Source organism: Misgurnus anguillicaudatus, chromosome 14 (genome assembly GCF_027580225.2).
Source record: "Misgurnus anguillicaudatus chromosome 14, ASM2758022v2, whole genome shotgun sequence".
Classification (NCBI taxonomy): domain Eukaryota; kingdom Metazoa; phylum Chordata; class Actinopteri; order Cypriniformes; family Cobitidae; genus Misgurnus; species Misgurnus anguillicaudatus.
In genome coordinates, this window is record NC_073350.2 from 61,613 (window position 1) to 205,791 (window position 144,179).

Consider the following 144,179-nt stretch of genomic DNA (forward strand, 5'->3'; position numbering starts at 1 on the left):
TTTTACAAAGTGGTAAATCAGGATGACAGTGCAGACTATGTAATTTGTGCGTTAAATTAAGGCTATTTATTTATTTATTTTTGTTCCATGTCATGTGCGCCGATCGGAGACTGGTCTTTATGATTTAAAAAGAAAGCATTCAAGTGAACAGTACTAAACGAACTTGAAGCAAAAATAAATTTCAGCAAATGCAAACTTCAATCAAACATAGTAAGAGGTGATAGCTTTAGCCTACAGAAATGCTTATTGCATTAATTTTTAAATGTGTGCGAGGTCCGTGCACGTCCTCCGCTAGCAACACAGAAATTGATAAAATTGCTAAAAGCGCAAGCGGCTAAACAAGCATTAAATATTAATGACGTTGAGTTTATTGTTTTTATTAATTTATATTCACAAAACTTATCAACAAAACATCGATTAAAATTAAAAGACAAATTATCTGAAACGAAATTCATTTTAAAGTAGAAAACAAAACTTAAATTAAACTCGAAAATAATGTCTGACCCATTACAATTCTCCCTTCATATTGGCCTTTACAACGCCCTTATATGGCGTTTAAAATTACAGTCTATCTTTCGTATAAGCATAAGCTAACTAAATTTAAACAAAACATAAACATATTACAACAATATTCAAACCCAACAATACTCAAACATAAATATAAAATAGACATTATCTATGATGATACATGTTAAAACAATCTGATATAGCGTGTATAATAGCTGGTTGGTAGATGTTTACTATTTTTGTCAAAACCTCCGTTGCAAACCTCCATTTACCTGAATAAAATAATTTTTACTTTAAAAATTATGCGCTGTCACGTTAACATCAGCTGTTCGTTTACATAAGACTCCATCTAACATAGCCTGACTTCACTGCTTATATTTCTAGGGCTTTCTAGTCTCACGGCTGTCATCAGCAGCGGCTGTCATCAGCAGCGCCTTGCATCGCCCAGTCAGCGGATGGCGGGCGGGTGCGGTTTTGAAAACTGGTCAGAAACGTTGGTGCGGATGGATGGCGGACGGATGATGAGTTTTGTGATGCGGTTGCGGATGAAATAATAGCCCATCCGCGCATCTCTATTTTGCACACAGAAGTTGATGGAGGATTTACACATGGAGGGCAGAAGAACAAATATCCTGCTCAGAACTATGGGGCAAGAGAGAGTCGTGGGTAAACACCGTATAATGGGATTGGAGGTGAGCAGCTTTGAAGGGTCCGATTTCACAGAACTGCCTGAGGTATTTACACAAGACAAAATCCCAGTGAGCCATGGAAATATAGCTACAAAGGAGGACATACAAAAATGGTCCTATTTGAACGACGTTCAACTCGCCACCATTGAAGCAGACATTGGTTTGCTTATTGGAGCCAATGCCCCATGGGCACTGGAGCCATGGCAAATCATACATAGCCAAGGAGATGGGCCTTATGCTGTCAAGACCCGTTTGGGATGGCTCATCAATGGTCCATTGAGTGGCAGTTCGCCTAATGATGATCGTGGCCATCAATGTGTCTCTTCAAACAGAATTTCTGTGGCCAGATTAGAGGAGCTGCTTGTCAGGCAGTTTATTCAAGATTTCCCTGAGAGGGCCTGTGAGGAACAAGCTGAACTGTCCTTTGAGGACAAGAAGTTCCTAAAAATTATGTAACATTAACATTATGTAATGTGGTTACCTTTGCGTGATGAAAACCTTGTCATGCCAAATAACAAACCTGTGGCAGAGCTGTGAGCAATGACACTCCGGAGAAAACTTCTGAAGAATTAAGCATTTCATTCAGATTACACTAAATTTATGAAGACCATGTTTGACAAAGGCGATGCTGAGAAGGTACCAGATGATGAACTGTCCAGATGTGATGGTAGAGTGTGGTATATACCCCACCACGGGGTCTACCACAAGAAAAAGAACAAAATTCGAGTTGTGTTTGACTGTACAGCATCATTTCAGGGTACTTCACTGAACCTTCAGTTACTGCAAGGACCTGACCTGACGAACACACTCCTGGGGGTCATTCTCATATTCAGACAGGAACAGGTTGCCATGATGGCAGATATTGAAAGGATGTTCCACCAGGTCAGAGTCCCCAAAAATTATTCAGATTTGTTGTGTTTCTTATGGTGGCCTAATGGTGATGTCAACCAGCCCCTCATGGAATTTAGGATGGTAGTGCATCTTTTTGGCGCCGTCTCCTCACCAAGCTGTGCCAACTATGCTTTGAAGAGAACTGCCAAAGACAATGAGAACAAGGTGAGCCAAGATGTGCTGACTACCATAAGAAGGAATTTTTATGTCGATGACTGCTTAAAGTCTGTTGCATCTGAGAGACAGGCCATATGCCTGATTAGTGATCTTAAAACAGCATGCTCTACAGGAAGCTTCAGATTGACAAAGTGGGTGAGCAACAACATGTCTGTGTTAGCTTCTGTCCCAGAGGAAGATAGAGCTCTAAAGGAAATAATGAATGTCAGTCTAGAGAAGAGTGAGTTGCCTCTAGAGCGTGCTCTTGGTATCCAGTGGAACATCAGCTCAGACAGTCTATGCTTTAAAATCTCACCAAAACAACAGCCATGTACGCGGCGGGGAATTCTCTCTGTTGTCAACTCTTTGTTTGATCCTCTTGGTTTTCTTGTACCTATGATCCTTCCAGCAAAGAGGATAATACAAGAACTCTGTAGACGAAGCCTTGGGTGGGACTCAGATATTCTGCCTGCCTTAGCCAAAAGATGGGAGGTCTGGGTTGGTACACTGAGCCAGTTAGAAGATCGAAACATCAGCAGATGTTACAGACCAAAGGACTTTGGAGAAGTCTACAGAGCACAGCTACACCATTTTTGTGATGCCAGTGAAGTAGGGTATGGCACAGCGAGCTACTTGAGGCTTACAAACACCCGAGGTCTCATCCATGTTGCATTAGTGATGGGCAAAGGAAGAGTAGCACCACTGAAGCCCATCACCATCCCCAGATTAGAACTGGCAGCTGCAGTTCTGGCAGTGCGAATCAACAGAATACTGGAAAAAGAACTAGAATTCATTCTACAGCCACCGGTCTATTGGACGGATAGCACCTCAGTCATAAAGTACATCCTAAATGACACCTGCCGCTTCCAGACATACGTGGCTAATAGAGTAACAACCATCAGAGGCCTATCAGAAAAGTTTCAGTGGCGTTATGTGAACAGCGGCCTTAACCCTGCGGATGATGCTACACGAGGCATGTCAACTGAATCCTTTCTGAAGTCTGAACGATTGCTGAATGGACCGGACTTTCTGAAGCAGCCAGAGAAATCTTGGCCAAGACTTCCCGAGATTACCCTCATTGTTCCTTATAATGACCCAGAAATCAAGAAGACTGTTGCAATTCTAAGTACAGTAGTAACAGAAATATACGATCCAGTCATTAAGTTTATACAATACTTTTCTTCCTGGTGTAACCGAGTGGCACTCTTACATCCGACTACGCCACCAGGCTTATCCCCGGAAATCGTTAGACACAGAATCTCAAGTTCAATAATCAATGAATACAAGAACAGAGACATGACCTTCAAGTTCAACAATTTTATTGATTGTCATTAATAAAATTTTTCTAAAATAGATCAGGATATTTCCTGCTTTATTCACAATAATTTAAAAATAAACACATTCAATTTAAAATGAGTAGATGTCAATTCAAATATTAAAATATAACCCACCAGTTCCAGGTTAACCAGGCCTGCGCGAAGGAGAAAAGGGCATCAAGGGACAGGAACCCACCTCCTTGAGCACACACGTGATGCAAATCACACGTTTAAATAAAAGTGCAGCGAACAATGCAAATAATTCTACACACTAAACTCAATATCCATGCAGTGCAGAACACCTCATACCACAGGCAGTGGGGAAAACCCAGATGACCCCCAAAGAGAAAGAGCTCCACGCAGGCTGGCTCCTAAAACACAGAAAAATTGATTAAGTTCTCTCCAAATCACAGTGCTTGAGGTCTCGGCGGTTGGTACAATAAATACAAAACAAAATCAATCAAAATAATAAATTAATAGAATGAGTAATTTCCAAAACAATCAATAGCCGCTTTTGCACTATCGGGCTTGTGCGAGCCAGGGCTTCAAACGGGCCTCACGGAGCCAATAGCCTCAGACCTCCAGCTGTGTAGCCAAAATCACGACGCGTTTACATTGTCAAGCCAATAGCGCCGCAGCGCTTCAGAAAACCCGCCCTTAATACGTCTACCTGGATGTAACGTCACACAACTCCGCCTGTTTTACTGTGAGGAAGTCACTTCAATCTGACAGGAGACGGGAGTGAGATCGCATCATCATTCAACAAACAAAGAACATAACTGAGGCGGCTGTTTGCACGGTGAAAGCCAAGATGAGAAGATAGATGTTTGCTCCATCCGCGGGGTTACTCTTGAAGTTTATGTTGGCTGCACACGAGCGATCTCAGGACGGGACAATATCAGATCAATAAGCTTTATGAAGTAGGATCATTACAAATAAAGCGTTCATCTACCTAATGTGCCATTATACTATATACACAATATTTTAAAGAATATAACGAGTCCTAGTTTTACATTTATGTAAAATAATCTTATTTTAAAATATGCACGTGGGTCTAAATATGTAACTTTAAGTTTGTAATTATAGTTCAATGGCGATGTAAACATACTTACACATTATAAGAGGTGTGATATCTTTAATCATGAAAACGTTAGTTGAGCATCACATGAAACACGAGGTCTAATAGCTATTTCAATAATGTTTCAATCAATAAATACTTTTGTCTATAAAGAACTGCCTCGAATAGCTGAATAGGACTGAAAATCACTTTACTTGCATCTCAAAAATCAAAACGTTTGAGAAATCATTAGAAAATGTACTCGTTAAGAATCAACTCTGAATATACACAAGTATTTAAAAAGCTATGTTACAGTGGTTAAGTTAATGATGGTTATATTTACCATTTTGTTGCATCTTACCATTTCTGTGTTTCAGATGTGATCCTTATTAAGCAATCATTTTCAATAAACTGACAAGCAGTCGTAGTAATAATAACTCGTTACTTTATTTACATATGAAGTTTATATCAGTGCACAGACAGGTGTATTTAAAGACATCTTCTCCGGACGGATTTCAACATCCATGGCTCCTGTCGTCTCATCATCATCATCATCTTCGTTTCATCACCTGCTCTTGCATTTGTTGCTGTGTCATCTCTCATATACAAAATAAAAACTCCTGGATGACAAACTGAAAGCTTTACGTTGGCATTTTTCTGTAAAACGGACACAAAAGAAAGCAGCACATGTTACGTTTTGTATAAAGGGTTTGTAAATACACATACAGTATACCGACATATAAAGTTTGCTACATTCATGTAAGAGTTTAATTAATCTCCAAAATACCAGAAAGCATGGCTATGACTATAATAAAACCATGGTTACTTTTTCTAAGGGCTGACTAAAAAATTCAACAGAGATGACACTATAACACAAAAACACCCATGTAAGACACTTCTGCAATCGTTATTTGTATTTTAAGTGTTTTGTATGCAAACGTAATGTAGCATTTGTATTTGTATTTTAAGTGTTTTGTATGCAAACGTTATGTAGCATGTTAACTCACCGACTGTAGATACCATCGTGACTCGATCGCTTTAATACATGGAGTGATGGACGATGAAATGATGATTCAACACACATCTTTAATTTCTCAGCACTGTTGCACTTTAAACACTTTGTTCTGTGCCCGAAACTTTATAAACTTCTCCCGAACCGGTAGCGGTGTGCGCCGGATCCTTAGCGTGGCGAGTTCGGCGTTGTAACGCGTGTTTGTTTTTTACATATGCAGATCATTTTCTTTCATTTCATTTCAGGTTTATTTAACAGGGACAATGCACATCAATAATACATTTAAGTAATGTACAATGTGCCAGAATTAGCCAAAAGGCTATTTTACATCTGTTGTCCCTGGACAGATCGCATGATGTCACACCTAAAAAGATAAAAATATTATGACCATACAATTTTAATACAATAAAAAGGCAAAAATATAAATACAAGTATACAAAAAAATAAAAACAAATAGTCAATATGAAAACTTTGACTCCGCACTTTACACATGAGTAACGATAACACAAGTGGCTCAAGCAAACTGACAGGACAGGAAAGATGTGGTGTCTATGTGTAGTGCTGACAGTCTTGATTACCTATTAGCCATTTCTTTAAGTGAAGTTTAAAAGAAGCGTAAGTTTTAAAATTCCTAATGTGTATTGGAATGAGATTTCATTCACGAGCTGCCCTAACTGAAAAGGCTGTTTGGCCAAATGCACTCTTCTTCAATGGAACAATACAATCACCTCTTGTTGCACTCCGTGTAAATCTATGTGTGTTTGGTACAATATTTACGAACTGGTTCAATACACGAGGAGCCAGTTCATGTTGAATTTTGTACATTAGACAGAGATTTGTGAATCTTATCCAATTTTCAAAACTTAAAAGTTTGGCTGTATGGAGATAGAGTCCGAAGTACAAACATAGCAGGCATCTTCCGTGAAACAGTAAATTACTGGTGATCCCGGTTATTTTTAAAGTTTTAAATCTGCAGACAGATGGATGCGCATCTTGCCAGAGTTCAGATAAACTCCGCCTTTGACCTTTACCACTCCCCTAGCCCCGAGAAGCCCGCTGTGGCCCAACGATTTCGGCGGGCCAGAAAAGCCGGGCCTTAAGCACCAACGAAGCACCAGTGAAGCACGATCATGCCCCGGAAGTGACAATGCAAACGCCCCAGGCCTCGGCAGGCACTTTCACGCCCGCTTGAAGCCCGATAGTGCAAACACGGCTAATGTATAATCAACTTAAATAACACAAATTAATCCTGAGCAAAACAGCAGGGCTTAAGAATCAGATGTCCATGTGTACAAAGTTCCACAATGGAAAATCTGTTAAACAAAACAGAAAACAAACCACATTTAATCAATTACATTAACATTAAATATAAATTACCATAAAATAAAAACAATCATAATATCAAACCCACAATATCATACACACACATTTCCATAACCAATTCATTAAACCACACAATGGTTTCATGACTTACTATACTCAACCTACCCCTTTAACCTACACATACCTCTACGGTAATCCACAAGTGGAATGAAAGCTCTGTGTCGTGTCGTAATCAAGTCGTAATCAAGTCAGTCAAAATGCTACGTAATGCAGCTCGTTGTTTGCACTTAGCCACAGCCCACAAGCTCTTTCAAATCGGAAGCTAACTTCCTGCAATTTACACACAATAGAGCAGGTAAAGACCCAAAATATCTCCATACAGCAATTTATAGCCTTGAAATCAATGCCATACTCCTACCTTGCTTTAGCGCTTCAGGATCATAACACCGAAATACGACATCCGTGCCTTGCACTTAACAGCTCACGCGTTCGCACAGCAGCTCCCGTCCTGCAGTTAATGCAACAAACTACATAAAAGCCTAAACGTCTCTATACAGACGCTTACAACGTTAATCCGAATATCGTATTCCTACCTCACTATGGCGCTTCAGGATCACAAACACAGACCGGAAGAAACAGAATGATCAACACAGCAGGAAATTACGTACCCTAACAGCCTTTACGCTATTTATAGAGAACACCGAACACGTACACTCCGCCCCATCATTATCACTCGGTCACACTGGGATAATTTGAAAACAGCTACTGCAAGGCTCCTACAATTCAAAGACCTGCTTATACAGTTAAGCAGGAGCAGAAAAGAAATGGCACTCTCAGACCAACAGACTGATGACATCAAGAAAAGATCTAAAATACCGACCTATAAGCATCTGTCAGTTGAAGATCTTGCACGCGCTGAGAAGGCTCTCCTCCAGTGTGTTCAGCAACAAATTTTCCCAGAGGAGCTCTCAGCACTGAAGAAAGGGAAGATGTCTGTCAAGAAAGGTAGCAGACTTTACAAACTCAACCCTATTCTTGATGATGGAGTGTTACGAGTGGGCGGTAGGTTGAGTAAGATGGCAATGCCAGAAGAATTTAAACATCCAGCCATCTTACCCAAGACCAGCCACCTAACCAGAGTGCTCATCAGGCATTCTCACATTTCAGTCGGTCATGGTCGAAGAAATCAAACATTGGCAAAGCTCCGCCAAAGATTTTGGATTCTCAAAGCCAATTCAGCCACAAGAGGGATCATAAGAGATTGTATCTTCTGCAGACGCTGGCACACTCCACCTACTGTACAGAAAATGGCTCACCTGCCTTTAAGTCATACGTTACCAGACAACCCTCCCTTCACTTACGTCGGGGTTGATTACTTTGGCCCTATTGAAACAAAGAGAGGCAGGGTAATGGTAAAAAGGTATGGAGTTTTATTCACCTACCTTGTCAGTAGAGCAGTCCATTTAGAACTGGCACATTTCATGGACACTGATTCCTGCATTGCTGCTCTCCGAATGTTTGTGTGCAGGAGGGGGTCAGGTCAAAGAAATGTTCTCTGATAACGGCACAAACTTTGCGGGGGCAGAATGTGAATTGAAAAACTCACTTGCACTTCTGAATCACAACAAGATCCAGCAACACCTATCAACGAAGGGAATAAAATGGACTTTTAATCCTCCCTTCGGCTCACACCATGGATGTTCATGGGAAAGACTAATTAGAACCATCAAAAAGGTCTTATACTGTTTTATAATGTTAGGCAGCAAGTGTTGGATGGGGAGAGCCTGCAGACGGTTCTCTGTGAAGTAGAGACTATCTTGAATGATAGACCAATCACTGTTGTTTCTGATGATGTGAGTGATCCAGAACCTCTGTTTAAGAAGGAGGATTGTTATGCCAGACGAAGATGGAGACAGGTGCAGTACATCGCTGACCTGTTTTGGAAGCGCTGGGTCATAGAATATCTTCCCCTAATGCAGGAAAGGCAAAAGTGCAATATAGTCAGAAAAATACTCAAGCTAGATGACATCGTGTTGATCATGGATGAAGCAGCACCACGCAATTAATGGTTAATGGTAAAAATAATAGAGATCATGCCAGACAGCAGAGGACATGTTTGACGGGTCAAAATAAGGACCAGAAGTAACATTTTAGAGAGACCCATTGTCAGGACTCTGCCTTGAAGTCTTGTTATATTTGTATTTTGTCATGGTGGCAGAGTTCTGGCAGTCCCTGGCCTTGTGTGGAGGTTCATGCCTTGTTTTTGTGTTTGGCATGTGCCTCCAGTGTCTTGTCTCTTGTCCCCGCCCCCTCGTGCTTATTGTTAATTATTACTTATTCCCATCACCTGTTCCCACTCGTTATCTTGTTTGGTTTTCTCTATTTAATGTCAGTGTTTCTTTTGTTCTGTGCAGGTTCGTTGTGTTGTGTTCTGTTCCTCGTGTAGGCTCAAGTCTTGTTACCTAGTCAAAGTTTAGTGTCATCTGTCAGAGTTTCATGTTTCATGTTTTGTACCCCCTCGAGGGTTTTTGTTTTTTGTAAAAATAAAGTGTTTTCTGTTTTCCCCCGTCATCGTTTGCATTTGGGTTCATCTGTTCCTGCTAATCCTGACAGAATGAACCTGCCAAAATTGAACCCAGCAACGGTGTCGGGGTTACTTGCTACCCCTCCCGGTTTCGCTTTGTTGCCTGTTGTGGTGCGTCCTTTCCCGGAGTGGCTGACCAGGAGGGTCCGTGGAGTTCTCTTTGCTGAGCTCTGGAGTGCAGCTGTCGAGTCCGATCCGGACCTTGAGGGGATGGCTGCCTTGTCCGGGCCGATCCTTGGACTGGCCGCTGTCCAGTTTGTCTCGGCCTACGGGATGGCTGAATCTGCGCAGTCCGCGTCACCCATCGAGTCCGCGCCACCCATCGAGTCCGCGCAGCCAGAGCCGGAGCCCGCGCAGCCAGAGCCGGAGCCCGCGCAGTCCGCGCAGCCAGAGCCGGTGCCCGCGCAGTCCGTGCAGCCAGAGCCGGAGCCCGCGCAGTCCGCGCAGCCACAAACTGAGCCCGTGCGGTCGATTCAGCCCGCGCAGTCCCAGCTGCGTCCTCGCCCCAAACCCCCGTGGACTGTCCAGTTTTAGTATCTTGTGGACTTATGTGTGTTTGATTTAGTTTTGTTTTATCTTGTTTTTGGCACCTCTTGTTAAGTTTTCGTCTGATGTGTTCTAGTCTTGTCATGTTAATTATGTCATGTTCTCTTGTCTTGTGTGTTCCCTTTTTGGACGCCAGGTGGCGTCCTTTGAGGGAGGGCTACTGTCAGGACTCTGCCTTGAAGTCTTGTTATATTTGTATTTTGTCATGGTGGCAGAGTTCTGGCAGTCCCTGGCCTTGTGTGGAGGTTCATGCCTTGTTTTTGTGTTTGGCATGTGCCTCCAGTGTCTTGTCTCTTGTCCCCGCCCCCTCGTTCTCCTGCTTATTGTTAATTATTACTTATTCCCATCACCTGTTCCCACTCGTTATCTTGTTTGGTTTTCTCTATTTAATGTCAGTGTTTCTTTTGTTCTGTGCAGGTTCATTGTGTTGTGTTCTGTTCCTCGTGTAGGCTCAAGTCTTGTTACCTAGTCAAAGTTTAGTGTCATCTGTCAGAGTTTCATGTTTCATGTTTTGTACCCCCTCGTGGGTTTTTGTTTTTTGTAAAAATAAAGTGTTTTCTGTTTTCCCCCGTCATCGTTTGCGTTTGGGTTCATCTGTTCCTGCTAATCCTGACACCCATCACCAAGCTGTGCCGCCTTATGGAGGCTTGAGATTACCCCCACTCTTACCTACTTTCTCTTTTTTTTGAAGAAGATTTTTTTTTACTCTAAAACAAATGAACTATATTTAATGGCTCCATGTTTTTTATTGTAATTGTCAGATAAATATTGTAGACAATTAGGGGCCGGGATGTTGGAGCCATTTTTGCTATTTTTGGTGTTTCCTTTGTTGTTATGATTAGAATAATAAGTTTAAGTTTTCTATTATATTATAACATATTATAGTGAATTATATATTTAGAATTATACATTCTTTGTCACAGGGTGTTCGGGCAATAATGGGCACAGATTCACATTAGTTTCTATGTAGCCCCACCTCCTTCTGTCTAAAGTATATCATGTGATCACACAGGTGTTTTGGATTAGAGCTGGCAGGAGGGAGAAAGGGACACAGTTTTTGACCGTGAAAAGATCTGTATAGTAACAAAAGGCAAATAAATGTTTAAGCAAGAAAGAATCTGTGTGTCATAAACATCACTGACTGCTCCTGTCATAGCGGCTCCATGCAATTTGTAAAATGCATTGGAGGCCGTGATAGTGGAATAAATGCAATATCTTTATATCATTTTGCAGAAAACCCTTTGAAGTTACAGAAAAAGCTGCTGTTTGTGACAAATAGTGTTATTTATGTTGTTTTTCATATGATAAAACACCAAATTTTCTATTTTTATGTTGTAAATACTGTATTTGATAGTGTATAACTCTGGTTCTGGGTGCTCTAGCAGACTGCAGACAGTTCTGGTTGTTACCAGCAGCAGACAGTAAACACCCAAAAAAAGAATGATCTCTTTAGCATGTCGCATTCAAAAGATATTCTTATTTTACTGAAGGGTGCGAAAATACATTTTTCATATAAATATTAATTTTTTGTTTTGCACATATAATAAATAGCAAGGGATTATTCATGCACACAACCAAAGAAAATGCTGTGAATGGACTCATTTTTTAGAGTAGGACCTAAGAGAAAAGATGGTGTATCATTTGAGGCTATCTGTGCTATCTGAGGCAGTTCACACTCAAGTTTCCCATATGTTTACAAATAATTCATTCGACAATTGTTGGATATGTGATGACAATAGAACATAAATAACGCTGCAGCCTTCCTGAGAGTGAGAGCTTTCATTTGATATAAGACTTGCCCATGTTTGTCATACTTGAAAAATATGAAATACGTGAATATTAAATCATATAAAAAAATGTGTGTGGGGGGGGTGATAGTGTAAATTAAGTGTAAATAACTTTCTTACAGTAAAACATATCTCAAAGTGATGCATATCTGCAGAAAGTAGAGAGTCTAAGCTTTCAAACAGTATCTCATATCTGGTACTGGGTCCATGACAGACCATTAAAAATTATATTAATATAATATTTTAATATTTTATATTAAGTCAAAATAAGATAATTCTGGACCTGGTACATGGTCCACAGAGTTAAACAAGTTAAAAAGTGTATTTTATTTAAGTGCACTTTTTTTACCTGGGATAGCATTTGTTAACTCTTAACACCCCACCCTGGACCTTGGTAATTTTTAAACCCTGGCTACGGCCATGATTGTATCATCCTCACAGTTGTCCACTGCATCACTACACATCAATGCATCTGTGAAAATAATATAACCATAAACACTTTATTGTTAGTATTTAAAATAAACTTGCATCATGAGAATTAATATATAAATGGCACCCATACTTAAACAGAACAGTGTGTGAGAGAGATGCATTTTAAAGAGACAGTAACGTTATACACAACCTTTAACTTCAGTGTTAAATAATATGTCGTTTAATATGTCATTATCAATATCTGAATGAGAAATGAACTGACATCCCAGGTGGCATGCAACCATTGAAACAATGTTGGGGATCGTTGATTTGTCGGTGTTGATACCATTGAATCAATATCGGGTTTGCACCCTCCATTGGTATTGGGAGAGTGTTGAAGTTTCAGCGGATCGCCATTGTCGTGATCGGTGTTTGCTTTAGTTGGGCCCTTTACTCTTGTGTTTTAATGTCAAGTTTTCTTTGGCTGTTGAAATAGTGTTTTAAAATACATCTGCTATTGCAAAGAAAACGAAGATCTAATGTTATCAAACAGTTTAATTATTGTAGATATGCCTAAATAATATTAATGAAATACTGTTAAAGTTATGCAAGAAATGGATATTACAGTACTAGTTGGATACAATGTCAGGTCTATTATTTTGAGGATTATAAAAACACATTTAGGTGTTAAAATATATATAAAAACATAAAACCACATTAAAGGTTAGACTACTGAATCTATCTCTGACATCATGAATCGGTCTATGAATCTCATCAATGGTGACGATCAACAAAAGAAGGCTTCATGCTGCAATGCATGCTGGGTATCATCGTAGTACTAAACTAATTTATAACTTCCAGCATGCATTGCAGTTGATCGTTTTATCTGAATTTGTTTGATGATTGGCACCATTGTTGAGATTTGTAGGTTGAGTAATGATGTCTGAATGTGTCAGCATTTTTTTACAAACCAGAACAATTATAATGGTCAAAAATGGATCAACATAATCATGTAAAGCCGCTTAATTTTATATCACCTTGACATCTTCGCAAAAAGCAATCAGTGTCAACTTAACTTTGTAACACATCTTTCTTTTCCAATGCACATGTGTTTCTACATAAACACAAACAAATACTAAAAAAGAAAAGAAAGATTTAACTTAGTGAATGTCAAGAGTCAAGGACCCAACTAAAGCAAACACTGATCACGGTAATGGTGGTTTGTTGAAATTTCAATATTTTTTCAATATTAATGGAGGGTACAAAACTGATATTGATTCAATGCAGTTAACATTGACAAATAAACTGTTTTTAACATTGTTTCAATGGTTTGCATGCTATCTGGGATTCTAGCATCTGAAATCTCAGTAACTAAATCACCTGAACTACTGTAAAAATGTAATGTACTATAATATCTCGTTGTACTATCTTAAATATAAAAATATAGGTGGAGAATTAAAACCATTCAAAATAGTTGCATTTGATAAACTAACGTTACTGATCTTAAGTTTATTCGTAGAACGGACTTCACAAATCTAACGATATGCGAATGAGCACATTTAGCTAAGATAGCTTACCTGAAACTGACCACCTTTTCAACACCTGGCGTGGTTTAAAATTACCGGAACATTGTAGTCAAAGTTGTTGAACCATTACTTGGGATAAGGGTGTTGCTCAGTCGACTTCCCCTCCGTTAAAATTGGTAAGAAACAAACATAAAGGCGCTTGAGTGAGCTTTTTAACGCATCGCCTTCAGCCACTGCCCCAGCTGCTCATCATCTATGCGGCCGGAAGTACGTTGACAAAATGAGCGCAATGGCGCCGCCCTTGTTGCCGTGAAAACTAAGGTGAATAGGTACCTTTGTCTTCTCGTCTCTGTCATCTGATCCTTCATCTCTGGATGTAAAATAGTCCATTATACCATCGTGTATGACACATTTTCTGCACTAAACGATATATTATATAAAATTTATACGCTTAATACATTTTTAAATCAATCAATTTGTCTCTGTTCACATTAGTTAATGCACAATGAACATTATCAAATATTATTAATGTTGTAAAATATATTGTTCACTGTTAGGAATAAACCTGTTACTAAATTTTCTTTCACCATTTCCTTCACAATGTCTACTTATTTCTATGGCTAACAGATTTTTTTACATTTGTCTTTTTTACAGTCTTACCATGGCTTGTAAGCTGGATTGGGTAAGATGTATCATCTGTACAATTACAAGTCATGTATTTTTTCGACTGCAATATTAAATGCTTTCATGTCACATGTAAAAGTACACAGGAATGTGGCTGTGTGGGTTAGGGTTAGGGTTAGGGTTAGGTTAGGTTAACCCTAACCCACACATCACTTTTTATTTGTAGTTTACCTGAGTGTCCTTGCACTTTTCAGGAGTAAGGGCAGATGTGGAGGCACAACGGGTGATACCAGACACACACAAAACGCATTATGTTCGGTACCACTACAGTTTCTTTAAACACCCATGTATACACTGTCACAGTATACACTGTGGACGGCAGTGGCTCAGTGGTTCATGTAGGTTGTCTACTAACCGGAAGGTTGGTGGTTCGATCCCCGGCTCCACCGGACCAAGTGTCGAGGTGTCCTTGAGCAAGACACCTAACCCCAGCTGCTCCTGATGAGCTGGCTGGCGCCTTGCATGGCTGACACCGCCATCGGTGTATGAATGAGTGTGTGAATGGGTGAATGTGAGGCTAATTGTAAAGCGCTTTGGATGGCCATAGGTCTGTTAAAAGCGCTATATAAATGCAGACCATTTACCATTTACACGACCGCACAAAATAAAAGTTTGTATCCAAATCAGTAACAATTGTACTTTCTGTTCAGGACATTTAATCATGACAGGATCCAGGTGGATGCTGTCCATTGAGGAAAGAGTTTGTTCAGAGGTAAGTTAATCTTCTGTAGAATAAGAACAAAATGTTTCAGAATAGGAGTGAATTCAGGGCTGAGTTTAGTTTTTTAAGAATCTTATATTTGCTGACTTAATGTTTATAATATTTCTAACAGGTTTCTTGACAGAATTAATCACAAAGATAGTAAAAAGTGCACATCCAGACAAGGAGGAGGCAAAAAGACAAGGAACTTGGTGCAGAGAAAAGCTGTGACCTTTAACCCCCATGTGAACAGCTTCATGCAGTCCCTGATGGAGTTTGAATGGACAACTTCAAACTAAAGGCCAGTTGTCTATCTGCCACAGTTTAATGCATTTCTTTTTTTGTGTTCAATGAAATTCAAATAGAATATTTAAAACTATGGGCCAGTGTTTTTTTTACCAGAGTGAAATGTTACCTTTTAGTCGATGATGGACTTTAAACTGAAAACTTCAAACTATGAACCAGTGTTCTATTTGCCAGAGTTAAATGTGTTACAGCAGAGGTCTCCAAACTTGTTTATACTTGATTTTATTTTATTTAACTTGTTTATATGTTTATTATTGTTTAAAATCTTGTTTTAAATACGTTTCAATTCTTTTTTTTTTTAATAAAATTTTTGATACAAACATTGCTTGGATTGCCTTTTAATTCATAATGTCATGTCAACGATAGCATTTTTACCATATTAAAAACTATAGATTTAAACCTAAATATCTAGCTATAATATATAATATTATCGTATTAACAAAATATTGTAACAATACAGTAAAGTAATGCTTTTTTTACTATACAGTACAAATTTGTGTACTGTAAAACTGTATTACAGTACAGTACTGTAAAACCAAAATACAGGCAACCGTACTGTCAGTACCGTACTGTAAAAATACAGGGAAATCGTTAACAGTGCAGTATTCACACAATAAAACACTTGATGATAGGCCATCATCTTTACAATCGCTTTTTGGGTATGACATTTCCCACTATTTAAGTGCAATGCATTATTAAATGATTTTGATATTAATTCACTCTGGAAAGAAGAGGGGGGATTCAGTACAATTTAATATACAAAGGCTGTGAAACGGTGTCATCGTATTTTTTTCAGTAACTTATATTCTTAATTCACTGCAATGAAGTTCGATCGCTAGCCTACAGAAAAATAAAAGTATTTATTTTGATAGATGTGCCACGTGATAGCTGTCTTTGGTAAACATCGTTGATAAAACAACATTAGTAAAACAATAGCTTAGACAATTCACGTGTTATAGTTTCATTAACTTTGGTCAAACCAATGGCCCGCCTTTACTGTTAAAATGCGTGTAGGCTAAAAGTAACAGGAAATTGAAATAATGAAAACTCTCAGCAGAGCACGGTTTGAAATAAATAACAACACACTGCCTAATTTATATTAAATCAACCATATACAGTGCAATCAGCCTGGTGGAAATTAAGCTTTTGTGCCAAAAAATAGCAACTCGTTTAAATTAAGCAATGTAACTTAACCTATAAGGCATACATCTATACAGAACACACCACTTAGTTAAATCACTTCGCGAAGCAAAAATTAAGGAAATGAGTTAAACAACAGGCTTACCTTTGTTGTTTTCATTCTACAAAACAAGACGCAAACGCCTGGGTTTAATGTTGAAAACAGAAATGATCTCATTATAGTCCAAAGAGTCACAGCAAGCGGCAACCGGCTCCACCAGCGCGCCTGACTAGCCGCCTTGTGGGTTGATGAGTCTGAAGAACTGGGCTGGTAGGACTCGGCAGATGGAAGCAGTGGCGTATCGTCTTCCTCAACTCTTGCTTTTTTAAATAACACATTAAAGAAACTTTAGCCATTATTGTGGCAATTTTAATATTAGCTAAAAAAGCAGTTAGCAAAGTTAGCTGGCTGGCTGCCAGAGCCCGTCGCTCCCCACAGAGTCTACCTGTCAGAACCCCTAGCAACCAATTACGTTCCGGAGGCTTCCTACAACTTGCTTTAACAACTCCATTTTATTTAGAAAGCAAATTATACGCACACCGGTCAACAATAAATCAGGATTATATTAATATATTTTCTTAAATACATTTGAATAATAAAAATAAACAAAAAAATTATTTTGATTAAACTTCCCTGGGCGGGCCAGGGAGTTATGTGGGCGGGCCAGTGCCGCCCTGGCCCATTACTGGCTACGCCCCTGGTTCTTGATATTGAGGATGCATCGAGTGCACACTTGCGCGCTGAAATCTGGGGAGTTCAGGTGACCAACAGGAAGATCGCAGTTACTTTGGTTACTTTGACAATTTTTTATCTGGTTTCTGACCACACCACAGTACAGAGACAGTGCTCATAAAGATAATAAATTATATTCGCCTCAATACAGACACAGGCAAGTCAGTACCAGTGCTGGTGCTACTCAACCTCAGTGCTGCTTTTGACACTGTCAATCACAACATACAGTGGCAAAAAAAGTATGTGAACCCCCAGGAATAAACCGGCCCTCCACTGTGACCCGCCACAAAATGTGATCCGATCCTCATCTAGGTCACAACAACAGACAAACACAATGCGCACAACACACAAATAATTCTAGTTTCTTGTGTCTTTTTTGAGAACCCCCATTAAACATTCATTGTGCTGGAGGAAAATATAAGTGAACCCCTGGATTTAACAGCTTGTTGAGCCTCATTTGGCACCAAATACTTCAAGCAAGCGCTTTCAGTAGTTCTGAATCAGATCTGCGCATCGTTCAGAAGTAAGAAAACCGCTTTAACTCAGACACATTTGTAGGATGTCTGGTGTAAACCGCTCTTTAGAGGTCATTCCACAGGTTAAGGTCTGGGCTTTGACTAGGCCACTCCAAATGGCACATTTTGTTTTTCTTAAGCCAGTCTGAAGTGGATTTACTACAATGCTTAAGGTCATTGTCCTGTTGCATCAACTAACTTCTACTGAGCTTCAACTGGTGGACAGCCACCCTGACATTATCCTGTAGGATTTTTTTAAACGTAATAATTCATTTTACCCTCGATGATGGCAAGTGGTCCAGACCATGAGGCAGCAAAGCAAGCCCAAATCATGTTCCCTCCACCATACTTCACTGTTGGGATGATGTTTTGATGTTGGTAAGCTGTGCCCATTTTGCGTCATAAAATTTTTCCCCAAAAAATCAACTTTTGTTTCATCAATTCATAAAATATTTTCCCAGTAGCACTGGGGTTTGCCAAGGTGCTCTTTTGCAAACTTCAGGCTCACAGCAATGTTTTTCGGGAGAGCAGCGGCTTCCTCCGTGGTGTATTGTCATAGACACCGTGCCTGTCCAAAGACTTGCGTATGGTAGACTCAGGAAAAGAGCTGTGTGCTCGTTCCAATGATGTCTTCAAGCCTTTAGCTGTTACTTGTGGGTTCTTCTTTACTTTATTGAGTATTCTGCATGGTGTCTTAGGAGTCATCTTGACTGTGTTGATTTAACTGTCTCCATGTATAAACAATTTCTCTAATTGTAGACTGATGGAGGTCTAAACATTTTGAGATTGTTTTGTATCCCTTTTCAGCCTTATGGAGTGCAACATCTCTTGATCAGATATCTTTATAAGAGCATGGTTCAGAAGAGCTGATGCTTTTTAAGGACAGCAATCTTAAAATGTGTGAGTGTATTAATATCAATCAAAGTTGCACTAAACCACACATTTAAACTCATTTTATTAATTGGACTCCAGTTTGCCAGCTTCTGACAAAAAAAGCTTTCAATAAAGTAATTAGTCCATGGGCTCACCTACACTTTCCTCCAGCACCGCGAATGCTCAATCGGTGCTCCCAAAAAAGACACAAGAAACCGGAACCACTTATGTCCCGTGAGCCCATGTACATCATGTCTACCGTTGTGACCCAGATGAGGATCAGATAAAACTCCATGGCAAATCACTGCAGAAAACCAGTTCATTCCTAGGGGTTCACATACTTTTTCTTGCCACTGTACTTCTTCACAGGCTGGAAAGCTGGGTCGGGCTTTCTGGGTTGGTCCTTGAAATGGTTCAGGTCATACTTAGAAGGGAGAGGTTATTATGTGAGTATAGGTGGCCATAAACCTGATTGGAGATCCATGACATGCGGAGTCCTGCAAGGCTCAATTCTTGCACCACTCCTGTGGGATCTTATAAATTGTGACTTTTATTCCTGTTTTATTATTTTTCACACATTTAAAAATCACATTTATCTTCTATTAATTGATATTTTAAATTTTCATATATCTATAATTTCTTTTATGTCTTATATTTCTACATACTTTTTTCTCTTATATATTGTTTTCTCATTTCTATGTAAAGCACTTTGAATGATCTTTGTGTATGAAATGTGCAATACAAATAAACTTCCCTTGCTTAATGAAGGCTTCCTAACAAAACTTTGCAATTACAGAGAATAATGCGGCTTTCACATAGGAAGCGGTGTGCGCTGCGCTCGCCGCTTGTGCTCTGCTGGCCAGACCCCAGCATAAGCTCTTCGTCCATTTTGTTTGGATGCCCCGTTTCTATTGGCCGCACGGGTAATCGTCACAGAGCGCAGCGCAAAAGTTTAACTATTTTGAACTTTGACCGCGGCGTGAGCGCAAGCTGCGCCCGCGCTTTGCTCGACGCAACAACAAACCGCCCTTGCGCAGCGCAAGCCATTGAAATGAATGGGTTTCATAGCGCAGCGCGCACCGCCTCCTATGGGAATGCCGCATAAGAGTATTCATTGGTGTGTTTTTATAGGATTTTTTTGTCCCAAAATTTTACATACCTGGCATATGGCTACTGCTACTGATTTACTTCTCCTTTGAGTATTTTTTGCAGGCTTTAAAACACACCGCTCCAATTTTTGTTGAATCTGTTTACACAGTCCATCACACAACTAGTTTTCCCCTTTTAGACGCATTTTCACGCCATGCTAATGCTGTCCCTCAGACTTTTTGCCACTCAGTGAGCGTAACCGCAGTAACTTTATCTCATCTTTCAAAAAAAATATTACACTGACAGACAATTTGACATTATTAAATGCACAGTAATATGAGTTGATTAATAACAAACTACAATGTCATAGTGCTAAAAATACTGAAACAGTTGGAAAGGCACAGTAATTATTCATAAAATGATATACACATTTGCACTAAAATATTGCCTTCCTCTTTAGAATAATATTGTTTAGAATAATAAAAGCAAATTTGTCTTTCAAAACTACAGAAAAATGAAGACATTCTTAAAGATCACCACCATCATGTCCTAAATATATGTGTTGATTTCTTGTAAAACACCTATACATAAGTCAATGATATATAAATTACCAAACTGAGATCTTACACATAAAATATTGCACATAAAATGGCTCTGGTTACAATGCCCACTTAAAACAAAATAGCAAATTAGGCTACTTCTTAATTCTTCAGTGGAATACCGTTAAAAATTGAGCATGAACCAATATTATCAGAACATTGTTCATAGTTTAAAAAGCATGTTTATGAAACTAAAGCGTTGTGGCGTTTAAATGAACTGAAATATATAAAATATCCATCTAATGGCATCTAATATAAAGTTTCAGTTTAAGGAGTTGCATAAACAGTCCGTTTGTTGACAGTAGATTAGAAAAGACACATAGATAAGTAAAAAAGTATAAAACTTCGAATCCCATAAGTTGGTTCATGGCAGCTGTTAAAGGGGACATTTCACAAGATGTTTTTAAGATGTCAAATAAATCTTTGGTGTCCCTAGAGTACATGTGTGAAGTTCTAGCTCAAAATACCATATAAATAATTTATTACAGCATGTTAAAATTGCCACTTTGTATGTGTGAGCAAAAACGTGCAGCTTTTTGGGTGTGTCATTTTAAATGCAAATGAGTTGATCTCTGCACTAAATGGCAGTGCAGTGGTTGGATATGGATAGTGCAGATTAAGGGGCAGTATTATCCCCTTCTGATATCACAAGGGGAGCCAAATTTCAATGATCTATTTTTTCACATGCTTGCAGAGAATGGTTTACCAAAACTAAGTTACTGGGTCGTTTCTTCACATTTTCTAGGTTGATAGAAGCACCGGGGAGCCTATTATAGCACTTAAACATCGAGTCATTATATGTCCCCCTTAAAAGAGCACTATAAAGTTATCCACATGTCCACCTATTTAATAAAAATCAGTTGTCCCTAACATCATCAACGTTAGTGTGATGTGCATTACATGTCAGCTGATTGAGGACTTGCAAAATATAATTGTGCCAATGGTACAAACATTCTGAAGCATTTTTGTATATTCTTCTTTTAGAGATGCACTTAAACAAGCTCTAACTGATAGTACCTGATTTACATGACCAAAGCTTTTATTGCTTCATGAGAATGAACTAATCAACAGCCACATCCCCATCCCTCACTGGTCACATCCTTACTGTTCAGTTTGAAGCTATCTGTTACGTTTTCATTGAACATGGGCCCGCCATGTCGGAGGATGAGCTCAGTGGCCATTTTGTTAAATGCCTCTTCCACATTACTAGAGTCCTTGGCTGACGTCTCGATGGCAGTAACAAAATCCAGCTGATGAGCCATGGTCTGTGCATCTTCAGAGGGCACTTCACGCAAGTCAGTCAAATCCGATTTATTACCTACCATGCAAAAGAAGATTACAATAGAAAATTATTTAGTCATAACGGCATTCTGTCATTTGTGGGTCAATTAAATAATGCTTCTTTTCTCTCAATTAGTTCTATTTAATCCAACATATATTTGTATTTTTGTGGGGATAAAGTAAAACTTGTTTTTTAAGACTAGGTGGTGTAACTGTCCTGAGAGTGTTTTCCTGTAGCTCAGTTGGCAGAGCATTGCATTAGCAAATTATATGTTGAAGTCAAGGTGAAACACATACTGATAAAATGTATAGCCTGGATGCAGCAGAGTAAATGAAAAGATGAAAGCTGTCTGCCAAATCTGATTTTTGTGAATATCCGATTGGAATCCAATCACATTTAGAATGCGAGAACGGCCACAAAAAAAGTCGAGGCAGATTGTCATGCCAGCACAATGTCATTGCCACAGAAACAGTGCAGATATGGACTGACAGTGTGAACAAGGTATGTGTGTCCCAAGCTACCTGAATTAAGACAGCTTTTTACCTTAAAATGAAGAGAGGAAAGTATGTTATTTTTATGTAACACTTTAAATCATTGTTGTTAAAGTGCCCATCTTATGACTGCTTTTCCACACAAGTTAAATAGGTGTATGAGTTCCATAAAGCATGTTTCAAAAGTTGTTTGCTCGAAATAGCTTGTAGGAAAAGATTGTTACCCATCTCTAGCAGCCTCTGTTTCAGTGCATTTCAGATTGTGCCATTTTGAGGTGGTCATTACAGATTTATGAGCTGCTGCTCCTTTGGCCACCCCCACTACTAACGTCATGTGCGCATGCGCAATGTTAGCGCGAGCAGTGCAGACTGTATTATTATTTCATATATTATTATTAACGGTTTATGTATTTCCAACAGACAAATTAAGCATAAAAGTATCACTAATAAGTACACTCCAGGGGGCGTATTACAGAAAAATCCTAACTTTAAAATCTTATCTTAACCGTTTGGTAACCATGGTAATTTCAGGTAGGACCTCATTTAAGACAAAAGCTATTACAGAATGACGTTCCTAAGTGCATTATCTTATATTAACTGCAGATAGGAAAGTGGTATTACAGAAGCATCCTAACTTGACAAAACATCCTAAAAAAGGTCTTAACTTTAGGGTAACCTCACAGGTGTCCTAACTTAAAACTTTAATGATAGCCAGCTGAAACAATCACATTATGATAGAAATGCCGGGGAATGACATGTTGTACCACAGGCATGGTAATAATTTTTTATGGGACCGTCCCCAACATGTGATAGTAAATGGTAAAAAATCTGAGAACGTAGTTTTAAAATCTGGTCTACCACAGGGATGTGTTTTATCCCCGATTCTTTTTTCCATCAATACAAAGTAACGCGTTACTGTAACTCCACTACTTTAAGCAGTAACGAGCATGTAACAAAGTATTTTTTTAAATTAAGTAACGTAATTACAATTACTGAAATTTAAATGAGTTCGTTACTCGTGTTACTCTATTTTGTAAAAAATAGACGAGACATATCTGATGTCGCAGGACCGTAGTTGGCGGCGCAATGATTCATTACACTTCATCTGATAGCTGACAGTGCATATAGAATGAACATGAAAAATCTAAACGGGACAACATACCTTTGTTTAAAAATTGTGCGCAAGTCATAATCCATCTGGACTCATGTTTGTAAATTATCTTCGCCAAGCAATCCCGGCATGACATTAACTTGCATTTGTAGTCCACAAAAGTAATAAATCTGAGAAATGTTCATATATTCTTAGATGTTTACATCGGCCTTCATGGAAGAGAACGATTCGTGATTGTTGTTTACACTAAAATATTCACACTGCGCTGTACGCCCGTGTTAAAACTCCATAGTATGTGTGAGCTCGCTTTTAGTTTTAGTTTCAGTCTCTCCGTATCCGAAAAAACAATCCACTCGCTCTGTGTCCGTCCGACAAAACAATCCATGTAGTCTACTCCGTTTTCTGATTAAATATCTTCCTTTAATCCTGTGTATCATTTAAATCCAACAGAAAACAAACAATATATGACCAAAGAGCGCAGTCCCTGCCGCGAGCTTCACAAGCTGTGTTCCAATGCAAGGGCTGCACCCTACTAAGCATGCGATAAAAGGTGAGCACTCGGCCTTTCAAGGAGCTCAGAAGTTTGCGAAGAGAACTGAAATGAGACGGTCTAACCTTCGGAGGACCCATAATTTGCCTCATCTGCTGCACGCGCATCGCGCCTGTCAGCAGGACACAGCGGAGACGTTTCTAACTTATTAAAATAAATATGAAATCAGAAAAATGACAATTTATTTTAGAAAATATGACATGTTGACACAATTGTCTCCAAATTTTTAAAGAGACACTACACAATTTTAACACATTATATATTTTTGTAAACATGCAGAATATTTGTCTAAATGGTCTAAATGATATACAACAATAAACTAAGTTTACATATTAAGATAATTTCTAACAAAAATATTCAAAGGTTGAATCTAAAGCAAAATAGCCTCCTACAGTATGTGATATATTAGAGTCTTACGTGTAAAATAGCCCATCCATATTATTTTATTGTTTGACTGTTCAGTACTGTTCATATTTACATTTAAAAAGCAGACATAAAGGTAACTTAAAAGTTACTTTTCTAAGTAACTAATTACTTTTGATATACAGTAACTGGTAGAGTAATTCAGTTACTTTTAAAAGAAGTAACTAGTAACTGTAACTAATTACTAATTTTCAGTAACTTGCCCAACACTGATCACCTGTAATAATGAGAATCTGATGCTGATAAAATATGCAGATGATATGGCCTGTTGGGATGTATGAAAGATACTCAATCACTGGATATATATTTTGATTTTGTCAATTTTATCACAGCTTGGACAAAGGATAGCTCTCTCCAGCTTAATATTAACAAAACCAAAGAAATGTGTTCCGGGGGAATTAACGCACAATCACCTTTAAAACCCTTGATAATTAATGGAGAGGAAGTCGAGCAGGTGGGATCCTTTAAATATCTGGGTACAGAGATTGACTCCCAGTTTAAATTTGACAAGCACTCTGACAATGTCTTTAAGGCGGCCTATCAACGTCTAGGCTTATTGAGGAAATTGAATAGCTTTAACGTTGAAAAAGATATTCTGGTGGTGGTGTATAAATCTCTTATCGAATTTGTACTTACTTTCAACATTGTATCCTGCAGAGGTGGGTAGAGTACCCAAAATCTGTACTCAAGTAAAAGTACAAGTTCTTATACAAAAATTTACTCAAGTAAAAGTAAAAGTAACAATCTAATTATTTACTTGAGTTAGAGTAAAAAAGTATTAGATGAAAAAACTACTTAAGTATTTAGTTACTCGTTACTTCCAATCTGATTGAAAAGAAGCGTAAAATCCCTGAATTTCAGACTACTTGGAGGGCTTTCACAAACCTCTCCTTAAAAGTCTCATTGTTCTGCTTATATACTACTTATAAACCTAGGTTAAAGTAAAGCAGTCTATCTCAGTCCTCCAACATCACATAACGTGTCATTAAAAAAAATCTTAAACAAACACTGACTGTTTTCTGACAGTTAACTGTGTCTTTATTTTCACGTTCACAACAAAATTTGGCTGGATCTGCCTTTAGACAAGCTTACAGTAAGCAAAAAAGAATGTGTGTGCTGTTTGTTATCATGTTTTTATATCATATATTCATCGTCATTAATGTGCAATTAATGAACATAAGGAGCTTGATAAAATGCTTATTTTAGAATTTCAAATGGAACTTTTCTGTTTTTGCAAATCAACTCTACATTTATTATAATATATAAAACATGTTTCTTTAAAAACATACTTTATTCTTTTATTTTTATTTTATTAATCCAGTTTTTATTCGTATGTATTTTCTACATTTAAGTAAGGTGTCCGGTTATGTGTAGGGAAGAAATTTTTCAGATTTTTTTTTTTAAGTTTTTTTTTATTTTTAAAGATAATGTTTCAGACAGAGATATATTTTTGCTGTGGTCAGTAACTCACAAGTGTGGTCTATCAATACCAGGTGGAATTTTGAACAAATGTAAAATGACTAGTATAATTTCACTTTGAACATAAGTGGTGAATTGTTACTTTTTTAACACAACAAAACAATGTAGATTTTCGTGTTACACTTGTTTTTATTAACTATACATGACTATGACCTCTTTAATATGTAACTGCAAACATATTTTGTAATTTATCTTTGTAAAAAATAATGAAATTATATTTTCATTTTAAATTTCAGTTTTATCAAATGTTTCAAAAGCAACCAACAGTACAAACTTAAATTCAACAGTTTGAACACTATGAAAATTAAATTAAATAAAATTAGAATAATATAAATGGTACAAAAGTAAGTGTTACTTTCGTCCTGACAGGATCTCCTCACATTTAAACCAGATTTACTTTTATTTTGAAAAACTCTTGAGAAGTCAAACTTCAGGATGTGTTAGTTAGAGCACTAAATAACCTGTAGATTGATAAAACGAGAAACATAACGCTTTATAAGAAAACAATGACCGCTTTTGGAATTTACTTATGGTTGAAAACACCTATCTGGATCTACACCCGGAAAATGGTGAGTAAATAACGCGATATTTGTCAGCTCTGTCAAGGGTTGCAAAGATGCTGTCATAGTTTGGGATTCAAATGTTATCAGTCCTCTGAGAAAATCGCTTTGTTACTTTCGTCCAGCGTTACTTTTGCCCCGGTTCTCACGTATTATATTAATGCAAGACTTAACACTATGCTGTTCAATTTGTTTAGTTTTATGAGGAAATGATATGGAAATGTGCAGATGTGAACGTTTGTTGTTTGTAAGGTTAGAGTGATTTTCATTGCTTGCACAAGAGCGCATATGACAAAACCAGTGCATGAAATTATATTATAATAAGGCACTGCACAAAGTGACACGTACCGCCGTGTTGTTTCAGGTTGGAGCTTGAATTCCTGTACGCTGAGATGTCAGTTCGTTTTGGTGCACAAAGCATACATCGCATTATGAAACTATTCTTTTTGACCTTTTGTAGTGTAAACATAGACCAAACTTGAGGCCACGCGTGATCTGCCTCCGATAGCTTGCATAAGTCATCCTCCGCTTCAGTCATCTTCTTTCATCTACGCGCGCTAAAGGGTGAAACGTAGCCACCCCTCGCAACGCACGCAGCCTCTCTAACGTCTCGCGAGACTTTCGAGCAAGCCATATAAACTTAAAAAATAAAATATATTCATTAATTATTACCATTTGAAAGTAACGTAGTAAGGCCACCGAATGTAGCGAAGTAAAAGTACAGTTTTTTCATTAGAAATGTACTTGAGTAAGAGTAAAAAGTACCCATCCTTAAATTTACTCTAAAAGTACTAGTTACCCAAAAAATGTACTCAAGTAAATGTAACGAAGTAAATGTAACTCGTTACTACCCACCTCTGGTATCCTGGTACAATTCTCTCACTGTTAAATGTAAAAATAGATTTTCTAGGATTATAAATATAGCGGGTAAAACAGGTGTGAAACAGTTAATCCTGTCTGATCTTTACATTGTGGCAGTAAAAAGGAAAGCATCTGCTATTGTGACAGACTCTGCCCATCCTCTTAATAATTCCTTTGATTTACTTCCGTCTGGCAGACGATACAAAGTACCTTTGGCGAAAAAGGCCAAATATAATAACACTTTTATTCCAACGGCTATTAAAGGCGCTCTAAGCGAATTGACGCGTTTTAGACCATAAAACATTTTTCGTTACATACAGCAAACATCTCCTCACTATCTGCTTGCTGCCTGTCCGCTGATCAAACTGTAAAAAAGCGATCTCTGTAGACAGCTCAGGCTCGACAACCCGCAATATCAACATAGTGGCCAAACCTAGCACAACAAAACATAACAAAGTGTTCCAGCCAATAAACGACAAGAAGGATTTGGGGGTGGGGGCTGGGCGCGTTCATGAAAGCACGGACGGGAGAGGGAGGGGGAGGTGTTAGCTACGCTCCGTTTGTTTGAAAACAGTTCAAACATCAACAGGAAGTGACGTCGCACATTATTCGCTTAGAGAGCCTTTAATATTTTAAATAGAAAATAGGGGAGATGTTTATTTATTTTTTTAAATTGTGTACTTTGTCTGTTGTATGGTATTGTTGTTAGTTTGTTTGTTGAGCCTCTTGTCTAAAGTCAATTTTCTACCCCTGTGGGGATAGACAATAAAGTTTTTTGAATTTGAATTGAATTTTGAATGAAAAACAGCAATGTTTGTTTTTGAATTACTCTTTGAATGTTTTTTTACCTTCACACATTCACGTAATCACAATGTTTCTCACTAGTGGAGCGATCTTTCAATTTCTGTCATGCCTCATTATTAAAAAACAGTCAAGTTATCTTATCCGTGAACACTTGATGGGATCATAACGAATACAGTACACACTTTACTCAGCATCTATTTCTTCTCATTCTCTATCAAATGTTGAAATGTACAGTAGTATCCTAGCACTTAGGAAGAATAGTTTTTCGATTTTTGTAAGTCACATTTGCTAAATGTTTAAATTTAATGGTAACTCACTGATTGTGTGCTAAAACACTAATAAAAAAAACAGATTATAATTACAATGAATTTAATCAAATGTATTTTTCTGCCCCATTGAAATTAAAAGGACAATTCTTTTGTTTACTGTAGCAGCAGCTCACGCATTGCTGGTTGCAGACCTGACAGTTGATAGCCGAACATAATTAAGCGATTTGGGATTTCCCAACTAGAGATGAGATAAGATTTGGTGAGATAAGATGAGAATCCTAAATCAACTTAAGATTTACTTCTGTAATATGAATTTGTGAAAAATCTTAATTTAACACATCATATCTTAAGTTAAGACCTAAGATACGAAGTTTCTGTAATACGCCCCCAGGAGAAGAAATTCGTGACACATAATGATTCGAGAGTAAATTGTGATGTAGCAGTCTCAACAATACACTCGTTTTCCCTGGACAATGCTAACATATTCCCGTTATAAAACTTTTTCAAACGCATTATTTTCGCAAATAATTAAGAAATTAAGACCCGGCGTGGGATGTATACTGCTTGTGGACCGCATGCTAATTGCTAGAAGCTAGCGGAAGGTCCGGACCGTATCTTGGGAAAGTGATAAGAGACTTGGGGGACTTGGGGGTTAGCCTTGTCGGAAAAGCCGGGACGGTAAGGCCCGGCCTTGGCTAGTTTGGCAAAACACTATTACTTTGTAAGTTCATGTAGAATCGTAAACTAAAGCAGATAAATATTTCTTTTACCTTTCGAAAACTACGGTAGCTGGTTGCTGGCTTTCCAGGAGAAACCACGCTGTAAACTAACTAGCATAGCGGTTAGCCACCTCGTCATTCTCAATGGCAAATGACTGCTAAAACACACACACACACACAAGTTCACCCACTGGACGTGCACCAATTCGTGGGCGGGATGATGTCAGTTTATGGTGCTAACAATATCTATATAGCCTACTGTCTACAAACATTAATAATATTATTATTAACATTACTATAAATTGTTTAAAAGGTATAATTTACAGGATTAGCATCAGTGTATGGTCTCTGTTTTGAGATACAGATGCTCTAGCATCAAAAATGTAGTATTTTGTGACTTGTGAAGTCCAGATGAAAACATGCAAAATATAAACGTGACTTCTTTCCTTTTGTGTTGATATTACGATCGCAAAACGAATCTGTTTCAGATGTGTGAATAATCCAAGTCCAATGAAATACATCCAATTACCATTTTTGTCCACAAATGCGTATAATCCGTGAAATATAGATATATAGTCTGTTGTTTACATCAGATTTCGCTTGAACGTCTTATTGCCTACAATCTGAGGACTATTTTAGTCGTAACAAACTGTATGAGATTACACTTTAGGTTCCAATAAACATGCTTTAAAACTTTGTTTTTAAAAGTAGGCGGGAGTATAATATATCCATACCTAGGGCTGCAGCTATCGATTCTTTTTGTTATCGATTAATCTAGCACTGAATCGATCGATTAATCGAGTAATCGGATAAAAATTTTGTGTGTGTTTTTAAACAACCAAAACAAATAATGCATAACGAAAATCAAGAATTTGACTTTTATTTCTAAAAAAAAAACAGGTATTTGGCTCCAAAAAATAAGCCTATTTATTTAAATTTTTACCCATTTAGTGTTTATAAGTGCCAGTGCCAACAATTAAACACTTTAATTTATTAATATGCACAACAGGTTTCATGCTGTAATCTAGCCCTGACGTCAAAGTAAATATCTGGTTTATGTACATTTCTACACCTGCAGCATTTACCATTAGGCTACTAACAAATAATATATCATTTCTGGGGTGAGCCTATTTGCTATGGTAACAACCTGTGTGTGTGCGCGCACGTGCACTCTGTGCGTGAGGAAGAGTGACACCCCAGTCAGACGTTCAGTTGCTTCATTGCATTTTGGTACGGCAGAAATACATGCATTCATTTTCAATAGAACGCTGCATTTGGTTTACATCACTTGCATTGCAGTGCATTTTAGGTTAAGAATCCGTCAACATCACGTCCCGCTGTAAAATGCATGCTGAAATTATTGTTGCGAGGCTACATAAAAGTTTAAGCATATGTGATGCATTGCGCGATCGGTCTGACTCGCGTGAGAGAGAATAACTTCTTTATGCTAAACTCCAATAAGACAGAGATTATTATTATTGAACAAAATATGTCAGATTACAAGTTGCCCATATATGATTGCACTGTGGTGCCGTTTTTTGGTACACACACCTGTAAGTGCATGTGTGTGTGTGTGTGTGTGTGTGTGTGTGTGTGTGTGTGTGTGTGTGTGTGTGTGTGTGTGTGTGTGTGTGTGTGAAGGGGTTCTTTTTAAGCTATATTCTCCTGCAATTGAACGTGAATACGTTTACTACATCAAAGCTAAACATCATATCTAATCAAACCGCATAACGACATCGCTACAAATACAGTATGGGATTAAAATCAGCGGAAGCTACGTTACCTTGTTTCATCGGCGCTTGGTGTAACAGCAGTGGATGTTTTTGGTTCAGATGCTGAATGTAATGATAATGTAATGATCCCAAACTTTAGACATTCTCTCTCTGCCGTTTATGGACATATTCACTCCGCCATCGCGCCAACTAAATTCAAAATGTACCACACGCTATGATGTGCTACCTGAACATTGAACAACGGTCCATGTGAATCAGATCTCGGCGCGTGTAGTGCGCGTCACAGGAATTTAACAAGGCTTTGTAACGAGGAATTTTTTGAATCGATGAATCGTTTCAGCCCTATCCATATTTAAATAGCGCTGTTATTTCCGTGAGACATGATAACAGTAGAGGATATCAGAAGTGACTGCTCTGTGCTCTCTAGTTACCTGGTGGGTGAAGACCTGCGAGTGGGGTGGTGGGCGGGAAAATTCAAACGGATGTGACGACAAGGCTAGTTACGTCACAACGAAGCCGAGTTTGAAACCGTGTAATTTGAGACTCAAGGCAGATGACATTCAGAAACCCGTATCTCACTCAAAACAGCATGCAGGCACGTGCACAGATAGGGCTCAACCTGTGCAGAACACATGCCCTTTTCATCCTTACACTCCGAAGTGCCCTTTTTTTGGAGGTGTTTCATTATTTTTTTAATATATAAATTAATGCTATTGTTAACCATTTACGTCTGTCTGTGTGTTTTACAAATATATTTATCAAATAAAATTATTAAAAAACTAAATCTTTTTGGATCCGCTCAAACTGTCTGTCAAACCTCTTAACTCCGCCCCCTGAGTGCAGGGAGCTGAAGTTCCACACAGCAGTCAGTCAGAGCAGCTGAACGTCTTGCAACGGTAAATAAGTTTCTTGTTGTTTGAGTACAATGCTGTCTCATTACGAAAGAAACACTAGTATGTTTATAACGGCGCATGTTTTATAAATTTGAGCAGAGCCGAATTATCCATAGACAGGATTGGTCGAGTGGGCAATCAGGGGGCACCAAGGGCTCCAAACTGCGACCAAATGGAGTTTTTGACAAAGCGCGAGCAGTTTAAAAAAAGTGTTCACGCATGTGAAGGGCACCCTTGACAACAATACGGAATGCAGGGTCGGGTTTTTACCGCTTTTTTTGCATGACGCGTCTCAATCGTTTAACCAAAGTCAACACATCTCACGTGAGAAGACGCGCCCACGCGGGTAAATGTCTAGCCTACATAAACACCAAAAACATTACAGATTAGAAAGGTCTTAGATATCAGATGCCCAGTTAGGAAAACTGCATAGAGACGAGAAACGTGTAAAGGATACAAGTATGTTTGCCCTGTCACTCATTACAGTATGCCATCTGGATATAACTTATTGTATATGCATGTATCTTGAATTAGTTAAGGGAGTTGTATGATTATTTGGTTTATAACTTTTTATTCTGAAATCAAATATATTTTATATTTTTTAGTAATGCAGTTATTTGTACCTTCAAAAGACCAAGGTTCCTGGTCCTCAGCACAGTTTTTGCCAGGTAGGCAGATACATGTTGAATATGCTAATGGTATGGCTATAGTATTATATAATCTCCAATTTTGATCTTTAATTTCCTATTTCCCCCTCTTCTCAATGGCATACATAAACATGTTATCCAAATAATAAAAAATAGCTCATAAAACCAAACAGAATAGCTTTTTTTTCTTCAAACATATTTTTATTTAACTTTATGTATGTAACCAGAGGAAAAAATTTAAATTAATATATTCTACAATTAAATAAGAGCGAGTACACAAGAGCACTTCACAAACACATGATTACAAATAGGCCTAATACAGACAAACACCCAGGATGTAAATTGTTAAAGCCAACTTACAAGGCCAGATATCCTTCTCTTTGCACTGCATAATGTCAATCTATCATAAAATGTCATTTTTCATTCATAGTGATTTTTTCAATCATTAATAGTGAATAAATATAAAGCTTTTAAAATTATTATTATGTGATATTTATTTGGAGTGGGTGCCCTTTTTCAGTTTCAGCACATGCCCCTCAAAAGGTCTTTGCACGTCCCTGACAGCATGGATGGATTTTTCCAACTTTGTATGCGTGTGGAAGCACCAGAGACACAAATTGACACCACAAAACCCAGAAAAAGTTCGTTTTTCATAATATGGGCACTTTAAGATAACAGATAACTTACTGTACAATGTTTTTTTTTTGTGTGTGTGTTTATTTATCTTCTTTCGGGTTGCTGAGCACGCCTTTCAATTATTATTTCTAAACTAACTTTAAGGTTCAAGGTTTGGATTAGGATGTATGAAATCTAACAGTAAACAAAACCTATGACACAAAACCTAAGACACAGAAAAAAAACTGATCCAAAAACACGAAAGAAATGAACACAACATAAATTGAACTCAATTTCATGACTATATCACAAAATGAGACTAATTTATGAATTTTGTTAGTTCATGTCAACTAATGCAGTTAACTAATGTTAAAAGAATATTATTGTGATGTGGTTTTTACTTGATGGTAACACAACCTGACTTTTTTAAAAAATCATAAATATTTTAAAACAATATATATGGATATTTCAATTTATAGTATAAGAACTCTGAAAATGTGTTTGTACTCACCAATTAAAAGAGGAACTATGTTGGAACCACCATATTTCTTCACATCCTCCATCCACTTGGGCACAGACATAAAAGAGGATCGCTTTGTGATATCGTAAGTGATGATGGCACCATTGGCACTGCGGTAGTAACTCTGTGTGATGGTGCGAAATCGCTCCTGTCCAGCTGTATCCCATATCTGTAACTGTACCACAAAATCATAAACAAAACATATAAAATATAAAGTATACCTTGAATGTTACTTTGAATAAAATTTGCATATCTGGCCCATTCTAAATACAATTTATGTTAAGTCCAGGCCTGATTGGTCGAACAGAGACTAACATCACTGCATCTATTGGGATGTGCATGTATGTCATTTTTCATTTCGATTCATCCATAGGTCTGAAAAACGAGTCCTCGATTAACTGGGGGTGGGGCAATCACATGTACGCGTCATGGTGAAAATAAAATATTTTTATTAAAAAAACTCAAATAAAACTTAATTAACAATGAACGCATGCTAGATCAGGGACGGCGTCAAGGGGGCTTTTTTAAAGGTAAGTTAGGTTGTTTTAATTTAAGTAAGCTTAAATGTGAATGTTAAGAGCATTGCGACGTGATTATGGTAAAGCGGCTTTCATAACAGCTTTTACTTAGGACGCGATGTGCGCTGGGCTGCGCTATGAAACCCATTTATTTCAATGGCTTGCGCCGCGCGAGGGCGGTTTGTTGTTGGTCGAGCAAAGCGCGAGCGCAGCGACAGTCTGTAACGAGTCTGTAATGAGCTGACAGTCTGTAAAAGTTGTATAAGTGTGTGCTTGCACTGTATTTGTTGTTTTAATGCCTTGTTTTTGCAAGTTATTGTTGCTAATTGCATGCCCCCCCGTTGGAAGTCGGGTGCCCCCCTGTCAGTTATGGTCTGGCGCCGGCTCTGTGCTAGATTATTAATGAATTGAATGTTTATAACAGAAACAAGTGACAACCGTATTTACTTACAGGTGTGAGTCTGGAAGTGTCCTGTTCACACAGCAAATTAAAGACACAAATAGAACACTGCCTGTATGAACGAGCAACCGACCTCAAACCCGTATGCTAGTTACACGCGGCGCCTGTAACCATAGTGACCAACGTAAATATTTTTAAAAAGTATTATTTATTCAATGGGCAAAACTTTATTTATGTAATTAACAAAAACAGCTGGCTTGTGTAACGCTTACCATTGTGCAGAGAAAAATAAACAAGGGTGGGTCCATATTATACTTTTAATTTCCAAAATGAATGAACATAAAATCAGTGTCAGCAAATGCACGTTTAACCGAAGCAGATATATTCAATACAAAAGTAATCATAATTACTTGTGAAGCAAATCGATCCGTTTTTGCAAGAAATTGAACTTTATTAAACATTTATTTTTATTAACAAAAGAGTGAAAGTCACCTACCATCTTAAGGATACAAAAATAACTCATTTAAATCAAATGAGGTGATGCAAAAATGAGTACACCTTGATGAATATGTTAGCAAAAAACTTAAATAAAGTGTAATTAACAGGAATTCACTAGGAAATTAGGAATATAATTAATCATCACACAGGTGGCCACAGGATAACTGGTAATTGAGAGTGGTATTTAAAGGAATACTGTATCCTTTTTCCATATTAAACTATGTATACCTTTACTAAGAAGAGTTGATACATCCCTCTATCATCTGTGTGCGTGCACGTAAGCGCTGTGGCGCGCGGCGACACTTTGATAGCATTTAGCTTAGCCCAATTCATTCAATGGTACCAATTAGAGATAAAGTTAGAAGTGACCAAACACATCAACGTTTTTCCTATTTAAGACGAGTAGTTATACGAGCAAGTATGGTGGCACAAAATAAAACGTAGCATTTTTCTAAGCGGATTAAAAAGAGGAACTATATTGTATGGCGGAATAGCACTTTTGGGAGTACTTTGACTCGCCTGAAAAATCCGCTCCCCTTCTCCCTCTCATAATGAGAGGAAGAGGGAGAGTGTTACTGCGCCGAGTCGAAGTACTCCCAAAAGTGCCATCACTAAGCCAAATTCCATCAAAGCGTCACCGCGCGCCACAGCGCCCGCGCGCACGCACCAAGACGACAGAGGGACGCATCAACTAGAGGTCGACCGATTTATCGGCCGGCCGATTAATTGGCCGATGTTTGGCATATTTAAAAAAATCGGCTTTGGTCGATTTAGATGCAAAATTAGGCAAATTAATATGCAGGCACATCTGCGGGCACCTAAGCGCTGTTGTAGAACTCGTGATGCTGCCTCTTGCTGCAAGCAGATCGCTCCCGTCTCATGTGTGTGCAGCCGTGCCTTGTTCACAAACAGCTTTAGTAAACGATGGCGGGATCACGCAAATTAAACAGCCAGTACAACAGCGCGACGGGCTTATGTCTCGCGGTGTAGTGTCCGTGCAAAGATTAGGCTCATTTCATGTGATTAATGTAGGGCCCTATAATTTCCGCGATCACGGAATCGCGGACGGAATCACGGAATTGGCTAATTAACACGGAATCTAGTATTAACGCGGAATTTTGCGGAATTTTAAATTTTTTGAATAAAAATATGTTTTTGTGTGGGATACGAACGTATGTCTGGGGAAAATGCAGACCGGGGAAGTAAATCTGGGCGACACGCCCCCTCCCGTCGTTTCAGACCCCCTCCAGAACACTGAAACCATGGTGAAGCGGCTCTCCACGACTCTGCTTTCGTCAGCGAAAAAATTAAGAAATTCGACGCTAAGCACTTGGTTCCGAGCAGGTCTCACATGACTTTTATGTGACCGGACAACTGTTATTTTGGAAGTTTTGTCAACACTCTGTTCACGGTGAGCGCAAAGATACATGCACTCTCTCATCCACGTCTGTCTCACTGTACCTCTCTCATGTGCACGCGCTCACGCATCTGTCCGAAGTGCGAACACAAATCCTCATGTATTTGTTCAGTTTTATGCATTTCAAGCGAGCTGAGGCAAACTAACTATCCCTCGCATTTAAAATATAATCATCTGCATCATGGCGCCGCTCTCCGTCTCTCTTTCGCTCGCACGTGCAAAGAGCTGCGTGCTCATGCTTTCCTAAGTCAGATCACTATACTGTGTATGTTTGTAAAGTTATATGCATTTCAAGCGATTGTGTATAAAATATGGATCGCGTTCCGCTGGATTGATGTGTTTAAGGCACGAAGGCACCACTGCTTTGACACCTTGTTGTAGCCTCCTGCAACAACACTAAACAATGCATTGAATTGATTTGTGTGTGTGTGTGTGTGTGTGTGTGTGTGTGTGTGTGTGTGTGTGTGTGTGTGCGGCGTGTGTGCGTGTGTAAATGCATCTTTTATAGTCATTAAGTAATCCTGTTATCCAGTTTTTCCCTAAAGCATTTACATTTTAATCATTAACATTAAAGGCACACTGTTTTTATGACTAAAATAACAGTAAAGGGTAAAAAATATAATTGCCAAAAATTAAAACGGATAAAACGGAATTTGCAAAAATTAAAACGGAGAAAACGGAATTTGGGAAAAAATAAAACGGATTTTATAGGGCCCTAGATTAATGAGTGATGATGATGATCTTTGTTTGCGTGATAGAGAGAGCAGAGCCGTGCGCTGTCTCCCTGCTTTTATTACTCAAAACAAAACTGACTCAATGGCGAAAGGTCGGAAGACCAAATCATATCCACCGAGGAAATGTTTTTCATGTTGTTACAGTAACTTGTTTACAGTTTTGCGCTGCTCAGCCTGGATTACAACACCACGCGTCCGATTTGCGAACTGACTCCTTTGAACGGATTCGTTTGAATGAACGGTTGAAACAACAGATCTGTCCCAACACTAAACTCACAAGACGTCACTGTCAGCACAATCAGTCACTTATAGCGCCTCAGAAAGGAGAATGTAAATGTGTTTAGAAAGATTTGCCCTAAATAACAGTCTCAACAAAAAAACATAAACATGTTAACTTTATGATGAATAAATAATTTATCAGAGCTACCAAATAAGGATTTTATCCTACAAAGCAATAAAAGTCATGGTAAAAAACTGATCAAAGATGATGACAGCAGAGTGTCAGGTAATATCTGTGTCTGATAAATGCATGGTGTAGAGGAGGTTGTAAAACTCTTCAGAAAGACCAGTCATAATTTTTTTAAATACTTTGACTTAAATAGTGACATTTTATATCTGCTAATGATGAGAACATTTTGAATATTATGTACATATAGAAAATCGGCCAAACATATCGGCTGCCCTGATTTCTAAATATCGGCATCGGTCAGAGAAAAAGCCATATCGGTCGACCTCTAGTATCAACTCTTCTTAGTTAAGGTAATAACATAGTTTAATATGGAAAAAGGATAGACTATTCCTGAGAGAAAATCCACTGGTGGCAGAATAGCACCACATGGTAAAGAAATGTCTCAAGACATGAGAAATAAAGATAACTTCTTTGCACAAAATGGTCAAGGTTTCAAGATAATTAGTTAAGCATTGCTAATAAGTTTGAATATGTCACGAAAGGGATACAAAAATTAAAAAAGGATGGACTTGTGGGAAGCTCTCTGTGATCTCCAGGACGTCCACTGAAGTTAACACCTCGTCAACAGCAATCTTTTAACATGATTGTGACCCAAAACACACATCTAAGGTCACCAATTCATTTTAGAAGCAGCACAGGGTAAAAGTGATTTAGACCTCAATCCCAGGTTGAGGTATGGGGAGTCTAAAAAGACAAGCAGAACGTCATTTTCCATCCAGGATCTGAAAAAGGGTCATTGTTCTAGAATGGAGAATAAAAGATGTAACTGTATGTTGTCAACTTGTTTATTTAATGTCTAGACGAATTTGTGCTGTTTAAAAAAAAAGAAAAAAAAGAATGGAGGCCATACAAAATATAAGATTGCTTTTTAAGAATCTTTGTAGGGTGTACTCATTTTTGCATCACCTCATTTGATATGTGTTATTTTTCGTATCCTTAAGATGGTAAGTGACTTTCCCTCTTATGTTAAAAAACATAAATGTTTAATAAAACTGGTGTGTAAAAATGAAGCAATTTGGTCTTATATTTATTACCAAATTGAGAAAAATCTTAATTTTCAAAGGGGGTGTACTCATTTATGCTGTGCACTGTATTATGTTTGCTATTGTTTTTGACCACTATAATCAGTGCTTAGTCAGAGGCCTACCATGTCTGTAGCTATAACACCGGTTTCACACCGCATGCGTGAGCAGCGCGTATGCGTAGCATCAGCAGCGCGTGAGGAGAGCGTTGCTGCGCGTGGCCATTGTGCTTTCATACCGGCTGCGTTTGCAGCGCATACTGTGCAGTTTAATAACAGTATAAAAATCTCAAAATCTCTTCACATTACTTTATTGTAAATGCATTAATGAGCAAAACCTCTTCAAGACGTTTTTTGACGGTCATTGTTATTTATAAAACTGTGATTTGTTTAACCCACATTGTTTTCGTGCTGTTCTGGTCCGTGTAATGACAGATATAGACACAATACATAATTATAGACATAAAAAGCCCATGGCACATTATTAAATCTGTTTCTCTGAAGTTTTACAATAAAATAAAAAAATCACTCAGTGATTGACAGCATAAAGCAGTCGATCGTGTTTCCCTTCAACAGTTTAAGCATAGATTTATAGATGTATGTCTCTATTTCTCTGAAGATTATAGATGAGGAGTCATTTAGTGCTTGGCAGACAGTGAATGACAGCGCAGTCTTCTGGTGTTTTTAAATATTTCATTGCTTTCTTTTAAATTGCTCAAAGTCATGACTGTTTTAAACACACTTGGCGTCACATTTATTATTTTATGGTTAAATTACACTTTTTCGCGTCAATCCACGACCATTTAAAACTTGTTTGACTCTGTGGACCCTGTACCGGGTCCAGAGTTATCTTATTTTGACTTAATATAAAATATTCCTTTCATTTTTAATGGTCTGTCATGGACCCAGTACCACATATGAGATACTGTTTGAAAGCTTAGACTCTCTACTTTCTGCAGATATGCATCACTTTGAGATATGTTTTACTGTAAGAAAGTTAGTTACACTTAATTTACACTATCACCCCCCCACCATATTTTTGAATATCATTTAATATTCACATATTTCATATTTTTCAAGTATGACAAACATGGGCAAGTCTTATATCAAATGAAAGCTCTCATTCTCATGAATATAACTGCAGCGTTATTTTTGTCCTATTGTTATCACATATCCTACAATCGTTGAATGAATAATGAGGTAAAAAAGCTCTTTTGTAAACATATGGGAAACTTGGGTGTGGACTGCCTCAGATAGCACAGATAGCCACAAATGATACACCATCTTTTCTCTTAGGTCCTACTCTAAAAAATGAGTCCATTCACAGGATTTTCTTTGGTTGTGTGCATGAATTATCCCTTGTTATTTATTATATGTCCAAAACAAAAAATTAATATATATATGAAAAATGTATTTTCGCACACTTCAGTAAAATGAGAATAACTTTTGAATGCGACATGCTAAAGAGTTCATTCTTTTTTTGGTTGTTTACTGTCTGCTGCTGGCAACAACCAGACAGTTCTGCAGTCTGCTAGAGCACCCAGAACCAGAGTTATACACTATCAAAGACAGTATTTATGACATAAAAAATAAAATTTGGTGTTTTATCATATGAAAAACCACATAAATAACAATATTTGTCACAAACAGCAGCTTTTTATGTAACTTCAAAGGGTTTTCTTTAAAATGATATAAAGCAATTGAATTTATTCCACTGTATGTGGTTATGGGAGCACTTCAAATGTTTTTAGGCAGAAATATATATACAAAGTATACAAAAAGCGTATTATTCCTCCCATCAGTTGGAGTAAAATAACTTTTGCATTTATAATGATAGAGAAAAAATTCCTTTTTCCTCTGTAAGCTGGCAATTTCTGGAATCAAACAAAACTGTCTGCAGGTTTCGTTCCCACTCAGGGCCAGAGTTATACACTTTTAAATACAGACTTTAGAAAAAAAACACCAAAAAGCGCCTATTTATTTTTGTGTTTATTAGAGGACTGACAACACATACAACCATGTTGAGCACTTTTAACAGTGTTTTATGTAATTTCAAAGGGTTTCCTGTAAAATGATACCAAAGTTTTGTATGTGCACCTCTGCTTGTGGGTATGAGAAGCTTTTGAAATTGGGTAGGCCAAATCCAGGCGAAAATCCCCAAAATAGCCTCAGAGTGTAAACAATGCACTGTCACTTTAATTGAGCGTGAGCAGCGCAGCAAAAATAGACCCGACGCCGAAATGATCACAGCACTGCTGCTTCAGCGACGCTCCTGCCACGCGAGCACGCGCTGCTCACGCGTGCGGTGTACATGCTTTAACTTGTTAATATATAATAAATATGTCTATCAAGAGGTGAAAATATAAAATAAATATGATGTCTATCAAGAGGTGAAAATATAAAATAAATATGATGTCTATCAAGAGGTGAAAATATAAAATAAATATGCTGTCTATCAAGAGGTGAAAATATAAAATAAATATGATGTCTATCAAGAGGTGAAAATATAAAATAAATATGATGTCTATCCAGAGGTGAAAATATAAAATAAATATGCTGTCTATCCAGAGGTGAAAATATAAAATAAATATGCTGTCTATCCAGAGGTGAAAATATAAAACAGATATGCTGTCTATCCAGAGGTGAAAATATAAAATAGATATGCTGTCTATCCAGAGGTGAAAATATAAAATAGATATGCTGTCTATCCAGAGGTGAAAATATAAAATAAATATGCTGTCTATCCAGAGGTGAAAATATCAAATAAATATGCTGTCTATCCAGAGGTGAAAATATAAAATAAATATGCTGTCTATCCAGAGGTGAAAATATAAAATAAATATGCTGTCTATCCAGAGGTGAAAATATAAAATAAATATGCTGTCTATCCAGGGGTGAAAATATAAAATAAATATGCTGTCTATCCAGAGGTGAAAATATAAAACAGATAAGCTGTCTATCCAGAGGTGAAAATATAAAACAGATATGCTGTCTATCCAGAGGTGAAAATATAAAACAGATTTGCTGTCTATCCAGAGGTGAAAATATAAAATAAATATGCTGTCTATCCAGAGGTGAAAATATAAAACAGATAAGCTGTCTATCCAGAGGTGAAAATATAAAATAAATATGCTGTCTATCCAGAGGTGAAAATATAAAATAAATATGCTGTCTATCCAGGGGGGTATTGCACAAAAGTAGAATTAAGAAAGCCAGGATAACAGAAAAGGCCCAGCTTGACCTAGTTTAATCAGCCCATCCTGGCTAAGTCTGTTGCACGATTGCTAAGCCAGGATGAGAACGTGCAGCTATGTCAAGCCAGGTGTAGCTAGCTAGGATAAGTGCACGTTCACGGAATTCTTAAACAGACCACGGGATCGATCACAGAATCACTGATGCAAAAATTGATAAAACTCATAAAAATCCATCATGAAACTGCAAACACTTAACTACTACTATGTGTATCTACAGTATTTGATGCAAAAAAAGTGTGCATTATCTTAAAAAAGCTATTTATTTCCTATAACAATTTATATTTGGTGAAACTAAACAGAAATCATTGAATTATTATAAGATTTATGTACAGGATTTGACCAAATGAAGAATTTTTTTAAGGAAAATATTAGGAAAAGGCAACAATAAAAATGCCACTGCTAAAAAGCAAACCTGCTAAAAAGCCCTCAATATGGGATCCTTCAGTGCATACAAGTGGATTTCAACCCCACCCCCAAACTAAAGCTTCCAAAAATACTACATTTACTGTGAGCTTCATAAAGTTTTCAAACAGTTGTGTTCATTGACATGCTATAAAACACTGAATAGTATATTCTGGATTGTTTGTGAATAGCCACCATGTTCAAACAAGGCTGGTTTGGACTGGACTATTGGGAAGTAAGATGGTAAGTCCCTTGAGGGGGCCAAAAGGACATCTGGAAGATATGTAGATGGGCATGGGAAAAATGAATCATGTCTTCTGAAATTAATTTACTTTCATGCAGGATACTTCATTATTGCATGCTCCAAAAAAGCAGCACTGACTATTTTCATATGGGCATGAAATAAGAAAAAAATTAAGGTACAGTATGAATACTATCCTCTGACCTCTCTATGGAGCATCAATATATGAAAGATCTGTGAGGTGGACAGCACTATAATTCATATTCAAACATAAACTCTGGGATGTAATACTAGCATCTTCAAGTGAAATAAAGACAGAAACTATAGACTTACAAGTTTAATGAATGGGAGAGTTAAAGTCATGTCAAAATATGCTCATATATGAATATGTAACCTATATGTTAAATATGCTGTCTATCCAGAGGTGAAAATATAAAATAAATATGCTGTCTATCAAGAGGTGAAAATATAAAATAAATATGATGTCTATCAAGAGGTGAAAAATTAAATAAAATTGCTGTTCATCCAGCGGCGAAAAAGGAAATTAGCAGCGAAACGGAAATGACGTAGGCTGTCTATCCACTGGTGTCTAGTCGAAGGTGAGTCTGCGGGGCTGCAGCTGGATGCTATTGACCTGATCGGATCTCGAGTCGGACCTCGACCTCTTCTTCACATAAGCCTAAACACAGGCCTATGCTTACTGTGACGATCCGGGGGCCTAGCGCCCACTCCTGGTTGGGAGTATTTACGTCCTAATACAAAAATCATTATTTCAAAAGTATTTGATTAAGTATAATGTGGTCCATCGGGCCATATTAAAGGTGCAATTTGTAAGATATTTGCAGTAAAATCTCAAAAAAACCACTAGGCCAGTGTTATATATTTTGTCCAGCTGATTACTATCAATATCTGTAATGTTTTCAACTACTTGTAAATCGTGAGAAAATTTCCATTCAAAACATTGACATGGGGCAGTGCAGTCTCCTGTCAATGACGTTAATATCCATGTGACCCTTTGTCACCGCCTTTACTGACGTAACCCACATGACCACACTGGTCGAGCTCGAAAAAATAAAATGGCGGCCAAGGAAGCGGCTGGAGCACAAATTTTGTGAAAATAAACGTATATTTTCACTTTTTAAGCATTTTAATTTCATTTCTAGCGAGAAATTAGTATTGTAGTTTTCAAATATGTGATTAGTTATCACAAAGGCGCTCTCTGTTTATATTTCAAACACGCTGCCTTTGAAGTGCGTCGGAAAGCCTTTCTCTCAGCGGCCTTCAGGCCTCCGAGTCCGAAGTCATGTCCTCATGAGGCAGCGAGGCCACAAGTCCTCATACTCCTCACTGCCTTGAGTTTTCGGACGCAGCCAGTGTTGTGGACAAATGCAGAACTATGCGCTTGCTTATGGACTTATGGATAACTTTTTACCGTGTGCCGCTGGTTGTGTCAGCTCCTGTAAGCGTACGGGCCAACCAAACGACTCAAGAAGAGTTTGGAACAAAACGAGAGAAAGAATGAGGATTTGGTGTTCCATTATCTGGATGGAGAGAGCTTCGCAACAACATTTAACTAGACCAAGATTCTGATCCTGCTTGTGTTTTACGCGATGGGTGAGTTGTTTTGATTCGTAACCCTTCAAAAAACGTATGCTATTATATTGATCACAACATTAGTGTGTCGATTGTAATCAGCGCGTCTTCCCGCGGACGATATGCACATCAAAGGTATTGTACAGCAATATAAATGGTCATTTTAAGACACTTCACAATAAGATTTGTACTGTCAATACATTATGTGAAAAATCATTGTAAGTTGAAAACTTAATTCTGAGCTGTGTTTACAATCGAATTTGGACTAATACTGTAATATCATTATGACTAACAATTTCGTTTTGAACATCCCATATAAACTTACATGATGAAATAAACGATGTCATCAAACGCAACATTTATAAGACTTGATTACCTTATCCATCAACGTGATTTCTCGTTCTTGTCTGATTGATGGCTAAAGTTAAAGACTACAAATCCCATAATTCCACGCTGCTTCAGAGCGTCAGTAAACAACATCATTGTTTTTGTTTGATCTGGCGCCAACTTTCGGCACATAAATACAAATTGTATCTTTAAAATTTACCTCGGACCGCCAGTTGCCCATCCCTGCCATAAATGTATTATAGAACGTGCATATATCTGCACAAAATGCAAGATTTAAGAGAGAAACTACAGCTACAGAAAGTTTAACTACCGTTGTGGATGTTTATCATAGCTATGCAGACAACTATGTTTACATGGGACTTGGAGATTTGTCAGGTTTCTCGCAGTTAGTGACGTCGCCGCCTATAATAGTTGTTCAAAAAGCTGATGGTAAATCTGTATTAAGCTATACTGTTTTATCTCTTCTCATGTCTGCAGAACCTGTCAATATAACATGAGCTTTTATTTTCACAGTTTCTCTGCCAACTGCTTTAGTCGAGTGGAGACTTTTATGTGTTACATTCCGCGTGTGACGTTTATCTTTCACACGCAGAGACATGCACATATGTAGGCCATGTCCCAAATGGCACACTCCTGACTGTCACGCCGGAAATAGAAAGAGAGTTTCCCCATCAATGTGAAGTCCTCCCGTCCGTCGTCTGATTGCTCTTTCTCAAGGACTTCTGGGTTGGTAACGTGCACCGAAGACCGCATCAAGGGTAAAAAGGGGGAGCTGATGAGCACACTTTAGAACATAAAAATGACAGATGGGACACCCTACGAACTTGCAGACTAAGCCATGAGACCAAAAGTCCACATTAAGTGCGCCATTTGGGACAGGCCGAAGAAAACCGTGAGAAAGCCGGTTAAGGTGTTTATATGCCACATGAAAATGGGGAAATGAGCAAAAACTACCTGTGATGATCATTTTTTGCATATGCCGTTTAAGGGCTTTCCCCTGAATAAAGAAAACCATTTTACACGTTAACATGACCCCGCACTTTATCAGTTTAAGCATAATCGACGCAAGACTGTGCTTGTAAACACACTCAGTGATGTGAGGCGTGTTCGGCTCACTGATCTATTTAAATGACTGACATGCGCATAGAACGTTTAATGTATCAGCGATAGGTGAAGCCATCGAGTTCCAATGGCAATCTTGGTATTTCCAACCGGCAGAGGACGGCATTGACTTACATTCAAAATCATGATCTAAATTTACCCGCTTCGCAGCCTATCAGTCACACAAGATTAAGTTTTAGAATGTGTTTGTAAATGAAAAAAATTGCAGAGTTGCCTATAACAGGGAACTTAAGTATAGTAAAAAAATCTTGCAGCATAAATTTGTTGAACACAACAAGATTTAATGCAATTACAGTTAAATATCTACTCTGCACATTATTCATTCAAGTGCAAACAGGCCGCACCCCCTGCATGTACTTGCATTTTTCCATAACATGCACAGATTATTTTTTGAATCCTGCACACAAAATAATGTCAAAATGTCCATCTTTGCATGATGTATTCGTGTAATTACATAGATTTGTTTAAAACTTCCTTATGCTGTGTGTACATTTGCCACACTTGCTGCATTTTCACAGTTTACCTGCCTAAATGTGTTTATACAGTAGCTAGCTTGCTAGCTAGTAAATCAAATATCCACTGGTTAAATTGGGCTGGAGCTCACCGGAGCACAGCTCTGCCTTCTCGGGTCCACAACACACCCTCAGCTCCGGCGTCTCCTTCAGCAACAGGGTTTGAATTGGGCCGAGGCCAAATATTTTTTATGACATTCGGGTCGTTTGAAATAAAGATGCCATTTAAACCTTTGTAATTTTGAATTTCTCTCCAACCTCTGTAAACATTCCAGAGCAATTTACCTACTGTTTTTCCCAAACTCAGAGGTCTTCTGATAAATGTAATCCCGTCCGGATGCAAATGTCTGTGTTTGCTCGCAATATCTTTTGAAAACACGGTTCTTTTCGTGTTTTGGCCAACGTGATCTGTCATAAGGTCTTGAGCCCCATTCATTCAGATAGGCCTATGGATGTTTTTTTTCCATTCAGCGGAATAAAATAATTAAAGGGGCCATGGCATGAAAATCTGACTTTTTCCATGTTTAAGTGTTATGATTGGCTCCCCAGTGCTCTTATCAACCTAGAAAATGTGAAAAAGATCAACCCAGGATTCTCTGCAAGCACATGAAAAAATAGGTCGTTGAAATTTGACTCTCCTTATGATGTCATAAGGAGCTCTTACTATAATACTGCCCCTTCATCTGCACTATCCAATCACAGAACTGCCATTTAGTACAGAAAAAAGGACAGAGAGAGAAAATAATTGACAGCAAAATTGAGTTTCAAATGCCATCATTGTGATTAGTGGTTGCACTTCATCCGGTCATTTGCATTTAAAAGGACACACCTAAAACGGCACATTTTTGCACAAACTTACAAAGTGGCAATTATAACATGCTATAATACATTATCTATATGGTATTTTGAGCTAAAAGAGCAAACCAAAGATTTATTTGACATCTTAAAAAAGTCTTGTGCCATGGCCCCTTTAAATCAAGACGAGCTGAATATCATACAAGACTAAACACTGTAATATCAGTAACGTTATAAGGTAAGAAACTCAACATTATTTTGTTTCACTCTGGAATAAAGATAATAAATTGTTATTAATCATTATTTCTTCATTTCTTTGGGTTTATTATAAGCAGTCAGTTGGCCTATATAAAACACGTAGGCTACTTTATATGGTTTGCATAAGTTATTTTGATTTGTTTAAATTAAATTAATAAATGACATGTTCTGTAATAATTTTACATTTAAAGCAAAATATCAAACATTAGGCTACAAACACGCATATTCAGAGCACGTAATCTTCTGCAACGCCAAAACGCATGAAGCAGACACTCCTATCTCAGGAATAGCATGAGAATTTTAATCCCGTCCGAATTGGCCAAAATCACAGACGTCTTTTTTTGCGGGCGGGTTAGTTGAAAACGTCATGACATTATTAGACATTGTAGCGATGATAGATAGAGAGGTAAGAATGGTGCACACGTCGAGAAAACTTAATAGAAGTCTAGAAACAAATGATTAAAGTATGTATAGCCATGTCACTGATCTCATTACAAATGTTAAATAGATTACACTGAACATTGTATAGTTTAATAAAATAATGTATTTTGATTATACAAATCAATTACAACCTAATTATAGTGATTGTTTTACTAACTGCTGACCAGCTTGGAATCTCTATGGCTAATTATAAGACATATTGATGCTGATTCAGTATGTCGTTTTTCTTGTTAATTGAATCTTTTGTGGTATCTTATGCTTAGAATTAGTCAAGGAGGTTGAGTCTTATAACTTCCTTCAAAGTTTGATCAATTGTGCATAATGACATGTGCAACAAATGCACATATAGGGTGTCAGACTCATAGATTTGCATAATTTAAAGTTCAGGTTTTAAAGTTTAGGTCAATCTCTGGCACAGATTTTGAATAATGACCATTTACCGTAAATAAGGGCTCCCCCTCCCTACAAAAGCCAATTTAACCACTGCAAATATCTACATGTAAGCTAGCACTATTATAGTAACTATAATAATGTTTTTTATGCTTTTGTGTTACTCAATGAAAGAATCAATTAAAGTTTTACTTACAATTAAATCAGTCAAGATGTCATGTTTTAAATGTTCATTACCTTGCACGCATGTCTGCTTATAACCAGACAAAATGTTTATTTATGTTTGTATATGATATAGCTTATATAAATTGCCCTAAATTTCCAAATAATCCCCATAAATTCCTGTAAATTCCGATTAAGTTTCCAGTTTGGAATGTTTTCGTAATTCCCCAAATTAAGTTTCCTTGGAAAGGTTCCAGATATTTACTGAACACTTTCCACCCCTTTGCAACCCTACTAAAACACAATACATTTGTAAGCAGCAAAAAAAAGACACAACAACAAATCTGTTGCTATGCAAAAAAGCCAATGAACTGTAACTGCTTTTATGCATTAACTATGTTTTAACTACTTTATGTGGAAAATACACTCATCTCTGCATTAACTAAGCAAATAATCATGGCATGGTGAAAGAAAATAATTTTGACAAAAAGCGTCAACGCTAACAATAAAAAAGCTGATGCTTGCTGAGCCTGTGAGATTTTACAATGGTGCCTCATATCAGCTGAGTTAGCATCCAACAATCTGCTGGCTGTAAAATAAGATTACAATACAATGCTTACAATAGCATGAATGAACACATTTGTCGTTTAAAAATGGCAATGTTTCGGTTAAAAACAATTATTTATGAGTTGAGACGTTGGGTCGGATTTGCTAGAAACATCAGTTGTTTTTAATATTGTGCTAGTTGTTGCTTTTCATGTAACATACTGAATGTAAAGTAACTATGCAATGTTGTGTTTCAAACAGAGATGGCGACAGAGAGGCAAAAGTTAATCTCTGCGTCTGAAATTGCTAATTTCTCCCTTCATGACAACTGCGAGGGGGGTGACATTTTTGTAATTCATCTGTTTCAATTATATTAAGCCTTAAGGTTCTGCATAATTAAAGGCGTGCCCACTTAAGTGACCGACAATTATCCATGAGTGATGCACGGTGCAGCACTATTGGCTTCAATAAAGCTCTTCACAAACCTATGAGTGACGTCACAAACACTATATCCATATTTTTTACACTCTATGTGTTAAACAGCCGCAATTTAACCACAAGGAGCAACAGTTTTCCATGTGTGTTTACATTTAAACAGAGCCACGTTGCAGCTTTCTGGCATTTTTGAATACAACAATTGCCTCTTCTTTTTCGATGGTTGACTCTCTCCAGGGGGCTCACGGGATAGTAAATTGTCCATCGAATGCAAATCTTGCAAGAAGTTGTTGGTCATCTGGGTACTTTTCGTCTACTGTTTTTCGAATACTATAAATTCGGACATACTACTCGCCTCGCCTACTTCTTTTTGTCTACTATATATAGGAGTGTGCATTGGCACTGCCCTCACAATTCGATTCAATTACGATTCACCAGGTAACGATTCAATTCCATTCGATTTTACGATGCATTGCAAAGCATCAGAATTCTACTGTACACAACAAGGCAAATTTTTAATCAGTCAAGTGCAACTATTCTCAACAAAACTGACAATAGTCCCTTTCACACATACAGTCTTTACTGGTAATTTACTGGTAAATTGCAGTTAACAGATCATGTGTGAACAGAACCTTTCTGGTAAATCAGTGCTCCCAATTTACCAGTAAAACAGGTTGTAAGATTACCAGTAATTTACCGGTAAGCGCTATGTGTGAACGAAAATTATAGGATTACCGGCATTTAGAACGGACGACGTCAGACCGTGCTGACAGCTTCGGGCCAATCATAGCGTTTTAATACAGATGACGCGTTTACCCCCGCACTGTTTACTGACGTTTCCACACACATATGCTGCTTGAAAGTTGAGCACACCTGAAGTTTACATCCACATTTCTTCACCATAGTTGTTTAAAACAGCTTACCGCCGAATTGCCGACGTCCTTAGCACGCCCTCTGTGAAGCATAACGTGCAAACAGTAGTGTTGTTAAAAACGCATTTTCGGTTTGACGTCGTCTCATTTAATGTTGTTTGGTCATGAGCAACTTCGCGACTGTTTACCACTGACGTGAAAACCGCAAAATACGGACCGTGGATATGAACGACGTGGATTGTTTACAAATACAACACTGAGCTCGCCGCATGCTACAGGTACGTTACTTCCGCTTTCTCAACGAATTTACCGGTATTTTGATACTGATGTGTGAATGATGTCTTACTGGTAAAATAACGGAACGCCACTACGTGTGTGAACAGCACATTTTTGTATTTACTGGTAAAGTCATTCTGGTAAATTCATGGTAATTTACCAGAATTACTGTGTGAAAGAGGCTATTGACAATTATATACCCGAGATGAGAATTTACACACAGCGTAAGTCTTGTCTAGTTTCCCATTAAATTCGTAGAATCCGAAATGTGCCCATATGTCCGCTTTCCATGGAAAAGGGTGCGTTTTTATTTACCCGTCTATCACTCTCATCTCTCTCAGCCATCTTGATTGTTGTTGTTATGCCCCCGGAAGTAATTGAAACTTCACAACTTTATTGTCCATTCGAGGCCAGAAAATAAACAGTGACATAATCGATTATGGCACTTTGCTGCATCGATGCAGAATCGTGCATGCGGGCATTGCGATGCATTGCCGAATTGATTATTGTTGACACCCCCACCATGGCCGTAGCTACCATTGAGGACACTGAGGTCATGTACTGAAGGTCTGGTGTTTTTCGCTGCTTTTTCTGGACAAAGCCCGCCCACGAGCTGTTTGACCGACATGTCAAACAACCAATCACAGTTTGTTTCATCTAGCATCACGTTTCGGACTCCCCGCAATAACGAGCCGGCTGGCAACAAGTCAGTTATTGAAATAACCAGCCACAACCGAATAGTATCTAAATAAACAACATTACTCACCATAGAACAACATTGTGCACTTCATCAACAGCCACACCAATGAGACGCCCCCGTTAAACGTCTGTTTGAAGCATATCTCTCCACTTTTAAACACATACAAGCAACTCAGGAGAACCAAACTTTTTGACTCCACTAATTGCCTCAAGCTAAACTCTTGGACGTCTTTTAGAGAGTATATGATGCGAACTTTGCATATTTTTGAGAATCCAATGTTTAGCTGATCATGATAACTGCTCATTATTATCCACGTGAACACGACTGATTCTCTTCCTCAATGGAGCGTCAGAGCTTTGTTTTCCAGGGACCGAAACTAATCGCGACACTCGCGTCTCCTGGAAATCCGGTTTATTTCAACCAATCAAAAGACGACTTTAGACATTCTCACAGGGTTTCCAGAAAAGTGTACGAAAAACATCAGACGTTCAGCCAACAGTTTGTGGGCATGATGTCTGAGGCTGAGACTATGTCCTCTGTAGTTTTTTTTAAAGTTTCGTTTCATTTTGATGTGAAAATAGCCGACGAGACAATTATCCTTGCATCCACGGACCGCCACGTGCAGTGATGGAAAAACGGCGTTATATATAGCGTCGTTTCCTTACAGCGTTATTTTTTCAGTAACGAGTAATCAAATAAATGACTGTTTCCCCGTTATAACACTGTTACTGACATTAAAATGCTGCGCGTTAGTATAAGTAATCTCACTGAAGCGAGTAAACTCTCATCAGACAGGCAATGTTTTTCTCTTGCGTGTGTTAAGGGGTGGGAGACACATAACTGATGATGATTGGCCTGTGTATGTTAGAGGGAGTGGGACAACCAACCATAACCAATGATGATTGGCTGAATTTCCATGGTTAGCCAACCAGAAGCAGGCTTAGTTCATACACTGTATATACATGCACAGTCCGAGCAGTGTCGTGTTGCCAACTTGTTGATGACTTTGTCGCTAGATTTAGCAACTTAAAAAAGCGAAAAAGGACAAATCTAGCGATCTTTTCTGTCGTGGTTGGAGACTGACGCGAGAGCATGTACAATTCTCTCCACTCACAGGCAGCCCGGTCCTCACGTGCAGTCTGCCCGAGTCGCAGACACCCGCAACGATGGCAAGTACAACAAGCTCAAAGGTAGCGGTCGCAAACACAAAGTATAATAAGCACTGCTTTTATACAAGAATAGTACTATGCAAGAAAGGCAAGAATGTTTAACGTGCAACTTATGCTGAGTAAGAAAGAGTCTCTCCACGTCTGTAATTCTAATCTAATAAAGCAAATTAAAATAAAAAGGCTGCATGCAACAAAGTAAATGATCATTTGGAAAGCCAGCAAAAGATGAGCAGACAAAGAGAAGGAGGGAATGAGAGAAAGTTAAAGGTTATGCAGCAAATAGCCTACAATATGGGATGCAATACGGCTACCAATGAGATTCAAACCTACGCTACTGTTCAAAAGTTTAAGGTCACTTGACTAAAATGTTAACTATGATCTTAAAAATCATTAAATCTGAAGGCTTATGGTTAAATGCTTGAAAATACTTTTGTAGACAAAAATATAGCTGTGCCAAACAGATTAATTTTTGTTATTAGAAAAAAATATATATTTTTGAAATAGATGACTTACACTGAATATTGAAGAAAAAGCAGCAAATAAGAGCCCATATTATATATAAATTCCTTCTACACTTTTTAAAATTCATCCTAAATTTAAAATTTAAGAAGCTTCTTGAAAAAAATGACACAGTTTTGCAGTTTCTAGGCAAAGGGTGACTTGCACTTCATATGATGAAATTTAATAGAGTTTTGGATGCTTTTAGTCACCAACAAAATTCTCACAGACACAGTTACATTTGTGCTATGCCGTAGTTTGGACGTGTTTATTATTATTCTGTAATATGGAAAAAATATAAATAATAAAAAAATAATGTCCTCGGTATTTGAAAAATCCTGGCTACGGCTTTGACCCCCACTATATAATATAAAAGTAGGCGTTTCGGACGCAGTGACTGTTTGCAGAATTGAAGGGATAGTTCGCCCAAAAAATGTATTCAGTTAGTCATCAGTTATTCTCATGCTGTTCCAAAACATTTACAAATGTTTTATTTGTTCTGCTAAACACAAAAGAAGATATTTTGATCAATAATTGTAACCAATAACTTTCATTTTTTCATCCCTACTATGGAGGTGAATGGTACGGAGCCCTTCTGGTCACCCCCTGGAAAAAAGAAAACAATCCGCGATCACGGTTTTGTAATTCGTCCCCTCAGTTTATAAACCGTACTCACGGATTATTAAACGGTTCCCTCAGTTTTACAAACCGTGCACTTGGATTAATAAACCGTACGCACGAGTTAACAATCCGTTCTCTTAGATTTGTAAACCGTACCATCAGTTTTTGCAATCCGTACCCACGAATTTATAAACCGTGCGCACGCTTTTGCAATCTGTTCTCACAGTTTTGCTAACTGGATTTGTAGCCCCTCCCTCATTTTAGAAATTGCTATTCATTCTTATTCATTCTTTCCAAGTTTCCTATTAATGTTTGATATTTTCGGAAATTAATAAAGTTTAAACCGTGTTAAGCTGTTTTATACGTTCCTAACTGGAAACGTGCTTTAATATTTACGAAATATTTTAATCGGATGCTACAGTAAACAGATATCTTTGTGTAAAATTAACATGTTATTTAGATTTATTCATCAAATAAAATAAGTATTTAACTAACAAATGATTTCTACATATCCTATATATTTTAATCAATAGGCTTGCTATATATTTTCGTTTTTAATTGCTCATTTCAAATTCATATTTTATGTATTTAACATCAACTTATTAGGTAAGATTAAAAGATTATTTAGGGCTCAGTCACACCAAAAGCGTTTATGGCAGTTGCAGGCGCCTTTTTTGAATGATATTCTATGGGCAGGGCGCGTTTGCGCGCTGTTTATGCGCGCCGAGCGCCTTGCGGTTTTCTGCCGCCTGCCGCGCACGCGTTTTTGAAGGAGCGCTGAGCGCGGAGGAGCGCCTGACGTCATTCGCGTCTTCCATTGTCCAATCGAATGAGGGGAGAGGCGGGCCTTACGTTGTGGCGAGGGAAGTTTACAGTTGCTTTGAAGAACCGGACTCCACTCGCTCACTATCTCCTGCGTGTTTGTGTTCCTCTTATCCTCAAACAAGGTCAGAGGAAGCGCCCTCTTTTTAAAGTTTCTGCTAATATGACAGTTAACAGCAAAAGAGCGCTCACGCTTCAATATTTGATTGACAAGACAGCTGACTCGGTGGTTGCTTAGCAATATGAAAAGCCGCGCTGCACTGCTCTTTTTTAAAAAAGGCAGTGCGTTGCGCCTTGCGTTTGCAAGCGTTTAAAGCGCTTTTGGTGTGACTGAGCCCTAAGAGCTGCACAATTATAAACATATAAGTTTTATATACCTATAATTCTTAATTATTGTAAATCAATATTATTTGCATTTAACATCAACTTCATGCCAAACTTTTATTATGATTTACTTAATTTTTTGGTGAAACATTTTTACATTATGTTTATTATCTGAGCTAATGTAAGCAAAAAAGTAGTTAGAAATTAAGTAGATCACATGTTAATTTAAGGATCAATGAGAAAATAATCATCAAAGGAAACTTCTGGGAAACTTTTTAAAAAATCCAGATAAGTTTGGAGTTTATTAATATTTAAACTTAAAATTTGTACTTTGTTAATTAAATATTGTCTTTGTCCTTGCGTAAAGTTTTTTTATCTGAATACTTGAAGTTATACTGTTATATTAACTGGGTAACAGCTTTCTGTGCAAATACTGCTAGAATAATCGTGACTATTTGTATTGTACGTATTTATTTAGGTCACCAAAGTGTTAAAATAGCTGTCCTCTTTGAAATGTGTGTAAAAGAATCAATTTCTGGTCATATTTTTAATGCACAATGAGCGGGTATATGAGCCACACTCTGTAAAACATTTACTATGATTTATTCAAGTTTTGGTAAAACATTTCATACTTACAAATACTGAGTAAATTTGAAAGCTTTAAATCTGGTATTAACAATAATTAAATTGATTTCCTATTAAAAATAAAATTGAGTAAAAATAAGTAATTGCAAATGTTAAGTAGATGTAGCTGTTTTTATGAATTTTATTTAAATAAAAAATGAGTTGAATTTACTTAATGTAAAGTAAATTTATTTCATACCATCCTTTATGAACGATGAACAAAGCAATTGTACACAATTATTTTTATTTAATTATTTATTTACACATGACATAACTCTACAGTCATCATGAAACTCCAAAAATGCCAAACAGTACATGTTACAAATACAATGAGCTGAATAAACTCTGAAAGGTTGCAGAATCACTTCTTAATTCCAGACAGGTGGATCAGCAGAATCCTGCACCTATATTGTAAATGTAATTACTCATACTCCACACTTACCAGGATTTTTGAGGAGATTCGGAGATGTTTATTGTCTGCAAAAGACGCAATTTCATCTGCTGCTGAATAAAACCCATTTGCTTTGTTGATTTTTAAATTAACACGTGATCTACTTTGTTTGCCTATATTTACTCAAATAATAGGCTACAATGTAAAAATGTTTGATTGTCGATGTTATGTTGATGTTAAATACATAAAATATGAATTTTAAATGAGCAATTATTATTATTATAAGTTTTAAAACGTGTAAATATTTAAGTGTGAAATTCTCAAATATATTGATAATCAGATATAATAATATTGATTTACAATAATTAAGAATTAAATGTATATAAAAATTATATGTATATAATTGTGCAGCTCTTAATAATTTTTTAATCTTACCTAATAAGCTGATGTTAAATACATAAAATATGAATTTGAAATGAGCAATTAAAAACGAAAATATACAGCAAGCCCAAGCACACTGACCAAAACATATAGGACATGTAGAAATCACTTGTTAGCCAAATACCCATTCCACTTGATGAACAAATCCAAACAACATGCCAATTTCACACAAAGATATCTGCTTACTGTAGCATCCGATTAAAATATTTCGTAAATATTAAAGCACGTTTCCAGTTAGGAACGCACAAAACAGCTCAACACGGTCCAAACTTCACCAATTTCCGAAAATATCAAACACCAATAGGAAACCTGGAAAGAATGAACAAGAATGAACAGCAATCTCCAAAATGAGGGAGGGGCCACAAATCCAGTCAGCAAAACTGTGAGAACAGATTGCAAAAGCGTGCGCACGGTTTATAAATTCGTGGGTACGGATTGCAAAAACTGATGGTACGGTTTACAAATCTAAGAGCACGGATTGTTAACTCGTGCGTACGGTTTATTAATCCGAGCGCACGGTTTGTAAAACTGAGGGAACAGTTTAATAATCTGTGAGTACGGTTTATAAACTGAGGAGACGAATTACAAAACCGTGATCACGGATTGTTTTCTTTTATCCAGGGGGTGACCAGAGGGGCTCCGTAGAATGGTGCTGCTCCTCTCTGCTTAATTACAAATATCTTCCTTTGTGTTCAGAAGAAGAAAGAAATGTATGCAAGTTTGTAACAAATTGAGGGTGACTGACTGATGACAAAATATTTATTTTGGGTGAATTATTCCTTTAAGGCATAAAAAGCGGGCTTGTGATGGAGTGCTTCTAAGACTCGTTTTCAGATTAACTTTATTTTAATCATTAGTCAAGAGTTTTGTTGTCTAACAACAATCAAACTCCAAAATCCCAGACAGACCTATATAAAAGGGTCTGACTTTTAAATATAATATAGCAACAGGACTCCAAAATGGACTCTAGTTTAGGTCAGAAATTGTTTATACGGTAGTTTAACTTAGTCACTTTGACGTGGCTTGTTGAATAACTGCTAAAAACTTTGACCTCTTTATCGATCTCTTCAATCATTTTCACTTTTATTTTCTCCACGTCATAAGTGCCAACGTTTAAAGGCCGTTTAAAGTCCTGACTCCTCCTATACAAACACTTACTACGGTTACTATGGTATTTTACAAATCAGTTCGATGACAGATGTTACTACAAGAAAAAAATACTATGGTAACGATGATAACGTCGTATTGGCTTGATATGGAAAGAAAAAAATCCAGCTTAAAACTGTTAAAAAGCACCGTTTGAAAGAGATCTGGGCAGATGACAAATAAGGGTGAAACCGCATTTTTTCAAAAAAAAGTTCTAAATTGCTTGAGAATTGTATGCATTTGTTAAGTTCAAATACTGTTGTTGATTTTTTTTCTCATTATGGTGATCTTTGCAACAGAGACATAACATTGAAAGATTTTAAAGTGAATAACTAACTTATACGCTGGATGGCACGGCCTAACTTACAGCACTAACCTTCACCCTTTTCCCCTGTATTTCCAGCGTCTTCATAGTAAAATCCACTCCAATTGTGCTGCCCTGTTTCTCCATGAAAATACCGGTCTTAAATCGCTGAACCACGCAAGTTTTTCCGACACCGACATCTCCAACCAGAACTATCTTGAAAACAAAATCGTAGCTGTCATCAGACTCCTGTAATGACATAGCTGTGCGGTGAGCTGAAGATGATGACTGTGATGATTATTACTGTGACTGACGTGGAGAAACACACAAACACAGACAGCACCTGTAACATGCCAATGCGGAAGACATCAACAGCGCTGCTTGAGCTTTAGGTGTCCCAGCGCAACGCCTGACTCATTTACCAGAGTAAACATGCAGGTGATGAATGAGCTACTCGATGCAGTGGACATCACTGGAGTATTATTACCCTTTAAACTTGATCGCACCAATCCTATTCGTATTCAGCTAAACAGGTCCGCACTGTTGAGAGTTGAATGTTGACGTCGGCATCTAAACGACCAATCAGAATCTTTGTTTACGCGGACGCTGCCAAAACTGGGCACTTTTTTACTGCAAGTGTAGGCCCCTCTATTTACTTACACATTTTTATAAAATATTCGAGAGCTTGACATAAATAGAAATTATATAATTATATCTTCATTTTTGTTTTGTTTTTTGTAGTCGCTTGGTTTGAGCCACAGACGTCATTTGCTTTTTTCTATTTGTCTTATAAAAATCTAACGTTAAATGCATTCCCAGGGCATAGCTTCATTTCAACAAATAAATTCTACATAACATTTAGCCTTACATGACTCACATTAACGACAACAGTTATAATATATGATGGCCATATGAACAAATTAGTTTCTATGATGTTGACGTCCCCGCATAAGTTATTCAGTAGGGGGCGCAGCATGAATAACTTTACCCTAAAACGTGACGTAAGCGAATGATATCCGTTTGCCGGAAATGACGACGGAGGCGCTAAAAGTTTAAATTTGCTCCAGTTGACGGCGAGGGACGTAAGCGTAAACCTGGTTAGTGAAAGTGTTAATTTGATTTTGTTTAACTTTACAGGCTTTGTTCCATTTTCAGTAATGGCGGCTCAACAGTATGAAAAAGACGGTAATTTAATTTTGTGTCGTTGAGGTTCACGCGTTCGTGTAACGTTCAAGTGTTTGTTTTGGTTATTGATAGCACCGTTATGGTGTCGCTTTGGATGAAAACTGCCTTAAATCTAACGCTATTTGATTTTGCTATATTTATTTTTTAGTTTATCTGACTGATTGTGAACATGCATGTCTAACATCATTGAATCTTGTAATATTATCTTTTTGTTCTGTTCGCACTCGTTAATAACAAACGGTATTGTTGCTATACAAACATGACGGAACGCATGGACGCTTGTTATTGCATGTCAATTTATATTTTGTTTTGTCTTATAGAACCTTTTGTATTTTATTTTATTTATTTAGCGGCAGCCATGACTCAAAACACTTTTCCGGTGTATAAGGTGGATGCCATTGTGCAGTTCTACCGAACTGAAGTTTTGACCGGACAAGAAGCCAAACATTTTACAAAAAATGATATCACTCCCAATCCAAAGGTAAATTATACTGTTTACAGTCTGATGTGTAAATAACCGTAGTTTGGGCATTGTTGGGGTGAAGAACTAGAATAAATATTTTCGTGATTTTAGTATGATTAAGTGCTTTTTTATTTTTGTGTAAAGGCAGAATTTCCTTTCAATTTCATTTGCATAATTGGCCCCCATATTTTTATATAGTTACTAGTATCAGTTGAAAATAAAATCAGTTCAGTCCTAAAATATTGAATATTGTCGAATTACCCTGTTTTCAATTGCAGGCAGAATCTATTCAAAGACTCTACATGAGAATATTGCAGCTTATTTTTCGGTTTAAGCCCGAGCGCCATTACGCAGTGAGTGTTGCTGATCTGCTGAGGTCAACGTTTTATCAGATGCTTGAGATTTACCAGATGGTTGACATTTAACATGTTTAAGTAGTGTTTGTTTATTTTGACATAATATCATTTTATAACTTTACACAATGCCATTGTCTGAAAATGTTCAGTACCCGATGCTCTATGAGGGGGTTACGCCAATCATGAATGTATACACGCGCATGTAAGCATTGCAGTTTTTTTTCTAATAATTTTAAAATTACATAAATGTCTATATTGTGTCATTGTGTTTGAAATGTGTTTCTTTTAGGTGCCAGTTCTTACCGATTTGTCTTGTGTATGACTTTTCTCTGAATGATATGATTAGCCCCAGTAAGCTTTTATTTTGCATTCATATTCAAAGTATTGAATAAGCATTTTTAGTGATAAACTACATAGACGATTAGTTTATTGTATGTGATGCAAAGTGATTTTTATCACTCTGGCAGAGGCAAAGCGAACAATCACCATACTGAGTGCAATCCAAAATTTCTTGATCTTCAGAAAGGGGAGGTTGGAAGTAACTGCTGCCCACCAGCAAAGTTTTGTAAGATGCATTTTATCTTTATTATTTAAAGAATTTTTAATTATATTTTCTGAACATTATTATTTATTGAACGTTAAACTTATCTCAGTTGTATGAATAGGGTTTGATTACACCGATTTAAAGCTCTTTGTTTCTGCCACATTTTTCTCCATTTTAACATTGTGTGTAAAACATTTCTTTCTCTTCCTAGAGGTCAGATTTGGACAGACTTCAAGCATACACAAGAGAAATAAAAGAAGCTGAAAAGAAGATTGAGGAACTTAGGTAAGTCAAATGCTTATTATAATGAATGCTTATAATAATGAATTATTAATATAGTAATTATTATAATAATGAAACCTGTTCTCTCTGTGCAGTATCATTCCTCCTGAGCAACAAGCAGAGGCTGAAGAGCTGGCTGCTGCCCTGACAGAGCTGACGACTAACACACAACATGAGTATCAGGCTGTGGTGAGCTCACATGTTTAGTAACAATGACCATTTTATCAGCTTAAATGTCCAAATCAGTGGTTTTTGACCTTTTCAACTCAATTTGACAAATTTAAACTTGAGTAATGACACTAACAAAAAAAAGTGTAACGCCCGGTAAACTTTCACAACAATGGAGTAGTTTATCAACCAAAGTAAATAACTAGTATCAGGGCTCGACATTAAGGCTTGTCCCGGACAAGTTAAATTTCAAACAATGTTTCTTCACGTTATGTGCTGTTAACGACAGAGCAGAACGCGCAGCGCAAACACCGAGCGGAATATTGAACGGAGAGTGCGGCACGCCGACACACACACACAAACGTTTACATGTTACTGTTATTGTTACTAAACAAGCTGCGCGCGCATTAAACCTGATCGCCGAACACGGAGGGGCGGGAGTCGCGAGACGGCATGGAGTGGAGTGGAGAGTGATGTTTCTTCAGGCTCCGGCGTGAATATAAATGACTTCACTGTGTGTCAAAAAAGACGATTTAAGTCCGTATTTTTTCTCTTCTAACGTTCGGTAAAAACACATAATGGGCTTAAAATCTTGTTTAAGAATCTGTTTTATAATGATAATCTCTCTTTCAGCGCTCCTATACGTGTGTGTGCGCTGCGCAACAGCTGATTTTAAACTGACAGAGTTCGTCACTTCAAGAATCCCACACAAACATTACAGCGTAAATTCTAGGATTAAGATTGATTTTATATATAACAGATAATCTAGATACATTACCCTATACGTTTTTTTTTTTTTTTAAAACATGGTAATGTTTTAAAGATGCAAAAAAAAAATGTTTTAAAGATGCAGTTTGTATTATTTGCGCCGATAGATGGCGCCAGATCAAACGACAACAATGATGTTGTTTACTGACGCTCTGAAGCAGCGTGGAATTATGGGATTTGTAGTCTTTAACTCAACCGCTGATGGCCATGAATCAGACGAGAATGAGAAATCACGTTGATGGATAAGGTAATAATCAAGTCTTATAAATGTTGCGTTTGATGACATAGTTTATTTCATTATGTAAGTTAATATGTGTGATGTTCAAAACGAAATGTTCAGTCATAGATATTATATTAGTCCAAATTCGAGGGGTAACACAGCACAGAATTAAGTTTTCAACTTACAATCTACAATGATTTTTCACATAATGTATTGACAGTACAAATCTTATTTTGAAGTGTCTTAAAATGACAATTTATATTGCTGTACAATATCTTTGATGTGCATATCGTCCGCGGGAAGACACGCTGATTACAGTCTACACACTAATGTTGTGATCAATATAATAGCATACGTTTTTTGAAGGGTTACGAATCAAAACAACTCACCCATCGCGTAAAACACAAGCAGGATCAGAATCTCGGTCTAGTTAAATGCTGTCGTGAAGCTCTCCATCCAGATAATGCAACAACAAATTGATCCTCTCTCGTTTTGTTCCAAACTCTTCTTGGGTCGTTTGGTTGGCCCGTACGCTAAAAAGTAAAAAGTGAAAATATATGTTTATTTACACTAAATTTGTGCTCCAGTCGCTTCCTTGGCCGCCATTTTATTTTTTCAAGCTCGACCACTGTTGTCATGTGGTTTACGTCAGTAAAGGCGGTGACAAAGGGTCACATGGATATTAGTCTCGCGTAGCCAGACTTTCAATACTGAAGGTCTGGTGTTTTTCGCTGCTTTTTCTGGACAAAGCCCGCCCACGAACTGTTTGACCGACATGTCAAACAACCAATCACAGTTTGTTTCATCTAGCGTCACGTTTCGGACTCCCCGCAATACCGAGCCGGCTGGCAACAAGTCAGTTATTGAAATAACCAGCCACAACCGAATAGCATCTAAATAAACAACATTACTCACCATAGAACAACATTGTGCACTTCATCAACAGCCACACCAATGAGACGATCCTGTTAAACATCTGTTTGAAGCATATCTCTCCACTTTTTAACACATACAAGCAATTCAGGAGAACCAAGCTTTTAAACTCCACTAACTGCCTTAAAGAAAACTCTTGGACGTCTTTTAGAGAGTCGATGCCGCGAACTTTGCATATTTTTGAGAATCCAATGTTTAGCTGATCATGATAACTGCTCATTATTATCCACGTGAACACGACTGATTCTCTTCCTCAATGGAGCGTCAGAGCTTTGTTTTCAAGGGACCGAAACTAATCGCGACACTCGCGTCTCCTGGAAATCCGTTTTTTTTTCAGCCAATCAAAGACGACTTTAACATTCTCACAGGGTTTCCAGAAAAGTGTACGAAAAACATCAGACGTTCAGCCAACAGTTTGTGGGCGTGACGTCTGAGGCTGAGACTACATGGATATTAACGTCATTGACAGGAGACTGCACTGCCCCGTAACAATGTTTTGAATGGAAATTTTCTCACGATTTACAAGTAGTTGAAAACATTACAGATATTGATAGTAATCAGCTGGACAAAATATATATAACACTGGCCTAGTGGTTTTTAGACATTTTACTGCAAATATCTTACAAATTGCACCTTTAATGTTTTGCTTTAGTGTTTAAGTCAGACAATCATTGAAATGTAGGAAAAATGAAGAGAGAGGCAGCAGATATAGCATCAGCAGCAGAGTAGCAAGAAGCAAAATGAATCTTAGTAAGATACATTTCTGTGACCTAAATTCACATGATTTTCTGGTCTCTATAGTTTTTTCAGCAATGGGAAATATAAATTCTGTTTTAAAAGTACATTTCAAAAGTTTTATTTGATTAAATAGTTAAAAAACCATGAAGTTGAATTATGACTATAAACTGTATGTTAATTCATTTTAATTAAAATTAAAGTATTGTAGCAATTGTATGTTATACATTATTCTGATTAACACACCTATTATACTTAAAAGTATTTTAAGGTTGGATGATAGAGATTTTATGTGCCACCAGAGTAACTGCTGGCCCCTGCCTGGCCACTGATTAGGCAAAAAAAAAAAATAAGTTTGGTTCTGGTTGGTTGTCAGTTTAGGTGATGGGTCGGTAGGGATTTTATTATTTTTTTTTTCCAGTGGCAGCAAGGGATAGGTAGGAAATTGTTAAATATTTAAATTGAATAGTGAATATTTTAGGTGACTTTGGCTATATTGCGTGTTTGTCTCACGCAGCGCAGAGCCACATCTCCACGGATTATCTCTTTTTAATTGTGTGTGTGTGTGTGAGAGAGAGAGAGAGAGAGAGAGAGAGAGCAGGAACAGTAAATGCAGCTGAACGAATACACTGCGTGTTTTAAAGTAAAAAAATAAATAAATAACGAAACGCAATATGTGGAGGCCGGTGTTGAATCTGTTTAACTAGAATTAGTCTAACTTATGTGTGGGAAACACTGTATGATATGAAAAATATCTTACGTGAGCCTGTGTCTAAAGTATAAAAGTGGAACTCTAAATGTCATAATCAGGGCTTGACATTAACTTTTTTGCTCACCAGCCAAAGTGGCTAGTTGTTTTTCAAAGTTACTAGCCACTCAGCATTTTCACTGGCCAAATTTTTGTTGCTGGTAAAATAAATTGTATATGATTAAACTTGACTTTGGCATACTAAAATGACTTTAATTCGAGCAAATTTACTTGCTAAATTAGATGCAGACTGAATTTCAAATGCAGTCTGACTACCCAAATTAAGACAACATTTATTAGCTGGTATATAGCTGGTATATCAGTATAGATCATATCATATATTTAGGTGCATGAAAAACATGCTAGTAAGTAAGGCACAAATAGATTAACTTTGAATGAATATATTAAAAGTAGAGCAGGGGTGTAGAAGAAACACTAATTCTAAACTGAAAAGATAAACACAAAAACCATCGACAACCACTTTAAATATTTATTAACAACAGCAGTAAATACTTTCAAGAAATGTACATTAATTTTACTGTCAGCTAGTTTATGCATTTGTATTTTATAAGCTTGATCATGGTTACTGATAAAAGTGATTTAAGACTTTTTAATGACAAATGTTGAGAGGGCATTATTGTTACATTAAAATGATGTGCAAACCTCTCAGCTGGCGGGTTTTCTTTGATTTCGTGTGCATTCAGGTATGCGCTGAATTTCTCTTCGCTCTTGCACTGAGAGTGTGCACGCAATTTATATCTAATCAATCACTTCCATGCAATTGTTTTATCTTTCCCGAAGTGTGTATGCGCTCAGACTGCGTCCTCTTGTGCATTTCGCAAATCCATCAGCTCTCGCGCGCTCTCTGGAAGGTGACGCTTTGGTCCGCAATGCCCCGCTGATCGCGTGCGCGTCTCTCAACAAACGTGCGTTGCGCTGGGTGCAGAGTGCTCATGGGAGTTGTAGTTTCCCAGTGTCGCATTGCGTATTGTTTATCATTTCGCATAACTTTTAAGAAAACTACAGTTAAAAAAAGTATATTCAACCTGCCAAAGTGGCTAGTGGGATTAGTTGTCTTACCCGCCACGGCCGAAATCTACCCGCATTTGGCGGGTGTTAATGTCAAGCCCTGGTCATAATACCATAAATTCAAATATTATAATTCACTTTCTGACCGCAAAAATGAGCCTTGGTTTGTCCTCTCTGGAAGAGAAAAGCCCACTTGCATATCGTTGTTCAGCTCGTCTTTTTTGGTCTGTAAAGGGCGATTTATAGTCGTGCGTAGGTCCTACGGCGTAGCAGCGACGGCGTAGGTTCCGCGTCGGTTTTCATTTATACTTGTGCGTCGCCGTCCGCGTCGACGTGCAAACACACGCGAAACCGCTGGTTGGCAGTAATCACGCGTGTAACCACAGTAGCAGCAGAAGTCGTCACAGAAGAAGAAGCTAAGCAAGTAAACCCACAAACGAAGAAGAAATAGCAACTTGTTGTGTATAATTTGAGAAGACCAGCAATGATGGAAGTAAATAAACAGCGACTTATGTTTCAGTTTGAGTTAAATCACTCCTCAACTTGGCTCGTCTTTGTTTTCACCGTCTCAAACGGAAATACCTATGACGCAGTTTTTTTACCTGACGGGAGGGGTTCTGGTGGACCAATCACAGCGCTTACGGTCCGCGTAGAGCCGACGCGCTGTTAGAAAATTTGTGAGGTGCGCGTCAGGCTACGCAGAGCTACGCACAGGCTACGGATAGCCTACGCCGTAGCTACGGCGTAGGACCTACGCACGACTATAAATCGCCCTTAAGTTACAACTTTCGGCGGGGGCAAAAGATTACGTTTCTGTGCACGAAAACGCAGCTCGAATGCACACCAAAAGTTACCAGTGCTTTTGTAAGTGACGACAACGATGTGTGAACGATTGTGTTAACGACCGTATAGCTGCCTTGTTTTTAGCATTGGTAGAGGATGTTGCAACGCGTGCTTTACAAAAACGGCGCTGTACTAAAAGGTAAATTATAGTTCGCCTCAAAGTTTTTTTTATTTGTGTATTTATTTAATGTGTATTATTTCTTCCCCAAGCTCATAAAATAAATTTGGGTCGCACATAAATTGGCAGGGTCGGTCGGAAACCGGAACCAAACTAATTTCTTTTTATGCCTTAGCAAAACACAAAAGATACATTATATTATAAATCTTTACCCGGACAAGTTACTTTTGTGCATGGACAAGTGAAACACAAATTTACTTGTCCAAAGGACAAGTTGCTCAAAAAGTTAATGTCAGCCCTGAGTATATTACCCTAGTATAAATCTGTCTCTGCAGAGTTTAGCTTCAACCCTAATCAAACACACCTGAAGCACCCTAATTGACCTTTCGCCGGCCCCTCCCCCAAAACGGCCATTGTCCAATCACACATCACAGCAACCGTTACTATGCGAGCACCTCCGACAAACATTCACGCCCGCAGCGTTTGTGAGCGGTGCATACAATGGATTAGGGTTGTGCCGATAGACGATAGTATCGTGTATCGACGATCTTCAGACATATCGCCAATGGCTGGCTTTCATGGTGATAGTCAAGACGATAGTTGGCGAATGGATATTATTATTATCATTATAGTTTTATATTAACACCGACAATGCATGCTTTTCCTCACATGAGGGTTTGTGGGCTTCACTTTACGCGGAGGGCTTGTAAAGAGAGAATTCCTTCTTGCACGTACCTGCACTTAATGCGCGCGTCTTGGTCTCCTTCTACCACTAAATCCAGCGCGCCACGTCATGAGCAGCTGCGCTTCTCTCTGTCTCAAGTGAACGCGCTCTCGCGTCTGTCCGAAGTCTAAACATAAACTAAAGTAGTAATCCTTATTTGTTCAGTTTAATGCATTTCAGGCGAGCTGATGCAAACTTTACTTTTTGTTTAAAATATGACCCGCTGCATATTAGCGCCTCTCTCTCACTCTCGCGTACGTGCAGAGAGCTGCGCTCTGTCCGAAGTCAGATCACTAGGTATTAATCCTGTTCATGATATGCATTTCAATGAGTTGTAGCAACACGTCCCTCGTGTTTAATATATGATTGTGTTTAAAATATGATCGCATTCTGCTGGACCGATGCGTTTAAAAAGGCACCTCATGAGAGCACCACTGCTTGACACGTGTAGTCTTCTGCAACAGCACTAAATAAATGCATTGAATAGTTTGTATGTGCGCGCACGTGTGTGTGCATGCGCAGATGCATGTTTTTACAGTTATTAAGTAATCATTGTTAGGGTTTTAATGACGCGCTCGCATTAATGGCATCAGTTTTAAGAAGGTTGCGGTCATGACGGTGTTACAGTCTTGTTTTTTTTGTCCACCCATCAAGTGACTTGTTATAATGAGTAAAAATTAACAAATAAAAAGAGTAAACTACTGCCACGCCCCCCGATAATATTGTGTATCGCCGATCTCACAGGCTGACGATAGGACGATCTGAAAATAGGGCATATCGCCCAACACTACAATGGATTAAACATTGTGGACTGCCCCATTCAGTTAAATGTGTAGAACATTTACAGGGCTCGAAATTGCGACCGAATTTTAATCTGTGCGACCTTAAAATATATTTGGGAGCATTTGTGTGACTGCCCATTTTGTTGTGAAGCGAGTTGATTGTGATCCTGCGTGCTGGCGCTGTCCCAGGTTCAGTGTTCTCTCCAACGATACATAACCAATCAAATTTCACCATTATTTCCTTGCGTTTAATGAAGACCGCAGATTGGCTAATATGAGCGTCAGTCATTCCTTGTTGCCATGAAGCGCGGAAATGTGAAAAGACGAACGCGTTGTGAGCATGACGAGAGCGAGCCGATTACAGCCAAGGTTATTACTGTATTTTTTGACGACGATCCGGATTCAAATGTAACTCCACCACAGGAAAATACGAGTTGACGTTAAACCTTTCGTAGAGAGACTGTGGCTTAAAGATGTCGAGTGTCTCCGCTATGAAAATGTAACTTACTGTGTTTACTGTAAATCCTGTAAAACTGCGTTAATGGCGGAATCAAAACATTTTAAGCGCCAGACGTACCTTGCTTAAACATGGCAAAAGTGCCAAAAACACAAGACGTGTCATGACAAATGTGTTTATTGACACGATGGAGACACCGACCTGTCTGTCAAAGTGTGTTTGATGGTGTATGTGCGCATGCGCTGGTGAATGGACATTCGACAAACATCCTTGTGGTCCATGTTGCTGTGGAATACGAAAACCTACCCCTGAGTTTCCCAATCCCGTAAATGCTGTGCAATTTTTATTAGAGCCCGACCGATTTATCGTTTTGCCGATTTTATCGGCCGATATGAGCATGTCGCAGATATATCTGTATCGGCGTATAAGCCGCAGATATGAAGCCGATATGAACGTTCCTTACAGAAAACATTAAATGCTTTTGAAAGATGTAAGTACTTGTTTGTCCAGCAGAGCGCGCCCTATTGGTTGCAAATGGCGACCCAGGTCACTCACTGGAGTGACACCAGCCAATCCCCCACCCCCTTCACTTCAGTCAGTCTCTCAGTTCAGGTGGCGGCCGCGGCAGTCACGCGGTTTCTTCAAAACATTTTACACCTGGTATTAAGACGCGCTTTGGTCGATTGGATTATAAGTGGGCGAGAGAGACACATTCCCGTTTAGTTTTGGTGTGTGTATAATCCGTCTCTTTTGTCCACTTGCGAGTTGTTTAAAACACAAGCGGTAGAAATAACCCGAGGCGGAGAAAGGACGCGTATAAACTGACGCGCAGTCTGTCCAAGACACATTCCCGTTTAGTTTTGGTGTTTATAATCCGTCTCTTTTGTCCACTTGCGAGTTGTTTAAAACACAAGCGGAAGAAATAACGCGATGCGGAGAAAGGACGCGTATAAACTGACGCGCAGTCTGTCCACGACACATTCCCGTTTAGTTTTGGTGTTTATAATCCGTCTCTTTTGTCCACTTGCGAGTTGTTTAAAACACAAGCGGGAGAAATAACGCGAGGCGGAGAAAGGACGCGTATAAACTGACGCGCAGTCTGTCCAAGTACAGCTGCTTGTGCTGTTACCAAACATGCTAATTTCAAAGCAATTGATTAAATAAGCTCGCGCAACTTTACACCCTCGCTAAATAAAAGAGGCAGAGAGCAGACACTTTAGTTTTATAAAAGTTTTATAAAAGTCCCGGCAGAACACTGTGGGTTCGTGTTATAAAAACGTTGTGCAGTACATTAAACATAAGCCTACATCAGTATGTTGTCAGTAAGTCAAGCATTGTCGTCTGAATGGTACGTTTCTAATTATTTTGTGAAGTACATAACTTAATGTAAAGCTAATAAACAATGACTTTATAAGTTTCCATTTTTTTAAATCAGCCCAATATAACATTATTCTCATCAAAACTGACAATGAAATTATAATAAGTCAAGTTTACTGTTTTGTGCACTTATATCAGAATCATTTTGGATAATAAAGTTTATTGTTAACTTGTAAAACACACCTGCCTATATTACATATCTTTGTCACGTCATTTTTAGTGTTTGATCACCACATTTGTGGTGTGATCATTGCAAAAAAGTATTTATATATAGTATATTCTGTTAATGTATATAGTGTATTATATGTACAGTAGGCTATTGTAGTATAATATACTGTAGTATATGTGTACTGTACTATAAAATGCACATAAAGAACATCGGCCGATATATCGTTATCGGTCTTTTTTTACTCCCTAATATCTGTATCGGCATCGGTCCCAAAAAATGCATATCGGTCGGGCTCTAATTTTTATTATATTATACATTTTATTTATTATATTATCTGTCCTGCAACTTTTAAGACAAATCAATTTCCTATTTGTGAAATCTGAGTATCACCATAAATAAAACCATTATGATTCTCAAAACAGCTATCCTCAAAACAACAGACAGAGAAATTTAAGTTAGCTTTGAATGGCTTTGAAACACACGTAGGTTTAGCTAGCCAACATACCCTTGTATTTTAACAAAATAGCTACTCGCAATAGACATTAATAGACAATACCATATGAAAGATAACTTACTCGGCAGTGCAAGAGCATGACTGGTCCACAAGGCTGTGCTGATTGCATTTGAGTTACAGGTCATGTGGTTTCTCATTTTTTGCGTGAGACCGGTAAGCATTAGCCTCGATAGTAGTCATGTCTCCTTCATTGCATATTTTTATATTTTGAATATATCCCTCCACTGCATACTGTAACCACTTTTGCCTTGATCTGGAGGAAATCGCGGAGGTATTGCTCCAAAAAATGTCACTGACACGCACGGGTATATCGCTTTCCGTCATGGCAATCTGTCGCGCTGGTCATTTGTTTGTCGGAAGTAGCAACAGTAACTAAGGGGGGCTGGGCTCGGCAAAAGGCTAATTAGCTACTTCATGGGCCTGTTTCAGTAAAGAGGTTCAACCAATTCTGAGTTAACTTAAACTCTGAGTTGACTTACTCTGAGATGGGGAAACACGAAGTCTTCGGATACAAAACAGCTGAAATTAGTTAGTTCAGTCGACTCTGAGTTAAGTGCATGCACGGCCACTATAAAAAGCCATCATCAATGGAGCTCCTATATTATGATTCACCATGGCAACGGCATTTAAAAAAAGGTCTGAATCCTTTTTCCTACTAAAATTGAAAGTTTTGCTACAAGTGTACTGCAACTATGAGGGTATATTTTAAAGGAAAAAGTTGTTGTTGGAGATTGCTAATACAAGCATTAACGTTTTCATCAGTTAAAATATCAGAAGTAAACAAATTGAGGAGGACTGTATGCTATTACACAATATAGTCATTTGCATGCAGATGCAATCCCCTGGACAAAAAGATGACAGCAGCTAAAAATGAAATTAGGCCTAAAGGGAATTGCACACCGGCCGCGCAGCTCAGAGCCGCACAGCGCCGCGCCTTGGAGAACTCGGAGGTATTGTAAAGCGGAAGTGCACATTAAATAGCGCGAGCTTCGTCAGATAGCGTCTACTTCAAAATGTAAAATATACGTTAGCAGCCAATGTTAATCATTAATGATGTGGGACAAATATGATGTTATTTAACGTTAAACTATGTGAGTGGCGCTGTGTGGCGCGACAGGGATTTGAGCAACTTCCTGAGTCACAGCTAGGCGGTGCGGACAGGCGCCACCTGGCGGTGCCGGTGTGCGTATACTCATAGAAAGCAATGTGTTCGTTTTTTTTTTTTTTTTTTAGAACGGCGCTGAGCTGCAATCCCCTTAAGACTTTGGCATAAAAGGCTATGAACTTTATGAATAAAACTGAAATATGCCAAGCCGGTATTCGTACTCCGATAGTACGTTTGCCCTAACTGCTGCACACAGCACTAGTACTACCCACTAAACCAGCGATTCTGATAAGCGGATTCATAAGAAATGTAAAGGCAACTGTTCAGATGTAAGCGCACAGCCACAAAGACTGATATTAGTCATGTAATGATATTTATATATCTAAAATCACTAAAGAAAACTAATACCACTTACATAAATGCAAGTGGATATGACAAAAATCCTCTCGTAAAATAAATCTAACTTTCTACAAATGAATGCAACATCATCTACTGGATTCTCTATAAAAGTATATTACATTTTAGTCACTTAGATGGTCTCTGATTTATGAAATTAATATAAATGATCAATATATAAATTAAGTATTAGGTTATGGTCACACACAACTAGTTGTTTGTCACATGTATAGTAGACAATTTTTTTGACTGTACAGGGCTCTCAAAATTTTAAAATCCCTGGTAGCCCTTCAGGCAGACACTCTTGAATTTTTGGTAGCCCGAAATTAATACATGTAGCCTGAATAAAAATACACTGTTTAATGTAGAATATTGATAAATCCTGGATTTCCATGTAAGCCAACTATTCCTGCCCATCCCCAGCTAACAAACGTTCCCCTATTTTCCAAGGTTTTTGGTTAGCCAGGAATGTTTTCTTTAAGAAAATAAAAATTCCGCTAATGAATTATGTTAGACTCTGAGGTAAAACGAAATGACAAACACACATTCTATTCGCTTTAGGAAAATATCTTACCACTGCTTTTTAGTCACCCATCAGCTTGTAACATTATATACTCTCAGTAGCCTAGACGTGTCAAATCGATCGGAAATCACTCAAACATATTTTCCTTCTCACATATTTAAGTTACTAACTGAAGAAAGGAAAAAATAAACGCTAAAACAATGTTAGTCTATGAGGTAAAAATGAAATGACGTTATTTTATTAAATGACTTGAATTCGTGCTTTTTTGCTGAGCACAAGAGCAAGCAGGTGCTCGTGAAGAGTGAAGCCGGGAGAAGCGCGTGCAGAGGGTTGCGCACATATCAGACGTGCACATTAAAGGATGACTTTATTTATGCTTTCACTTAATTTCCTGACAGTTTCGCTTGTTATGTGAGGATAATGACTGACAAGAGGACGCCGAAATACATACAATATAATTACCGTACCTAACTAAATCTGAGGCAGCAGTCGCACTGATGGGTGCACGCACCAAGTCATGTCTGTGCGCGTCTGTTCAGCCGTGCACAGCCGCATACTAAAGTCCAGATGATGCCACTCTATTGAGTTGGCTTATGAAAACATGACGAGACTAAAGTGAGTTTTAAAATAAAAATAATAAACTTACTCAATCACTATTGGCTCATGTGATGGACATCAGAAATGTTTTGTGCAAAGCAGGGAAAGGGAAGCAAAAATGAGAGATGATGATATATATATATATATATATATATATATATAATTATAATTGATATATATAATTGCTCATTCAATGTTCGTCAATGTTAGTTAATACATTTATATGATAAACAAATTTTAAATGATGCATTTGTTGGAGAGAATAATCCTGATTTTTTTTTTTTATTATCTGTTCTGTTGTCAGACATAAAACGAGTCGACTATAAAGTAGTGAGTAAACACGATGCAGTCACACATTGAGTTTAATCCAACCAGCTGTTCCTTTAACTCTGCTGAAATCCTGATATATAAACTCGGATTTATAATCGTCTGACAAAATAACCATACATTTACATTTGAAGCCTTACTAACTGTTTTCTCATCATGTCTTTTTGTGTTATGAGCTTTTTTATTTCAAATGTGAGTTTTATTGTATGTTGCGTACAGGGTTTGACAATCACTTTTTTGCTCACCAGCCAAAGTGGCAAGTTGTTTTCCAAAGTTACTACCCACTCAGCATTTTCACTGGCCACAATTTTGTTGCTGGTAAAATACATTTTATATGATAAACTTGACTATGGCATCCTAAAATGACTGAGTAATTGTACTCGATTTAGCTACATTAGATGCAGATTGACTTTAAAATGCAGACTGACCACCCAAGTTAAGACTACATTATTTAGCTGTTAATATCAGTATAGATCATATCATATATTTAGGTGCATGAAGAACATGCTAGAAAGGCATAAATAGATTAACTTTAAATTAATATATTAACAGTGGAGCGCAGTGTAGAAGATTAACAAAAAAGATAAACACAAAAACCCTAGACAAACACTTGAAATATTTATTAACAACAGCAGTGAAATGTATATGCTTGATCATGGTTGCTGTTAAAAGTTATTTAAGACTTTAAATGGCAAATGTCGAGAGGGTATTATTTTTGCACAAAGTAGCCTACATTAAAATGATGCGCGAACCTCTCCACTTGTGGGTTTCCTTTGATTTCGGACAAAACTGGGACGTGTGCATTCAGGTATGCGCTATGAATTTCTCTCCGCTCTTGCCCAGAGAGTGTGCACGCACTTTAAATCTCTTCAGTCACTTCCATGCAATTGTTTTATCCCTCCCAAAGTGTGCGTGTATGCGCTCAGACTGCGTCCCGTGCATTCGCAAATCCATCAGCTTTTGCGCTCTCTCTGGTAAAACGTTGGCGCTTGGTCCGCAACGCGAGCCTCCGCTGCATCGTGCGCACGTCTCTGTACGTTGCGCTGGGTGCAGGGAACGCTCATGGGAGTTGTCGCAGTGTCATTGCGCATTGTTTATAATTTCGCATAACTTTTAAGAAAACTACAATTAAAAAAATATTCAACCAGCCAAAGTGGCTAGTGGGATTGGCTGTCTTACCTGTCAAGCCCTGGTCGCGTAGCCTAATAGCGCAGACAAATCGATGCAAATTCAGAAATATGACAGCATACACTGTTACTGTTACACAGAGTTATAGCATATAACTACTGTACAGCATGATAGAGAGGGAGAGAATGCGCGCGTGTGTGGGAAAACACGTCACCTTTTCAGTTATGAGGCGTGCGCTGCACGCAACATGACAGAGCGCGCATTCAGTCAATTAAGCCGAACAGTAAAATATAAATGTGCGCACTCAATTGGATAATTTTAAACGCGCAAACACAGACAAAAAGACATGCCATCGTAGAAATAAGATAAATAACATATTACTTGAGGGCAGTGTTGGGTGTAACTAGTTACTAAGTAATTCGTTACTGAAGTTAATTTACTTTTTCCTTGAAAAAGTAAAGTAAGGGATTACTCTTATTTTTCTTGTAATCTAATTACAGTTACTTCTGATGTAACTAAATACTATAATACAATAGTGGATTTAACATGGTTTTAGTTTACACTTCTCATTATAAACTGGTTGATTATTAGCATTGATATTAATGTGATGTTGGCTGTTTATTAATACTTAAAAGCACATATTAATGCCTGATTCTGCAAAACCTTATTCTACATCCTTAACCCTCCCCATTTCTACCAGTACTTAAAATGATCAACTTCTTTATTATTAATAAGCAGTAGTTGGAGTATACTGAGGCAAAAGTAGTTAAAAGTTAGTTAATAGAGAGAATTGGACCCTAAAGTGGGACCAGAATAATTGATGTACTTTTATATATAATTTTTTCGAGCCATTTCAATTCTTGTATCATGTACTAATAGGATTTAGAAAGTAATAAGTAATAAGTAATTAAATACTTTTTGAAGAGAGTAATTTGTGAAGTAATCTAATTACATGATTGAAGATGTAATTAGTAACTAGTAATTAATTACTTTTTTTGAGTAACTTACCCAGCACTGCTTGAGTGCTATTTTGTTTGTTTAATAAAATAACAAATTGTTATCTGGCGCTATAAAGAAAATCAAATAAAATATACTTGATCTTCAAGGGGGGCGGGTCGAGCAGTTAGGAGGGCAGGGCGCCCCTCTTGTATAATGGTAGGGGAAACACTGTATACTGTTTTGTATTTTCAGAAATAAAATTAATATTTAGTTCACTAGCTGTAGGACATTACATAAACAGTTAGCAGTAACGAAGATGGATAATTTTAGTAGCAGTCATAAAATAAAAAATATTTTTGTAAAAAAGTCATTAATCATTATGTAAAATGCAAATGTGCATCAAAATATTTTCTCTGCTGTCATAATTTTCAAACATTTTATGCCTCCAAACATGTTTATATAATGTTAAGCATATGAAGATACTTATACTTATAAACATGTATTTAAAAATATTTATTTCCCAGTACTTGTTGCAGTGTTAGAATAGTGGGTTAAGCAAATGAAAATTGTATAGAAGTGTTGCACACTGCAGGCTTTCAAGAAAAAAGTACAAAATAAAATGGGGGGCCTGTGCCCTAGTAGAGCTTTATATCTAGCAAAGACCCTGAGGGTAATGATTGCCTTTTTTCATCGTCTACCACCACAAGTACATTTCAGATCTGTGGGAAACACTGCTTACTAAATAGCCGCCTAGTAGGTCTTATACTGTTAAACTATTGGTTAGACGGCAGGCGCAAAGGTGAACCTAGCGGCTCAAAGCAGCCAGTGGAAAATAAATATGGCAGAAGTTGAGACGAGCGGGGAAAACGACAGTAACTACTTGTGCCTAAACAGAATAGTACATCTGAAATGTATATTTTTTGCTTGAATTAGATTTAATTACATCAGAATAATATGTATTTATTTCAGTATGATAATTGCGTATCTGAATGAATAAAAGCAAATAAAAATAGCGTTTTTCTAGGGAAGTCGTATTGTAAGACATACCGTTATCAATATTCAACAGCAGCATCGCATAACGCATATTTTCTCAATATCGTGTAGGCCTAGTAACATGTTCTGAGTTTGTAGTTGGTTAAGTTTGTTGTGATTCGACAGCAGCTTGGCTTAGCCAGAGATGTTTGAGCTTAGCTGGCGACTGGCGTATTCCTGTGGACGGAGTTTAGTCAAAAACTCTTATATTGATGTCATATAGACGGTTTCAGCAGTAACAACATAAACAAGCAGCTGTCGCGGTCCTCGCGTAACTTCCGGTAAACTCTGCTAATAATAAATAACAACAAAGTTCTTTAAGCGTAGTTTATTTATATAATAAGTAAAAAAAAAACACATAGATTAACTAGGAAACCAAAACCATTTGTTATTTTTGACGTGGCATTTGTTCAAGAGATCAGTTTAGCAACTACAGTCAGACCATTAAAAAAAACGAAACCGGAAGTAAGGTTCGGATCCAGACGTGTATCACGTGCGTCCGATGAAACCGTCTATATCCAGGTAGTAGAGGGCTGCAGTTAGGGGCCAGTCACAACAAAACCGTTCATGGCAGTTGCAGGCGCCTTTGAATGAAAAAAGGTGCACTGGCTTAGTTTGAGTTTGAGTTTGCCCTTACTGTGTTTATGCCACTGCATGTTTTTTTGTCCTAAAGCAAGAAAATATACCTGGACCATAAATTCACTCAGACCTCTTTCCTGCAGCTGTATGTTTGTCACAGGTAATGTTTGGTTTTTTCATGTCTGATTCTTTCTTTATTTGATTGTGGTCTTTTTTTTTTTAGAGTGCAATGAATGAAAAGGTTGCACAGTGCAAGACAGAAATTGCTGAAATATCGCAGAAACTGGTATGTATCAGTACATATGTTTATTAGACTTTAAAGGTCACATAACACACACTGTTTGTGTTAATCTCACATTAGTCTTGAGTACCTATAGAGTAGTACTGGATTCTTTATTTATCCAAAGAGTCTTTAGTTTAATCAGATCTCTAAAAGACAGATCTGCTGTACTGCTACTTTCCAAAAAAAGCTGAGCCTCCTGCAGGCGTGCCATGTGTGGAGTGACGCACGAGTATGCAACACACACACACACAAAACGTTATCCCATTATCTCTGTATAACTTATGATTCACTGCATGTTTGTGTTGTTTATATTATATGCACTTTTGTGTGGCCTGCCAACAAAACAGAGATTTGATGCAGTTTTACTTGGCGACTCGTGACCCAGTTGTTTTATCACTGGGGCCGCCCCATTTCAACAAACTCCGTCATTAAACAAACACACTTGCACCAGGCATGAAAATCCCTCGCCTTTCGGCGAAATTTGCCTTTTTGAAGCCAAATAAGGTGACCCACGTGAATCGTGTAGATTCGATAAGAAAACATTTTGGGGGGGAGGGGGTGTGCGCGCGTTGTTTGTAGACACGCCCTTCACGGTCATCCAAAATGAATGGCAGACATTAGATTTGTTTGAGTTCATGCTGCGCTGCAAAAACCAACAGTCATGTGACATCAAAGTATCATGAGAGTGAATCGAGAAGTCATAAGGAAGTCTGCTTTCGAGCGGCTCTCGCGCTACTGTGATGTCATCCGTTTTTCTATGTTCTTCATCATACATGCTTGTTGAAGATGTATATAGCGACTGCCTTCGGGACGTAAAGTCAACACAAAACGCTGTAAAACTATAACTGAATTCTAAGGTGTCAATCAATTAAAACAACATGTATACACAGCCTGACATTGCAAAGTGACCTGAAAGATTTTTATTGGAATGGATTGGAACGAATGATGGGCATACTCCTTGCTTGTAAGTCACATTGGTCTAGTCTACGGCTGTAAGTTCTTAAATGTAAATATGGTGAAACGGCAAAATATTGCATGAAATGCTGTAATAAGAACATACTGTTATCAATACTATTAATAAGAAAGTTTACTGTTTACAGTAACATTTAAAGGGGACAGAGAATGAAAAATCATTTTTACCTTGTCTTTGTTGAATAATTGTGGTCTACCCGCATTCACGAACATACAAAAAGTGCTAGACATGCTAAACATCTCAGTCTCATAGAATTCCTCTTTTAGAAATGTCAGCCAGAAAACGGCCCAATCTGAAAAACTGAGGCTTATGACATCACAGGCATCTCACTGCCCCTCCACTTTAAAATAATTGGCTACATTTTTGAGTCGCAGCAAAGTCAGCCAATCAGTAATGAGATTGCAAGTTAAGCCAGTAGGGGGAGCCAAATAGGTGCAAACCACTTGTTTAAAATCCCCCACCCTAATAGAGCTATCTGAGAAAGGTTTTAGGAAGCTTCTAAGGCATTACAGACCCAAACAAAAAAATTGTCTACATGTCACATCACAGAACAAGGATAAATACCTCGTTCAATCATTCCATGTCATCTTTAAGCAATTTTAGACTATTTGATCGACAAAGATGCTAAAGTGAACTGTTTTCGGGGAGCATATACGCACAAACTCCAAAGCCCACGCGCGTTTCAAAAATCACGCAAACGCATAATTTATTTGTGCTTGACAGGAGATATACGCACAAACTATATTGTAATACCACAGTCTCTGCAAGTTTTCTCATAAAAACAATCGTTTATTTTAAGTGAGCAGTTGATTATATGTATCAGTGTATTAGATCAGCGCTTCTCCACTGGTGTTAAAGGGACAGTTCCTCTTATAAGAAATGCTTATGTTTGAGTCATTATGTCAATGAAACTACATAAGACAAAAGGAAAATCACTTTTATAGCTTTAAAAAGATAAATTATATTTAATTTATAGAATGAAAACCAGTGTTATGTTAATTTGATAGTTTTTTTTTACCTAATCAATACTGTTAGATCTTACTTTATTTGTAACTTTGTTCTTTTCGATTTTATATGCTTGTAATTTCTTGATTTGTTTTTATTTTTTCCACATTACTTTTTTGCTTATCTGAAAATTATTTAACCCATGACTCAAAGACCAAAATGTAATTCATTTAACCAGTACTATATTGTAAAATTAATTCATTTCAAATTAGATGTAGGCCTTCAGGTCCACCCTTTTGCAAGGCCAACTTAAAATTGTATGGCCTTGCGACTGATGGTCAGATTATGGTAAAATAAAATTATTGCAGATTTAAAATAGTACGGGAATGCTACTTGTTACAGCTTTCCACATTTATCAACCCATTTAATTACATGGTTTCAGTTATTAGTCAAATGTTTAAATTTGAAATCTAAATTGTCCGTTAGAATTAAAAATTTGAAATGATGGTTATAATGTATTTTTTGTGTGTAATGGTGTGCATTTTGTTTCTGCGCACGTGGAGGGATGTTGAGTTCCTTCCTTCTTTTTTGTCCTTGCCAATCACATGCCTGAAGAATAAATAAGTTAACTTACAGCATGTCCCCTAATGAGGCCATAATATTTATTCTGGAGGGGGATCCTCACCCCTCCCGGCCCCATCAGAGGCCACATCGCCCCTGAGCACCCTTCTCACCTTTTTCACCCCTGACCCGTTTTCATGCCTGAACTCCACTTATACCCTGTATGAACAAACTGCATCTATTGTTCCTATAATGCTGAGTTATTTGGGAAGCTGAACAACAGTCTCTCTCTTTCTATTATATGATTTTTTTTTTTTATATACCACATTACTGTGAATGCCTTTAAAGTTTAAACTGTAAACAACGTCTGGAACGCGGCATGCACTGTTTAAAGTTCTAAAGCTGTAGAACGTAATGACACAGAAGAACTTGTGCCAAAAAAGGGAGTAAGTATTTTGGTTTAAAAAAATCTGACATCGTCCAAACCGTTATTTTATGCAAATGTTGTCAGGCTAAAATTATCTCCAGAGACGGCAACACGAGAAAATTTGCTCATCCACCTTAGCTGCATACATGCAGTGGAATACCAAGAATGCGTGAACCTATGATCATCGCACTACACATCAGCCGGTTACACTAGAAAAGCAAAAGAAAGTCGAGTCCGATGTCACTTAAAGATGCGTTTCAAGAGGGACTGCTTACCAAAAGAAAAGCAAGCGGTGGAATGAGAATACACACTCAATCACTATACACCTAGCCAAACACATTTTCCCACTAGCTACTGTTGAGAGACTGCTTCACCAAGATGCTGAGGAGAAGAACTATACTCAGCTGACGAAGGATGTGAAGAGAAACATTCTAGCTTACTTGAATGAGAAATATTCCGATCAGGTCACAGATGACCTGCTTGACATTGCGACGACTTTATCTCGGTTCCAAACCACCTACATTGAGAGAAAATATGGAACCGGTTACATCCAGCACAGTCAAAGAAATAAATTTGCAAAAGGATCAACAAGTAGAGACACTCTCAAGGACTGCTACTGCAGCAGAGCCTGTTGTTCCTCCTCCTGAGGTAAAAAGATGAAAGACTAGTTTGTCCAGCTATTTTAAAAGGCAAAGCACCAACAGCATGTGCTATGGTAGAGACAAACACTCTGAGGGAAAGCATTAAAAATGGAGCTGATAACCTATTTACAGACCACAGAAGGTTGACAGTGATGCAGACCCTTTGGAGTAGTGGAGATGCCATCAGGCTGTTTTCCCCTGCATTGCAAAGCTATCTTACCAGTATTTGTGTATCCCTGCCACCAGTGGTCCATTTAAGAGGGTGTTTAGCACTGGTGGCAACATTGTTACGTGCCGCAGGGCTCAAACCAAATGATGTGGACCATTTGGGTTTTCTGGCTCAAAATTTGTAATGTCTGAAGTGCCTTTTTAATGTAGCGTGTTGTCTGGAATACTGAGTATTGCGTCAAAAACAGTTTCACTACAATTACTAATATAAGTTGCATACTTTTGTTTTACTGTGTGTGTGTGCATGTGCGCGCCTCAAAGTCCATATTAATGAAATTTAACTTCATGAAGGATTGTTTACAAAGTGTAGTTGCGAGTTGGTTTACAAAACTTTTATAAAGGAAGATTCCACTTTCATAAAAATCTATTTATTTGTATGATACAGCTGCAAATAAGTATTTGAACACCTGTCTATCAGCTAGAATTCTGACCCTCAAAGACTTGTTAGTCTGCCAATAAAATGTCCACTTCCACTCCATTTATTATCCTAAATTAGATGCACATGTTTGAGGTCGTTAGCTGGCTAAAGACACGTGTCCACCCCATACAATCAGTAAGAATCCAACTACTGCATGGCCAAGACCAAAGAGCTCTCCAAAGACACTAGAGACAAATTTGTACACCTCCACAAGGCTTAAAAGGGCTACGGGGAAATTGCCAAGCAGCTTGGTGAAAAAAGGTCCACTGTTGGAGCAATCATTAGAAAATGGAAGGAGCTAAACTTGACTTTCAATCTCCCTTGGACTGGGGCTTCATGCAAGAACTTACCTTATGGGGTCTCGATGATCCTAAGAAAGGTGAGAAATCAGCCTAGAACTACACGGAAGGAGCTGGTCAATGACCTTAAAAGAGCTGGGACCACCGTTTCCAAGGTTACTGTTGGTAATGCACTAAGACGTCATGGTTTGAAATCATGCATGGCACGAAAGGTTCCCCTGCTTAAACCAGCACATGTTCAAGCCCGTCTTAAGTTTGCCTATGACCATTTGGATGATCCAGAGGAGTCATGGGAGAAAGTCATGTGGTCAGATGAGACCAAAAAATAACTTTTTGGTAAAAAGAATGATGAGTTCCATCCCTACTGTGAAGCATGGGGGTGGTAGCATCATGCTTTGGGGGTGTTTTTTTGCACATGGGACAGGGTGACTGCACTGGAATAAGGAAAGGATCACCGGAGCCATGTATTGTGAGATTTTGGGGAACAACCTCCTTCCCTCAGTTACAGCATTGAAAATGGGTCAAGGCTGGGTCTTCCAACATGACAATGACTGGAAGCACACAGCCAGGATAACCAAGGAGTGGCTCGGTAAGAAGCATATCAAGGTTCTGGCGTGACCTAGCCAGTCTCCAGACCTAAACCCAATAGAGAATCTTCGGAGGGAGCTCATACTCTGTGTTTCTCAGTGACAGGCCAGAAACCTGACTGATCTAGAGAAGTTCTGTGTAGAGGAGTGGGCCAAAATCCCTCCTGCAGTGTGTGCAAAACTACAGGAAACGTTTGACCTCTGTAATTGCAAACACATTTCAGAACGTTCCATGATTTCTAAGTGGGAGAACTTGCAAAATGGCAGGGTGTTTAAATACTTTTTTTACTCACTGTAGTTTTTTTTTTTTTAACATTCCAGGATTTTTCTTAATTTAAAGGCATTCTAAGCGAATCTGTGGGTTGATTTTTGAAATGTGTTTATTTAAAACAAACTGAGCGTAGTTAACTCCTCCCCCTCCTTTCCGTGCTTTCATGAACGCGCCCAAACCCAACCCCCAAATCCTTCTTGCCGTTTATTGGTTAGAATACTTTGTTATGGTTTCTGGTGTTAGGTTTGGCCAGTTTGTTATTATTGCAGTTTGTGGAGGCTGGGCTGTCTACACAGATCGCGTTTTTTTACAGTTTGATCAGCGGACAGGAAGCAAGCAGATAGTGAGACGATGTTTGCTGTATGTAACAAAAAATGTTTTATGGTCTAAAACGCGTGAATTCGCTAAGAGAACCTTTAATAGACTTCATTGGACTCCAACAGTGTAGTTTCATTGCCGTTTTAAATTGCAGTTTCGACGCAGCTTCAAAGGGCTCTAAACGATAAAAAACAAGGCATAAGGGTCTTATGTAGTAAACAATAGTCATTTTAGACAATTTCACAACCTCTCGTTTTGCACTAGCAGTGTGACACGCCAACGCGACCTTGGGTTGAAAGCACGTGCATCTCTCATGTGAAATGCACATTTGCGGACCATTTTAAACAATAAACTGACACAAAGACATTAATTAGTATCATTACACAAACAACAATGTTGGAATGGTCCTCTTTCTCCACACTTGTAAACATTGTGGTGGTAGTTTAGCATATGTCATACGTGACCTTTCGACGTGATAACATGATCTGTAAGTTCGCGCTGGTGCGTTACATGAAGTTGTGGTTTAAAAGATCGCTTGAAGCCTTTTGAAGCTGTGTTGAAACTATAAACTATGGTCCAATAAAGGATATTAAAATGAGACATCCTGGAATGTTGTCCTTAAAAAAAACTGATTTCTTTTCGACTTTATCTATTTATTTGATCTATAAGGGAGGGTCATTGCAAAGTGATAGTTTTGTAGTGTGCATCGAGGCATGCACACTTTAATTCCTAACGTTATAGAAGAAACATGTTGACATGGAATGTATAATCATCCGTCATCATCATTTTCCAACAAAGTATGCACACAGCACAATAGTATTTCATGCATATATTGTGGCACAGGCATTTTTTTTAAATGACTACACATGTGTTCTGCACTCTACAGAGTCAAAGGAGAGTGGAAGTGGCAACACTGAAAGATGAGATTGTCAAGCTCAAGTCTCAGATTGTGGAGTCACCTGAAGAACTTCGAAATGAGATGGAAAGGATGAAAGAGACTGTGAAAAACATCAAGATGTCAAAAGTATGTATGACTTACATGGCAAAAAAGTTTTAGTTAATGCAAGTGCTGAAGCACAGTAAGCCAACCATTGCTTCTAACCCCAGACTGATTTCTAGTAGTAATGATTTGGTTTGTTGACTGTCTGCTGTTGTGTATGTGATAGGACCTGGCTGATGAAAGGCTAGTGGAGCTCCAGATGCGGGTGCAGTGTGCAGGTCAGGTGGAGGCAGAGATCCAGGTTTTACTCAAACAGCTGCAGGACCTGCAGGACAGCATGTGTCAGACCAACCAGCAGAAGGAGAAGGTCTGATGGTTTATATACATGTTTTAATATCAATAATTAATTTAAGGAATCATTTGTGAGTCGATATCAGTAAAATTGACAGAGTAGGGTGGTGTCAAATATTGAAATCAATTATTGAAATCAAACTTTAATGCCTCTAATCTCGTCATTAGATTATGAGACTTCAACCTGGACAATATTTTTATGTATTCTATAAAAAGGTACAACAATTATATTAAAGCTCACGTAACACACGCTGTTTCTGCATTTCTGATATCAATCTGGAGTACCTATAGAGTAGTATGACATCCTTTATATCTCTGAAGAGTCTTTAGTTTAATCAGATTTATAAAAGAAAGATTAGCTTTAACGAATCTTTCCGATAACGTACGAAAAAATGAAGAAGGAGGAGTTATAACACGGGAGGAGCGAGTACGAGTAATGCAACACTATACAACACTGTTTAACTTATGATTCACTACATGTTCGTGTCATTTATATAATATACACGTGCCTATTTCCAACATAAGACAGAAGTCTTACTTACCACGTGTAACTCGTCATGACCCGGTTCTGAAAATCCACCGCATCAAACACACACGCAAAACTCCGCTGCTAATCCGGATAATAAACTATATCCATTGTTTCCATAAGGCTGGATGTCTTCTCCTTACATCAAAAAACACACTTCTTGTTGTGCCATTGAGTTTTGAAAATAAACAAAGCTGAGTGGCGTGATAAGTTGTTAGCAAGCTCTAGCGTCTCCCGCTGACTGACGGCTGGGCGGGGTTTTCCGGGGGAAGTTTTCCAGCGGAAGCCCATATAAAGAAGTGATACGTATCGAAAACCCCTGAAATGTCAGTTAGAACCGTAATCGAAAAAAACTAGCCGAAACTTGTATGAACCCTGGCGAAGTGCATTCGGCACAGAAATACTCTGAAACACGCCCAACTGCATTTTTGACACTTTGCCTACGTTTAGCATGAGGAAACAACTCTATAACTGTGTTAATAAGTCAGAATGCTTGAAATACCATTAACCCCCCCCCCCCCCTTTAAAACCATTCATAGCCATGTTTACCAGTACTGATTTAAATCATTTTTCATAAGGATTAGTATTAAAATCTGGGGTTTGTTTTGAACTTACACCTTATAGTTCAATATAGCTTTTCCAAATTCATCCTGAAATGTAAGTTAAAGCAACTGTAGGAAACTTTTTCCTTGGTGAATCAGAGACCAGGAGACGTTGGGATATCTTTCATACAGAAGTTTTCTCTTTATTGAGGACTCGCTGTGCGTAGCTGCAGTCATCCAAGTCTGACTACATCTCAGCACAGTAGAGTTTTATACCTTCCAAGAGGGAGGGATACATAGGGGTGGAGACAATCTTAACAAAGCATGTACATTCAGTCAAGGTATCAGATCGTTACTGGGATGGACCCAGCCCTTATCTCATCAGCATAACAGTGTCATTCAAATGCTTAGGTGCTAATCCACTCAGCGGACAGTATCACCCACACCTTCACATTATCATAGAGACAAAAGCACAGTTGTGTCTGGAGCTTAGCAATCTCCTTTAACTTGGCACCTTTCAACAATGGTCAGGAAGAGCATAAAGACAAAAGGTTAATGTCTAAGCCACCTGGGCTGCCTGAGAATGTCATAATCTTTACCTCAAAATGTAAAACACAATGTACATAACTCTTTCAGTCTATATACTATTATATTGGGACCTAGATATAGCATTTTATAAATTTGTAATCCTACAGTTCCCCCTTTGAGAGTTCTAATAACTCTCACACACACACAAAAAAAACTATTTAAGACACTTAAAAGTTCATTCTTGTAACCTGTGATTGCTACAGGTACTTGTTCTGTGTTGATTGTCTGTAGTGAAGAACTGCATGCTGACACAGAAACAAGCATGCAGCCAGAGTCCGTGAAGTTCTTACGGGTAATATTCTTTCTTGGTTGAAACTGTCATTTCCTTTTGATGGGCATGGGTTGTTTGTTGAATTAAACACTTGATACTGTGGATGCATATATAGTACACCAGTAGGGAAAACAATAGTAGTATTGCTATGTCCTTAATCCACAGCCAGGGTTTACCGAACAGGTTTCCGAACCATGAAGAATTGTCTTCAGTCATCTGGTGTAATTTTGCTGAAAGGTCAAGAATGTCTTGTTGGATTTTGTTTAAGTCCTCTGTCGGATCCAATAACCCGGTGCAGCACTCGGGGCCGATAACGGTGCAGGCTCCCCCTTGCATTGCAAGAATGTAATCCAAGGCCACTCTGTTCTGTAAGATCATTATCTTGTGTGAAGCAAGAGTGTCTGTGATGTTACCCAGGGCAAATGCTGTATCATTGGCCAGTTTCTGTACAGAATTTGACAAGCTTCTGATTTGATCGAGGGCTTGCATGACACCATAAGACGGGATTAATGCTCCAAGAGTTCTTGACCACCATGTTTGTGCACAAGTGAGTCCTGCAATGCAGCCATCTTCTTTGTTCATGGTAGGGGCTGAACTGTGTAGATTCAGAGATCTTGTGGTGGAGTGTGTATTTTCTCTGATAGCAGGTAAAACATAAACCAGGGTGCACCTGCCATTGAATTGGCTGGGTAGGATGTTATAGACAGAAGTTCCACATAACCAAAATGTGTCAGTTGGTGGAGGAATCATACACCACTGATTTATTGTGAAGAGTTTTGGGAGATATGATGTCTTGTGGAGACATTTTTCTAAGTCATTTTCCTCTCTCCCTTCTGATGGAGAAATGTCAATGTGGGATTCTCTTCTCATTTTTACCACAAGGCTGCAATGTTCACGAGGAATTTCACCCAGTGGCGTTGAGGCTGGAACATTGTTTTCCACGCACCAGGGAAAAATCATTGGCAAGAGTAGATCTGTCATTATGGGAGTAGCTGAAGTTAGGTTGCAGGATGGTAGTCCAGGAACGCAACATGGAGAAGCTTGAGGAGATGTCATGTTGTGACACGTACTTTTGTTGTATCTTCCACTGGCCTGAACTTCAAATATGGTACACGTGTCACAGTGGGAGATGGGATGTGCCACCCATGGGATTCCTGCTCCTACTGAAGGCGGGTGTGGCATGCAAACATTCTTTCCAGCAAACAAGGCATTTCTTGACATATTCATCAGCTCTAAGAATATGTTGTTTCTGGAGTCTATATGATGTCCATGTGCGATATCCATGATGATTACTAGTACTGCAATCTTGATCATGTTGATGGATGACTGAAGTTCCCGTATTTGATTCTCTGCGTTGTGTATTTTTTTTTTTTTTTTTTTTTCGTAACCGTTGGCTTGGCAGTGGGTGTCAGTGTCTTCAGAGTTTGTGGCTTCATACGTAGTTAAGGAGACTGGTGTGTATGGGTCTTGGGACAGCCATCAAGTGATATCTGCACAAAGTAAGAAAAAAACAAAAGACGAAAAAGCAGTATTTGTTGTAAAACGAAATTGTAACATTTGTATACAAGTGTTGTATCCTTTGTTCAATCTGAGTGTATTGTTGTTCCTTCTTTCCCTATTTCTTAATTCCTGTGACACCTAAAGGACAGTGAGGTAAGGATGGACTAGTGGAATGGGGAGGGCCTATGAGGGAGTCTTCACCGCAGGGTTGGCCCCCGAAGCCTATTGCATTCGGTTCTTCCCTGGGCTCCTCACTGGTCCGTGTGTCCTATCCTATCCCTGTAGGTGGGGGAACAACTTTACAGTGTGACACATGAGTCCAGGTTTTCCTTCCCTGACACAATACTGCAGCTGCTGTAATCAACATCACTTGGTGTGGTCCGTGCCACTTAGGCTCTAACGGCTTGTTTCTGAATGACTTTATCATGACCCACTGACCTGGGATGATTGTGTGTCCACCTTCTGGTGGAGTCTGCCAACACAATTCAACTCTCTCTCTGGCACTCTGTACTGCTTTTGTGAGGTTTTCACAGTAAGTGATCAGGGCATCTGAGGCAATGTGTACATCAGCATTTCTAAGATCAATCACACCTGGCATCTGCATTGGGCGTCCAGTAATAATCTCATGAGGGCTCAGTCCTACTGATCTGTTAGGTGAAGCTCTCATACTACACAGTACCGCTGGCAGCGCTTCAACCCATGGTACTCCTTCCTGATGCATTTTGCTTAGCCTGGCTTTAATTGTTTTGTTTGCTCTTTCAACCTGTCCTGATGCTTGTGGCCTGTATGGGCAGTGAAGATTCCACTTAATCTTTAACATTTTAGACACTTCCTTGACTACCTGTCCTGTGAAATGTGTACCTTGATCTGAGTCAATGCAATCTGGTAATCCCCATCTGGGAATGAAATCGTTGACAAGACATTTAGCAGTATGTGCAGCTGTAGCACGCCCTGTTGGATACGTTTCTATCCATCTTGAGAACTTGTCTAATACTACCAAAACATCAGTTTTTCCCTTACAAGGAGGCAATGATATGTAATCAACTTGCAAATGACGAAATGGTCCCGGTGGGGCTGGAGTATGTGTTGCTGCTGTAGCTGCTGCTGGCACATCATTATTTTTCTGACATGTAACACATCTCTTGACTATTTCAGTGGCTACATTTCTGAATTTTGGATTCCACCATTGATTTGAGAACCTGTGATTCATCGTTGCTGGACCGCTGTGACCCAAATTGTGTATTTGTTGAGCCAAATATGGCAGCAGTGATTCGGGAGCGACATACTTTCCCCCTCTGGTCCAGCAGCCAGATGAATCCACTGTGGCTCCCTTGTCTAACCATGTCCATGCTTCATACAAAGGAACGTCTTTATACAGATCAATGATTGATTTGGGAGGCAGCATTGTGTTCTGTGCTGTACTACCTGAACACACTTGTACAGTTGCATAGGAACAAGCTTGTTTAGCAGCTACATCAGCAAGAGCATTGCCTTTAGCCTCCGTAGTGTTAGTTGTAAGATGTGCTTTCACTTTTATCACTGCTAATTTCTTTGGGAGTTTCATGGCAAACATTAGATCTTTCACTAATCCAGCATGCTTGATGGGGGATCCAGCAGAAGTTAAAAACTGTCTACTTTGCCAAATTACACCAAAATCATGAATTACCCCAAATGCATACCTGGAATCAGTGTAGATATTTGCCACCGATCCTGAAGCTAGAGTACATGCTCTAGTTAAGGCTATGAGTTCTGCAGCTTGAGCTGAAAAATGATCTGGAAGACGACCTGAAGCTACCACTTCAGTCGTGGAAGTGACTGCATAACCTGCTCGTCTGTTACCTTCAATAACTTGAGCTGAACCATCGACAAACAACTCAATTTCTGCATTCTCTATGGGAATTTCTTTTACTTCACTCGTAGGTACGTATGTAAGCGTAACACAATCGTGAGTCATTTCTCCTTCATCCTCTAAAACAACTTCAGTCATGGCAGACATCATACATGAGGATGGGTTTGTGACTGGCGCACGCTGTAAAACAATGTTCGGGGCTGTGAGGGTTATTAACCAATTTCCCCAACGAGAGGAGGTGATGGAAGTGACTTTTGATTGATTCATTAGTGCGGACACTGCATGAGGGCATCTTACATTTACAGTCTGTCCTAACACCATTCCGGATGAAGCCTGAATAGCTAGATGAACTGCCTGCACTGCTCTAAGACATGGACCCATACCTTGAGCTACTATGTCAAGTTTACCAGAGTAATAATGAATTGGGCGTAAACTGCCCCCATGATCTTGCATTAGACATGCAGTCATAAAGCCTAAGTGTTCATGGACATAAAGCACAAAGGGCCTATCAGATTGTGCAATTCCTAAAGCTGGTGCTTGACATAGTGCTCTCTTCAAATCATTGAAAGCTTTGAGGTGAATTTCTCCCATACAGACAGTATCAGAATCTTTAACCTGGCCTTTCAACAAGTCATAGAGTGGCTGAGCAATCGAGGCATAGTCTTCAATCCAAGGTCTACAGTAGCCTGCTGTTCCTAAAAATGATCGGAGTGTTTTAATGTTAGTAGGCGGGAGTATGGCTTGGACTGAAGCAGTTCTATCATCTGTAATGGATCTTTTTCCTGCACCAATTGTTTGACCCAGAAATGTGACTTGGTTTTTAGCTATTTGAGCTTTGTGAAAGCTGCATTTGTGTCCTCTTTTCTGCAAATAGTCCAACAATGCTGCTAATTCAGTCTGATGTACCTCATGATCGGTTGAGGCAATCAAAATATCATCAACATACTGAATCATAGTGGACTGTTTTACTGGACATTCAGGGTCACACAAATCACGCCTGACAGCCTGATGGTATATGGTTGGTGAGTTCTGAAATCCCTGTGGAAGGCGTGTCCACTGGTATTGCTCAAAGTCAACTGTAAAAGCTAACCAAGCCTGGCTGTCAGAGTGCAAGGGTACAGAAAAGAATCCATTAGACATATCGATTACTGAAAAAACCTTACAATCTAGTGGTAAGCCATTACAAATAGTAGAGGGATCTGCTACTAGGGGGGTGATTTTATCAATATGTTTATTGGCTACTCTGTAGTCTACGGTAAGTCTCCATGTCCCATTGGATTTCTTGATGGGCCATATAGGTGAGTTACAGGGACTGTTGGTTTTAACTAGCACTCCTTGCTTCAGCAATTTTTCCACAATAGGTTTGATACCCTGTATAGCTTCCTTATTAATTGGATACTGTTTGGTAACAGGAGGTGGAGTTCCTGTCAATTTGACAGGTTCCACTCCTGTCAAGAACCCGCAATCATCCTTATCTTTAGCCCAAATTGGGTGATTCTGTAAGAAAGCATACTCAGGTGTGGCTGCCTCATTTGTTGAAACTTGTGCTGAAGCTATTTTATGCTAGCAGATTCTGAGGACATGTCTAAAGTTAGATGAACTTGCCTCAGTAGATCCATGCCTAGAATTGCCCCCGTGTTTAATGGAGCACATAGTAATTTTGTAGTCAGAGTTTTTGGGCCTAATTGTACCTCAGTGGGCTGGGTCTCATACAAAACAGAATCTTCACCTATTACACCGGTTAAACAAAGTTTAGTTTTCTCATACGTGAGGTTCAAATCTCTAGCTAATTTTGTGGGAATTACTGTAATTTCTGCACCTGTATCAAGCAAAAAGTCAATCTCTTTCTCTTGTATGCTACCTTTCACAAAAATTCTTCTGTCATTACGATGGATTACAGGGGAAAGGTAGCTACTCACAGCCCCAACAATTAGTTTTTTTCCTGTTCTTGCTGTGCTCGTAGAAGAGCTTGAGCGAGCTGTCCTAAAGTTTCAGTTGAAATTGGCGGAACAACTTCAGGGTTGTAGGCGGGCTGAGAAGGAGCAGAATTATGCATTGTATTTCTTCTACTATCTTGCAACCTCTTCCTACACTCTTTCTCCCAATGTCCTAATTTTCCACAGTAGTTACATTTGCCTTCTCTTTTAGGCCATCTGTTGTCTTGATTTGTTGTGCTAAATGTAGCTGCTGCTACTCTCACTTTTGCCTTAACATCAGCATCTCTTTCCCATGTAGCTAATTTGCCTAAGTTACTTCTGAGAGTATTGTTAGCCCAAGTTAGATCTAGGAAGGGTAAAGCTTTTCTGTATTCGGCTACAAGACCGTCTGACCAAATGCGGACTAGGGGTCCCTTGTCATCTAGCACACTTTCAGGATCATCAACTATTCCACTGTAAGTTACAGCTGACTGACAAAACCTTTCAGTGTATTCACTCACAGTTTCTTCTTTCCTTTGTACACAGTTAGTGATTCTGGACCAGTCGATTTTGGGGCCCATGATATTCTTTAGAATTTTCAAAACACCTTCTCTCAAATCACCTTTACTGGCATGTTGTAGTTCAGAAGTAACAGCAGACTCATAACTGTTGAATTCGGATTCAGTTAGAATTTGTGACATTAGCTGTGTGACTTCTGCTAACGACATGTCGTAGAGACGCATTTTGCTGATCAATGCTCTTCTAAATTCACAAAAATTTGTGCGTGCTGAGGGTAAGTTCTGAGATAATCTCTCTATATCTTTGGGCCCTAACACCTTTGTAACTGTTTGTACTTGGACAACAGAAGAGTTGGGATGAACACTTTCACTTCCCTCAATTCCCTGAGATCTTCTTCTAGCGCCACATACTTTCACTGAATTTACAGGCACATCACTTACTGATTGGATGGCTACATCTGTTTCAAAAAAAGTTTGTAAGTCAGGATAATTCATATCAGGTTGACTAACTTCTTCCACATCAGTTTTGGCTGCAGCTTTGTTACGGTTCAATTTCTTAGTCAAAGAGGATACCCGAGCACGGAGCTCTTTGTTTTGTTCCTCTAGCTCTGAGTTACGTTGAAGCTGTTGTGTGGCTAGTGTCAAGCTAAATTCTCTATGGCAGCAGATAATGCCTTTCACATTGTTCTTGCGAATACATGCTCCTAGTACCCTTTTACACTCATCTACAGACCAAGTCTTGTCTGGATGGATTTCATACTTCTGAGTTAGCTCTTGTCTAACTTTCTCAGTGACTATAACGTCTATTTGCTCTCTTAACAATGATTTGAATTCGCTATCTGACCACAAAGGAGTTGCGAGGCCACCTTTTTCAGTTGTGGGGGTCAGTCTAGGATGCCTTTTAACCATTTTTGCTTTTGCTGATTTCTACTATCAAACAGATAATCACTGTTGTTAACCCTTCTTACAAAGTAGAGATTAGCACCAATTCTTCTCTGCCTAAACAGAGGATAACACAAATTCTTCTCTGCCTAAACAGAGGATAACACAAACTCGTCTCTGCTCAAACAGAGGACAACACAAATATTAGTACGTGATACTAATCTTCCCTGCCTAAACAGAGGATAACCAATTCTTCCCTGCTAAAACAGAGGATAACCCAAATATTAGTACGTGATACTAATCTTCCCTGCCTAAACAGAGGATAACCAATTCTTCCCTGCTGAAACAGAGGATATCAAATATTAGCACGTGATGCTAATCTTCCCTGCCTACACAGAGGATAACAAATTCTTCCCTGCCTACACAGAGGATATCAAATATTAGCACGTGATGCTAATCTTCCCTGCCTAAACAGAGGATAACCTTCATCTCTAAAATATATTTTTAGAGGATACCTTAGTTAACCAAACCCTACAGCTGTCTGTTAACTCTTCTCTGACGGCGCAGAGGATAACCAATTTGTACTGGTCTTGCAGGTTCTTTGGATAGAGTAACACTCACCAAATCAAAGTTGAAACAAATCTGGAGAAATCAGCCTGGAGTGATGTTTGTAGGTCTTTGGTGAAATGAGAAGCTCTATCCGGGTCACGGCACCAAAACTGTAGGAAACTTTTTCCTTGGTGAATCAGAGACCAGGAGACGTTGGGATATCTTTCATACAGAAGTTTTCTCTTTATTGAGGACTCGCTGTGCGTAGCTGCAGTCATCCAAGTCTGACTACATCTCAGCACAGTAGAGTTTTATACCTTCCAAGAGGGAGGGATACATAGGGGTGGAGACAATCTTAACAAAGCATGTACATTCAGTCAAGGTATCAGATCGTTACTGGGATGGACCCAGCCCTTATCTCATCAGGATAACAGTGTCATTCAAATGCTTAGGTGCTAATCCACTCAGCGGACAGTATCACCCACACCTTCACATTATCATAGAGACAAAAGCACAGTTGTGTCTGGAGCTTAGCAATCTCCTTTGGTCAGGAAGAGCATAAAGACAAAAGGTTAATGTCTAAGCCACCTGGGCTGCCTGAGAATGTCATAATCTTTACCTCAAAATGTAAAACACAATGTACATAACTCTTTCAGTCTATATACTATTATATTGGGACCTAGATATAGCATTTTATAAATTTGTAATCCTACACAACAATGGAAAACTTTTTTACACATTTTTAAATATCATACATATGCGGATATTCTGAGGTCTTTTGCAAAAATGAGACAAGAAATTTATTATTTCACCTGGGGCTGGATTCACGAAAAAATGAAGACAAAAAAATAAGAAAGTTCTTAAGATAAATTATAAGAAGTTTGTAAGATTGTATTAAGTGAGATTATTTACTGTTGTAAAAGAGGCCGGCTAGTGAAGACGATGTGGTGAGTAAACATGCCCTAATATCATACCCTAGGATCTAAAGCTGTGTTTGCTATCAGCTATGCTAAATGCAATGCTGTAATTTTTCAATGCAGGTCCAGGACTTAGCAGCTCTATATGAGGCACTACAGAAAGAGCTGAGGAATTTAAGCACTGAGGAGGCCCAGCTGAAGAGAGCTCTAGCCATGAAGCTTGACAAGGAATCCAAGCAACAAATTCGTCGACTGAAAAAGAAAGAAGTAAAAGATCAGCAAGTCAAAATTATATATGGGTAAGTGAAGAGAGATCTAAAAGCAAAGAGTTTTTACTTCACAGAGTGCCTGTGCTGTTTGATGATAATTCAGGTGCACATTTCCATTTCTCAAAAATACTGTAGTACAGTCTCTCTACCGTTTAATGTACATGCATATTTACATCACACAGTCAGTCTAAAGAGATTTTAAGTGTGCAATTCTTCAGATTAGATTGGTTGCTGTTTAGTAATTGTTTAACTGGACTGAATGAATTCAAGGAAATTCATGCATTTTCATCACAGTAAACATGCTAGAGTAGATCAGCAGACCTGCCAACCTGTACGCATTTTGCGTAGAAGGTACTCATTTTGACCTCAATGTACGGTGGTAAGATTTGTCACTCTAAACTACGCAAAAACCTGAGGACGCCTCTGCCGCGCGAAGTACTCGAAACAAGCAACAGAAAAAAATAAAAATATGTACAATCATAGCACTGGGCCTTATCCACCACATAGAAAGTGGATGATTGACAAGTCGTATGGCCAATCAGTAACAAGAGTCTGCTATCAACGGAACCTTAAAATCCTGTGTGATCTCTGTCCTCCACCCGCTGTTTCTGACAATCTTTTTCAACGGAGAGTCAAGACGTCTGACCCTCTAAGGTAAACTGGTCAAGGTGGATGTGCAAAGTTGAAATAATGATTTAGCTTAATCCTATGAAGTTGACGGTCTCGCGGGCTCCGTTTCATAACGTGCACTTGACGGCAAGATGCGCTAACATTACTTCTGATTTGTAAATTAGCATATTTTATAATTGAGCGCTTACGAAAAAGTACCATGATTTTACCATGGGGTAGAGCATCTAGTTTTAGTCAAATAAAAACGGAAAATTCACTCACAGTGAAGGGAATCCACCTGACATCCGAGTGAAGCGGATTAAATGCGCTCTACAATAACGCGCTCTTGATAATTGTCAATAAAATAAATCGTCATATACAAACCACATCAAATAAAGTTTTATACATGGAGAATATCTCGTGTCTCCACGTGATAGGTGCCTATGCCGTACTGTACTGTAAACAAAGCTACAATAAATTAAAGACAGACAGACAGTAAACGGCACTACTGTCACAGTTATGGTTGAATTTAAAGCAGTGTTAACTCTAAAATACTGTCTTAAAGGGGTAGTTAACTTAAAAAATGTATTTCAGTCATTGTTTACATAACAGTACAGACCGTCCAAACCTTTGAGTTTCTTTATTGTGTGAAACACAAGTTATTTTGAAAAGTGTTGGTAATGCGCGTGTGTGCGTGCGCGCGTGCGCGCGTGCATGTGTTAAATGAAATGTTAAAAACCCGTGTTCTGTCCTTTCGGCCGATGCTACTGTACTCATAAAAAAAAAAATCCAAGGTTGGCAGGTCTGGATCAGTACTGTGTGATACAAACTGAATGTTAAGTAAAATATTGCTGCATGGGTAAGTAATAATGATGGGTGAACTTGGAGGACTAATTGATGTGATGTTAACAACAGGGTAATCAGGACCCCGACACAAAGTGTATTACGTGGCTATTTGGCACGAGTAAACTACTGGACACAAAACATTGATTAGAAATAGTTTATTTGCTTATTTGTAACACATGCAAATCTACTACAGGGTTTTCGTGGGGTCTTAAATTTACTGTTCTAGGTTTTGAATAATTTTAAACCGGTCTTTATTTTCCAGGGTCCATGCAACACTACCTCTAGTCCTTTTATATTAAAAAAATGAACGGTTTGGTTCCAAAACGCGATAAACGCCATTTTTGAAAAAAATGAGTTACTGCCAAAATCAGTATTATATCAGGTCAGTGTTTAAAAGTAAATAATTAATTTTACGCAAAATCCAATATCCGCCGTGTTATTCTGTCATCTTTTCTCCCTTTTTCCCAAAATGCGATAAACGCCACTCCTCCTTTTTTACAGAACGCAATAAATTTATTCCAGAAATTACAGCCCATCGTTCACACAATGTAAACAAACAATGGCGGTGCGCTGAGTACACGTAGTCCTAGTTTTCGTCATCTATTTTGTACTTCGTGATCAACAAATAAAACAAAATAATACTTTAATGGCATTGTTAAACCTGTGATTGTTTTCTGTGACGGGAAAGATTGTCATCAACATCTAATAATTTACCCGAAGCACTCGGGAGACTGGTGCTTATCTCCCGACAGCACCGATCAAATTTCTCATGCTAACACATTGAGCCCAGGAGATCTTATGAATAACTTTAAATTATTTTACTCAGTCAACAAAAATCGAGCAGGACCAAAACAATTTACAGCTGATCGCTGTGAAAAATGCTAAGCAACAACGTCAAGTATAACTGCTGCAATGACAGTGATCTTAATATGACAAAGTAAGTGTTTTGATTAATGACATTAATGTTTATTTTTTTAGTCAGTGTGTACAACTGTTCAACTAAATGAATATAAAATGGCAAAGATGAATGCACATTTGTACATTGAATTAATAGTTTTCTAGCATTTTGAAACAAAAACTGTGATGGATTTATTGCATTTTGTGGAAAAAATTCAATTCAATTTTATTTATATAGCGCTTTTCACAATAGTTAATTGTTTCAAAGCAGCTTTACATTAATAGAACCAGTAAAAGCACAGAAAAACGAAAGATAGCACAACATAATACACGATAGCATAAGCAGTCAAATTTGCTGCGGCTACGACTCGACATTATAAGCCAGCGTATTACTAATGTAACGTCTAGAAGAGGAAGCTAAGTTAAGCCCAAGAAGGCTGCCTCCCCTGGGTAAAAAAACCCCTAGGAGAAAAAAAACCCAGAGGAAATAAAAAAAGTCCTAGGAGAGAAAAACCGTTGGGAGATATATATGTATATACACGCATATAAACGGATAAGGAGATTAAGCGAGTTCTGCCGGTGATCGTTGGTCAGGCATCAGCTGGGCATCACATTGAGGGACGACCAGTAGATCAGAGGTGTGCCGACTTTCACATCTACCGGAACTGGGTCTGTTTGTCCCATTGTCCTCAGGGTTGAGGATGAGACAGGGAGAGAAAAACAAAATCATATTAACGTAGGGGCCGTTCACATGTAATGCAAGTGTCACACAGTGATGTGGTTTAATCAGCTTAGTTTCAGACAGACTAACTATTGCTGCATAATTATATTATCCACAGTTGAGGATTTTGCAAATTGGGGGCCCACTGCGACGGTATATATGGTAACTAAGGGTCACCTTCCGATCTTTAAGAGAAAATGAAACCTGTCGACCCGTTTGACTAAGGCCTGTAACCCCACTGTGGTCGTTAATGCAGGTTCAGTGGCAAACGGGTCTGTGTGGCATACTATTCACAAGACACACGAAAGCACCAAAATCGCAACCCGACCATACATGCCAAACCGTTTGACTAAGGCTGGAGGCCCCACTGTCGTCGTTAATGCAGGTTCAGTGGCAAACGGTGGCAAACTATTTAATGCAATTCATTTTGAAGTGTTTATGCAGATAAGCTTTTTATTTATTTATTTGGTTGGTCTGTGTTATGACCGCGAGTGCTTTGTTCCGTACAAATAACTATTGCGAGTTAAGTACCTTTACTAGACAAATTATGCGAATGCTTTGTTGAAGAGAACAGTTTTAAGTCTAGATTTAAAATGATCGACTGTGTCTGATTCTCGGACATCGGTTGGTAAATCATTTCAGAGCTTAGGGGCTCTTCCACTTTTAGACACTTTTGATAGTCTAGGGATAATCAAGAGACCAGAATTTTGCGACCGTAGTGTGCGTGATGGATTGTATTCTGATAGTAATTCTCTAAGATATGAGGGTGCTAGGCCATTTAAAGCTTTGTAGGTGATAAGTGATATTTTAAATTGTATGCGATATTTAACTGGTAGCCAGTGTAAAGATGCCAGAATTGGGCTTATGTGGTCATACTTTTTAGATCGAGTAAGTACCCTTGCGGAAGCGTTTTGAACTAGCTGAAGCTTGTTTACTTGATTTGCATGGCATCCCCCGAGTAGCGAGTTACAATAGTCTATTCTAGAGGTCATAAAAGCATGGATAATCTTCTCTGCGTCAGATGTAGACAGTATATGGCGTATTTTCGAGATATTTCTAAGATGGAAGAATGCTGTGAGGCAGACGTTGGCGATATGACTATCGAAGGATAAGTTGCTGTCGAACATCACACCTAAGTTCCTAACCGTGAAAGATGGCACTACAGTGCAGCCATCTATGTGCAACTTGTAATCTGACATATTATTGAACCGAATCGCTACAAACATAAGTATCTCTGTCTTATTGGAGTTGAGCTTAAGAAAGCTATGTGCCATCCAGTCACTAACATCGCTAATGCAGTCTGTTAGCTTAGAAAACGTGTGTGTTTCGCTGGGATGTGAGGAGATGTAAAGCTGGGTATAGGCTTGTGCCGGTGTTAAATTTTCATGTTGCGGTGATTTTATGAAGGTTTTATTACGGTAGACGGTATTACCACGGTGTTGAAATGCATTACAAAAATAAGTTGAAAAGATGAGCAAATGTCATTGTTATAGTGTAAATAAATAACTTGTTAAAATGATATAAATAAAACAATACACAGTAAACTGAACCAATCAGATTCAAACAGAATAAAGTCCAAACTGCAAAAGCGGTCAACTTTAGTGGTTTAAATTATTAAATTGCAAAATATCGTCAGTCCATATGCAGCCTGATGTTGGAAAGCCACTTTGACCGTTGACTGTATGGCTTCAGCTGAAAATGAGCCAGCAGCAGCACTGCTAGATGATTGGATACTCTGTAAAACAAAGAAAAATATTACTTCATGCCTTAAAGATGCATTTTAGACAATTATAGAGAATAAAATAATGTAAAGCTTACTGATAGTTTGTCTTTTTACTTGTTTGTATGATTAAATATGATACATAAATACGTGTTCCTTCCATTTTAGTAAAAGAACACATACAGCTAAATATGCCCATTTGTATTCACAGTACTGTTTATTCAACATACAGAGTCAAATAAATTACGTAACATATTTAAATGGTTATTATTACTGACTGAAAGTCAGACAGTGACACATCACTTAATTCACATAACGCATTTAACAGTCAATGAAAATATACATAATGTACACAATTAAAATATACATAAAACACTATTTAGAAGATTAAAATATTTTTTTGTAAAAAGATAACTTACCAGTGTAAAGATACTGAAATTTGGGTTATATGATCAAACTTGCGGGACCTGGTAAGAACTCTTGCAGCTGTGTTTTGCACTTACATTAATTGTAGTCTGTTTAATATTAAGTAATTAACTTAACGTTACCTGTCAGGCTCAGTTTCAGCTATAATTAATAATATGTGTTTTACCAGATTTACAAGCGGTAGGATAGCTAATATAACGTTAGCTTAATAGACGTAATAATATTAGACAAACTAAACAGCGTAACGTTAGCTAGCGGACATTAGCATTGCTAAGCGGACACTTAACTGTTATTATTTAGACACAAGATATGAAATATGATGCCATATATCTTACCTTTATCTCCGTGAACTGTGGATGATTGTCTGGAAGATGCATAAAGTTAGTGTTTACGTAATTTGCTGACCCGTTCCATCCACATATTCTACACATAGGGAAATTGTCTATCACCAGCACTCCCTCTTTGTTTTTTCACGAAGCCAAAAAAACTTCCATACTTTACTCCATACATTATTTTTTGTAATGTGTAAAAATAGTAAGCAGTAGCAGCACCAATCATTCCGTCATCCTTCTCCACGAGAGTCTGGTAAGGTGTGCACCTGCGTATGAGTGACACCTACGCAGCATCCGTGCAGTTTTTTGAACCGTCAAAGGAAAAAATAATGCAGGTCTTTTCGCGGTAATTTGAAGACCCTTCAATAACACTACCGTGCAGTTTTACTACCGTGGTTTACCGTATTACCGAACACCGGCACAAGCCTAGCTGGGTATAATCCGCATAGCAGTGAAAACTTATGTTATGTTTCCTGGTAATGTCTCCTAGGGGTAACATATATAACGAGAACAGGATGGGACCTAAAACTGATCTCTGCGGTACACCGTATTTAACCAGGGAGTGATATGACTCTTCCTCGTTTACATAAACAAAGTGATAGCGATTGGTTGGATACGACCTAAACCAGGCTAGCGCCTGACCACTGATACCAACATAGTTTTCTAGTCTATTGAGTAAGATTGTGTGATCTATTGTGTCAAAGGCTGCACTAAGGTCTAGTAATATAAGAATTGAGATTTCACCATGATTGGATGTTAATAGGAGGTCATTTGTAACTCTAAGCAACGCTGTCTCTGTGCTATGGTGGGGCCTGAATCCTGATTGGAATATGTACTTTTATTTGTCAAGAGTGTGCGTAACTGGCTTGCCACTGCCTTTTCTAATATTTTCGAAAGAAAAGGTAGATTTGAGATTGGTCTAAAGTTATTAAGCTCTCCCTGATCAAGCTGTGGTTTTTTAATCAGTGGTTTAATAACTGCTAGTTTGAAAGCTGTTGGAACGTATCCTATTTCTAGCGATGAGTTAAAGATATTTAGAACCGGGGTTGACACTACAGGGAATACCTCTTTAAGTAGTTTTGTGGGAACGGGGTCTAATATACAGGACGATGATTTGGATGATGTAACTAGTCTAGAGAGCTCATCTATTGTAGTAGGTTTAAATGAATCAAGATGTTCATACGGTAATCTAGTGTTTAGTGAACTAATGGGTAGAGTGATGCTGCTTGGGTAGTTACGATGTTTTCCCTAATAGCCGTAATTTTGTTAGAAAAGAAGTTCATGAAATCGTTACTATTGTGTTGAAGTTTACTATTGGTTTCTGTTTGTTCTTTGTTTCTAGTCAGTTTTGCAACTGTGCTAAAGAGGAAACGAGGGTTATTATGATTCTCATTTATAAGCTTGCTAAGATGGGTAGATCTGGCGGTTTTAATAGCCTGTCTGTAGTGTTTAACACTCTCTTTCCATGCTGCACGCCATACCTCTAACTTTGTGCTTCTATAATTTCTTTCCATTTTCCTAGTTGCCTTTTTAAGGGCTGCGGTGTGATGGTCATACCATGGAGCTGGCAGTTTTTCTTTGATTCTCTTTTTTCGAATGGGAGCAACGGCATCCAATGTGTTAGAACAGACATTGTTTAGGTTTTCTATTACAATATCTAGATCGTCACAGTTATCTGGTACATGTTTAATTTGGGACAGGTCTGGAAGAGTGCTAATAAAGCTATCTTTAGTGGTGGAAATTATTGTTCTGGCTAATCTGTAGCATGTTCTGGATTGAGTGATCCTATCTAGAAGTTCAGTGTATGACACAATGTAATGGTCAGAAACTGCATCACTCTGAGGTGATATTTCGATGTCATTAATATTGAGTCCGAGTGACAGAATTAAGTCTAATGTGTGCTTACGAGTATGCGTTGGCCCCGTCACGTTTTGTTTAATATTGAGAGAATTTAGAACATCCATAAACGCACGTCCTAATGCATCTTTTGGGTTATCCACATGAATATTAAAATCACCAACGATAAGAGCTTTATCTACAGTGACTACAAGCTCAGACAGGAAATCTGTTATTTCTTTAAGGAAATCTGCATGGTGGCTCTGAGGTCTATAGATTGTAGCAAAGGCAAAAGAGAGCTGTTTGTGGTTACAATCAGTTATTTCCATATTTAACAACATTAGTTCAAATGATTTTAAGCCAGGTTTCTGTTAAACAGAGTGCATCTAAGTTTCGGTCTGTAATTATTTCATTGACAATAGGTTCTTTATTGGTAAACGATCTAATGTTAAGAAGGCCGAATTTTAACATTCAAGGTTCGTCTGTTAATGTATTGTTTTCTCATTTTATATTAATCAAATTTGTACCAGATGTGGCAAGCGGTGCTCTGTATTTATTTGTTCGGGGAACAGATACAGTTGAAATGTGTTGATATTCTGGTAAGATTGACTCAAAGTGCTGGGATATAAGTGATCTTGACAATGGTAAAAATAATTTGTTTTTATAATAAATCTTTGAAAAACAAGTTATGGATTTGAATTTTTATTGTTTTTATAACCTAAAGATGCTATGTGAAAGTTTGTAACAGAAAATAGTGGTTTTCATCTTGTCACTTTCTTGTTATAGAAAACACGTTTTTACCGAAATTTGTCATAATGGATTTACCGTAAAACTTCAAATAATAGCCCGGGCTTTTATTTTCCCAAACCTATCATCACACCAGGCGTCTATAAGAGACAGGCTTTTAATTTAATTGTTCCAGCATGACAGCAGGAGGTTACCACATATTACGTTTTATTTTTAATTTGAATGTGTTTAACAAATTAGTTTGTGTAATAACAACAGTCTTAAATTATTGGCAGTATAAATAAAGCAAACAATGATATGTTTTTTATTGGTTGTTGCGTGAAATCTTACCCAGATACAACAGTGCTATTTTCTGATTGGCTATTGTGTAGCCTCTTTCTTTTTTTTGTATTGGCTCGCTCGACTAGAACTCTAGGGAAGACGGGCTTGATGGAGAGAGAGAGCAGTGCGGCCAGATACATTTTAGGCGCTGCAGCATATTAAATATGATAGTGTTTCCGCGTGAGAAATGCAATGTGTGGCGGGAGTGCATGCATGACAAAAGACTGAAAGCCCGCTATTATCAGCGGCCCCAAAACACTACCGGCCCACCGGGAAAAGTCCTGACTCTCCCGATTGCCACTTCGCTAACGTCATCATCACCTCAATCCTGGCGACGAAGCTTGTTGTGTTGTCATAGTGATGAGTAAAGGAACGACTGCGTCTGTCACGTGACATCTACCGGTAAGCAAAAAAAACTTTAGCGTGTTCAATCTGCACCATAGAACTGTCTTAAACAGACTATCTGACGGGTTTTAGAAGATTAAATACAACCCGAAACTAAAAAACAGACCAGGCCTTTATTTGAGACAGGCGTTTATTTACCCAAACCTGTCGTCACACCAGGCGTCTAAAACAGACGTCTATTTGGGACTCGGCTATTATTTGAAGTTTTACGGTATTGCGTTTTGGAACCAAACTCTTCATATATATATATATATATATATATATTTATATATTTATTTTTCTCGTCTCCGCCTGTGCATTTAACTGCAGTGATTGAGATGCCATTTGCGTTAATATTTTAAAATTAACTTACTACTAGCAGCTAATAGATGACAAATTAGACTTATCCCTCCTGTCACACGTTTGCCAGTGCACTCTCCCTCAAGATGCGTGCGTCACGACCACGTGCAGACCCTTCAAAAACAAACCTGCACATGAAGCATTAACTAAACCATAACTACAGTTTGCACAAAAGGTAATCATTTGCTGGTTATCATCGCTTTTAATAAGTTCTTTACTCTGTCTTTGAAAATATCTTTTAATTTTTTGATAATTTAGTCTCTCACTATGCCATGCATGAAAGCACACTGCTCGCTTATCCTGTGCATTATATGAGCCAATGTCTCAATTTAATTATTTATACTTTTGCCATAAAATGTCATTGGTGTGCCTCTTGAGACAAAACAGTAAAGTATTTTGTAAGGTACATTTCTAAGAAACTTTAATGTCCTAATTAGGGATGCTCCGATCGATTGGCCGCAGATCGGTATTGGGCGATAACGGCATTAAGTTACTTTATCAGTACTCGCTAATGTGCTAAAATCTCATTAAACGATCTTTCTATTTACTTTTGTCATCATGGGGCTTCTGAATGCTGCTGCATTTAGAGATTGTTCTTCACAGTGCAAACATTTGAACAACTCGTTGCTCATGTGCGACCTGCAGATTGAATTTATCTCTCTGGACCACGTGTGTAGGGCTGCAGCTAGCGATTCTTTTTGTAATCGATTAATCTAGCACTAAATCGATCGATTAATCGAGTAATCGGATAAAAATTGTGTGTGTGTTTTAAAACAACCAAAACAAATAATGCATAACGAAAATGGCGTGGCTGTAAAATATTCAAGCATTTGGCTTTTATTTCTAAAAAAAAAAAACAGGTATTTGGCTCCAAAAAATAAGCCTATTTATTTCAATTTTTACACATTTACTGTTTATAAGTGCCAGTACCAACAATTAAACACTTTAATTTATTAATATGCACAACAGGTTTCATGCTGTAATCTAGCCCTGACATCAAAGTAAATATCTGGTTTATGTACATTTCTACACCTGCAGCATTTACCATTAGGCTACTAACATATAGTATATCATTTCTGGGATGATATTTGCTATGGTAACAACCTGTGTGTGCACGCGCACGTGCACTTGTGTTTGTGTTTGTCTGTGCACGCGTGCTGTGCGTGAGGAAGATTGACACCCCAGTCAGACGTTCAGTTGCTTCATTGCATTTTGGTACGGCAGAAATACATACATTCATTTTCAATAGAACGATGCATTTGGTTTGCATCACTTGCATTGCGGTGCATTTTAGGTTAAGAATCCGTTCGAAAAATCACAACAACACCTCCCGCTGTATACAGTGAATGCATGCTGAAATTATTGTTGCGTGGCTACATAAAAGTTTAAGCATATGTGATGCATTGCGCGATCGGTCTGACTCGCGTGAGAGTAACCCTAACCCAAACTTTAGACATTCTCTCTCTGGCGTTTATGGACATATTCACTCCGCCATCGCGCCAACTAAATTCAAAATGTACCACGCGCTATGATGTGCTTCCTGAACATTGAACAACGGTCCTTGTGAATCAGATCTCGGCGCGTGTAGTGCGCGTCATAGGAATTTAACGAGGCTTCGAAGCAGAATTTTTGCCTCGAGGAATTTTTTGAATCGAGTAACTCGATGAATCGTTGCAGCCCTAAGCGTGTTTTATGGGAGCTTTAACAGAGATATGTGTAGTATTTTTTTTTTGAGGACGCGGTCCTAACAGCATGATGCATCTTCACATCCCTATCAAACAGCGTATACAACACTATCGCGGCCATCTTCATGCCGAACGTTTTTAAAGTTTTAAAGTGTTTTTAAAGTTATGACAGTTAAAACTTTCATCTGCACTTGTCTGCATACACCCGACACGCATGTGCACAGCAGTTTCTCGTTCAGCGCACGAGTACAGGGTGATATCTCGCGTCTTAAAGCTACAGTCTGTTCTTCACTGAAGAACTGTTGTACTTTATACAAAATAATGCATGTATATTTAATTCATACAGTGAAGACTGAAGTGTTTTATTTTCATTACTTTTAACGGGCATAAGCCTTTTTAAAGGCATTTTAAATTGGTCTTTGTAGAATGAATAGTTTTTGTACTTATTTATTTGATTTTCTATTAAAACAATAATACAGGCTACCTAATTACTGCAAGTAATATAACAAAAGCAACATCTGTGATATTACTTTATCTAGAAAAAATATTAACAGTTACAGTCATCAAAGAGCTTGCATATCAGCTTGAAGAATCTGTATCGTGCATTGGTATCGGCCGATCATGAAGACAACAAATCAGTACTTTGTTTTGGCTGCAAAAATCCTGATCGGAGCATCCCTTGTCCTAATATAAATAAGACTTAGTCCTGGATTAATATAAACCCCATAAAATTTTGTTGTTCAATAAAACCATGTGTTTATTTGGTTTTGATACTTTATTTAACCCAATTATTATCTCATCATTATCGTCATTTTAAATGCTTTTGCCCACTGATGTATTTTTATTACCAAAAAAATCTGATAACTTCATTATCAATTACCAAAATAATTATTAGTGAAAAGCCAAGTTTGGTTAAAACATTTCCAAATTTTGTGATTTTTCAGTTAAAAAAGTCACATAGTTCATCATTGAGTATTTCTTAACTTCGGCCTGAAGTCTCAAGGTAAAAACTTGTACTAGAGGGTTTTCACGACGCATCATCAGAGCGGAAGTCGCCATATTGGAGGCACTCCGCATCACAACCGAGCGCAGGCACTGAAGTATATCCCGAACGTCGTCAAGGAAAATGGTCAATTATTGCCGTGTTTGAGGTTGTACCAAAAGGACAGATCGAGAAAAACATATGGAATATTATCGACGTCCAAAAGTTATTAAAACCAGGGAAAGTTATGCAAGAAATAATCAGAGGCGCTTGTAGTTGGCAAAGCTCAGGAAAAAATAGTAGTATTTTATCAAAAATATGACCGAAGTACATAAAGTATAAAACAAGTATGCTTCTACTTGTTGTGCTTTATTTAAAGAGATTTAATATGTACTTTTTAAAAGTATACTTTTAATGTAGGCACAAATGTACTTAAACACAACTAAAATTTGCCTGCAATGCCTTAATGCCAGTTTGCTTAATTGCTCATAACAAATGTTCTATTGTAATGATAATAATATTTTTAATAGCACATTGTAAAAACAATTATTGCTTTTATTGTTTTACTGTGTGCTTATTTTACTGTAAAGCACTTTGGTAGGACACTGTCAGCTTTATTTATATAGCAAATTTAAAGTAGCCATTGACATATGGGCTCGGCATGAAAACCAGGAAGTTTACTATATCGGGAGATGCAACTGAAGGAAGAATCGCCAGGTCGTCACGGATCCATCAGAGAGCTAACTCGTAGGGATCTGCACCACCTATAAATTGTAATTTCTCAAAATATCGTGCCTTTTCTTGTGGATCCTTCCCTATATGCCTTTGCATCTTGGATGCGTTTTCTGTTGTTTAGACATGTCTACATTCACTTAACCACTTACCCGTCACTCCACCCTTTTGAGTGGGGGGGGGTGAAAAGTTGATATGCAGCTTCAAATTAATATAACTTTGGCATTGTTGGGTTTAAAAGCCTAATCTTGGTCTTGTTTTAAAGAAGACAATGTAAGGTTTTTCACTGATGTTTCTGGAGGTGAAAATATTTAACAGAAAAATTGTTATAGCAGTTTAAATTTATTTTAATAATTAAAAATAATGCAATAGCATAATAATTTGATAAATAAAATTATAAAAATGAAAATGTTTCACAAAAGTAATAATGTAAACATGAGGCCATATGTCTCAAGCAGTCGTGATCCAAATTTTAAGTTAAAATCACAAAAAAATGAGGTTTGTGTAACACTTTTAGTGGTTTTACCAACAACGGCCACTAGGTGTCAGCGGCTTGCTGCATTCTCTTGTCACAAATTCATAAAATACTGTCACTGCATTATTATAACTGCTAAAACGTTTTGAAATATGAAAACTACATTCTTAGAGCTGTCCAATGATATATAGTTTGTCAACATTTCTGTAGATTTATACCAGGATATAGTGTTATGAATATATAAAATTAATATGCATTCCTATGGGGGTGGGTCATGTAACTAAAAACTGTCACTAGGTTATTTCTATCATCAGATGACTTTGAAATAATATGAAAACTATATATCACTGGAAAGCTCTCAGAATGTAGTTTATCAAGGTAATGTCATGCATGTCATTTGACTTGGGAGTGAGCGCAGATCACAGGATGGCTGCTCCGCCTGAGATTGCAGATCCCCCGGACACATTTATATCTCTTGTATGGGAGCATTTTGGATTTCCAGTGGAGTACAGGAATGAAATTTGTGTCGTAGACAAATCACACACAATCTGTTGTAACTTTGTGTGTGTGTGTGTGTGTGTGTGTGTGTGTGTGTGCGTGTGTGTCAGATCGGGTTAACCAAAGTGTAATGGAAGAGCGCGAGATCATTCTCCAGAACAAAAGTAAAACTGTAACAAGACGTTGTCTGTCTGAGGTAAAAACACGGGGTTTACACGTTTGTTACTATTTTAATCACAACAGTGATTTAATTTGTTTATATTTGCCTGTTCACAAAGTTTGCGTATTTAATCGCTTCCGCTGTCACTGCGAGAAAAAAATCATTAATTCATCTGTTTCATGATGTTAAACATGTAAAGTCATGCATGGTCTCTATTTATTTGTGGAAAAGAGAACACATATGCTCGTTTAGTAAGTTCATGATTAAAACTGAACATGTAAGCAAAAACAATTATCATCATTAAAGCATGAAATGATGGATAATAAGCGATGGCGGAATTTTTTAAAGTGAAAAAGTCTAACGCGACCTTTTGTGTGTGTGTGTGGTGTGATGATTACATTAGTTCATTACTGATAATAAACCCACATTAATCATACTCGGATTTAGAGATTCATAGTAGCCTACATTTATTTCATGCATTAGTTGACTTCAACAGTAACATTTTCAGCATTTTAGCTAAGGAATGATATTCATTACCTGATAAACAGCTATTTACAGTCCTGCATTACTACAGTTAAAGTTTGATTTTAAGTTTGTTTGCAAAAGTTAATAAAGAAAACGTCAAGTTATTTTTGTTATTATTAAGTTAAGTTAATCTATTGTTCCTTAGCATTGCTGGTAAAATGACAGGAACCCTACACCCACAGCAAATCGGACCGAACCGTGGCTCCAAAACCGTGAACCGATCCGAACCGTGCCATTGGTGTGCAAATTACTTTAGTTACTGTTAAATTGAAGTGGTAAGAAGTTGTGTTATGTAGGGAAAACACTACTGTACCACTGTGATGAACTAGATGAACATTTATCTCATGACCCCAAATGTGCCATGATTAATGTTAATGTTATTTATTTAATGTTTATGCGAACAAAAGTGCATGTAAAATCAATTTTAAATTGTGTGATCGTGTCACTACTATTTCACTTTCACTTTCATTTACACCTCAAATTAGGTAGTCTGTCATCAATGACCGCTCATTGGATGGAAAATGCCTTTACTTTTCCATATTTTTATACCCTCATAAACATAATTAACACAAATATTTTTAAAATATCATGATATAATTTTGAGGCTGTATCGCCCACCCCTACTCTGTAGGAGCCTTTATTGTCAGTTTTAGGCTGTTATAATCTGGAAACAAAATGCCTTGCTTGAAATGTCAACACAGGCAAATTGCAATCAGCATTCATTGGTACGTTTATATATTCATTAACTTGACCATAAAAAATTTATATTGGTATTTATGTGTCAACACTGCCCTCATGTTTGTTGGATCATTTTGCACTTTAATGAATTGTACTTTCTATAAAGAATTAAATTTGTGCAAGTAGTTAAAACAAACGTTTGCTTCAAACTTTTCTTAATTTAGCCTTTGTTAGCAATGTGATACTATCAGATTGTGTTTTTTTATACAGTAGAATTAATTGAGTCCTTATTCGTTACACCTGTAATCATTTTCACAAAATACATTTTAAAACGATTAATAATAAAAAATAAAATGGCATATTTGCAATAAATGTATTCAGTCAAAATTAATTGCAGTGCAAATTGCTATTCATCAAATGACTTTTTCAAACCTTGTAAAACCATTAACCTGCACACCTAAATTTCCGTGGATTTTTCAGTTCATATTTGACGTAAGCAAAACTTCTACATGCCTTAGACCCACCATTTGATAATGTTTTTTTAATACTGGTTGAATCATGCTTAATGTAACTGTATTGGTGAAATTGTGTATGAACTCTGGGTATACTGAAATTAATTTTTCCTTAGGCAATATGACAAAATCCATGAGAAGCGGGAGGAAGTCGTGAAACTTATAGAAGAAAAAAATCACGAAACTAAACAGTTCAACGAAAAGATGCACATGCTGAAAGACAAGTGCAGCCAGCGGACACAAAAAGCCCAGGTGTGATTTCCTATTAGTTACTGTTTTAGACATGTTTTTTTTATATTGTGTATTACTTGTGTTAATCTGCATAACTCAAAGGGCACCTATTACACAAAATCCAATTTAACAAGGCGTTTGGGCATACACTCACCTAAAGGATTATTAGGAACACCTGTTCATTTTCTCATTAATGCAATTATCTAATCAACCAATCACATGGCAGTTGCTTCAATGCATTTAGGGCTGTGGTCCTGGTCAAGACAATCTCCTGAACTCCATGTCTGAATGTCAGAATGGGAAAGAAAGGTGATTTAAGCAATTTTGAGCGTGGCATGGTTGTTTGTGCCAGACGAGCTGTTCTGAGCATTTCACAATCTGCTCAGTTACTGGGATTTTCACGCACAACCATTTCTAGGGTTTACAAAGAATGGTGTGAAAAGGAAAAACACCCAGTATTCAGCAGTCCTGTGGGCGAAAATACCTTGTTGATGCTAGAGGTCAGAGGAGAATGACCCGACTGATTCAAGCTGATAGAAGAGCAACTTTGACTGAAATAACCACTCGTTACAACCGAGGTATGCAGCAAAGCATTTGTAAAGCCACGACACGCACAACCTTGAGGCGGATGGGCTACAACAGCAGAAGACCCCACCGGGTACCACTCATCTCCATCATGCCTTGTTACCACTGTGCAGGCTGGTGGTGGTGGTGTAATGTTGTGGGCGATGTTTTCTTGGCACACTTTAGGCCCCTTAGTGCCAATTGGGCATCGTTTAAATGTCACAGCCTACCTGAGCATTGTTTCTGACCATGCCCATCCCTTTATGACCACCATGTACCCATCATCTGATGACTACTTCCAGCAGGATAATGCACCATGTCACAAAGCTCGAATCATTTCAAATTGGTTTCTTGAACATGACAATGAGTTCACTGTACTAAAATGGCCCCCACAGTAGGGCTGTCAACGAATATTCTAAATTCGAATATATATTCGAATAGTGGAAGAAAAAGGAATTTCGAATATGAAAATTAAAATTCGAATAAATTATTTTATTTTTTTTAAAGCCTGCGGACCACGGTAGTAGAGGCGTGGCTGTCTGCTTTGTGAGTGGGCGCACTAGTGCGCCTGGTTCATGGACAGGTCACAGTAGTCACACTGTCTGTCATGGTTAAAAGTTGCATGGAAGATGGCAGAAAGTCGACCGCAGCAGAGAAAGCGATTTTAACCCCCAAAAATCTAAAAAGCTATGTCTGGAAGTACTTTGGATTTTGGTCAGTAGGAGGTAAAATTGTTGAGCCGCGAGATAAAGTTGTTAGCATACATTCGACCACTAGCAACATGATGTCACATCTCGAAAATGTGCACCCAAATGAGCATGGCATCTCGTACACACTGCATAATAATTCGTTTGTCACTTCAACTTTTAATGCTTAATCCTGTTCTGTACACACACACACACTTCAGTAATTTACGGGACTGACAATCGCCTTCTACAACCGCATTAACTCCCACAAACTGCAGTGACAACCGCGTTTACAGAAACTTTGCATAGTGTGTAGCCTACATAACCGAACTGAACAACTAGTAGTTAATAAAGTGTTTAAACGTGCATCATGGACATGACAGGTCTCTCTTCTGAAGAAATAAATTATTACAAGGGGGAAAAGTCTTCTGTATGCGCGATACAGAGAGTGACAGAGGCACAAGCGTTTGCTGCTCAGTGTTGCCAGATCTTGCACTAAAAAAACAGCGAACAAGAAAAATCCAATAATAAACCAAAATAAATCCAAACGCTTTACCTCAAAGATCAAAATATTGGGACTGGCACCTTCACATTTTAACAATACCAAAAACTTGATCGCTTCATGTGCCAAAAGCCATAAACGGTTAAGCGCTAAAATGGTATGTGAGTACAAAAAAGACGAGGACCTGGCAACATTGCAAGAGCGCGCGCAGCCTCACAAATGCGTACAATACACAACGACACGACGGAGGTTTATTGCAAAACATAACGCTGTTAAATTATTTTCATTAAAGCTGTGAGTGATAAGCACGCGAGACGGCAGACCGTTGCTATGGTTATCTCAGTGTCAATCGTCACATTTTCACATTTAAATGCGGTTGTCACTCCTGATAGTTTGCAGTGTGTACGAGACCACAATGTGTGTAACTCCAGCTAAACAGTCACTTCTTAACACTTACTTTGCATCGCCCGCCACAAGCTATTTGTCTGCAACACGACAAGAGGTCATAATGGAGAAATTAATTTCGTAAGGAGACCGATCAGTGTCGTGGATGGAGCAGGCTTCAGGGAGTTTTGTCAAGCAATGTAACCGAGGTACCACTTTGATGTCTCAGTCTTGATTTACTTGTTTTGTGTATGCAATATACGTTGTAAAATATGTTAAATAGACTACCTATGGAAGTAGTTATGTCTCTTTATATTAATTTGTCCTGTTATTGACGTAATGCGTCGTTAAACGTCGTTAATGTCGTTGAAAAAATGGGCAACCAGATATTCGAATAGTTCGAATATTCGTGGGTTTTTTAGGGAGAATATTCAAACGTCATTTTTGAGCAATTTTGACAGCCCTACCCCACAGTCACCAGATCTCAACCCAATAGAGCATCTTTGGGATGTGGGGGAACGGGAGCTTCGTGCCCTGAATGTGCATCCCACAAATCTCCATCAACTGTAAGATGCTATCCTATCAATATGGGCCAACATTTCTAAAGAATGCTTTCAGCACCTTGTTGAATCAATGCCTCTTAGAATTAAAGGCAGTTCTGAAGGCGAAAGGGGTCAAACACAGTATTAGTATGGTGTTCCTAATAATCCTTTAGGTGAGTGTATATGTGTGTTGGCAGTGTGTGAAAAAATCAATTTACACATTTTACACAATTTAATCCCCATTAAACCAAAACGGTCTCATTGGACATGCTGCTTTGATTTTCTTAGCAATGTGTTGTCGCACTGCTAAAGCCCCGCCCACGGCCACTGACTGACAATCTTGTATTACTAGTGTTTCTGCCTTCAGTGAGTTTGACATTGTCTGCAATTTTAAGTTTTTGTTGTTCTTTGCGAAATCAGATTTATTTGAACCAAAGCGTCTTTTTTGGTAAGAGCAATAGCTCATTTGCATTTAAAAGTACACAGACAAACCTGTGCGTTTTTACTACCACCCAAATAGGGGCATTTTGGACATGCTATTATTAATGATCTGTGGGGTATTTTGAGCTGAGACTTCGAACACATTTTGGAGACACCTGAGACTTATACATTCTTTAAAGGGCACATTATGCCCATCTATTATGGTGAGCTCCTGCTGTTCATATGAACTCATATGCTGTGTTAAAGCACATGTTTTTTGTTTATTTCTTAGGAGATCTATGAACATCTTCTGACTACTTTGGAGCTGTACAATAAGCGAATTCAAACCATTGTTATGGAGACCAATGAGGACATCTCAAAAATGAAATCACATTTCTAGATTAAAGTATAACCATAATAAATAGAAACGCATAGTAAACTTTCTTGTCTTATTTCCTTGTGAAGTTGGAGGCATTCATTTCTTTAAGTATAACCATAATAAATAGAAACACGTAGTAAACTTTAAGTATACCAACAATTGACTTTTAACACCAGTTGTTTACACCTTAATATAAATCCACTAACTCCATGGGTGCTCGGTTACTGTCCTGGAAAACTTAACTTGCTGCAAAATGTAATTCCAACTAGAAAGTGTGTGTCCGTGTGTGTGTGTGTGTGTGTGTGTGTGTGTGTGTGTGTGTGTGTGTGTGTGTGTGTAAATAAATAAAATAACTAAATGGAACAGAGAAATAAATAAATCATAGCAACAAACTCAAGGTCAATTGTGATATTGACTTAAGTGTAGAGAGAGTTGACGGGTCAATTGTTACAATATCAAAAAACTTATATCTCTTGTTACGACCGTCCAGAGTCTTTGGCCTAAGTGTTAGTATAAACTAACAAAAAAATTAATAAAACAATAAAAAAAAATATATATATATATAGACTCAGTGACCAATATAGCCACCCTTCTTTTCAATAACGGTCACAAGCCTTCCATTCACGGATTCAGTCAGTTTCGTGATCTGGTCTGGACCAACATTTTGTGCAGCCACAATCACAGCCTCCCGGACACTGGTCGGAGAGGTGTGCTGTTTGCCTTCACTGTAAATGTCCTGCTTAAGAAGGGATCAAAAGGTCTCAATAGGGTTTAAGTCAGGTGAAGAAGGAGGCCATGTCATTCGTTTTTCATCTCTAAGGCCTTTACTGGCCGGTCATGCGGTGGAGTGCTTGTGATGTGTGTGGTGGAGCGTTGTCTTGCAGAGTGGTCGGTCTTCTTGAGGGATGCAGACTTTTTCCTGTGCCACTGCTTGAAGAAAGTGTCTTATACAATACAGCCAGGCAGGCACAGACAGGTATTATTAAAGATGAGCTTGTTGGACCTTTTTGGGTTGAAAATGGAAAAAAAAACAACTCTCAGATCTACTGCCAATTTTTAGAAGACACTTTCTTCAAGCAGTGGTACAGGAAAAAATCTGCATCTTTCAATAAGACACTTTTATGCAAGACAACGCTTCAGCACATGCATCAAAGTACTCCACTGCATGACTGGCCAGTAAAGGCCTTAAAGGTGAAAAACTAATGACATGGCCCCCTTCTTCACCTGACTTAAACCCTATTGAGAACTTTTGATCCCTTCTTAAGCAGGACATTTACAGTGAAGGTAAACCGTACACCTCTCTGAACAGTGTCTGGGAGGTTGTGGCTGCACAAAATGTTGGTTCAGACCAGATCAAGAAACTGACTGAATCTGTGAATGGAAGGCTTGTGACTGTTATCGAAAAGAAGGGTGGCTGTGTTGGTCACTGAGTCTATATATATATATATTTTATTGTTTTATTAATTTTTTTGTAAATGTAGAGTTTGTTTATTATTCTCACTTTAACAGTTGAAAAAAAAAAAAGTGAGATGGTAAAATCTTTGTTTTTCATTTAATTGCCTAATAATTCTGCACACTAATAGTTGCCTAATAATGATGTACATAGAAATATTCTCTTAAGAAAGCCAAAATTTCACTTTTACTACTTAAATGTTCAGGTTTGAGGGTTTGTTAACATTTTGAATTGACCAAGAGCACTGTAGTTGTACAATAACAAAAGTATTCCTCAAAAAATACAACCTGCCTAATAATTCTGCACTCCCTTTATGTATACACCAGTAACTAGTCCGTGGGTTTTGTTTGATGCTCTGGCTTGATCAAACAAAATAAGTACGGTTGGCAAGGTCACACCACACACGTGTGATCTCAATTTAAAGATCCAGACTGTTTGTTTGCTGTGATTGGATGTTAGGCGGCAGTAAACATGACAGTCAGGTGCCCCAACTGTTTGACCAAACAAATTGAACATTATCAAATTTTGCACTGGAGTGTGAACCGAACGATCTGCCACAATGCGTAAATGTAAGTTTTATGGTTGCTGGCTTGACAATCCTGAATTTAAAGACTGACTGGCTAAGAATCCCAAAAAAGTAATGAAAGCTAAATGCAAATTTTGTGTAAAATCTCCAACATGTGTGAGGCGGCCATTGTAAGCCATATGAAAGGGGAAAAGCACAGCCTATTGTTTGCAGCGTTAACACCATGTTACATTTTGTTAGAAAACATCCATGATGCAAATGCCATATATAAAGTCTAATGTAAACACTGAAGAAAGTAATTTAAAGCTGGAAATATATTTTTTATCATATCTACTGAAATCGACACTTTGCTCCGATTGAACAACATAAATTTGACTGTTTAAGAAAATAATCTGCGCTTCTAGCTCCACCTAGAACCTGTTATTTGGTTTGCAAAGATTCACCGCTCCTGGTTCATCTGGTCCAATCAGCGCAGGGCTGTGTAAAATCTGTCTGTCAATCACAGTTCCTGCACGCACCACAGATCCCCCTCGTAACAGTAGGCTTGTTGGACTTCATGCGGCGGCGCGGGAATCGACAGCAGAATGGCGTCAAAGTACTGCGAGAGCGATTCACGAAATCATACAGAGGACTTTGCTTTTGGGTCGCTCTCGCAGGGCTTTGACGTCGTCCGGCTGTCGGTTCTTGCGGCGCCGCATGAAGTCGAACAGACCTCTTATCACATGTATCCGCCTGAAGTTCACAGGTGTGTTGGATTGAACGCAGCGTGATGGCGGAGAGAACATTCACTAACAAACTTCCGATTCCTCTGTTAACAACCAGAGCTAGGAGAACAACCAATGAAAAGAAGGAAACAAAGATAAAAAAACGACCATGCCTGTAATAAAACTATAGGATCAATATCGGACTGGCATTTGAAAGGTGGAGGAATCTAAAGGGTTCAAGCTGGATGCAGAGCTTGCCACTCAACATGTAATTGTGCTTGATCAACCATTGATTGTATTTCTGAGTGTTAGGTGAGTAAGAAAGTGATCCAAGTATGAGTTTACAAAAAATAGTAAATGTTCGAAATCGTTGCCGACCGCAGCTTTAACTACAAGTACTTGATTTTTGAAATCTGATTACATGTAATCAGTTACTACCCAGCTGTGTATATATCTATTGTCAGATCTTATGCTGGTGCAGTGCAGAGACCTCCTGGTTCATGATAATGCCCAACCTCATGTGGCCAGAGTCTGTAGGCAGTTTCTGGACGATGAAGGCAATAGCCGCTTTTGCACTATCGGGCATGTGCGAGCCAGGGCTTCAAACGGGCCTCATGGAGCCAATAGCCTCAGACCTCCAGCTGTGTAGCCAAAATCACGACACGTTTGCATTGTCAAGCCAATAGCGCCACAGCGCTTCAGAAAACTCCGCCCTTAATACGCCTACCTGGATGTAACGTCACACAACTCCGCCTGTTTTACCGTGAGGAAGTCACTTCAATCTGACAGGAGACGGGAGTGAGATCGCATCATCATACAACAAACATAAAGGACATAACTGAGGCGGCTGTTTGCACGGTGAAAGCCAAGATGAGAAGATAGAGATGTTTGCTCCATCCGCGCTGTTACTCTTGAAGTTTATGTTGGCTGCACACGAGCGATCTCAGGACGAGACAATATCAGATCAATAAGCAATAGTAAACTTTATGAAGTAGGATAATTACAAATAAAGCGTTCATCTACCTAATGTGCCATTATACTATATACACAATATTTTAAAGAATATAATGAGTCCTAGTTTTACATTTATGTAAAATAATCTTATTTTAAAATACAGATATGCACGTGTGTCTAAATATGTAACGTTAAGTTTGTAATTATAGTTCAATGGCGATGTAAACATACTTACACATTATAAAAGGTGTGATATCTTTAATCATGAAAACGTTAGTTGAGCATCACACGAAACACGAGGTCTAATAGCTATTTCAATAATGTTTCAATCAATAAATACTTTTGTCTATAAAGAACTGCCTCGAATAGCTGAATAGGACTGAAAATCACTTTACTTGCATCTCAAAAATCAAAACGTTTGAGAAATCATTAGAAAATGTACGCGTTAAGAATCAACTCTGAATATACACAAGTATTTACAAAGCTATGTTACAGTGGTTAAGTTAATGATGGTTATATTTACCATTTTGTTGCATCTTACCATTTCTGTGTTTCAGATGTGATCCTTATTAAGCAATCATTTTCAATAAACTGACAAGCAGACGTAGTAATAATAGCGCGGTACTTTATTTACATAGTTTATATCAGTGCACAAACAGTGTATTTAAAGACATCTCCTCCGGACGGATTTCAACATCCATGGCTCCTGTCGTCTCATCATCATCTTCGTTTCATCTCCTGCTCTTGCATTTGTTGCTGTGTCAGCTCTCATATACAAAATAAAAACTCCTGGATGACAAACTGAAAGCTTTACGTTGGCATTTTTTCTGTAAAACAGACACAAAAGAATAAAGCAGCACATGTGACGTTTTGTATAAAGGGTTTGTTAATACACATACAGTATATTGACATATAAAGTTTGCTACATTCATATAAGAGTTTGAAAGGTGGTGCCAGACCGTGACAAAAGGTATTTCCTGAAGCCAGCAGCAAATGTCTGAATCCACAGGGAATCGCTTCCTAATTCCTGTTGAATTATCATCTGAAACCTTTCTCAAAGAATTCACATCTACCCCCCCAAGACAGTTACCCCATGGTGTGGGACACCCTACCACACGTTCTCGTCCCCCTCTTCTCATGTTCTCAAGCAAACTGTATATGGAATGCTACATTCTGTATACACAAAGTATCTGAAACTGCTCTTGTTTGTTGTTAAATTAATTGTTTTTAATGCAAGTGGTACATTTGGGTTTATTAATATGACAACAGGATTCAATGTTAATCTGTGACAATAAATAAGTAAACTTAACCTAATGTTGGGAGACACCTCCTAACTTAGACATGATTTTTACAACAACCAATCAGTACCAAACTCCTATATGCTTTGTTCTCTGGTCATTCAAGGAGATGTGTAGAAGACTCAGACGGGACTTTCTATATCGAGAAATGCACCCCATGATGCTGTATCCTTGATATAGCATCATGTATTTCATTTACTTTGAGGAATCTGTAACCAGATTTCCATCTCCTTACCAGGTATGCAATGGTTTTTCGTTTGTTTCGTATTTGAATTGGAATGTAAATTGGTTTCTGAATTATGTTTTACCTACCTGGTTAATAAATTGTGTTTGGATTATTCTGTGTTGCTACGAAAGTTATTGACATGATAAGTAAATTACGATGTATCCTTGTTACCGCAATTTCTGAAAATCAGGCTAGTATTACGGACCAAAATCCCAGACTAGATGGCATAGCAGTACATCAGCGGAGGATTTTGGAGATCCGACTAGCACTTGGCATTAGTTTAAGTTAAATTAAATTCGTGGAGGCTAACTTCCTGTTTAGCGTAACAAGTAAATGTCTGACCACTCTAAATCAGATGAGCCTCAGCCTCTGGTTATTTCAATATTAATCTAAGTTGCATATTAAATTATGGCACGATTATACAAAGCTATCATTTGAGAAGACGGTCAGTTTGTTTTATGATAGTGGTCGTGAGCCTCTGGTTAGAAATAAATATTGTAATAATTAAGTTGCACCTCTATGGGGACTAAATAAAGTATTTTCAGAGATGAGCACGCATAAAAGGCGGCCTTCTGAACATATGGTCTAACCTCTAGCAGCGACCAAGCCTGATTCGGTTGTGATCGTGGGCCCGCATGATTATTAAATATTAATAAACGGCCGGTGCGTGAGTCCAAAGCGACATGAGTAGCCGAATGAACGGATGCAATAACAGGTAGGGCTAAACAAGAATAACCAAACATCCACCCAAATTCTGTAACTGTTAAAAGTAATTATCAATCCGATTTATATTAACTTTATCTTGGAGTCAGATAATAATACAAAATTGCATAATGCCAAAACGTCACCTACAAGCGCCGGAAAAGACAGAACGCGCTATCCTGGGCCATGCCGTTTGAATTCTGTCGTTGGGCCAAACGGATGGATGGGGTCATTTTTGCCCTTTACAAGTTAAATTAATCTCCAAAATACCAGAAAGCATGGCTATGACTAATATAATAAAACCATGGTTACTTTTTCTAAGGGCTGAATAAAAAATTCAACAGAGATGACAATATAACACAAAAACACAATAAACACCCATGTAAGACACTGATGCAATTGTTATTTGTATTGTATTTTAAGTGTTTTGTATGCAAATGTTATGTAGCATGTTAACTCACCGACTGTAGATACCATCGTGACTCGAGTGATCGCTTCTTTCATACATGGACGATGAAATGATGATCCAACACACATCTTTAATTTCTCAGCACTGTTGCACTTTAAACACTTTGTTCTGTGCCCAAAACTTTATAAACTTCTCCTGAACCGTTAGCGGTGTGCGCCGGATCTTTAGCATGGCGAGTTCGGTGTTGTAACGTGTCTTTGTTTTTGCAGATCATTTTCTACAGTCCGAAGTACAAACATAGCAGGCATCTTCCGTTAAACAGTAAATAACTGGTGATTATTTTTAAAGTTTTAAATCTGCAGACAGATGGATGCGCATCTTGCCAGAGACTCAGATAAACTCCGCCTTTGACCTTTACCACTCCCCTATAGCCCCGAGAATCCCGCTCTGTCCCAAGGTATTCGGCGGGCCAGAAAAGCCGGGCCTTAAGCCCCAACGAAGCACCAGTGAAGCACGATCATGCCCCGGAAGTGACAATGCAAACGCCACAGGCCTCGGCAGGCACTGGCACGCCCGCTTGAAGCCCGATAGTGCAAACACGGCTATTGATGCCATTGACTGGCCCTCACATTCCCCAGACCTGGGATCTAGCTGGGCTGTTTACACTTGGTATTAAGATGTGTTTTTATCGATCGGATCACAAGTGGACGAGAGAGACACATTACGTTTACACCTGGTATTTAAATCCGTCTCTTTTGTCCACTTTCGACCGCTTCTGTGCTGAATACTATTAGGGGGTGGTCTGTGAGACGGTGGGCGAGTCTCTCTGCTGTCATTCAAACCCGAGCGGGAGTAATTATGAGTTTATATGGACACGAACTAATATTATGTCGGAATCCACCGCTTGTTTAGCAAGTAAACATGCTGCACAGTGTTTTGTACATGAGTATGTAAGAGCTTTCTTTGAATTTTCAGCGCAATTGATGAAATAGGATCGCGCAACTTTCACACGCTTTCAAAACGAAACTATATCAGCCGCATTAGTTTTATCAATGAAAGGCTAAAAATAGCGTTGTTCACCGAATGTTCACGCCAGAAGTCAAAAAAGACGTAAAACTTGTGTTTAATACCTCAGATTAGATAAATGGGCGGAGAGAAGGCGGTCGCGTGTGGCTGTTCGAACGCATTCAATCACATGTGCGTTCCGCAACTCCAAAGCGATCCGATCGAAAGTGGTTTCGACTACCTCTGGATGTGGTTGAAAGTGGTCGAAAGTGGACGAGCTCAAAACGTTTTGAACACCGTTTACACCTGGCATTAACGTCCTCCATTTGTGATCCGATCAACGAAAACGCATGTTAATGCCAAGTGTAAACAGCCAGGATCTCATGTATCCAACGCCATCAAGCAGCACTATAGACTCACTTATGCTCTGATCCAGGGTCCTCATTTATAAAGCGTTTTTACGCACAGATTTGATCTAAGACCGTGCGTACGCTCAAATCCACTTCAACGCTCAGATTTATAAAACTCGTCTTTGACTTGGAAAAGTACTTACCTCCACGTCAGGTTCCGACTTGACGTACGCACGTTTCCTTGTGGCAATATTGCAGGTAGGCATATTCGAAACTTTTTGTTTTGAACCTTTTGTGGTCAACATACAGAAACATTTTTTCATTTGTTTTGGAGTTGTCCTTATTCAAAAAAAAATTGGTTAGATTTGTGCTCTTTTGTTAGAATTCATATTTTGCTCAGACTTTGTTTGGAAAATATTTAATTGGTTTTTTCTCTTATGATATCTTATTACAAGGAATATTATTTGATTAAAGATACAATTTGTAAAATGCGCCGAAAGATGTCGCCAGATCAAACAAAAACAATGATGTTGTTTACTGACGCTCTGAAGCAGCGTGGAATTATGGGATTTGTAGTCTTTAACTTTTGCCATATCAGACAAGAACGAGAAATCACGTTGATGGATAAGGTAATCAAGTCTTATAAATGTTGCGTTTGATGACATCGTTTATTTCATCATGTAAGTTTATATGTGATGTTCAAAACGAAATTGTTAGTCATATTGATATTACAGTATTAGTCCAAATTCGATGGTAAACACAGCTCAGAATTAAGTTTTCAACTTACAATGATTTTTCACATAATGTATTGACAGTACAAATCTTATTTTGAAGTGTCTTAAAATGACCATTTATATTGCTGTACAATACCTTTTGATGTGCATATCCTCCGCGGGAAGGCGCGCTGATTACAATCTACACACTAATGTTGTCATCAATATAATAGCATACGTTTTTTGAAGGGTTACGAATCAAAACAACTCACCCATCGCGTAAAACACAAGCAGGATCAGAATCTCTGTCTAGTTAAATGTTGTCGTGAAGCTCTCTCTATCCAGATAATGCAACAACAAATTGATCCTCTCTCGTTTTGTTCTAAACTCTTCTTGGGTCGTTTGGTTGGCCCGTACGCTTACAGGAGCTGACACAACCAGCGGCAGACGGTACAGAGATATCCATAAGTCCATAAGCAAGCGTGTAGTTCCGCATTTGTCCACAACACTGGCTGCGTCCGAAAACTCAAGGCAGTGAGGACTGTGAGGACTTGTTGCCTCGCTGCCTCATGAGGACATGACTTCGGACTCGGAGGCCTGAAGGCCGCTCAGAGAAAGGCTTTCCGACGCACTTCAAAGGCAGCGTGTTTGAAATATAAACAGAGAGCGCCTTTGTGATAACTAATCACATATTTGAAAACTACAATACTAATTTCTCGCTAGAAATGAAATTAAAATGCTTAAAAAGTGAAAATATACGTTTATTTTCACTAAATTTGTGCTCCAGCCGCTTCCTTGGCCGCCATTTTATTTTTTCGAGCTCGACCAGTGTTCTCATGTGGGTTACGTCAGTAAAGGCGGTGACAAAAGGGTCACATGGATATTAACGTCATTGACAGGAGACTGCACTGCCCCGTGTCAATGTTTTGAATGGAAATTTTCTCACGATTTACAAGTAGTTGAAAACATTACAGATATTGATAGTAATCAGCTGGACAAAATATATAACACTGTACTAGTGGTTTTTGGAGATTTTACTGCAAATATCTTACAAATTGCACCTTTAATGTGTTACTTTTGTTTTAAACGTTTATTATACATAAATGTAAATATGGTGATTATAAACCATTATTTCGTATTTTTCTCTTAGAACTTAAAGGAATAGTCTACTCTTTTGCCATATTAAACTATGTTATTACCTCAACTTAGACGAATTAATACATATCTATCTTTTTTCAATGTGTGCACTGTACAGCGCGTCGTGAATGTGTTAGCATTTAGCCTAGACCCATTCATTCCTATACCAAACAGGGAAGCCACCAAACACTTCTGTGTTTTCCCTATTTAAAGTGTGTGTTGCAGGTTAACCACCACTGTCGATTAATGGGTACATAAATCACTCAAGATATTTGTATAATTTTTAAAATGTCTCAAAAATGGTCTTAAAGACCACTTTTTTACGTTTTTGGTATTAACGTTTTTTTTTACGCAATTCTGCGATGACGTCACGTTGGGGAGAAGTGGAGAAAGACTCAGCCAGAGCCATAGAGATAGATGAGACATTTATTGCTGTTTAATACTTACGTATATAATTCGGAAATCATATATACATCGTAGGAAATATATAATGTGTTATACTGCAAAGTTACCTTGCTAATTATTATTTATGATATATGTGGAGATAAATAAAACTTCGCAAATCTGCTGATTTGATCCATTCATGTCCTGACCACCAGGCTAAAGATTTTTAAACATCCTTAATCCACACTTACTAGTCTATCAAATAATATCTCAAATATATTGTTTTGTGAAATAAAAGGATGCTTTGTTATATTGTTTATGCGATTATAACGAATCACACGATCATTTTATATGCAGCAGCTGCAGCATACTCGGATCCGACCGCATACATACTGTAATAAACAGGCGTTCGGCAGCTTTTTACATCACGACAGACTATGCCATTTGAGGAGGAACCGCTCATTGATCACCGTATTTTTATAAATCCTGTACATGTTTGGACCTGCCGAACAGGTTGAGCACTTTTATATACTTTGTTGAGCAGAAAGGCTGCTCAGTTTGACCAGCGGGCTGCGGGAACCGGCGCACATCACGCCGCCAGACGGTGTTGCTAATATAACTCGAAATGTATAACTATTATCAGATCGGCCCGGGAAAGTAACGACTCTCTCGATTGCCATTCCGCTACTGGCTGTAAGAAAGTGAGTGCGTTTGGGTCGCTGGTCCCCGCGAACAGACGTGACGTGCTTCACTCACCTTCCAGGATTAGAGACATGCTGCCAAAACCGTTTGTGCTGAAGATCGCATAAAGTTACACCCATTTCAGGCAGGATCATGGACCCCCTCAAGCCAGCATGCACGAGTATGTTAATTGTTTGTTTACTTTCTACACGAAGATATGCTAACGTTATGCTATCTGGCTGTCTGCCTATCTCTCTATACTAGCCTATACATCTGTCTGTCTGTCTATCTATCTGTCTATCTATCTGTCTGTCTATCTGTCTATCTATCTATCTATCTATCTATCTATGTATGTATGTATGTATGTATGTATCTATTATCTGCGCTATCAGAACTGTACTTTACTCGCCTTTCTATAGTCATTCTCAATGCTCTCAAGGCGGCTTTGGTCAATTCTCTCCCCAGCGTGACGTCATACAGTGCGTTGTGGGGGAAAGGAGAATCATTGCAAATTGCTGTTCTTTTTCATACTTTTTCGGGTTTTGTGATACCCAACAACATAAAATACAATGGATAACAGTTTAAATGTTTATTATCAACAAGCAAATTGCACAAATTCGTTGAAAAATTTTACCTGCAAAACGCCCTTTAAAGACTGTTACATGAGGAATTATACCAGTAAGTATGGTGCCACAAAATTAAACTTTTTTTTGGTACCATAGGAATAAATGGGGCTAGGGTAAATGCTAACACATTCACAACGGACTGTACAGTGAACGCATTAAAAAAGATAGGTATGTATTAATTAATCTAGGTTGAGGTAATAACATAGTTTAATATGGCAAAAGGGTAGACTATACCTTTAAGCAATAGGCTACCTAAAATCTATTGATAATCTGATAAACAAGGAAGCTGCGAAATGTATTAATGTTTTTCAGCATTTCCATGTTTTTATTTAATTCTTTTTCTCTTTCATCCCCTGACTAATATAAAAAAGTGTTGAATATGTTTAATAAAAAAGAAAATAAATATTCAAAACTTTTACAGCGTCAACATCATCTGTATTTTTTTGGGTTATTTTCGCAGTCTTGGGTAGTTTTTTGGGTAGTTTTATGTAACCTCACCAATGGGTTATTTTCTGGATAATTTTCACTGAGAGTGGAATCAATAAACCCCCTTCCCCAACTGGACTCAACAACCCAACTCATTGGGTCAAATCATCTCGGCGCAGATTCAGGTGCAGCACACGGGCTGACTGAATTTGTGGTGGAAGCAACGCACAGTACTAATATTTGGAGAAATAAAGTTCGTATCAACATATTTATTCATATAAAATATATTTTTAAACCTATTTATACACGTATCATAATACAGAGGGCTACATAAAGACGTAAGTGCCATAACATTCAGTTTTACATGGCATTAAATACGCCGCCAGCTTCGTTCGTTTAGGTTGGCTTGTTTGATATGCCCGTTGGATAGTAAATACGTTTTCTACTGTTTTTGTTTAATGTTTTAAACGTCCCCTTTGGACAAAGCCTTAAGTTTTTTTCTTAACTAACGTTATATGACGACATTTACGTTACTTCAAAGCCCAGTTAACTGTTAACTTAAAACGAGATTAATGTAAGTTAAAGTAAATGCATTCTTTGCTTTTTCAGATTATTAAAATTAGATTTTTGACAATTATAGCCCGTAACAAATCTCGTAATTAATTTCTAAAAACCATTTTTTGTACACTAACAGTTAAAGCAGCCCATCCCCCGCTGTACAGCAGTGCTGCTGGGTCAAAACAACCCCATTCATGGATCATCTGTCGCAGGGATTTTGGATCGTCAGCAGGGCTTTACAAGCAGACATTCTTCAGCGGTTCTTTTCTGGTGAAATAAAGGTCTGTATTTGTCTTTGTATCATTTAATCGATACCTATTGGCAAAAGTGTTGTCTAACAACGAGGGCATTTCATTACGTTTAGTCAACAACATCAGTCGAGTGCTTGAAATAACTTTTTGTGATCAGATGCGCGTTTTTAACCACAGAACGGGGTAACGTTGGACAATATATTTAATATGGTAATAATGGCAATTAACATTGGACTATAATTATACTTTATTATTATGAGTATAGACCGTTTCATCGGACTTGCGGGTACGCGTCTGGTCTTTACTTCCGGTTTAATGGTCTGACTAGTGCCTCAAATGAATTCTGGAACAAATTACCTCGTCAAAAATAACAACTGTTTTGGTTTCCTAAAGGCAGGGGGAGATGGCGATAGCCAATTTGTAGTTAAAGGCGGAGTCCACGATGTTTGAAAGCCAATGTTGATATTTGATTGGCTATAAGTGTGTTTTGGTAGTCGGCCCGTCTCCTTTTCCAAAGCGTTTTTCAAACATCGAGGACTCCGCCTTTAACATTGTATACATTATAATACACATTTTACTTAGCAACGTTAGCTCACTGTAGTTTTTATACGCTTTAGCTATGAAATAAGAACTGAGGTAATTTACTTGTTGTTTATTTTGCTTGGTGTCAGAAATTAACTACTCTAAAAAGACTTTGTTGTTATTTATTCTTTACCGGAAGTTGTTTATAAATGACAAGATTCAACTAACTTTACTATGTCCATTAAAGCCTAAGTTAATCACACTCTGTGACATTCAAATCTGCGTCCGTGCTTATCCAGCGAAAGCAGTTTACGTGTATGAAACAAACATTCAGATATATGTTATTCCAGGGGCCTATACCATGAAGCTGGTTTAGTTGGTTAGCCAGCTTTGTTTAGGATTAGTTTGTGCAAATCCTGGGTTTTGTGTACCATGAAAATAGCTTTTACCAACAAGGCCTGCACATTGGCTTGGTTTTGTCAACCTGAAACTAATCCTGTAACCCTGAGTTTGTTTAACCATTTTCATGGTACGGGCCCCAGAAGTACTAGAATAAATCTTTATAGTTCAGATATAAACACTGCTGTCTACGAAAACGATCAAAAGAGATTAAATCGTCTTTTCGACAGTGACAATGCTTCAAATATAGTTTCTCTTTAGTACAACATTAATGCCAGCAGGTAGTGACAAGTGAATTAAAGGCGGGGTGCATGATCTCTGAAAGCCAATGTTGACATTTGAAATCACCTAAACAAATGAATGAGTATGAATGGTCTATTACAGGGGTGGCAAACGTCTATGGCAAGCCATTTTAACTTTTATTCGTTGAGTTCTTGATATCAACAATTCAATTTTCACTAGTTAAATTTTTAATTCTTGACATCAGAAATGACATTTCTACTTGTAACAATGGCAATACTTGATATCAACAATTACATTTCCACTTATAACAATGATAATTCTTCATATCAACAATTTAATTCTTCATATCAACAATTCAATTCTTGATATCAACAATTAAATTCTTGATATACAGTTTTGTTCAAAATAATAGCAGTACAATGTGACTAACCAGAATAATCAAGGTTTTTAGTATATTTTTTATTGCTACGTGGCAAACAAGTTACCAGTAGGTTCAGTAGATTCTCAGAAAACAAACAAGACCCAGCATTCATGATATGCACGCTCTTAAGGCTGTGCAATTGGGCAATTAGTTGAAAGGGGTGTGTTCAAAAAAATAGCAGTGTCTACCTTTGACTGTACAAACTCAAAACTATTTTGTACAAAAAAAAAATTTCTGGGATTTAGCAATCCTATGAATCACTAAACTAATATTTAGTTGTATGACCACAGTTTTTTAAAACTGCTTGACATCTGTGTGGCATGGAGTCAACCAACTTGTGGCACCTCTCAGCTGTTATTCCACTCCATGATTCTTTAACAACATTCCACAATTCATTCACATTTCTTGGTTTTGCTTCAAAAACAGCATTTTTGATATCACCCCACAAGTTCTCAATTGGATTAAGGTCTGGAGATTGGGCTGGCCACTCCATAACATTCATTTTGTTGGTTTGGAACCAAGACTTTGCCCGTTTACTAGTGTGTTTTGGGTCATTGTCTTGTTGAAACAACCATTTCAAGGGCATGTCCTCTTCAGCATAGGGCAACATGACCTCTTCAAAAAAAAAAAAAAAAAAAAAAAAAAAAAAAAAACACTCCCAAATATTTCGTACAGTTTAAAAAGGTTCATTAAAATTCATAGGTTCTGCTGAACAGAAATGTTTTAGTCCTTTTTTAAAAGTCTCAGTATGTTGAGATACCCTCAGATGGTCGGGGAGGGCGTTCCAGACCCGAGGAGCTGCAGAACAGAAAGTCTGATCACCCATGGTGCTGAGCTTGGTCTTGGGGGGGAGGAGGCGGTTGGAGTTTGTTGAACGGAGGGATCGGGTTGTGGTTTGTATGGTGACTAGTTCTTTCAGGTATGAGGGAGCATTTCCATAAATGCACTGGTGAGTGAGAAGGGCGACCTTGTATTCAATCCTGGCGTGAATGGGGAGCCAGTGAAGTGAGTGAAGAATGGGTGTGATGTGATCATATTTTCGCACTCTCATCAGGATCCTTGCAGCGCTATTTTGGACATATTGCAGTCTCTGCAGGTTTTTATTAGAGATCCCGATGAGAAGTGCATTACAGTAATCCAGTCTGGAGGAGATAAAGGCATGGACCAGCTTTTCAGCATCTGCTAATGTGAGTGTGGAACGGAGTTTTGCAATATTTCTGAGATGGTAGAAGGAAATCTTGCAGAGGTTTTTGATGTGGGCTTCGAAGGTGAGTTGTGGGTCAAATCTTACACCAAGATTGGTGACAGTTGTGGAGAGGGGAATGACACGACCAGAGATGGTTATACCGGTTATGGAGTAGGACTGGGTCTGGTGTGAGGTGCCAACAAGAATTGCCTCAGTTTTAGAACTATTTAACTGGAGGAAGTTGAGGTTCATCCACGCTTTTATCTCCTCCAGACAGGCAGTAAGTGCAGAAGACGGAGATGGTAGAGATGAAGCTGCAGAGTTGTGTCTTCCTGATTTCATGTACAATTGTGTGTCATCGGCATAGCAGTGAAATGAGACTCCATAGCGGCTGATGATACGGCCGAGGGGGAGGATGTAAGTGATGAAAAGTAAGGGGCCAAGGACTGACCCCTGAGGGACCCCGCAGGTGACTATGTGTTGTCGGGACCTTGTGCTTCCAAGTGAAATGTACTCTGTTCTGCCAGTGAGGTACGATTTAAACCAGTTTAGAGCAGTGTCAGTGAGTCCAATGGTTTGGTGTAACCGGTTTAGAAGTATGCCATGGTCAACAGTGTCAAAAGCCGCAGACAGATCGAGGAGTACAAGAAGGGAAGGCGAACCAGTATCAGCTGCCATTCGTAGGTCATTTGTGACTCTCAACAAGGCTGTTTCCGTGCTATGAGCAGAACGGAAGCCAGACTGGAATTTTTCGAAAAGGTTGTTGTGTTTCAGATGTTCCTGGAGGTGGATGGCAACAACTTTTTCCAGAACTTTGGAGAGAAATGGGAGATTTGAGATGGGTCTGTAATTTGCAAAAACATCTGGATCAAGGGTGGGTTTTTTGAGAAGTGGTCTGATTATGGCAGTTTTAAGGGCAGATGGAACATTACCAGACTGAAGAGAGTGGTTTATTATATTGGTAATCAAAGGGCTTATTGCAGAGAGGTTTGCTTTTACTAGAGCTGTAGGAAAGGGATCGAGGGCACAGGTGGTGGGATTCGACCTTTTTATTAACATCTCAACCTCTTGTTGTGATATTTCTGGGAAATGATGGAGTGGCTCAGATATTGCAAGCTGTGGGTGGATAGTCAGGGTAGTGTGCCCAGGAAAAGTAAAATAAATTGAGTCTATTTTTGTTTTGAAAAAGTCCAGAAAATTATTACAGTGCTCTTCTGTAGTTTCTGTGATTGATGAAGTTTGTGGTTTGAGAAGATGATTTATGGTGGAGAACAGTTTTTTGGAGTTTCCAGGATTGTTTCTGATAATGTTTGAGTAGAACTGTGATCGCGCCTCTGTGAGTGCCTTTGAGTAGCCTTTCTGGTGTTCCCGAAAGGCGAGCTTGTGTACAGTGAGACCTGTGGCTTTGTATCTCCTCTCAATAGCACGCCCAGCTGTCTTCATTTTACGCAGCTCACCAGTGAACCAGGGTGCTGATCGGGAGAAAGTGACAGTTTTGGTTTTGACTGGGGCATGAAAGTCCAAAATACCTCTGAGTGTGTTATTATAGTAGTCCAATGAATCCATAGCTGGTAAACTGTGTACAGAAAGATAATGCTGAAGGTCGGATGCTAAAATGTCCGGGTTGATGTTATTCAGGTTTCTGAAACAGATTTGGCGTTTGGGCTTGATGAGGACCGTTGGTAAGGACATCTTCATGGAGATTGCCTTGTGGTCAGAGACGCCCAGGTCATACACCAGGAGATCGCTAAGATGAGCAGAGTTTGTGATGACTAGGTCGAGAGTGTGGCCCCTGTTATGGGTGGGAGCATCGACAAGTTGTGTCAGATTAAAACAGTCAAGTAATTGAAGAAATTCTGTTGCAGAGCAACAGGTGGAGGAGTTTACATGAATATTCATATCTCCAAGTAGGATGATATTGGCACACTGTGTGCAGATGGTTGAGAGGAGATTCGATATCTCTGGGATGAAAGCTGAGTTTGGTTTGGGTGGCCGATAGATAAGAAGTATTGTCGTGGAGAGAGGGTGCTTACATTTAAATGCAAGGCATTCGAATGAAGAGTGCTCAGGCAGGGTTATAGGGGACAACATCAGGTCACTTCGGTGGATGACAGCCAGACCACCGCCACGCCCTGTGCTGCGGGCTTTCTGCAAATAACAGTAGCCAGGAGGACAGGTCTCATTTAAAGAAAAATAAACATCTGGTTGATGCCAGGTTTCTGTAAGGCACATCATATCCAAACACTCATCCATAATATGGTCATGTATAAGGCAAGATTTATTTGTGATGGATTGTGCATTAAAAAGTCCAATCTTGATATTTGTTGCAGCAGTGAATCTCTGTATTGGCTGGAGTAGACTGAAATCCACTCCCCGTTTTCCAACGTTTTTAGTCCTAGGAGCGGATAAATAGGCCCAACACCATAGTAGGAGAAACATGCCCATATCATGATGCTTGCACCTCCATGCTTCACTGTCTTCACTGTGTACTGTGGCTTGAATTCAGAGTTTGGGGGTCGTCTCACAAACTGCCTGTGGCCCTTGGACCCAAAAAGAACAATTTTACTCTCATCAGTCCACAAAATGTTCCTCTATTTCTCTTTAGGCCAGTTGATGTGTTCTTTGGCAAATTGTAACCTCTTCTGCACATGCCTTTTTTTTAACAGAGGGACTTTGCGGGGGATTCTTGAAAATAGATTAGCTTCACACAGACGTCTTCTAACTGTCACAGTACTTACAGGTAACTCCAGACTTTGATCATCCTGGAGGTGATCATTGGCTGAGCCTTTGCCATTCTGGTTATTCTTCTATCCATTTTGATGGTTGTCTTCCGTTTTCTTCCACGTCTCTCTGGTTTTGCTCTCCATTTTAAGGCATTGGAGATCATGTTAGCTGAACAGCCTATCATTTTTTGCACCTCTTTATAGGTTTTCCCCTCTCCAATCAACTTTTTAATCAAAGTACGCTGTTCTTCTGAACAATGTCTTGAACGACCCATTTTTCTCAGCTTTCAAATGCATGTTCAACAAGTGTTGGCTTCATCCTTAAATGGGGGCCACCTGATTCACACCTGTTTCTTCACAAAATTGATGACCTCAGTGATTGAATTTCACACTGCTATTTTTTTTAACACACCCCTTTCAACTAATTGCCCAATTGCACAGCCTTAAAAGCGGGCATATCATGAATGCTGGGTCTTGTTTGTTTTCTGAGAATCTACTGAACCTACTGGTAACTTGTTTGCCACGTAGCAATAAAAAATATACTAAAAACGTCTCGGTTACGGATGTAACCCTCGTTCCCTGAAGAAGGGAACGGAGACGTCACGTCGTGACCGACGAATTGGGAACTCGCTTAGAGAGACCAATCTGCTTCGAATATTACTAAAATGCCAATGAACTTGGCATTGAGATATTTGCATAATGCTGGCGCCGCCCCGCCAGGTGCGTATATAAGGAGCATGTGCAAATAGGGAAATCAGCTTCTGTTCGCTGAGAAAGCCGGAAAGGTGACCGGCCGTAACAGCAGGTGGCAGCACCTGTGGCGACGGGACGTGACGTCTCCGTTCCCTCCTTCAGGGAACGAGGGTTACATCCGTAACCGAGACGTTCCCTTTCAGTCGGTCACTACGCTGAAGGTGACGGTCGTCTGGTCTTCTCTGCGGAGAGCACAGACTCCGATGAGGGTGCTGGTGGTCCGGTCTCCTCAGTGGAGGGCTCGGACTCCTCAGAACACCCGCTGGCGATAGAGGAGAGGTAGGGTGAGCTGGTGTGTGCCCGCTCACGGCTCTCTCGATCCTCTGGAGACCTGGAGAGGGAAGAGGAATGCACTCTATGTGTGGTTAAGTGGGTACCGGCTAAATAGCCGGTGGAACAGATGCAAACCAAGAATTTTCCACCCGACCCTCTATCGGGGGAAGGAGCGAATCACCGTCTCCTGAAGAGTGATCCTCTGCCAATCCGGGTTGCCCGCTTACTGGCCACTTAAACTCCCGATTTCACAGGAAGCGGCTAAGCGGGCGGGGCGAGCTGCTGATGACCGGTTCCCACGCGCTGCCGAGATGGGGTCCGAGGAGGGGAACGGAGGTGGTCGCCGCAGGACGCCGACGGCGAGAGGCCGACTGAGGAGCCGGCGTGGTGGTTTTTACCAAGGGCAGCTCTCCTTCGCCGGGGCATGACCTAAGAGATCGCCTCAGTCTGCGCAGCGGAGCTGTACGACTCCACGGCCTCGCCGAAGAGGCCGGTCTGTGAGACAGGAGCATTCAAGAATTTGTTCTCGCCTGCGTCCGTCAGCCAGACACAGCCAAAGGTGGCGATCTTGAACCACTGTGGTGGACATCGCACGACTGAAGGTCGCGGCCTCCCTCGTAAATCCTTGGTGAAGCTGTAGCAACGTTATTGCGTGCAGGGCTGAAGCCGCCTCTCCGCATGCCTGACGGACAGCGCCCGTAACCGGACGACTGTCTACAAACACGGGAGGGAAGGGTTGGGTGGTCCCTCCAGGAACGCAGCTGCATCGCAACCCCCCGCTCCACTGAAGGGGTCCCCGCCCTTAGCGGCTCCATTGGTGAGGGAGGTGAGGGGTGAAAGGTGAAGCTGAACAGCCGGATGGCCGCAAATCACGTAATCCAAGAGGGTTATGCTCTCACAGAGAGAACAAAAACTCTCCACGAACGCAGCCTCAGAGTGCTTGATGCCCAAGCAAGAAGACAGCGCTCGTGACCGTAACTGTAACCCTTATACCTCTCGCATCCAAGATCGCACGGACAAAAAGCAATCCTGAAAAGGACGCTGATCTCAGAATATACGAGAGAGTGGCTGTCTTTAAAAAGACAACAGAGCTCTCACGTATCACTCTTTAGGGAAATCACTCTTTAGGTGCTCAGCTGATGATGCGCACAGGGAAAGGCAACGCACACACTAAACTCAAAACAAAAATATGCAGAGCAGTGGAATACTGCGAGCGTCCGCTGTGTTAGTACTGCTTGTCAATCAACTTCAGCAACCGTTCCCAGAAGAGCAGAGAGTAGCTTCTCAGTCAGATAAAGCCGGCTTTCGAAGTGAAAAAAGCTGATTTCCCTATTTGCACGTGCTCCTTATATACGCACCTGGCGGGGCGGCGCCACCATTATGCAAATATCTCAATGCCAAGTTCATTGGCGTTTTAGTAGTATTCGAAGCAGATTGGTCTCTCTAAGCGAGTTCCCAATTCGTCGGTCACGACGTGACGTCGTAGTGACCGACTGAAAGGGAACCTTGATTATTCTGGTTAGTCACATTGTACTGCTATTATGTTGAACAAGACTGTATGTAATTGTATTTTCACAACTAAAATATCACCATAGGCTGCCATTCAAATTAAATTCTTGATATTAAGAATTACATTTCCACTAGTAACAATGTTAATTGTTGATATCAACAATTCAATTCTTGATATCAACAATTCAATTCTTGATATCAACAATCGAGTTCTTGATATCAAGAATTCAATTGTTACTAGTTAAAATGTCAATTCTTGATATCAATAATTCGATTGTCACTAGTAACAATGTTAATTTTTGTTATCTGAAATTGTATTTCTGATATCAATTATGGCAAGCCGTTTTAACTTTTATTCATTCGTAGGATATGAATTTGTGATATCAACAATTCAACTTTCACTAGTTAAAATTGTAATTCTTGACATCAGATATTACATTTCTACTAGTAACAATGGCAATTCTTGATATCAACAATTCAATTCCCACCAGCAACAATGTTAATTCTTGATATCAGCAATTCAATTCTTGATATCAACAATTACATTCCCACTAGTAACAATGTTAATTCTTGATATCAGCAATTTAATTCTTGATATCAACAATTCAATTCTTGATATCAACAATTCAATTCTTGATATCAACAATTCAATTCTTGATATCAACAATTCAATTCTTGATATCAACAATTAAGTTATTGATATCTGTAATTGTATTTTCACTAGTGAAATGTCACCATAGGTTGCCATTCAAATTCAATTGTTGATATCAAGAATTACATTTTCACTAGTAACAATGTTAATTCTTGATATCAACAATTTAATTCTTGATATCAACAATTCAATTCTTGATATCAACAATTCAATTCTTGATATCAACAATTCAGTTCTTGATATCAAGAATTACATTTCCACTAGTAACAATGTTAATTCTTGATATCAACAATTCAATTCTTGATATCAACAATTCAATTCTTGATATCAACAATTAAATTCTTGATATATGTAATTGTATTTTCTATGGCAAGCCGTTTTAACTTTTATTCATTCGTAGGATATGAATTTGTGATATCAACAATTCAATTTTCACTAGTTAAAATTGTAATTCTTGATATCAGATATTACATTTCTACTAGTAACAATGGCAATTCTTGATATCAACAATTACATTCCCACTAGTAACAATGTTAATTCTTGATATCAGCAATTTAATTCTTGATATCAACAATTACATTCCCACTAGTAACAATGTTAATTCTTGATATCAGCAATTTAATTCTTGATATCAACAATTCAATTCTTGATATCAACAATTCAATTCTTGATATCAACAATTCAGTTCTTGATATCAACAATTCAATTCTTGATATCAACAATTAAGTTATTGATATCAACAATTAAGTTATTGATATCTGTAATTGTATTTTCACTAGTGAAATGTCACCATAGGTTGCCATTCAAATTCAATTGTTGATATCAAGAATTACATTTTCACTAGTAACAATGTTAACTCCTGACATCAACAATTCAATTCTTGACATCAACAACTCAATTCTTGATATCAACAATTCAATTCTTGATATCAACAATTCAATTCTTGATATCAACAATTCAGTTCTTGATATCAACAATTACATTTCCACTAGCAACAATGCCACCTCTCGACATCAACAATTCAACCCCCGATATCAACAATCCAATCCTTGATATCAACAATCGAGTTCTTGACATCAAGAATTCAATTGTTACTAGTTAAAATTTTAATTCTTGATATCAATAATTCGATTGTCACTAGTGACAATTTAAATTTCTGATATCATGAATGGGATTGTTACTAGTAAGAAAGCCATTTTAGATATCTGAAATGATATTGATATCAGAAATACAATTTCAGATAACAGAAATTAACATTGTTACTAGTGACAATCGAATTATTGATATCAAGAATTAACATTTTAACTAGTAACAATTGAATTCTTGATATCAAGAACTCGATTGTTGATATCAATAATTTAACTCTTGATATCAAGAATTAAATAGCTGATATCAACAATTAACATTGCTACTAGTGGAAATGCAATTCTTAACATCAAGAATTGACAGTGAAGGGCAGCCTATGGTGATATTTCACTTGTGATAATACAATTACAGATATGAAGAATTGAATTGTTGATATCAAGAATTGAATTGTTGATATGAAGAATTAAATTGTTGATATGAAGAATTACCATTGTTACTAGTGGAAATGTAATTGTTGATAGCAAGAATTGCCATTGTTACTAGTAGAAATGTAATATCTGATATCAAGAATTACAATTTTAACTAGTGAAAATTGAATTGTTGATATCAAGAACACAATTAATAAAAGTTAAAACGGCTTGCCATAATTTTCACTAGTGAAATATCACCATAGGCTATGGCAAGCCGTTTTAACTTTTATTCATTCGTAGGATATGAATTTGTGATATCAACAATTCAATTTTCACTAGTTAAAATTGTAATTCTTGATATCAGATATTACATTTCTACTAGTAACAATGGCAATTCTTGATATCAACAATTACATTCCCACTAGTAACAATGTTAATTCTTGATATCAGCAATTTAATTCTTGATATCAACAATTCAATTCTTCATATCAACAATTAAATTCTTGATATCAACAATTCAATTCTTGATATCAAGAATTGAATTGTTGATATCAACAGTTAAGTTATTGATATCAACAATTAAGTTATTGATATCTGTAATTGTATTTTCACTAGTGAAATGTCACCATAGGTTGCCATTCAAATTCAATTGTTGATATCAAGAATTACATTTTCACTAGTAACAATGTTAATTCTTGATATCAACAATTCAATTCTTGATATCAACAATTCAATTCTTGATATCAACAATTCAATTCTTGATATCAACAATTCAATTCTTGATATCAACAATTCAGTTCTTGATATCAAGAATTACATTTCCACTAGTAACAATGTTAATTCTTGATATCAACAATTCAATTCTTGATATCAACAATTCAATTCTTGATATCAACAATCGAGTTCTTGATATCAAGAATTCAATTGTTACCAGTTAAAATGTTAATTCTTGATATCAATAATTCGATTGTCACTACTGACAATTTTAATTTCTGATATCATGAATGGGATTGTTACTAGTAAGAAAGCCATTTTAGATATCTGAAATGATATTGATATCAGAAATACAATTTCAGATAACAGAAATTAACATTGTTACTAGTGACAATCGAATTATTGATATCAAGAATTAACATTTTAACTAGTAACAATTGAATTCTTGATATCAAGAACTCGATTGTTGATATCAATAATTTAATTCTTGATATCAAGAATTGAATTGTTGATATCAACAATTAACATTGTTACTAGTGGAAATGTAATTCTTAATATCAAGAATTGAATTTGAATGGCAGCCTATGGTGATATTTCACTAGTGAAAATACAATTACATATATCAAGAATTTAATTGTTGATATGAAGAATTGAATTGTTGATATGAAGAATTAAATTGTTGATATGAAGAATTAACATTGTTACTAGTGGAAATGTAATTGTTGATAACAAGAATTGCCATTATTACTAGTAGAAATGTAATTTCTGATGTCAAGAATCAAAATTTTAACTAGTGAAAATTGAATTGTTGATATCAAGAACAGAACGAATAAAAGTTAAAACGGCTTGCCATACCTATGGTGATATTTCACTTGTGAAAATACAATTACATATATCAAGAATTGAATTGTTGATATGAAGAATTAAATTGTTGATATGAAGAATTAAATTGTTGATATGAAGAATTACCATTGTTACTAGTAGAAATGTAATTTCTGATGTCAAGAATTAAAATTTTAACTAGTGAAAATTGAATTGTTGATATCAAGAACACAACGAATAAAAGTTAAAACGGCTTGCCATACATTGTTACTAGTAGAAATGTAATATCTGATATCAAGAATTACAATTTTAACTAGTGAAAATTGAATTGTTGATATCACAAATTCATATCCTACGAATGAATAAAAGTTAAAACGGCTTGCCATAAATGGTAGCCTATGGTGACATTTCACTTGTGAAAATACAATTACATATATCAAGAATTGAATTGTTGATATGAAGAATTGAATTGTTGATATGAAGAATTAAATTGTTGATATGAAGAATTACCATTGTTACCAGCGGAAATGCAACTGTTGATATCAAGAATTGCCATTGTTACTAGTGGAAATGCCATCTCTGATGTCAAGAATTAAAATTTTAACTAGTGAAAATTGAATTGTTGATATCAAGAACACAACGAATAAAAGTTAAAACGGCTTGCCATAGCCTATGGTGATATTTCACTAGTGAAAATACAATTACAGATATCAATAACTTAATTGTTGATATCAATAACTTAATTGTTGATATCAAGAATTGAATTGTTGATATCAATAATTAAATTGCTGATATCAAGAATTAACATTGTTATTAGTGGAAATGTAATTGTTGATACCAAGAATTGCCATTGTTACAAATAGAAATGTCATTTCTGATGTCAAGAATAAAAATTTTAACTAGTGGAAATAAAAAAGTGAATAAAAGTTAAAACGGCTTGCCATAGGGTTGGAGCTAAAAACTCATGAGTACCAGGCATTCGTCATCCTTGGAGGAGAAACTTTGGACAAGGCACTTAGATTGGGGTAGTAGAAGCACTACATTCTTGCAAGTAAATGACAAGAGGTTTTTTGAATAGACTGGGTTTCAGGTACAAGAGTTATCATTTTAGTTTTTTTTACAGACGTAAAGGTGCTCTAAGCGAATCTGTGTGACGTTACTTTTTGTTGATGTTTGAACTGTTTTCAAACAAACGGAGCGTAGCTAACTCCTCACCTCCCTTCCTTGCTTTCATGAACGCGCCCAACCCTCACCCCCAAATCCTTCTTGTCGTTAATTGGCTGGAACACTGTGTTATCCTTTCTGGTAGTAGGTTTGGCCACTTTGTTTTTATTGCAGTTTGTGGAGCCTGGGCTGTCAACAGAGATCGCGTTTTTTACAGTTTGATCAGCGGACAGGCAGCAAGCAGATAGTGAGGAGATGTTTGCTGTATGTAACAAAAAATGTTTTATGGTCTAAAACGCGTGAATTCGCTTGGAGCACCTTTAAGGAAGAGTATTACATGATGAATATTAATGACATGTTTATGAAATGTTACACTGGCAAAATGCTGTATTTCATAGTTTTTTTTGTGTGTGTGTTCATAATGTAGACTAAAACAATACTGCTTTGTAACAAACAGTTGTTCTTAAAGGTATTTTATGAATTTCATGAGTTTTTTTTTTAATGTTAAAACATTTTGGGGCGGTTTCCCGGACCAGGATTAGCTTAATCCAGGACTAGGCCCTAGTTTAATTAGGAAATATAACTAGTTTTAAGAAACATGCCTTACTAAAAACATTGCCTGTGTGCATTTTGAGGTAAAACAAAGGGCACTGATGTATTTTAAGATATGTCGGTGCAAGTTGTTTTCAGTTTGGAGAGCTCTTAAAAGTGTTTAAGTCTAGGACTAGTCTAATCCCTGTCCGGGAAACCGACAAGGATAAGACAAGTCCTAGACTAAAGTAAATGTAAGAGCTGTCCAAACTGAAAACTACTTGCACTGACATATCTTAAAATTCACCAGTGCCCTTTGTTTTCCCTCAAAATGCACACAAGAAATGTTTTTATTAAGACGTGTTTGTTCAAACTTGTCATATTTCCTAATTAATAACTAAGGATTAGCCAATCCCTGTCCGGGAAACCACCCCTTACACGTTTGCAATTAGAGGCAAGCGAAGAAATTGTTTAAAAATGGAATTTTATTATTTATTGTATTTACACTCTAAAAACCGTTGGGTTATTTGTTTTACCCAACAGGTGGGTTAAACATATTGGGTTGTTGTGTTGGGTTATTCCTAGCTTGTATTGGGTTATTTCTATAACAACCCAGACAGATGGGTTAAAATCGGGCTCACTTCACGCATTTTGAATTTCAATGGTCGACAGGTGCCACTGCTGAGTCCGGACAGACACGAGAGGTACGTTTTAAAATATATATCTCTGTGTAATGTTTTATTTGCTACAAAGTGTCTTTAAGCTCTAACACACAGTAAACTATCAGCCACGTTTTCTACAAATACTTGGACAAAAACTAGACAACAACGTTTTTGTACGTTACACCTGTTCCATTCATTAACTGTTACCGATGCCAACACGTGTTTTTAAGCCATCATAAAGGTAGAAAAACATCGCAATTTATTTTAATACTAAACAGCACCAACAGCATGATCCCTTACGAAAGTGAATCGTGTCTTTTTTTAGTAGTATAACGTTAGTTTCATGACGTATTGATTGCCATATTGCTTTAACCATGGTTTCTGTAACAGACAATGCTTTTTTGTTTAAAGTGTAGTAAAAACCGTTTTTAACTTTTTAAAGGGATGCAACTGGCTGTTTTTGGCTCCAAATATTTTTTTAGCCAGTCTGTGTTATAGAAACAGAGCTGTAACATAAATGTGCTTCTGAATGGAAATGTCTTAAGAAATGACTCAATGCTATTTTATTGTCGGCTTACTGTCGCCTGATAAAGTGCTGTTTAATCCTGCACATATACTACACTGCAAAATTTTTCATTGTTAATTCACAATATATAAATGGATAAATTTTGCATGACTTTCACAGCAAGAATTACAGCAATATACTGTGAAATAAACTCACAGCAATTTACTGTAATGTTATATCTGTGATATTACAATGCATTTATGTAAAAGCACAACTGTATACTGTAACTTCACAGCTTCAATGGCAAAGCAATTACTGTGATATTAAAATACATTACTGGGGAATTACAATCTTTTGCTGTACATCATTACAACAAGGCCATGTACTATTACAGTGTGTACTGTGAAAGTAATGTACATGTTGACAATAATTTACTGTGAAAAGAAACATTTGATTAGTAAATAAATTAGGTGATGATTTTTACCATTATGTACCAACCACCACAGAATTACAATATTAACTCTACATGTTCATAACAAATGTGGTGTATTAACACAAATTGTTAACACAACCAGGGAAAAAAACTAGCAAGCAAAGAGTGGTGGGTCAAGAGTCCAACTAAAACAAACACTAATCACAATAATAGTGACTTACAATGAAACAAAACATCAACATCTAAACCTAATAAGTGAATTGTGTTTTCTACAGCAATATATTTACTGAACAGTCATTCAGAAATAATGTTTTATAAAATAATAAAATGCAATGTTTCTCTATCATTTACATAACAATCAAACAATTCAATATAATAAACAGTTGTTGTTTTAAACATTGTGTGAACATTAAAACATGACATTGTCATAACGGTTAAAAATGGTAAAATGTAACATTCCTCTAACGTTCAAACAACACAAAAACATTCTAAGAACGTCAAGAAAACTGGACACTTTTTACATTGGCAGAACGTTTTTGGGAACTTTCAGGGAACGTTCTTAGAACTTGTTAATGTAGATTAAATGAAGCTTACAGAAAAGTGACATATTTTTTTAAATAAATTAATATTTTTCTGATTCCATATTTATTGTAATAAGTCAGACTACCGGTACGTCCATGTTTTTATACAGTCTATGGTTCAAAACAGTTTGGTTATGTCATGTGACTTCCAGGACCCTGTCCCGGTTCCAAAATTTCTTATTTTGACTTAATATAAAATATTCTTTTAATTTTTAATGGTATGTCATGGACCCCAGTACCACATGAGATACTGTTTGAAAGCTTAGACTCTCTACTTTCTGCAGATATGCATCACTTTGAGATATCTTTGACTGTAAGAAAGTTATTTACACTTAATTTACACTATCACCCCCCCCATATTTTTTATATGATTTAATATTCACATATTTCATATTTTTCAAGTATGACAAACATGGGCAAGTCTTATATCAAATGAATTCTCAGGAATAAGGCCACAGCGTTATTTTTGTTCTATTATCAACACATATCCAACAATCGTCGAATGAATAATGAGGTAAAAAAGCTCTTTTGTAAATTTACGTGAAACTTGAGTGTGAACTGCCTCAGATAGCACAGATAGCCACAAATGATACACCATCTTTTCTCTTAGGTCCTACTCTAAAAAATGAGTCCATTCACAGGATTTTCTTTGGTTGTGTGCATGAATAATGCCTTGCTATTTATTATATGTCCAAAACAAAAAATTAATATTTATATGAAAAATTTATTTTCACACCCTTCAGTAAAATGAAAATAACTTTTGATTGCGACATGCTAAAGAGATCATTCTTTTTTTGGGTGTTTACTGTCTGCTGCTGCTAACAACCAGAACTGTCTGCTAGAGCACCCACAACCAGAGTTATACACTATCAAATACAGTATTTGCAACATAAAAATAGACAGTTTGGTTGTTCATCATATGAAAAACAACATAAATAACTAAATTTGTCACAAACAAATTTATGTAACTTCAAAGGGTTTCCTGTAAAATGATACCAAACTTTTGTATGTAAACCTCTGCATGTGGGTATGGGAAGCTTTTGAAATTGGGTAGGCCAAAACCTGGTGAAAATCCCAAAGATAGCTTCAGGGTGTAAGAGGTTAAATACAATATTTCACTGTAATAATACAGTTTAATGCTTGTGAAATCCTTAATTTTTTACTGTGTTGCTGTGATATTACAGACTGTTACGACCCAAGGCTGTCTAGAGTGAGGGATGTAACATTTTATTTGAAAAACTTTTCCTTTTTGGGTGTGTGTGTGTTTGGATGGCAGGAGACAGACACGGGAATACACTGAAAATTATTTATTAAATGTGAACCAGTGAACAAAGTGACAAAAGTGTGAATAATAATAATGATAATAATGATAATGATAATAATAAGAAGAAAACAAAAATGAGAATAGAAAAATAATATTTACAATATTTACCGGGGGTAGAACACAAAACACAGAACCAAAGGAAAGGGGACGAGAGTGGTGCTAAATCAACGAAAGAAACAAAACAAAACGAAGCAAACTATTTTTAAAGACCTCTAAACTAACTAAAGAAAATAAAAATAAAACAAAAAGGTCTTCAGCGTATACACGCCCTAACTAAACTACACTAGCTAGCTAAAAGTCGGGGAAAAACATACAAGGGTGGCACTCACTCCTAAACTAGTGTGTCTAATACAAAATTAATATTTCCCTACGTGTGCACAATGTATGTCGCGCGACAATCTTACCTGTCCGCCTTTCCCCGGCACAGGGAAAACGAAACGCCAGAACATTCAGGACAAAACAACGGGATAAATGAGATAACGAAAAACAAGAATGAACTGACATAGGGGAGACCGGGGTTGGTTGTCACAATTTTTACTCATGCATGAATTGCTCATCTTCAAAAAATCTTTCAGCAGTATTTACATGAAATGAAACTTTGGAGTCTTGGCTTTAAATGTGTATATGTTTTACTTTTCAAATGTATTGTAACAGGAAATAATTATCTATCAAAGACACTCTGACACAATGTGACAACCAACCCCATCACGGGGTTGGTTGTCACAGGGTATGGGGTTGGTTGTCCCTATAGAGGTTTAATAGGATTTCAGTGATAAATTGGGATCTGAAAAGATAATGTGTAATTTTTTAGTTTTTTTAAGCTAGAAACTGCAAATAAGTTTTAATATGAATCCACCCCTATGATAGTTGTTATTAATGCCCCTTATGTTTAAACAATGGGATTAAAGTGGGTGATCAGTTACTTAAATAGGCTTTATGTCCAGCTGCACTATGAACTTCAGCCAGCTCCTTGTTTCCTGTCTGCCATTATTGGACAAACTGATTAATCCAGGTGTGTCTGATTATTGTTGTTGTGACTACTGAGGTCAGGCACACCTGGATTAATCAGTTTGTCCAATAATGGAAGACAGGAAACAAGAAGCTGGCTGAAGTTCAGGAAGTAGTGCAGCTGGGCATAAAGCCTATTGTCTACTGTGTTGAGAAATAAAATGAAATAATTTTTAGGGTTAAAACCTCTTTATTTAATGCTTTATTTTATTTTAACAGCAAACAAAAATAGACAAACAGTCTTAAAAGGTCTACATGTCCAATATTCTTATGTGACAACCAACCCCGCAAGCTATGTGACAACCATCCCCAACTGACTTCTTGACGAACATGATAAGCTAGCTGCCACACGGCTTTAACTTGATCGCTAAAAGATGATTCAAAATAAAGCTACTACTTTTGGCTTTTTAATGAGTGTTTTGTTTTTGAATGACTAATATCCTACAAGATCTCAACACAAAAACAACACCAACATAAAAATTTACTCTGACCCATAAAAATAAAAAAATGTCTCCTAACATCAATGTTTTGTGTCTGCTCAGCAAAATTTCAAGTGCAAATGAGTAAGCTATTAAAGGCTAACAAATTGATATCAAAAGTGTACCACAGTGCCATGTAGTATGTCTGGAATAAGCAGTGTGACAACCAACCCGTGAGACAACCAGCCCCGGTCTCCCCTACACAGGCGGGGTAAATATAACAAGCGAAACAGACAGTACACAGTAACAGAAGGGTGTATAGCAGGGTTCCCCAAATCTTACCCTGGAGGGCCGGAGAGTTTAGCTCCAACTCTGATCAAACACACCTGAGCAAGCTAATCAAGGTCTTCATGATCACTAGAAAATCACAGGTGGGTAAGTTTGATTAGGGTTGGAGCTAAACTCTGTAGTGCTCTGGCCCTCCAGGG

At 38.0% G+C, this 144,179-nt stretch overlaps 2 protein-coding genes and 1 long non-coding RNA gene across 8 annotated transcripts; 1 reads left to right on the forward strand and 2 right to left on the reverse strand.

Moving 5' to 3' along the window:
- Positions 1-4,767: 4,767 nt before the first annotated feature.
- LOC141369422 (uncharacterized) lies at positions 4,768-14,568 on the reverse strand. Its single transcript, XR_012373081.1, has 4 exons — positions 13,857-14,568; positions 12,218-12,340; positions 5,624-5,992; positions 4,768-5,273 (listed from the first exon to the last, which is right to left on the reverse strand). It is a non-coding gene; the product is annotated as an uncharacterized lncRNA (long non-coding RNA).
- A 5,566-nt stretch (positions 14,569-20,134) lies between these two features.
- rab43 (RAB43, member RAS oncogene family) lies at positions 20,135-57,669 on the reverse strand. 5 transcript variants are annotated; one of them, XM_055184743.2, is made up of 4 exons: positions 57,528-57,669; positions 57,248-57,400; positions 33,432-33,615; positions 20,135-21,801 (listed from the first exon to the last, which is right to left on the reverse strand). In XM_055184743.2, the coding sequence occupies exons 1-4, from the start codon at positions 57,534-57,536 to the stop codon at positions 21,548-21,550; spliced, it is 600 nt and encodes a 199-aa protein (XP_055040718.1). In that variant the 5' UTR covers positions 57,537-57,669; the 3' UTR covers positions 20,135-21,547. The 5 variants fall into 5 exon arrangements, with proteins under 5 accessions (XP_055040718.1, XP_055040716.1, XP_055040719.1 ...); XM_055184741.2 differs by having other exon boundaries at positions 57,248-57,433; XM_055184744.2 differs by having other exon boundaries at positions 57,248-57,396; positions 57,528-57,663.
- A 453-nt stretch (positions 57,670-58,122) lies between these two features.
- On the forward strand, positions 58,123-113,008 carry LOC129427936 (kinetochore protein Nuf2). 2 transcript variants are annotated; one of them, XM_073875725.1, is made up of 14 exons: positions 58,123-58,281; positions 58,720-58,850; positions 59,111-59,183; positions 59,312-59,390; positions 59,478-59,539; positions 59,656-59,753; positions 59,944-60,017; positions 60,110-60,203; positions 76,449-76,511; positions 83,063-83,200; positions 83,343-83,483; positions 93,649-93,824; positions 109,357-109,492; positions 112,862-113,008. In XM_073875725.1, exons 2-14 carry the CDS (start codon positions 58,728-58,730, stop codon positions 112,967-112,969), a joined length of 1,365 nt encoding a protein of 454 aa, XP_073731826.1. In that variant the 5' UTR covers positions 58,123-58,281; positions 58,720-58,727; the 3' UTR covers positions 112,970-113,008. The 2 variants fall into 2 exon arrangements, with proteins under 2 accessions (XP_073731826.1, XP_073731825.1); XM_073875724.1 differs by having other exon boundaries at positions 58,214-58,369.
- Positions 113,009-144,179: the final 31,171 nt, after the last annotated feature.

Coding starts and splice junctions, on each gene's coding strand:
- rab43 (XM_073875727.1), bottom strand. CDS start 57,445: ATGTCATTACAGGAGTCTGATGACAGCTACGATTTTGTTTTCAAGATA. Junction 33,616..57,247: donor AAAGGGTGAAGGTTAGTGCT/GTAAGTTAGGCC, acceptor TTTGTGGTACAG/TTACAGATATGGGATACAGC. Junction 21,802..33,431: donor CATAGTTCCTCTTTTAATTG/GTGAGTACAAAC, acceptor TTTGCATGGTAG/GTAATAAATCGGATTTGACT.
- LOC129427936 (XM_073875724.1), top strand. CDS start 58,342: ATGGCGGCTCAACAGTATGAAAAAGACG. Junction 58,370..58,719: donor TCAACAGTATGAAAAAGACG/GTAATTTAATTT, acceptor TTATTTATTTAG/CGGCAGCCATGACTCAAAAC. Junction 83,201..83,342: donor AAAACATCAAGATGTCAAAA/GTATGTATGACT, acceptor TGTATGTGATAG/GACCTGGCTGATGAAAGGCT.